The following is a 144,179-nucleotide window of genomic DNA, read 5'->3' on the forward strand; positions in this document are numbered from 1 at the left end:
TGTGGTTGTCTATAAAATATCTTCAGATGAAGCCAGTCAACAATTCATCATGAAGGGAGTGTGAGGATCGTGTGTCTTTTCCATGAGTTGAGGAATTCTTGACAGTTAATGGATTTTAACAGAGTGAGAGTTGGGTTTTACAGGGAGGCTTTGAGACACAGTTTCTTTTTGTAAAAGCCCTGGATACCCTGGAACTCACTGTGTAGATCAGGCTGGCCTTGAACTCACAGAAATCTACCTGCCTCTGCCTCACAGACTCTGGGATTAAAGGTGTGCACCAGAACCACCTGCCAAGAGTTGTTTTTTTTTAAAGAATATGAACACTGGAAGGTACATCATGCTACAGTGGATGACCACATACCCATTTCTAAGAATATATATGCAACAGAAACTGGACGTGATATCTTTAAAAAATTAGAAGACATGAGGTTGAATGTGTATGTTTATAATGTGGAGATAGATTTGAAAAAAAGTTGAAAGAAAGGAATGTGTATGATCACAATAGATTGAACAAATTTCTAAAAAGTTATTGAAATAATTTTTATAAAATATGAATGTGGGAAAGAGACTTTTATCAAGGAGATAAAAGAGGGAAGGGACAGCATAATCAAAATGCGACCTATACATGTATGAAGTTGTCAAAAACAAGTGTAATGAGTTATTAAATTTTTAAATACCTTACCCTCTCTGATGAGGAGATGAAGGGGTGGGTTGGGGGGAAGTTCAGGGGAAGAGGAGGAAGGGAGGGAGTATAAACTGGCATTGGTATATAAAATGAGGAAAGATTGTTTTAAATAGACAGATAGATAGATAAGGGATAGGAGATAATGGGCCAGTCAGTATTTGAATGAATACAGTTTTCTGTGTGATAATTTCAGGGCTTAAGCTAGCCAGGCAGCAGGATGCAGCCGGCTCCTCTACAACAGAGTGGGGCTGAAACGTGGTCTACTAACTCCATGTAAAACCCAAGAGGGCTTAAAAAGAAATTCTAGACCAGAAAAAAAATACAGAGTTTAGTACAGACTCATGCTCTTTGCTGGCAACTTGGAATAGCTGCTTTAAAAGAGATTTTCCTGATTCAGCTATAACGGGAAAAAAAAGTTGTGGTAGTTGTCAAATGCAGGCTTTCTGCCAGCACAATCTCTGGCTTCTGCAGGAGACAGCATTTGCATGGGGTTTGTGAGTAAAGTGCTATGGCTTGCTTGATGGCAATGTGGACTGCTGTGTGTCTGGAACTGTGTGAGGCTCAGGGGCACCAAATGGCTCTGAGGTAGGAGCAGCTCCACCATGCTGAACTGTGCTGATCTCAGGCAGGAACTATTGTAATTTTCATAATAACAGCACAATTAAGGCTTAGACTGGGCAGGAAACAGGTGGTACCATATTACCCCTACATGGCCCAACTTAGGTTTTTTAGAAGTGCTTAGCATTTTAAGAAGTGGTCATGCATAGTAAAGAATTACAGACTCACAATAAGATAGATTCAGACATAAAAGACCTCTAAATGTGTTAGTGTTCAATAAATGTACATAGGCTTGGAAGAGAAAAGATAAGGAGTATAGCGACTCATAAAATAAAGTTAATGCTTTAAAAAGGGGTAAAGTCTTTAAAGAGACAGAGTACAGATAATCATAGATAAAAAATAAAAAATAAGCCACCTAATAATGGAAAATTCACAGAAAGTCTGGATTCTGTGTATTATTGTGTTTTCTTTAATTTTGTTGACTGTAAAGGAGCTAAATGCAGAGAAACATTTCATTATATGGGCTGCCAAGCTAAACCAGCATGTATATTATAAAGATATCTTGACTTCAAAATTTGGGTCTAAGGATATGATGCTTTCGAAAAGATGTTCTCGTTTGGTTTTCACAGAAGATGTATGATAGAACATGTCCTCCTGAAAGGTTGCTGTGAACACCCTCAAAAACTTACTTTGCTCAACTGCTGACTGAGATGACCCTAGCACATAGGATATACCATAAAAGACCCGATTAACAGCACCCCCATACAGTACGAAGCAGTTTGGAGAGAAAAAACTGCACCCATATTCCGAAATATTGTTTTTAAATGTTCTTTTACATTTAAAGGGGGTATGATATAGATATGAATAATTTGAATTGGTATAAATTTTGCTTTATTGATATAAATTTAAGTTCAATCTTGTTATATGTATATTTCTGCTCTTGATTAAAGTATTGTGATTGTGTAGTTATCAAGCAAGAATTACAGAAGAATGCATAAAAAAATTAAAAGAGTCTGGTGATGTAGCTCACTTAGTAGTTGCTAAGCATGAGAAAAGCTCTGTGTTTAAGCACAAGTACTGCATTAACTTGGGCAGTGGTACATGCCTATAAGCTCATTATGAGCTTACAGCAGGCAGATGAGAAAGAGAAGACATAAATAGGGAGATAAATATATAGCATATTATGATTTTTATATCTTTTTATGTCCAAAATTCTGTACTTCTAATGCTAGCTATTTTTTTCATTGTCACATTCTACAGTTTGTTGAAAGCCCTGTTGATTTCATGTTTTCCACAAAAAGAATATTATCTTATTACTTGATTTTTTGGTGAATTCATTCAGACTCATCTCTACTTTGGTGCCTGTGCAGAAAACATTTTATATAGGCTAGTTATAATATTGTTAATAGACATTGGGTTTTGTGATGCAAAACCAGCATTTTTACCTGAAATATCACATTTCAACAGCTAAATTGTTTTTTCAAATTTTTATAAATTTTTATTTGTTTATTTTGTTTTGTATTTTTGAGACAAAGTCTTTATATGTAGCACTGTCTGTCCTGGAACTCACTTTGTAGCCAGGCTGGCTAAACTCACAGAGTTTCACCTGCCTCTGCCTCCCTATTGCTGGAATCAAAGGCCTGTGCCATCACTGCCAACTATTTTTCAATCATTATTAAAATTGTTATAATAAGCTGAAAATAAATAATGTAGATATCCAGGAAAGAATGTTTTGTTCATGTGGTAGAATTTCATTTATTTTATCATATTCACTCCCTAAATCCACCCAATACTACCAAACCCTGCTGTCATTTTTTATACCCCAATAAATTTAAATCAGCAATAGTATTTTTACATGTATGTGAGTCCACTCAAACACAGCATGGTCAAACTAAAAGTGAGTTCCTTTCCTGAAGAAAACTGATTCTGTTTTGCCCAAGAGCCTTCAACAGACACACATATTTTTTAATTAATAATTCTTGACTACAATCTAATAGAACCAGAAATTATCGTTACACATGATTTTTTTTAAATCTATGAACTTTAAAGCTAAAATACAACCAATCACTCTAAGAGGAAAGCAATAAGAATTCAAGAGAACCAGATTAAACACTAAGCAATTAATAAATGAAAATAATACAAACATGATAAAAGAAAAATACAAAACTAGTGTTCTTATATTTAAAAGAGCAGTTGAAGCTCACCTATCAAAAAATTTTCAAATAGAAGAAAATGACACAATAACTAAAAATATTTAACTGAAAATGTTTAGCTGTAAACAAACAATATATCAACTGAGAAACAAAAATAGCATGAATAAATGTATATAACTACATTTAAAATACAGTTAAATTTAAGGCAATATATCATATACATATTCTTTCACCTTCTCCAACCTTGCCAGATCCTCCCCTGTTCCCAAAACAACTTCATGTTTTCTCTCAAACAAATAAACTAAAAATAAGGGAAACAACAACAACAAAAAGAATAAAAAAGTTAATTAGTAAGATTAAAAATAGCAAAACAAAACAAAAGCATACAAAAAAAAATCATGAAGTCAATTATGTCTTGGCTATGACCCTACCTTGTAGAAAATAAATTTTCCCTTTCCCAGAAATTATCAGTTATAAATACATTATTGGTTAGGAGTAGACGTTGTGTCCTCCTCCCCTTCTCAGTGTTGGGATTTGGTCTGGTTTGTACCTGTGCAGGTCTTGTGCATGCTGTCATACTGTTAGTTCATATGTGTATCAGTTCTGTTGCGTCTGGGTGATGCTGTTTTCTTAGAGTCATCCATCGCCTCAAGCTCTTATAATCTTTCTACTTCCTCTTACCCATTGATACCTGAGCCTTGAGGGGAAAGCTTTGGTAAAGACATTCCATTTAGCAGTTAGATACACAAAGTATCTTATTCTTTGCACACTATTGTCTCTGTTAATTACCATCTACTGGAAGAAGAAGCTTCTCTGGTTCTTATATCCAATTGACAGTCCTAACCCATACATAAGAGCAAAATAAGTGGAATCAGTTGGTTTTACCCACTCATGTTTGTGAAATAATATTTATAAAAGAAGTAATAATTTTACAAGGAAAGTTGGGGATACAAGGGAATATTTGGAGGTAGGAGAAAGAAGTATGGAAATTATGTTAATATAGAGCTCATATATAGAATTCTCAAAACAATTTAAGGAACTGAAAGTAAATATATGCTGTAGTAGTACATATTAATTCGCTGTATCTTAATATTACAGAATAATTACTTCATTATTTTTCTATGTATGAATATTTAAATCCTGTAAATGTGGTCACATACATTGTTTGAAAGAATCAAAGATCATAAATTGATTATAGTTATTTTATTATCACTGTAAGTACATGTTTATGTATGTTTATTTTAATTTTTGTTGTGCTCAAATTTGTCTCAAATTACTTTTGGGGCCATTTTTCTATTATTTTTTTTCTAGTTTTTTTTTATTGAGAAAAGGGGAAAAAAAGTTTCCCCCTCCTCCCCGCCTCACATTTCCCTCCCCCTCCTCCCACCCTTCTCCCCCTACCCCCACTCATTTCCCCTCTCTCTCCAGTCCAAAGAGCAGTCAGGGTTCCCTGCCCTGTGGAAAGTCCAAGGCCCTCCCACCTCCGTCCATGTCTAGGAAGGTGAACATCCAAACTGGCTAGGCTCCCACAAAGCCAGAACATGAAGTAGGATCAAAACCCCATGCCATTGTCCTTGGCTTCTCATCAGCCGTCATTGTTTGCCATGTTCAGAGAGTCCGGTTTTATCCCATGCTTTTTCAGTCACAGTCCAGCTGGCCTTGGTGAGTTCCCAATAGATCAGCCCCACTGTCTCTGTGGGTGGGTGCACCACACGTGGTCCTGACTTCCTTGCTCAACTTCTCCCTCCTTCCGCTCCTCATTGGGACCTTGGGAGCTCAGTCCAGTGCTCCAGTGTGGGTCTCTGTCTCTATCTCCATCCATCACCAGATGAAAGTTCTTGTTATTTAGCTTCTTTAGGTTCACCAATTGTAGACTCCGTGACCATTATTTATGGCTAGAGACCAATTATGAGTGAGGACATCCCATGTTCATCTTTTTGGGTCTGGGTTACCTCACTCAGGATAGTGTTTTCTATTTCCATCCATTTGCATGCAAAATTCAAGAAATCATTGTTTTTTACCGCAACATAGTACTCTAATGTGTATATATTCCACACTTTTTTCATCCACTCTTCCATTGAAGGACATCTAGGTTGTTTCCAGGTTCTGGCTATTACAAATAATGCTGATATGAACATAGCTGAAAAATGCTTTTGTAATATGATAGGGCATCTCTTCGGTATATTCCCAAGAGTGGTATTGCTGGGTCCTGGGGCAGGTTGATCCCGAATTTCCTGAGAAACCGAAACACTGATTTCCAAAGTGGTTGGACAAGTTTGCATTCCCACCAGCAATGGATGAGTGTGCCCCTTCCTTCACAACCTCTCCAGCAAAGGCTATCATTGGTGTTTTTGATTTTAGCCATTCTGACAGGTGTAAGATGATATCTCAAAGTTGTTTTGATTTGCATTTCCCTGATTGCTAAGAAGGTTGAGCATGACCTTAAGTGTCTTTTGGCCATTTGAACTTCTTCTGTTGAGAATTCTCTGTTCAGTTCAGTGCCCCATTTTTTAATTGGGTTAATAGCATTTTAAAGTCTAGTTTCTTGAGTTCTCTATATATTTTGGAGACCAGACCTTTGTCTGTTGTGGGGTTGGTAAAGATCTTCTCCCAGTCAGTAGTTTCCCTTTTTGTCTTGATGACAGTGTCCTTTGCTTTACAGAAGCTTCTCAGTTCCAGGAGGTCACATTTATTCAATGTTGCCCTTAATGTCTGTGCTGTTGGGGTTACACATAGGAAGAGATCTCCTGTGCCCATCTGTTGTAGGGTACTTCCCAATTTCTCTTCTATCAGGTTCAATGTGTTCAGATTGATATTGAGGTCTTTAATAGATTTGGACTTGAGTTTTGTGCATGGTGATAGATATGGGTCTATTTTCATTCTTCTACAGGTTGACATCCAGTTCTGCCAGCACCATTTGTTAAAGATGCTTTCTTTCGTTCATTGTATACTTTTAGCTCCTTTATCGAAAATGAGGTGTTCATAGGTTTGTGGGTTAAAATCCGGGTCTTCTATACGATTCCATTGGTCGACTTCTCAGTTTTTATGCCAGTACCACACTGTTTTCATTACTGTATCTCTGTAAGAGAGTTTGAAGTCAGGGATGGTAATGCCTCCAGAAGATCCTTTATTGTATAGGATTGTTTTGGCTATCCTGGGTTTTTTGTTTTTCCATATAAAGTTGATTATTGTCCTCTCAACATCTGTGAAGAATTTTGATGGGACCTTGATGGGGATTGCATTGAATCTATAAATTGCCTTTGGTAGAATTGCCATTTTTACTATGTTGATCCTCCCAATCCAAGAGCAGGGGAGGTCCTTAAATTTTCTGGTATCCTCTTCAAATTCTTTCTTCAATGCCTTAAGGTTCTTGTCAAATAGATCTTTTACTTCCTTGGTTAGAGTTACCCCAAGATATTTTATGCTCTTTGTGGCTATCGTGAAAGGTGAAGCTTCTCTGCTTTCCCTCTCTGCTTCCATATCCTTTGTGTATAAGAGGGCAACTGATTTTTTTGGAGTTGATCTTGTATCCTGCTACATTATTAAAGCTGTTTATCAGCTGTAAAAGTTCTTTGTTGGAGTTTTGGGGGTCGCTTATGTAGGCTATCATATCATCTGCAAATAACGAAATTTTAACTTCTTCCTTTCCAATTCGAATCCCCTTGATCCCATTATGTTGTCTTATTGATATTGCTAGAACTTCAAGAACTATATTGAAGAGGTATGGCGAGAGTGGACAGCCTTGTCGTGTTCCTGAGTTTAGTGGGATGGCTTTGAGTTTCTCTCCGTTTAATTTGATGTTAGCTGTCGGTTTGCTGTATATTGTTTTTATTATATTTAGGTATGACCCTTGTATCCCTAATCTCTCCAAGACATTTATCATAAAGGGATGTTGAATTTTGTCAAATGCTTTTTCAGCTTCTAATGATATGATCATATGTTTTTTTTTCTTTCAGTTTATTTATATGCTGGATTACATTGATAGATTTTCGTATGTTGAACCAGCCCTGCATCTCTGGGATGAAGCCTACTTGATCATAATGGATAATTTTCCTAGTGTGTTCTTAGATACGGTTTGCCAGTATTTTGCTGAGGATTTTTGCGTTAATATTCATGAGTGAGATTGGCCTGTAATTCTCTTTCTTGGTTGAGTCTTTGTGCGGTTTTGGTATCAGAGTGACTGTAGCTTCATAAAAGGAATTTGGCAATGACTCTTCTGTTTCTATATTGTGAAATACATTAAGGAGTATAGGTATTAGGTCTTCTTGGAAGTTCTGGTAGAATTCCACATTGAAACCATCAAGTCTTGAGCTTTTTTTGGTAGGGAGGTTTTTGATAACAGCTTCTAATTCTTTGCGACTAACAGGTCTATTTAGGTCGCTCACCTGGTCCTGGTTTAACTTTGGTATATGGTATTTATCTTAAAAAGTGTCCATTTCTTTTACATTTTCCAGTTTTGTGGCATACAGGCTTTTGTAGTAAGATCTAACGATTCTCTGAATTTCCTCTGTGTCTGTGGTTATGTCCCCCTTTTCATTTCTGATCCTATTAATTTGCATATTCTCTCTCTGCCGTTAGATTAGTTTGGATAGGGGTTTATCAATCTTGTTGATTTTCTCCAGGAACCAGCTTTTTGTTTCATTGATTCTTTGGATTGTATTCTGTGTTTCTATTTTGTTGATTTTAGCCCTCAATATGATTATTTCCAGTCTTCTACTCCTCCTAGGTGAGTCTGCTTCTTTTTTTTTCTAGAGCTTTCAGGTGGGCTGTTAAGTCTCCAATGTGTGCTTTTTCTGTTTTCTTTAAGTGGGCACTTAGTGCTATGAATTTTCCTCTTAGGACTGTTTTCATAGTATCCCATAAGTTTGCATATGTTGTTTCTTTATTTTCATTGAATTCGAGGAAGACTTTAATTTCTTTCTTTATTTCTTCCTTGATCCAGGTGTGGTTCAGTAGTTGACTGTTCAGTTTCCATGAGTTTGTAGGCTTTCTGGGGGTAGCATTTTTGTTGAATTCTAACTTTAATCCATGGTGATCTGATAAGACACAGGAGGTTACGAATATTTTTTTGTAACTGTGGATGTTTGCTTTGTTACCCAGTATGTGGTCAATTTTCGAGAACGTTCCATGAGCTGCAGAGAATAACGTATATTCTTTCCTATTTGGGTGGAATGTTCTATAGATGTCTGTTAAGTCCATTTGATAAATTACCTCCATTAATTCAATTATTTCTCTGTTAGGTTTCTGTCTGATTGACCTGTCCATTGGTGAGAGAGGAGTGTTGAAGTCTCCTACTACTAGTGTGTGCAGTTTGATGGCAGCCTTGAGTTTTAGTAATGTTTCCTTTATGTACGTGGTTGCTTTTATATTAGGGACATAGATATTCAGGATTGAGACTTCATCCTGATGAATTGTTCCTGTTATGAGTATAAAATGTCCCTCTCCATCACTTCTGATTGATTTGAGTTTGAAGTCAACTTTGTTAGAAATTAGTATGGCCACACCTGCTTGTTTTTTATGTCCATTTGTTTGATAAACCTTTTCCTAGCCCTTTACTCTAAGTAGGTGCCTGTCTTTGTGGTTAAGGTGTGTTTCTTGTAAACAGAAGTATGTTGGATCCTGTTTTTGCATCCAATCTCTTAGCCTGTGCCTTTTTACAGGTGAGTTGAGCCCATTGACATTAAGTGATATTAATGACCAGTGGTTGTTAATTCCGGTCACTTTTTTAGTAGTAGAGTTTGTGTGTTTCCTTTCTTTGAGTTGTGCTGGTGAAGGGTCTCTAGATGTTTGAGTTATTGTGGTTATTGTTGGACTCCTTGGTTTGTGATTTTCCTTTTATTACTTTCTATAAGGCTGGATTTGTGGCTACGTATTGTTTAAATTTGTTTTTATCCTGGAAAGTTTTGTTTTCTCCATTTATAGTGAATGAAAGCTTGGCTGGGTATAGTAGTCTGGACTTGCATCCATGGTCTCTTAGTTTCTGCAGTACATCTATCCAGGACCTTCTGGCTTTCATTGTTTCCATAGTGAAATCAGGTGTAAGTCTGATAGGTTTACCTTTATAAATAACTTGGCCTTTTTCCTTTGCAGCTTTTAAAATTCTTTTTTTATTCTGTATGTTTTGTGTTTTGATTATTATATGGCAAGGAGATGTTTTTTTCTTTTTTTGGTCCAGTCTATTCGGTGTTTTGTATGCTTCTTCAACCTTCAAACGAATATCCTTCTTTAGGTTGGGAAAGTTTTCTTCTATAATTTTATTAAATATATTTTCTGGACCGTTGAGCTGCACTTCTTCTCCTTCTTCTATCCCAATTATTCTTAGGTTTGGTCTTTTTATTGTGTCCCAGATTTCCTGAATGTTTTGTGATGAGAATTTGTTGGCTTTGCTGTTTTCTTTGATCAGTGTGTTTATTTTCTCTATGGTATCTTCAGTGTCTGAAATTCTTTCTTCTATCTCTTGTAATCTGTTGGTAGTACGTGCCTCTGTATTTCCTGTTCGTTTACTCAGATTTTCCATCTCCATCCTTCCCTCGGTTTGTGTTTTCTTCATTACCTCCATTTCATTCTTCATGTCTTGAACCACTTCCCTTACCTGTTTGATTGCTTTTTCTTGTTTCTCTTGGTTTTCTTGGGTATCTTTGAGTGCTTTATTCATTTCCTCTACCTTTTTGTTTGTGATCTCTAATTGTTTATGGCAGTTTTTCACCTCCTGTTTAAGGTCTTCTATTATTTTCATATAATTCACTTTTGAGTCAATTTCTTCTAATTCTTCTATATTAGGGTGTACAATTCTTCTTATTTCGGGATCTCTGGATTCTGGTGATGTCATGTTGCCTTTCAGGTTGTTGGAGCAATTCTTGCCTTGGCGCCTTCCCATCTCTTCCTTCAAATGGAGCCAGGAGAGGCCTGGTGTCTTGGTCCAGTCTTTGCTGTGACTGACTCTCTGTTTGTAACTCTTCAGTGTAGAAGCAGGAACCGTCCAGTCCAGATGGAATTTCTCAGCACCGAAACATAGACGCCTAGTAGTCCAATGACCAGCGGACAAAAGGGAGAACTTGGGGGGGCAGGGCGGGGACAAGTAGAACACAGGACACCCTGCTGCAAAAGCTGAAGGTGTGCTCCCTTTGGGGGGGGTGGCTTGAGGCCTGCCCGGTAGACAGACACACCTCTCTGGGTGGGTAGCCTTAGTGTAGGAGCAGAAAACTGTTCCTGAGCAAAGGACCTAGCAGATAAGGCAGGCTCTTGGGGGGAGGGGCGTCGGGTGTAAGAAATACAGCCCTGCAGAAGGAGCTGGGCAGGGGGGGTTGTGGTCTCTTCCGGGTCAATCCGCCCCTGGATCGCACACACTCACCCGTCCAGCTGGAACTCCTCAGTAACTATACAGGGCTGCCTGGTAGCCCAATGATTCTGGGACAAAAGAAAGAAACCGGGCAGGAGAAACTAGATCCAGGAGTGCACAGGCACCCCTGGAGCACAAGCTGAAGGTGCCCGGGCTCCCTTTCGGGGGTCCTTGAGGCCTGCCCGGTAGGCAGGCACTCACCGCTCTGGGTGGGTCGCCTTAGTGTAGGAGCAGAAAACTGTTCCTGATCAGAGGACCTAGCAGAAAACGCAGGCTTGTGTGTGTTTGTGTGTGTGTGTGTGTGGGGGGGTCGTGTGTAAGAAAGACAGCCCTGCATTTGGGGCCATTTTTCAAAAATAAATTCTCTAATTGCTTTAGTGAATCTCCTCAAAAGCTCCCAGTATTTTATATGTTAAATCCAATTTAGTTCGGTCTGTTGCAAGCTACATATGCAGTTAAAGTTATGATTATTACACCTTGATTTCATGTTCCCACATTCAATTCTTCAATATACTCCTTTGAATGCAATAAGGCATACTACACACACATGCACATCAAAGAAAAAAAAAAACCTTTGCACTTTGAATCTAGGCTGAAATCCCTACAGACTGATAACTATAATTATATAAACTGTAATTTCTAGGACTAGAGGATATTGAAATTAAAGAGTAACAGCATATAGTGGGTCTCACTTATATACACATCATCAGAAAGTCACAAGGAACATGTAATCCACGATCATCTGCACCACAGTTGTAGTAAGAAATATATTTTATTGGATTGAACTATTGAGACCTGAGGAACGCTAAATACAAATAATCTTGCTATGTCCAAACAAAGGACATGATTTATTATTATCCATTATTTTTCTTTAAATTCTTTATGCTTATCTCACAGAATATTTACTGCTATTTATGATGTCTTCATGTCCAGTCCTTAATCAACAGTGAGAAGAACATATAGGAAATGCTATGTTTGTATGACTGGTACTGGATTGAATTAGTATTGGAGCTCCTACTGTTTGAGAAGACTCTTCATGCATTTTCCCTAGCATGTGGCTCCTATATATTCTATTTCTACTCACAAGTTTATGCAGTTGAAGGAAGATTTTTATCAAACACCCTGACTATTATACGTAAAAACAATTTCTCAAATTTTAAATATAAATAATGCATGCTCTATTACCGGGACAATTTAAAGAAAAAAAAACTTCACATGGTACTGTCAGTAGTAAAACATTGTATACTAAAGTCATTCTACCTGTTCATCCTTCATACGTCTTTAGAAAACTCAGATTACAATTATATTTTTAAGATATCAGACACACTTTATGGAAAGATACGATTTCCAAAAAAATAGTTGCAGTTTACCAGATCTATATCATGGGTATTTTCTCATTTTATGCAATTTTAAATAAATTAAAAAGAGCCAGAGCAAATTCAAATAAAAACTGGAAAACACACAAAGTGCAAAAGAACATTTTGGTCTGTGTCAAACATTTAATAATCAAAACAAAATGATACAGATTTTAAAAATTGATGCTTTCAGCTAAAAGAAAAAAGCTGTATTCAAGGGAGCACATACAATAGTATTCTATTATACAAACGTCAAGTGGAGTGAAAACTAATTGGTAGTGGGAAAAAAATCACACCAACGGCTGCTTGGTATAAATTGAGGAAAATAACTGCCAAGAAGAATAACAGAACTATATTTTCTATAGTGGCTACAAGGATTAATGTATTTTTCAAACTTTACAAAACTTTCAACTGACAGCTATATGTAAAGTCAGTTATCAGTAAACATTCTAGCACTTCAGAGCTTAGGACAATAGGACTGTATATTTTAATATAGCTATAGTTACATAGTAAGAGCCTATCACATTAAAATGTGTAAACTGAAAATGGGAAAATTTCTTTAATATAAGCCAGACCTTAAACATGTTAATTCAAAAATAGGAAAATTATATTCAAATACAATTCAGAAATAAAAGTATAAGTAGTCAGACTTAAAATATACACATATCATGCACCTATTATCAGAAGTCAAATTAAAATGAAAATGCAAATATATAAACATCAAGTTGTCATTCTACCGATGAGAATGAAATTTAATAATGATGTAGTGGTTTAAATGAGAAATTCTCTTTATGAGCTCATTTGAACATTTGGTCCCAAATTTGGGGACATGGTGCAGCCTTGCTAGAGGAAATGTGTCATTAAGGGAGGGACTTGAGATTTTATAGCCTTGCTCTTCTTTCAGATATGATCTTTTAGCATGCTGCTTTGCTTCTCCAACTATTATAGACTCTTCTTCTGGAAAAATAATGTAGTATGAGGGCCTGCTAGTTGGTTTTTCTGTCCTGCCCAGTTCCCACAGCTGGTAACCCCCAAAGAAATTACACAGAGGTTTACGTAACTTATAAACTGATTGGCCCATTAGCTCAGGCTTTGTATTAGCTCTTATAACTTATATTAACCCATTATTCTTATCTATATTAGACACATGACTTGGTACCTTTTTCAGCGGGGTATTAGAAGCCATTGACATCAACACAGGGCCGTGAACTCAGCCATAGGTCCAGGCAGCAACCCAGGTCCACATATGACCATGGCCCTGGGTGACAATCAAGCCACCCATCTCAGCTCACTCTTCAGTGTTTTCAGCTCTTCATATAAGTCTCTGTCCATAGGATCTGAACCATTCTGTCTATTTGTCTCTTTCCCATACACAATATACATTTGCTCACAAAACAGTGCCCCATCTGCCTGTTTTTTGTGGTGTTGTGTGGGCCTGTGATTTCTCCTCAAAGCCCAGAGTGTCCCTGCTTGTGGGTCTCTTGGGCTCATTTAATATGTCATGGTGCTGGGCAGAACATGCCACATTTTTATTTTCTTAAATATTTTTTAAATTTTTGGTTGACATGAAATAATTTTCACAGACTTTGCAGACACTAAATTTTACTATTGGTAATTGTGATACTGTTGTAAATGTATGATATTATTTTCTGAAGTTACAGTAACAAAATACACCAGTTGAATGATTTAGATCCCAGATTATCATTATTCCAGATAACTGCAAGCTTGAAATACAAAATGCACATGTTGTTAACTTTCATCCATTTTGAGGCCTATGAAATGCACATTTGTTTAGTATTATGCTCTTGCTTTCTAAAGTGAAATCCTTTCTTTTTATCTATAGATATTGATATTCCTTTGTTGTTGTCTCTGCATCCCTATTGTCTCATTTTAAAGAAACCAGTGACATTGATGGGGGCCTATTTTACTCATTTTAAACTAACTTGTTTAATTATATCTTCACTAACCTTAATTCCTCATCATATGTGAATTTAGGCATTGATACAAATTGTCCTATAGCATGTTTCCATATGAGTATGCTGTGAGATAATACTGTTGTACACTGTAAAGATTTGTCAATTATATTGGTCTAATGAAACACTGATTGGCCAGTAGCCAGGAAGTATAGGTGGGGTGACCAGACTAGGAGAATTCTGGGAAGAAGAAAGGCAAAGACAGTCACCAGCCAGATGCAAAGGAAGCAAAATGTGAGTGACTTACTTAGAAAAGGTATCATGCCACGTGGCTAAGCATAGATAAGAATTATGAATGAATTCAAGTCATAAGAGCTAGTTATTAATAAGCCTGGGAAATAGGCCAAATAGTTTATACTTAATATAAGCTTCTGTGTGTTTATTTGGGACTGAATGTCTACAGGACAAAACTTCTATTTATATGAATATGCAAAATCTCAGTTCTTCTCAACTAAGTACAATTTTATGCACTAGCCCAATACTGGGACATTTATAATTATGTTGAGACATTGGTTGGAGAAAGGCTTAAGCACCCTTTCTTTCCCTACTCAGTTCCAGGAAAAGCATCAGAGAATTCTTACTGTTTGTTGAGAATCCCCTCCATGTCTGGTTCCTAAATTGCTTAGCAGCCCCATAAATAGTGCTTGTAAGTGCTGCCATCAGCTAGCTATTAATAAACCAGAATTATGATAAATCTCCTACAATATGCAAAATAGGATCTTACAGAAAATAATTGTCTTGCCTTGACTGTCAATAATTAGAAGATGAAATCATATTCTTGAAAGGTGGAATTTTGAAAGGAGCATCTTCAGTACATTTTCTTGCCAAATTGCTTTGTAATGTATAGTGATTTTATCTTTACAAATGCCCTTAAAGGTTTTGTTGTTCTTCTTGGCTTTGTTAATGTATAGAATTGTTATTCCTTTAATATTGCTATATAAAATGTTTGGTTGAGATCTCAGTTTTTAGATTTATAATAAAATAGTTATATCTTTCTGTTTCCCTTTTGTCTCTTCAGTCTCTTTTTGATTGTTATTGCTACATACATATGTATATACAAGTGTACAAATACAATCTGCTGACTCTGTTTTTGTATGTATATATATATATATATGTATATATGTATATATATATATATATATATATATATATATATATATATATTACAGCACTGACCACTTGTTCTGGATAAATAGTAAAAAGGATCATTCTTGAGAGAGGCAAATTCTTTTCAAGCAGTCATTATTTGCCTATAGTTCTTTGTCTATGGGAGCAATCTTGTAAAATTTTCCTTCTTCAACATTAGCAAGTCTAATGATAATGCCTTTTCTAATTTTTTATGATGTAATTCCTGGAAAAGACTTTTCCAACAGGCTTCCTAGTATTATGTCTGTTAAAATCTTTCTGCTCTCTCTTCTACAATGATCTCTGAGACAGCAATGCAGGAGCTATAACGTAGATGTTCCTACTGGGACTGACTCCGCATGATTGTTTGATTGCTGCATTGTGTCCAGCTGTGGTTTTTTGTGGTCATCTCCATTTGCTCTAAAAAGAAGCTTTTTTTGATGAGGGTTGATAACTACACCAACCACTGTGTTCAAGGATAGGATTTTAAATGAACCTTGAGAGCCTGTTTCGAAGTCTTAGCAGGTGATCACAGCTACTCCTAGAGCATCATAACACTGGTCCTCCTCTATTCAGGGAAGGTTCTTCATTTTGAATGAGTATGATGCTGCGGAAGGACAGTCATAGAATATGTGAGGAAGGAAGGGTACACCTGGAATATCCAGTCTGATCAGTTGGACTAACCCTGGCAATCAATGGGATGACACATCCTGTAGATACATCTCCCTCAGGGGCCCCAATGCAATCGTCCAAACAATCCATTTTATTTTCTATGCTTTGGGTTGTTCTTCACAAACCGGCAGAAAGCCCTATTGCTAAAAACAAAACCTATGATGTGGGATTCCCCTCTGTATGCTGTGAATATGTTTTATTACCATTGATTAATAAAGAATCTGTTTTATGCCTATGGAAGGACAGCATAAAGTCAGGTGAGAAATCTGAACAGAGATATAGAGAGAAAGTTGGTACAGACAAGGAGATGTCAAGTAGCTGCCAAAGGAGAAAGATGCCAGCTGCCAACTGGTAGGTCACAGCCTTGTGGTGATTGACAGATTAATAGAAATGGGTTATTTTAAGATGTACGAGTTAACTAGAAATATTCCTAAGCTATTGGCCAAACATTATTGGAATTAATATCATTTCTCTGTTATTATTTGGGTCTGGGTGCCTGGGAATGAATGAGCAGTCTCAGCCTACACATGTACATAGCTCACAGAGCATGGAGAACTTAAACTGATGCCTACCTACCTAGAGCCTTCATCTCTACTGACTAGAATCATCATAGTGGAAGTTACTCTGCATTCCCTGAAAGGGAAAGGTTAAACACTACCAGCTATCCTTCTATCTACAGTGATGACCTATCTGCAAGATATTCTATTGCAATAGTGGCACAAAGCTTGTGGGAGTAACTGACCAATATCTGCATTTAAGGCCCTCTCAATCAGATGTAACACATACCAAACACTGCTCATATAGCTAAGAACCTGAAGTCAGATAAGCCGGGACCTATCATAAAAGCAAATAGTACTGCTCTGCTAAAGGAATTTAACAATAAAATGACTCCTAATAACACTCTACTTACAGATCCGTGTTGTACACAGCTACCATCAGAGAAGCTTCCTTCTATAGCACATAAATACAGAGACCGCATCCAGACACAAATACGGAATACAGACATATATACTATGTCTTTCAGTTTTGTGTGTTTATGGGATTCTTGAGTATGCAAACTTGGGTTTTTGTGCTTTTTCTTTGCCTATCTTTATTCTGCCTGTTTGTTTAGTCTTATTTTGGTTTTGATTTAATTTATCTTACTTAATTTTATTTTAATATTATTGCTAAATTATTCATTTTCTAGAAAGAGACATAAATAGTGTGAATTCAGATGGGGAGAGGTGGAGAAAATCTCAGGGGAGTTGGGGGAAAGAGACACTATAATCAGAATATATTGTACGAAAAAATTCTATTTTAAAAACAGAAAAATAGAAGAAAAAAATTAAATGTATTAAGGATTTGTTCTGGTCTACCAAAATGGCTATAGTAGATTCTATTGTAAGACTCATGACCTAACAAGTCTTGGGAAGTTGGCTAGGTCCCTAGTAGAAGGTATGATTTTTCTACTATTGAAAGGATATCCAGGACAGGCATCAAAACTACACAGAGAAACTCTGTCTCAAAAAAAAAAAAAAAGAAAGAAAAAGAAAGGACATCAAGTTTATTTACACAGCTGTTGGCTGCCACCAACATGTGCATTTATTTCATCTTTACATATATCTTATCATGTTGGCCAGTGTTGTGGCTCATATGTGTTGCATCTGGGTAGGTCTATTAATTGCTTTCCTCCTTTGGCAGTAGTCACATTTTCTGGAACCATGGAAGGAAGCTTTCTGGTTAGATCCAGCAGAAGTCATCCGAGTTTCTGGTACTGAGTGTAGTGTCTTCAAACTTTGATTAGCAATGAAGTACTACATGATATCTATGTTATTATGGGAGTCAATTGGACTACCCTGACCAACATTCAAATGAAAGTATCTGGTGCCTGTCACTGGGATTTGTTTAGTCTATAGTTCTTTTGGGGAGCATTGTTTACCCGAGTGGCTTAAATTCCTTTAAGACATATGTGTATATATGTATGTGTATGTTTGTGTGCATGCATGCATGTTTATATATATATGCATTTCTATGTGTACACCTTATGTGTATTGTGTATAAATTTACATAAATATGGAATTATATGACTCCTGGAAGCTTTGTCAAATAATCTTGATGTTATTCATCTCTTCATCCTCCTTTACTTTCTACTTTGACTCCCTCTGTCAAATTAGTGGAAGCCCATCACCATTTAACCAGGATTTTCTTGGTTAGGAATAAAGAAGTACATATTTCCACATCTTTGTCAAACATTATGGAATCTTTACAAATAACAATTTTGTATTATTTTTCCTGTTTTACTTTAGTGTCAGTTTTATGTTAATTAGTAGAAATTATATATATATATATATATGGTATTATTTTCTCAAGTATATAGAATTTCAAATGATTTCTTGATGTTGTCATATCAATTTCCATTTTTTTGTGTGGTATCCTTTTTTGGCAAACAGTTTTTAAAGTTTACTCTACTCAAAGGAGACAATCAGTATACACTCGGCTAAGTAACTATTACCTCACACACTTCACATACTTTATAATACATTCCATTTTATTTCCTTCAGTACTTTGAATTATTGTATTCAAACTTAGATTTTTAAAATTAGATTGGATTATAGTTGAAATCACTAATATGCTGTCAAAAGCAGAGGTTTTCTTCCTCCATTCAAAATCTTAATCTTATTTTTCAGCTCCTACTGCTTTGACTAGATTTAATCTTATTGATAATATTCAGTAATACTATATAAAGCTACTGCTGATTTTAAACAATGCTCTTTAGAATATCATCTTCATATAATGTGATTTGATGACATATATCATGTCACATTACTATGTTAAAATGTTAATACATAGTCCACTTTTCTAAAATTTTTGATAGATGTATATTGCATATCATCAAATGCTTTTTATTTAAATTAATTTTTGAGACCTTCATATATGAGTATTACATCTCTCCCTCTCCTCCCTCACCTCTCCAGCTCTGACTGTATACCCCTTCTTCTAAATTAATCTTTGGCATTGCTACATGCATACACATATGTATAACCTACTGAATCCATTCGGATTTGACTATGTACATGGGTCCAAATAATTTATGTGAGAGTTTGTCCCTAAGTGAAACAACTTCTTCTTCCACTTCTTCTTCTTCTTCTTCTTCTTCTTCTTCTTCTTCTTCTTCTTCTTCTTCTTCTTCTTCTTCTTCTTCTTCTTCTTCTTCTTCTTCTTCTTCTTCTTCTTTCTTCTTCTTCTTCTTCTTCTTCTTCTTCTTCTTCTTCTTCTTCTTCTTCTTCTTCTTCTTCTCCTTCTCCTTCTCCTTCTCCTTCTCCTTCTCCTTCCTCTTCCTCTTCTCCTCCTCCTCCTCCTCCTCCTCCTCCTCTTCCTTCTCCTCCTCCTCCTCCTCCTCCTCCTCCTCCTCCTCCTCATTCTTCCTCTTCCTCCTTCTTCCTTCTTTCTCCTCCTCCTTCTTTCGGCAGCAGTCATTGACCACTTTTAAATCATCCTCTGTGGTACAACCGTATGGTTCTTTTTGGTTTTATTTCTATCCATGTTGGCATGCCAAGTGTTATTATTATACCAATCTTGTTGAGGCAAACATGTTGTTGAGATTTCATTGGTGAATATTATGTCCTGTCTTAAGGAAAATATTGGAGGTGTCCTGGACCTCTGTCCTTACAATCATTTCCCCCTTTTTCATAATTATCTGTAAATTTTAGTGATTTTTGTGTATTTGTTTGTTTTTCTCCTCAAGTGTCCACTGATATAAATATATGCCTTGTCCTTCAGCTCATGGTGTTGTTTATTATATTATTAGATTTTGGAATGTAAGCTGGTACTTCATCTTGGAAGAAATGATAATACATCATGATGTTTATGTTCAATAACATTTTATCCACCCAGCAGTAAGCCACATTTTTAAGCATACATTTGTGAGTAGGCGGCAATGCTCCCCTCTATCTCTGGTTTCAAGCCACAAACTTGGCACAGGTATCCAATTTTGAGTGGAACATTTTTAGTTCCCATCACTCACAGAAATGTAACACCCAGCTGCCATTAGAACACACATATGTTCTGTCAATCAAGCCCTTGGATTTAGTCCCATTTAACACTTGATAATTTTGTGGTTCATAGAATAAATTGTATGTTGCTGAATGAAAGAATGAGTTTTACTTTTCCATTTTCATTATTTATTTAATCATTTTTCTTTACTTAGAGTATAATTATATTCCAGCCCCAATTTAATTACAACTTTTTTATAATTCTCCATGCCATGTAATAGTTGTGAATGTTAGAAATAAATTAATTACCTACTAATGGGAAATGTGTTATAAATTAGGACATTGATATGATGAGTATAGTGGTAAAATGCCTTTAATACAGTGGGAAAAGCTTAATGATATAATTTTCCTTGAAAAAGACAACCGCCCATCAGCCAATATATAGAAAGAGATATTGGCTAAGATGGTACAGTTTGTACTTCTTTCTTGGGTTAAATATTCCTTTATAAAACCATGACCTTAGTTACCAACCATCTTTATTTTGCATTTGCAACTGTAAAGTAATAATAATATTAAAAATTAAAGTGATGTTTTAACTGAATAAAATTTTACATAAATATGTTGTGTTAGCTGGCAAACTGCATATGATTACTACATTTTAGTAAGCATCACTGTTATTTAAGTTTTGCAAAACAATATGAGTATTGTCATTTACATGAAAAAAGGAGGTGGAAATGTGAACAGCTTGAGTTATGGATGATTTTAGCGTTTCTTTTTATCGAAAGAATGTATGAAAGATTATATAAGGCACCTGTTCTATATTCTTGGTACTAAATTATTGATCAGTCTCCATCACTAGTTCCCAAAAGAAAATTTTACTATAATTTACAACAACCACTGAGTCACACATTTTGTAAGAGGCAGATTGTTTTAAAATGCTTATCTTCCTTATTCATTTAATTATCAAACCAACTTTAATTATTATGGAAACCAATAAAATATTAGCATTAAATAAGTCATTGCTATGAAAATAATTTGAATGGTTTGAAAAGAAGATGTAACTCTAAATAGGTGCTCTCACACAAGGAACAAACAAAAATGACAATATTCTGCACATTTAAATTCGAAGTATCTGTATCTATTTGCTTCATCTTCACAACAGCAAAAGCATAACAGTGTAAGGGAAGCATGGATCAATAAAAGTAAGAGTGTAACTCTTAAAAATCCATAAGGCTCTATAAAGAAAGACAATAGCTCAGAAAAATACCAAAAATGTCAAAATATTACATAATCAGAGTAAATCTTTCTGGTAATGTTTGAGTAAATACTTGAAGAAGGTGGCAGAGTCAATAAAAAGAGCATCCTCATCCTCTTCAGAGGAAACATCCTGTGCAATGAATGTGTGTGAGAACTAGCCCAACCTGTTTTGGAGAAATAGTTCATGGGTTGAAAACTTTGATAAATGACAAAATAACTGCAAATTCACTGAATGTAATGCTTAAAGCTAGTGAAGTATATTATTTGTACCATATTATATATCATTGGAAATCAACAATAGTTCTACATTTGAAAGCATGAATTAGCAAGTGGAAATAGCATGACTAAAAAGTTAATGCAATAAAAATTTCACATTTGTATTACAGTTGTTTAGAAATACATGGTAATTTGAAATATCTGTAAAACAAATTAAACAATTATGGGCAAAATGTACCTTAACAGTAGTCATTATTGCTGAAGGAGGGAATTGAGAATCAGTTTCACAAAAAGGCATTGTTCTATGTAAAACATTTTACATATATTTACATATACTTGAAGTGAAAATAGTGATACTTTATCTATTGTTAAACTTGGGTGATGAAAACTTGGGAACTTTATGTTTATTACCAATTCTAAAATGTTCAAATAAATTTTGTATTTTTTTAAAATCTTTTTTATTGAGAAAATGAGAAAGAAAAAACAAGTTTCCACCTCCTCCCAGCCTCCCATTTCCCTCACCCTCCTCCCACCCTTCTCCCCCTCCTCCCATCCTTCTCCCCCTCCCCCCCACTCCTTTTCCCCTCCCTCTCCAGTCCAAAGAGCAGACAGGGTTCCCTGCCCTGTGGTAAGTCCTAGGTCCTCCCTTTTAAAATTAATTAATCCAATAAATTTTTATTAGAAATAAAGTCTCCTTTCTCCCTCTGTATCATTACTACTACCAGTTGTATGTCATTTTGTTTCCTTCATAATTATTATCCTAAATCAAATGTATATTTTAGAATGAATAGGTAATATGTATCTTTTCATGACTGGATATCAATATGTAGAAGAATGCAAATAGATCTATATCTATCCCCATCCACTAAACACAAGTTCATATGGATCAAAGATCTCAATATAAACCTAGTTACACTGTACCTCACAAAAAAGAAAGTGGGAAGTGACCTTGAATGCATAGACAAAGGAGACTACTTCCTAAATATAACTCAAGGAGCACAGGCACTCAAAGCCACAATAAATCGAATGGGACTTTCTGAATCTGAGAAGCTTTTCTAGCACAAAGAACACAGTCAATAAGACAAAACAACAGTCTACTGAATGGGAAAAGATCTTTATTAACCCTACATCATACAGAGCATTGATTTCCAAAATATATAAAGAACTCAAGAAACTAGACATCAAAATACAAAATAATCCAACTTGAAAATGGAATATAGTTCTAAACAAAATTCTCAGCAAAAGAATCTCAAATGGCCAAAAACACTTAAGAAATTGCTCAACATCCTTACTCATCAGGGAAATGAAAATCAAAACAATTCTGAGATACCACCTTCCACCAGAAAAAAAATGGCTAAAATCAAAAACACCAATGATAGCTTATACTGGAGAGGATGTGCACTAAGGGAGACACTCCTCCGTTGCTGGGAGAAGTCCTATCTTATACATCCACTTTGGAAATCAGTATGACAGTTTCTCACAAGAACCATCAATACCTCTCTTAGGCATATACCCAAAGGATGCTAAGTCATACTACAAGAATATTTGCTCAACTATGATCACAACAGCATTATTTGTTATAGCCAGACCCTGGAAATAAACTAGATGCTCCTCAACTGAAGACTACATAAGTAAAATTGACACATTTATACAATGGAGTACTACTCATAGGTAAAAAAATATGACATCTTGAAATTTGAATGGAAATGAATGGAACTAGAAAAAAATCCTAAGTGAGATAACCCAGACCCAGAAAGACAAATACAGTATGTACTTACTCATAAGTGTCTATTAAACATGAAACAAAGATAACCAGTTTATAGTTCATGACCCAAAAGAAGCTAGGTAACAAGGAGAACCCTAAGATAAACATACGTGGATCTGCCAGGGAAAGAGAAATAGCAAGATCTCCTGAGCAAATTCAGACTATGGGGTTGTGGGAAAGGAGAGGATGGAGGGGAGGAGGAAGGGAGAAAGGGAGGGGGAGGAGAATATGAGAGAACAAGATGGTCAAGGTTGGGAAATAATAGAGGAGAGCAAGGAAAGAATTACTTTGATTGAGGGAGCCATTATCAGGCTTGTAAGAAATCTAGTATTAGGGAAATTCCCACGAATCCATAAGGATGACCACAGCTGTGATCCTAAGCAATAGTGAAGAAGATTTCTAAACTGCCCTTTCCCTGTAATCAGATTGATGACTACCTGTTTGTAATCATAGAACTTTCATCCAACAAATAATGGAAGCAGATGTAGAGATCCAAAGTGAAGCACTGGACTGAGCTCTCAAAGTACAGTCAGAGAGAGGGTGTTGGAGGGGGTGGGCGACTTGTTTAGCATCAAATGTTATAAGGAGAGGGCCTGCTTGTTTTGTCCCAGCCACCCAGCTAGCTTACACCAAAATAACCACACAGAAACTGTATTAATTTAAACACTGCCTGGCCCATTTACTATAATTTCTTATTGGCTAACTCTTACATCTTGATTTAGCCCATTTCTATTAATCTATGTATCACCACATGCTGTGGCTTACTGGCAAGATTCTAACCACTGTCCATCTGAAGTGGAGGATCCATGGCTTCTCCCACTCTGCCCTTCTTCCTCCTAGCATTCAGTTCTCCTTTTTTGGCCTACCTATGTTTTGCCCTGTCAACTAGGCCAAGGCAGTTTCTTTATTCATGAACCAATGAAAGCAACACGCAAACAGAAGGAACTCCTACACCAAGAGGAAATAGGGATAATTATAGCAAAGGGGTCAAGACCATGATGGAGATATTTAGTGGCATTTCATTTGTATTTTAATGAAAAAATAATTGCCTGAGGATCAAAAAGTAAAACAGCCATGTTGGCCAGCCATATTAAACTGGCAACAATAATGCACACCTTTATACAAGTTTGGCCTAGAAACTGGGTGGTGCATGTCTGTAATTCCAGTGCATGCCTTTAATCCAAGCCATAGAGAGAAATAAAAAATGGGAGGAGACATCTCACAGTCTCAGACTCATTCTGAGATACCTGGAGGCTAATAGGATTGCTATTTTAGACTGAGTTAGAGGTAAGAGCCAGTGGCTGGCAGCTTTGCTTTTCTGGTCTTCAGGTTTGGTGTGGGAGAAATGTCTGTATTCTGTCAAACATGTTTTAAATAAATGCTGATTGGCCAGGCCAGAAGTATAGGTGGATCAACTAGACAGGAAGTAGAGGTGGGGCGATGAAAACAGGAGAATTCTAGGACGGAGGCTTGCACAAATCACCAAAGAAGCAGAATATGACCTGCACCACCAAAAAAGGTACCGAGCCATGTGGCTAACAAAGATAAGAATAATGGATTAACATAAATTACAAGAGCTAATAAGAAGCCTGAGCTAATGGGCCAATTAGTTTATAATCTTTTTTGATATTTTTTTATTGAAAAAATTTCTGCCTCCTCCCAGCCTCCCATTTCCCTCTCCCTCCCCCCAGTTTATAATCTTATGGAGACCTCTGTGTGATTTTCTTTGTGACTTGCTGGCTATGGGACCTGGTGGGAAGACAGAAACCCCCATAAAATCAAGCCCTCATGTTACACAGGTTGAACCCTAATTTCCGTCTCTGAGATTTTATCATTTCTGTTTCAACTATTCCATGAAATGAAATCCAAAAAGTGACCAGAAATTCCATCCTGAGAGATAAGAAGAATGTCTGTCAATTTAGAATTAACATGGCTGATATAAAGCTACATAGTTTCCTTAATTTGATATCTATATGACAAATAAAATAACATATTTTAATCTGTGTATACAAAGTAAAATTTATAAATACTACATAAATATAAATTTTCCATGCTGATGACTGTTTATGTCTCAGTGAATTTTTGACATTCAAATAATACAGAGAATATTAAGATTCATGATTCATGTTTTAAGATCATGTCAAATACATAGTTTTTAAAAAATTTAATGTAGATTCTTTGGTGTGTGATTTTTTTCCCCTCAGTACGTAGTGAATATGTTTTACAACTGTTGGCTAATAAAAGAATATTCATAAGCCTATAGCAGGGCAGAATACTGTTAGTCTGAAAGAGATAAAGCAAGAGAATAGGGAGAATCCGGGGGAAGCCAAATAGCCAATGCAGGAGACAAAGCTGGATGCTGGACAATACACAGATTAGTAGAAATGGGTTAATTTAAGATGTAAGAGCTAGCTAGAAATATTCTTCAGCTATTCGTCAAACAGTATTGCACTTTACATAGTTTCTGTGTGTTTATTTCAGGTCTGGGTAGCAGGGAAATAAACAAGCAGTCTTTGAATACAGAATCATTTTAAAGGAGTCTGTATAAAAAGCATATTATTTTAGGACAGAGATTTACTAAAACAGTAGAAAGTATTCAATACAGATTAATAATGTATTTTCAACATAATCATGAAACTACTTGGTATCTTCACAAACACAAAGTGTTTTCCCTTTATGCTAAAATACTTTGGACCTGTAATAATATCAAGATTAATATGTAGTCAAATAAGGCAATTGATATGTGTTTTTTAAAATATATATTTACTATAGCCACTTCCTTTTTGAACTTAGTTCTCTTCTTTTTACAATGTTTTTGGAGTTGTATTATTTATAATCACTATTTCGTGCTCTTATTTTGAATTGAGCAAGCCACACTGAATCTTATAAGAAGAGAAAGTGGGAAGTACACTTGAAAGCATTGGCACAGGAGACCACTTCCTAAATATAACCCCAGCAGTACAGACACTGGGAGAAACAATTAATAAATGGGACTTCCTGAAACTAAAATGCTCCTGTAAAGTAAGGGACATGGTCAACAAAACAAAACAACACCCTACAGACTAGGAAAAGATCTTCACTAACCCCACATGAGATAGAGGTCTGATATCCAAAATATATAAAGAACTAAAGGAAATTGGTCATCAAATAATCCAATAAAAAAAGGAGTACAAACCTAAACTGAGAACTGTCAATAGAGGAGTCTAAAATGGTTGAAAGACACTTAAGGAAATGTTCACCATCCTTAGTCATCAGAGAAATGCAAATCAAAACAACTCTGAGATTCCATCTTATACCTGTAAGAATGGTGGCTCACACCTTTAATCCCAGCACACGGGAGACAGAGGCAGGTAGATCTCTGTGAGTTTGAGGCCAGTCTGGTCTACAAGAGCTAGTTTCAGGATAGGCCCCAAAGCTACAGAGAAACCCTGTCTAGAAAAATAAAAACAAACAAACAAAAAAGAATGGCCATGATCAAAAACAGATGAAAACTTATGTTGGAGAGTTTGTAGGGTAAAGGGAACACTTCTGCATTGCTGGTGGGAATACAAGATGGTACAACCCCTTTGGTTGTCTGTGGGATGATTTCTCAGAAAATTAGGAAGCAACATTCCTCAAGACCCAGTAATACCACTATTGGGTATATATCCAAAAGATGCTCAATCGTGACACAAGGGCATGTGCTCAACTTTTTTCATAGCAACATTGTTTGTCATAGCTAGAACCTGGAAACAACCTTAATGTCCCTCGACCAAAGAATGGATAAGAAAAATGTGGTACATTTACATAATGGAGTACTACACAGCAGAAAAAAATAACAATATCTTGTATTTTGCAGGCAAATGGATGGACCTATAAAACATTATTTTGAGTGAGGTTACCCAGACCCAGAAAGACAATTATCACATGTACTCACTCATAAGTGGTTTTTAAACATAAAGCAAAGAAAACCAGCCAACAAATCACAATTCCGGAGAAGCTATACAACAATAAGGACCGTAAGAGAGAACATGGGAAGTAGAAAAAGACAAGATCTACTGAGTAAATTGTGAGCATGGGAACCTGAGGAGAGGGTTGGAGGGATAGGGAGAGGTTGGGAGCAGAGCAGAGCAAAATATAAAGATCAATAAAAATCAATAAAAGAAAACTCAAAAATAAAAGAAGGGCGAATAATCAAAAACACTGATGACAACTTAAGTTGGAGAGGAGGTGGTAAATGAAACATTCTTGCATTGCTAGTGGGAATAAAAACTGGTACCAATCCTTTGGATATCAGTAAAGAGATTTCTCAGAAAATTAGGAAACAACCTACCTCAAGGCTCAGCAATACCACTTTTGGGTATATACCCAACATATGCTCAATCATTCCACAAGGACATGTGCTCAACTATGTTCATAACAGCATTATTGGTCATAGCCAGAATCTGGAAATAACATAAATGCCTCTTGATTGAAAAATAAATAAGAAAAATGTGGCATATTTACACAATAGAGCACTACACAGCAGAAAAATAATGACATCTTGAAATTTGTGGGCAAACGGATGATCTAGAAAACATCATATTGAATGAAGTAACCCATACCCAGAAGGAAAAATATCATACGTTCTCACTCATAAGTGGCTTTTAGGCATAAAGCAAAGAAAAGCCCGTCTACAATTTGCAATCCCAGAGAACCTAGACAACAAAGAGAACCCTATGAGAGGCAAACATAGATCTAATATACATAGAATGTAAAAAAAAACATACAAGATCTCCTCCTAAGTAAACTGGGAGCATGGGGACCATGGCAGAGAGTTGAATGGAAAGGGAGACGAAGGGAGGGGAGTGGAGAAGAACATAGAGCTCAATAAAAACTAGTTTAAAAAGATGATCTAATTACTTGGGATGCCACATATTTAATCCCAGTACTAGAGAGGTGGAGTCAGGAGTTACGGTATTGCTGGGCAGGGAAAGAAATATATGGCAGGAAGGAGGAGACAAGTGCTCATTGCAGTCTGCGGTTTGGTGGAGACAGTTGCAGTCAGATGATAAAGTCTGAGATGAAGTTTGAAGTTGTCTGAGGAGGCAGTCTAGGACAGTATCACCCCTTTAGTCTAAACTTTGGTAGAGAGAGCTAAAGGTCTCTCTATTGACTGGCCACACTGCTTCTCTGATCCTTTAGCTTTCACCCATATTATCTGACTCTTGGTTTTATTTAATAAGATCAATTAAAATTTGTGCTATAACTATGTGAGATCATTCAACTCATTATTATGAGTTGATAATAAATGTAAGAAGAAGGAATTAAATATTATCAATACAGGCACCAAAAACCATAAAAAATGAACAATATAGTATGAAATTATCAGAATTTATTCCAATAATCAGGAAAATATTAACATAATGACAAGATGATGTTTACAATGAAATAATAGAATTTTAATAGAGTCTAGCTTATATTTTTTAACGCTTAGTTTCTCATTTTTAGTAAGTACCATTAGGAGCTAGTGGAAATTATAAGAGATGAGATCTAGTGACTGGCTTAGCTTATGGGAGTCATGGTCTTAAATATACTATAAGTCAATGTTCTCTTCCTCTTTCTCTTTTATCAGATCCTACCTACTAACTAAGTGGTATTTTTCTCTGCCACATATTTTCTGCCACAGTGCACCACCTTGCCACAGGTCCAAAAGTAAGAAAGACTACCAAATATATGTTTTTAAAAAAGCCAGCACTCGGGAGGCAGAGGCAGGCGGATCTCTATGAGTTTGAGACCAGCCTGGTCTACAGAGCTAATTCCAGGACAGGCTCCAAAGCCACAGCAAAACCCTGTCTCGAAAAACAAAACAAACAAAACAAAAAAAGCCACTGAAAGAGTGAGTCCAAACACATCACTTTCTAGGTAAGTTGATTACAGCAGATTTTATAAGATATTTTGCAACAAAGTAGAAAGCTAACTAACATAACATGAAAATCTTTACTGTTTGCCAGTGTGTCATAAATATGTCCTGTAATAAAAATAAACTAGGAAATTTTGTCTACAGTACAGTCAAAATAGGCTTATACAGTCATAAATCATTTCTTTTATCAACTAAAGAGTACACATTCTTTTATCAGAACACCTAATATTCTCTAAAACAGGTCAAACACTGACTATAAAACAATTCTTTAATTTTTTAGATTGTTTATTTTATGTGTATGCATGTCTTCCCTCAATGTGCTTATTTGTACCATGTGCATGTCTGGTTTCCAAGGAGATCAGAATATGATTTTGAATGTCCTCAAACTAGAGTATGGATGGTTATAAGATACCCAGCTGGTACTGGCAACAAAAACAGGGCCCTCTGCAAGAGGAAAAAGAGCTCTTAACCACTAGGTCATCTTTTATGCCTCAAAACCCTCTGTATTATAATGTTTAACTTAATGTGGTCAAATACAAAGCATTAAGGAATCATTTCAATATTTAGACTTTAAATTAACAACAAACCATTATTATAAATAGAGTAATTAACAACATTTGAACAGTAAAATATATCATTATTCCCATAAGTCCTAATTAACAAACACTGTTTAATATGTTCCTAAAATCAAAGTAACATATAAGAACAGAATGTCTATCATGTGAGTTCTGAGAGCTGAACCCAAGTCCTCTGAGAAAGCAAAAAGTGTTCTTAACCACTGAGCTATCTCACCAGACCCTACAAAACAATTAACACATTCTAAACTATCAAAATCATGGAAGTATCTTTTCTGATCAGAATTAAGCAAAATTAGAAATCAATTTCTGCTCTAAGGAGGACTTCATTGGAAATTCCGGCTTCCATTATGATTGAATGAATTTTGTACCTACGAACAAATTTATAAGATTTTTTTCTTCCATATCCAACAGCTCTTTGTTTGCTTAATGATAGCCATTCTAGTTTAGGTAAAAGAAAATCTTAGTAGTTTTCATTTACATAATGGACAAAGATTTTGAAAATAGTTTGTAAATTGACCATTGGTCATTTTTAAGTTAACATGCAGAGTAAAGGTTTCAGTATTACATTTTAATTTTCATAATTTGAAATTTTCTTTCATCCATATATGATGCTATCAAATTCCGTGCTAGTCCTTCCCCTTGAAGTTGTCTTCCCTATTTCATCCTACCACTTTTCCTCTCAACTTACATGCTGTTTAAAAAAAAATACAAGTCCACTTTGTTGTGGAAGATTAAAGACGTGTTACATTTGGTGGTGCCATGGAACATTTGCTTTAATGATGCAAAACTGTGCTGCATTCTTTTACGTTGCATTTGTTTAACTTTGTGAAGCTGTGCTACACTGCCTGTATAAAACACCATTATTGGTCTAATAAAGAGCTGAACTGCCAATAGCTAAGCAGGAGAAATGAAAGGCGGGGCTGGCAGGCAGAGAGTATAAATATAAGAAGAAATCTGTGGAGAAGGATAAGAGGAACAAGGGAAGAAGGAGTGTTGCTGGTCCCCAACATATTTCTTGGGGGATGGGGTAAAAAGGTGCTATGTCAGTAAACACAGACACCAGCTGTCAGGTAGAAGGCTTACAGCCAACTCGTTTATTTAACAAGGAAAAACTTATATATACTCCCAGAATGCAGGTGTTCCGATTCGTTAACAGTTGATATCTCATGCTCGTCTTTCATTGGCTAGGCACGGACAGGACCTTTGACAGCTCCAGGCAGGTCCAGGTTGTCTCCTTTTGACCTGGTAGGCCTTAACTTCCTATAGAGGAGGAAATCAGGGGCCAGTCACTCAGCTACACAACAGACATAGAATAAGAAGTAAAGAAAAAAAAGGCTTCCCTCTCTGAGGAGTGGAATGGGAATGGGGGGAAGGTGGACAGAGTGGGAGGAAAGGAATTAGTGGGAACTGGGATTGGTATGGGAATTTTCTCTTTATAGAACAGAGAAAGATAAAATTCCAGAGGCAAAATATAGATGGGATAATTAGATAAGAAACAAGCTAAGCTAAGACTGAGCATTCATAAGTAATAATAAGACTGTATTTATTTGGGAGCTGGGTTTCAGGCCCCCCAAAATAGTAAAACAAACTACCACAACATTTAGTGTTGAAAGTATGTATATGGATATAGGACCATATACTGGGGCATTAGTAGTTTCTTAGAGGCAACATCCCTAACTAAAATTTGCTTTCTCCTACAGAAGTATCAATTGCTTATAATTCCTCAGTTAGAAGTGGGGACTACATGAACTGGATTGTTTGGTTGATGTTCTTCAGGCATTGTGCATGCAATCACAGCTTCTGTGAATTCATATGTGCAGCAGTCATGTGATGTGTGTAAAAGTTTTCTTTTAGTCATCCATTACTTCTGTCTCTTTCAATATGACAACCCCTATGCATCGAATGATGATATCTGATTGGTGTGGGGAGGGGGCGTGTGTATAGGTGTTGTGTGTTTGATAAACACATCTAATTTAGAGCTGAGTACTCTACAGTCTCATATTCTTGTCAAGATTCAGTGATCTATTATAGATGCTCATAGATGCAATAATCTATGAGTACATTAGGTTATTAGAAGTCAGTTTAATATTATTTTAAAATTTGGTTTCAAAGTAAAGTATACAAGAAGATAATTAGATAATGGAAAGAATAATAAAAACAAAGCAAAAGATATTACCTTGTGTATATGTGGTATGTGTACATGTACCAACCGTCTGTGTTTGGTTATAAGTGTCTTAGAATGTGTACAAGGATAAGCATGTCCACATGGAGACAGAGATAAACTTTAGCTTCCTTTACAAATTTCCATTATTTATTTTGAAACAGAGAGACTTGAGGGACCAGAACTCAGCTGACCTATCTAAGTGCTTTCAGACTTAGCCCAGAAGTAAACATTCCCATAGAACGGAGTAAACTGGAGAAATTACATGATTTGACAAACCCAGGGTCAAAGCTCCCAGGACCACTCAACAAGAAACAATACATGGTGTAGAGGCAGCTCTGTAGGCCAAACAATCAGCAAGCAATGGACTTGGAGCTGTAAGTCTATTCAGTTATCTACAGGTGATAGGGCTTCTATCCTACATGCAGAGTTTTCCATAGCCTAAGCCACATGCTGTTTATCAACTGCCTTCTAAAGAACCTGTCCCTCTCCAGTACTTATTCTGGTGACTCTCACCAACAATATTAATGTGACAAAATTGACCACTAGTTGCCTATTTTGTGGTTGTTACTTGTGTTCAGGTTAAGATCTCCTCTCAAGATGGTGTCCAAGTATGGTAGTCTGTGACAAAACAAGTAACAGAATAGATTCCTTCTCCAGTGCTAGCCCACCATGCAGTAGACATCCCTCACATAGCAAATTCTCACACTAGTTTTGAAGCTATTGAAGCTATGGATTTATTCTACAACTACACGTGTCAGTTTGTGGTCAAGAGGCTTAACTTGTGGTTTAAACATTGAGTTTCTCTCCTTTCCCCAGCCAGTTTGAGAAATTTGGACTGCTTCCACTTTTTGATGTACTACTTTTAACTTTCTCTCTGCTCTCTTTTGGTGTCTGTCACAGGCTTCTTGATTCCTGATCTTCTCCCATCTCTTTCTAACCACAGAATATCGCTTTCTTATTATCCAAATATTTTTCAATAATGGTCACATGGAAGAAGCTTTTAATCTTCTATCTTCTCCATATTCCTTGAAGTATTATTTATAATAATGAGTGTACTGTAGAACCAACCAAGGTGCCCAACAACAGAACAATGGAGAGAAGAAATATGGTATATAATCATTGAAGTATTATTTTAACTTAAAAATAATAAAATCATATAAATTTCCCCACATAGTTGAAACTAGAGGACATTATATTACATGAAATATTCCAGACAGAGAACTGTAACTGCTGTACTTTCCTATTCTATGGAGTAGTTTAAAATGTGTCTAATTTGAAGAAACAAAGAAAAGTGGCAGTTACTAGAAAGAAACAAATGTTGTGTGAGTTAGGATAAGGTTAGTTAGTGTTAATAAAGTACAGCAACCTAGAATGAACATAGTATGATCCTCAGTATGATGTAATAATTATATTCATAATGATTTATTATATTAAAAGACTGACAAGAATGTGAAATTTCTCAATAAAAAGGACTGTTAAACATTTAATGTGAAAATTTCAATTACTCTGATTTTATCTTTCCATCCTTGATACATATATTGGATTATCAATCTTTTTACCAAAAATATTCACATGTATTCCATGTCAGTTGACAAAATAAGCAACAACTAATATAGTTTTAAAATTTATAATTAGAAAACAGGATTTTAAATCCAAATAAATATAAAACAGTTTATTAGTCATTAGCATGTTAAATTTTTTCTTTCATTCTATGAAGTTGGTTATTTGACAATATTATGTCTATATAATTGATTCTAGATATTTTATTTCTCTGCCCTTTGTTATTTGCTTTCAACCTCTACCAACATCCATTCTCTTTACATGTCTCTTTCAAATATTCATTACTTTTGTTTTTGCTAATTAGGGTCATCTGTGTAACAGTTGAATTGGAACTGTTCATTGAAGCCTGGTGAGGTCATTGGCAGATATATAATTAAAGCCACTGACTCCCTGACTTTCTCCATTTTTGAAATAACAAATTTCAAAATCTCTTCAAGGGTTAACAGGAAATAAACGACCAGGAAGGTTAAATTGAGTTGGGATTGTGATGGCAGGGCAGAGAAGAGAATGATGGGAAAATAAGTAATAATAAAGTCATTTTTAAATAGCCATAGGAAAACACAATATAATAAAACCTTCCTGAAATATATAGATATAGATATATAGAGTTTTAATAACTATCTTGCAAAACAGGGGACAGGGAGAATTGATGCTAATAGACATTACAAGCTAACAATTAAAATCCCAAGTGCCAGTAATAGGGTGCCTCCTGTGGAATTGTTGGAAAGAGGTGGTCCATATAACTCTAAACATTACAGGTTATTTCCAATGCTAATAGTTTCCCTTCAGAACTAGATAGTAAGACTTGATTACTCAAGACACCACGTCTCTGAATCCTAGAGCACAAGAAAATCAAACTGATGATCACCCGAAAGCTTCATCTCTACTGATTGGATTTTATACTACTGAAAGGAACTGGGAGTGTGCTTGTCTTATTTAGACTTACTACTGCTATGATAAAACACCTTGATTGAATGCACGCAGGGAAGAAAAGTCTTATTTGGCTTTGACTTTCATATCATAGTCCATCATTGAAGGAAGACAGAGCAAGAACTGAAACAATGCAGGAAAGTGGAGACAGGAACTGATACAGAGGCCATGGAAGGGTACTGCTTACTATGTCTTCTTTAGTCTGCTTTCTTATAAAAGCCAGGACCCACAATGGGCTGGGCTCACCCCCATTGTTTAAGAAAATGCTCTACAGCTAGATCTTAAAGAGGCATTCTCTCATTGAGGTTCCTTTCAAATGACTCTAGTTTATGTTAATTTTGTAAATTGCTAGAAGGAAAATTTTATATTTTTTATACATAAGGTTCTTCACATAATAAATATTCAATACATATTGGTAAGTGAAATTCTCCAAAGTACACTTAGTAATCAATATTTATCACTTAATTTTGTAGTAAACTTTACTCATATTACTATTTTTGCTTTCTATCAATTAGTTTAACTTAAATTTTACTGAAATTAATATTGAATATTATGCATAATGAGTCCTATTCTGTAAAACGTATTATTAAATACTCATTTAGCTATAAAAATTGAAAGAATTAAAGAGGAGACAAGAAAGAGAGCTTATTTGTTTTTAAAGTAACAAGAGCCAAGAATCCAAATTCATCAAGGAAATTTTTCTAAAATACATCTTTAAAGCATCAATTATATTTAATTTTAAGTTTCACTGTATAATATTTTCAGATTTACAAAATTTGCTAATTCAAAGATCCTTATATGCCCTTCAACAAATCTCTCAATTTAACATCTTATATAACGGCAGTACATTTATCAAAATTAATACAGAAATTTTGAAACATTTTTTATTTACAGAACTCATTCAAATATTGCCAATTATAACCTGTCATATGCTTAAGGATCCCCAATGCATTTGATTTTTATGCCTCCTTAGTTTCCTTCAATAGGAGGTAAATCTTCACTATCTCTTTGTGTTTCATGACAATGGTAGATTGTTTCTGCTACCATACTAAATGACCACAGACTATGTAATTAACAAAAAAATCATTTTCTCACAGTTCTGTAGTCTAGAAGACTGATATACCAGTATCAGAAACTTGGAATATTTCTTAAATTTTACTCTTATCCTAAAAATGGTCATTTTATTTTTTTCTAGTTGTAGAATTTTGTTTCTACCTTCTTTCCTCCATGCCCTGCTCTTGACTAATATCATTACTTTTATAAAAACAAACATCAGCAATATGGTTTTAGAGGCTATTCATGTGACCGTATTTTAGTCTTGTAAGTCTTTAAAGGTTATTGGCCCTGACTTGAAGCTCTCTTACAGAGAGATGTAATTACAAGAGTAATGAAAACAGCTTGGTATTGGCATTAAAACAGAGATTTGACCAATGGAATCGAAGACCCAGATATTAATCCACACACCTTTGAACACCTGATTTTTCACAAAGAAGCAAAATAGAAACAATGGAAAAAAGAAAGCATCTTCAACAAATGGTGCTGGCATAACTGGATGTCAACCTGAAGAAGAATGAAAATAGATTCATATCTGTTACCATGCACAAATTTCAAGTCCAAATAAATTAAAGACCTCAATATAAATCTGACCACACTGAACCTGATAGAGGAGAGAGTGGGAAGTAACCTTCAATGCATGGGCACAGGAGACCACTTCCTAAATATAACCCCAGTAGCACAGACAATAAGAGCATTAATAAATAAATGGGACCTTCTGAAACTGAAATGCTTCTGTTGAGCAAAGGACACAGTCAATAAGACAAAAGGGCAGCCTATTGAATGAGAAAAATATCTTCACCAAGCCCACATCAGACAAAGGACTGATCTCCAAAATATATAAAGAACTCAAGAAACTAGACATTAAAATTCTAAATAAGCCAATTAAAAAGTAGTGTACTGAACTAAATAGAGAATTCTCATCAGAAGAATTTCAAATGGCCAAACGATACTTAAGGACATGTTCTTCATCATTAGCTATCAGGGAAATGCAAATCAAAACTACTTTGAGATATCATCTTATACCTGTCAGAATGGCTAAGAGCAAAAACACTAATGATAGCTTATGCTGAAGAGGTTGTGAAGCAAGGGGAACACTCATCCATTGCTGATGGGAATGCAAACTTGTGCAGACATTTTGGAAATCAGTGTGGGGGGTTCTCTGAAAACTGGGAATCAACCTACCTCAAAATCCAGCAATTCCACTTTTGGGAATATATCCAAAAGATGCTCAGTCATACTATAAGAGCATTTGTTCAACTATGTTCATAGCAGCATTATTTAATAGCTAGTACCTGGAAACAACCTAGATGCCCCTCAACTGAAGAATGGATAAAGAAAGTGTGGCATGCTTACACATTAGAGTACTACTCAGCAGTAAAAATAATGACATCTTGAATTTTGCATGCAAATGGACAGATTTAGAAAACATCATCCTGTAAAATTGTTTTCTTTTCCTCATTGGAAAGTAACTCTTCATCCGACTTTTCTATACCAAGTTTAGATTCTCTTGAATTGTTACCTATGGTAATTAGTAAATAACAAATAATCCTTTTCCAGGTTCATAATTATTTTCTGTTGTTGTTTTAATTGTTTTTATTGAGCTATACATTTTCTGCTCCCTTACCTTAAGGTCCATAATCTCTTTTTCTTACATCAACTGAAATACTAATGAAAAAAAAATCTTTGTCATCATTTCCAGGTATTTTAGTATATAACTTTGTATGTATGAACTTCTGGCAATTTATTTTATTGTACAGAGTATTATTATTTTTATTTTTTCCTCTTTTTATTTTATTTATTTATTTTCTTTTCAATACATCATGACCACAGTTTCCTCTCATTTCACTCCTTCCAATCCCACCAACACAAATCTCCCCTTTCCCCTAAATCCATTCCTCCTCTGTTATTGTTCAGAAAAAAAGCAGATCTACTAGGAATATCCATTGAACATGGCATAACAAGTAATAATAAATAACAAGTAATAATAAGTAATAAATCCTCATATCAAAGCTGGGTGAGGGAAAGGAAAGGGGTTCCAAAAGCAGGCAAATAGTCAGACACACCCCCACCTTCACTGTTACAAGTCCCAAAAAACACAAGGCTAACAACCATAGCATATATGCAGAGGACCTAGCTCAGACACATACAGGCTCAGTGATTGCCACTTTGATGTCTGTGACCCCACCCACTATGAGCTCAAATTTTCTGATGCTTATGGACCATGTTTCCTGATGTCTTATACCCCTCTGTCACCTACAATTAATCTTTCCTCTCTTCTGTGGGAATCCCCAAGCTCCCAGGGGAAGAAATTTAGGGAGATCTCCAATTTGGGTTCTCTGTTCACCTAATATTTAGCTGTGGGTCTCTGCATATGCACCCATCTGCTGCTGAAAATAGCCTATTTGATGACTGTTGGGATAGGCACTGATCTATGACTACGTAAGAATAGCATTAGGAATTAATTTATCGATTATTTTTCAATCATTGGTCTCTGGGCTATCCAGCTTTCAGTTCCTGGCTATCCAGGAACTCCCTCTCATGGCATGAGCCTCAAATTAGACCAGTCATTGATTGGCTGATCCTAAAAATTCTGTGTTTCCATTGCCCAAAAACAGTTTTCAGGCAGGACAGATGTTGTTCAAAGGTTTTATGGCTTGGTTGGTGTTCCAGAGGAAGGCCAGCTCAGACTCTGAATCCTCCATTACTAGGAGTCTTCCTTGGAGTTGATCTTGTATCCTGCCACATTACTAAAGGTGTTTATCAGCTGTAGGAGTTCTTTGGTAGAGTTTTTGGGGTCGCTTATTTATACTATCATATCATCTGCAAATAAAGAGAGCTTAACTTCTTCTTTTCCAATACGAATCCCCTTGATCCCCTTATGTTGTCTTATTGCTATTGCTAGAACTTCAAGCACTATATTGAAGAGGTATGGAGAGAGTGGACATCCTTGTCGTGTTCCTGATTTTAGTGGGATGGCTTTGAGTTTTTCTCTGTTTCTTTAATGTTAGCTGTCGGCTTGCTGTATATAGCTTTTATTATATTTAGGTATGACCAACAAACAGCCTAATACAACACAACTTCATTCTATAATAGCTAATAGCTAAATGACTTCAAAAGATTGGGCATTTTAAATAAGAATTATGCCACTCTTCAATTTTCTGAATATTTAATTAATTGAAATTTAAATAATTCAAGATATAATCATTTTAAGCTAAATTCATTGAACAAACTCATTTTCTAAAACTTTCTAAACATGTAAGTCTTTAATCAATAAGCACTGTTAAAAATTATTTTTCCCATAAAAGAGTTTTCTGTCTTGTTTAAAATAAAATTATTGTTATTTGTACAACACACAGATTAAGAATTTTAAAGGAGGAATAATAAAATTCCAGTGTCTTATTACTTACTTTGTCACCTGCAGGATTTCCTGCATTTTTTTCTTTATGAGAACTAATCCCCAATTCCCTTCTCAGCTCTTTTCTAAGACATGTTGCGTCCTGCCTTACTATAACAAAAGAAAATCATGGGAAGAAGATGAAAAATCAGTAAGGAAAATGTTTACAGAAAGAAAAAAATCCTTCTCTTTATTTGCAGCTTTCTGATTATAATCTTAGATTTGTGGTCATATTATCATCTATTAATTTCTTGATGAATCAAATATGTCACTCATAAATACTTCCAGAAGTGCCTTCATAGTTGTCAGGAAAGTATTTGCCAGCTAGTCAAATAAAGACAGATTACTTGGATAGGAAAGACAATCTGGCTTTCAGTAACAGCATCTGGCCACTTACTAATATCTTTATCTCCCTGAAAATCTCAAGAAGATTAAAGTTTTCCTGAAGCGGAGTCTCAGGTGTTCATTTTGTAGCCTTGCCCAAATTCCAGCCCTCACTCTTCCACTGCACAGCAATATAAAAAGTGTTTTATGTACTTAATTAAGCTCATTGGACTGTCTCACAAATAGATGCTATTTCAGATGACTTTTATGGTCATAAAAAATAACAAAATAACAAAATGGTCATAAAAAATAACAAAAAACTTGTAGTTTTGTATTATATTCAATCAATATCTGTTTCATAATTTTGCCATAACACTCCACTATGTGGCCTCCAAGAAGACTCTAAACAGTTTTTTTGATGCTTTAATTCATGTGTATTTCTTGCAGAGACTGTCTCAGGAACCCCATTATGATTCTCTTTCATCCAGCTGTACAATATACTATAAAGTTATCGATCTTATCTTAAGGTATTTGAAAGCAATATCTAACTTTTAAAAGTATGTTGGGCTCTTAATGTATTCTCAATTTAATTTTTTGTCTTTAGAATATTGCTGAGGGTTATTTCCTTAACATTGTGTTTATAAGAAGAGGTATGCACTAAGATTTTGTTAATACTTAAATTTATCAGACTTTAAACTTTCCATTTTACCTGTGTCTTTATATGTCCTTCAGTCATTATCTCCCTCATTATAGACAATTATCTTCATAAAAGACACTACCATAATGACTGACTTGGTCGTTCCTATCTTTCCATATGTTGTTAGTAGTCAACAGTACACAGACAAAAAGAATAAAAAAATACTATAATCTTTTTTTGTTTTCCAACCATTCAAATATTCTATAACATCATACTATTTAAATTAGAGCAAATTCCAGTTTAAATGTGGGCTTTCCATTTATATTTTTTAGAATCATTAAAATTATACTTTATCTCTTCCTCAAAATGATGGGGATGTTATAGTCATTGATAATATGCTGGTGGACTAACTAAATATTTAAAAATAATACACAAAAATAGATTTGGACAAATAGAGACTTCTGTTTAATGGTCTTTTTTCTGTCAATGGGTAAAATGTACTTGCTAGTTAGTAACAACAGGACACAGATACCTGAAACAATGGTGTTGAACATAGGAAAGCCATGCTCAAAAGAAATAAAATCTGTCGAGAAGATGTATGAGACTTTGAAATTATATTTTAAGGAGCAATTTAATTATTTATTTCTAATTTCCCAAATGAAGGGACTAGGCATCAGTACCCCATGAGGAAAGCTAGTTTCTCTTGTGGAAAATCTAACACGGCTTCTTTATTCTAGATCATCCTCACAGTTAGATATTTCTATGTTAAATTTCTGTTAGATACAGTTTATATCACAAGTTTTAGAACAGTTCATAATTTTCTTTTTTAAGTGTGTGTGTGTGTGTGTGTGTGTGTGTGTGTGTGTAAGAGAGAGGGGGTATTATATGCTTTACACGATACATGTCAATGTCAGACAACAGTTTGCTTTTGACTAGTTTTTCTCTCTACCATGTGGGTTCCAGTACTTAACTAGTGATATTTCATTTGTATTTTAATAAATAATGCTTGCCTTAAGATAAGAGAGTAAACAGCTACACTGATAAGGCATCAGACCAGGCAGTGGCGGCACACACTGATGTGGGATTCCCCTCTCTATGCTGTGAATATGTTATATCACCACTGCTAAATAAGGAATCTACTTCAACCTATGTTATGGCAAAATATAGCCAGGCTGGAGGAGATATAAAGAAAGAGTAGGGGAAGTCAAAGAGATACCATGTAGCTGCCAAAGGAGAAACACGCCCAGATCTTTTACCAGTAGGCCTTACGCTCATGGTGATACACAGATTAATAGAAATGGGCTAATCCAAGATGTAAAATCTAGCTAGAAATACTTGTGCATATTGGCCAAGCACTGTTGTAATTAATATAGTTTCTGTGTGTTTATTCGGGTCTGGGAGGTTGGAAAATAAATGAGCAGTCTCTACCTACAAAACACCTTCAATCCCAGTAGAATTTAAATGCCAAACATCATTAATTGGCATGAATTTTAATTTCTTTCTCCTTTGCATTTTGTTTCTCATATTTCTACCTAAATTCAACATTGATGGTAGGTAGTATCTTAACTAAAAGAATTATAGAGGATGAAGAATAAGTCTTTGGAATGTCTTCTGCATGTGACATGCTGATGCACAAATGAATCCAAAGCAGCTATTTTTACCTGTAGAACACCTACTCTAGATCAACTCCAACATGGTTATGGGAGGGGCATCCAAAGCCACACCACCTGTGAAGAAGATTATGAGGGATGACGATTGTTGGAGAATCACTTTTATTTAAGGGTGTAAGCACAGATAGGTTATCCATGACCTAGTGGATGGCCTCACCCCTGTGTGCATACTGACAGTATGAACTGGACTCAGTGTGTTATTAGTTAAAAATAAGGACATAAGGAGAGAATGAAGTAAGGCAAATGTGTTCAGAGATCCTTGGGAGAGCTGGATGGAGGTTTTCATGGGTGGATAAGATGGAACGGAGCACGAGCAAGGAACTCAGGACCGCGAGGGGTGCACCCACACACTGAGACAATGGGGATGTTCTATCGGGAACTCACCAAGGCCAGCTGGCCTGGGTCTGAAAAAGCCTGGGATAAAACCGGACTTGCTGATCATAGCGGACAATGAGGGATGATGAGAACTCAAGAACAATTGCAGTGGGTTTTTGATCCTACTGCACGTACTGGCTTTGGGGGAGCCTAGGCAGTTTGGATGCTCACCTTACTAGACCTGGATGGAGGTGGGTGGTCCTTGGACTTCCCACAGGTCAGGGAACCCTGATTGCTCTTCGAGCAGATGAGGGAGGGGGACTTGATCGGGGGAGGGGGAGGGAAATGGGAGGCGGTTGCGGGGAGGAGGCAGAAATCCTTAATAAATAAATAAATTAAAAAAAATTAAAAAAAGATGGAAATACAATGGATGCATATTCAAAGAATAAACAAAAGTTTTAAATAAACTGTAGAATAATAAATAAGTTTCTGAATCAACAATAAAATTTAAGTTTGGGAACAGTTTTACTATCTTCATTAAAAATTTTGAGATAAAGAAAAACACTTCAAAGAAATTTGTGTCAAAGGAAAAGAACGTGCACATACATTTGAAATACATTGTTGCTTTCCTTTTATTAGAAAAAACAAAGAACTCTTCCTGAACTGAAAAAAAAAAACCTGGTACCAAGACACATTCCTATCTTCTAAAGTATCACTATTTAGATGATTTTCAGCATTTATAAGTGGAAGATTTGAAGGAAAATCAGGAATCTTATCTCTCATAGTAAAATAAAGGTATTCAGCTTCTATAGATACTGTTTCTTTGGAGTACTTGGCAATGAAATGCAGAACTTTGTATGGATTTTGTCTACTTGAAAATATAGATCAAAGGCCATTGTTCATTTTTATTATTTCATTCTAGCTTTTGTTTTTTTACTTTTTTCCCATGTTTGGCAAAAATCCAGTTACCTTAAAAGATAGTCCTGAGGCACCCACTTACAAATAACTTCTCATTATGTTTTACAGAGGTTTCACTTACAGTTCAACACATTTCCTTTGAATAGTAAATGACTTAAATAGTTTCTCTCAAAATAGATGCATATATATATATATATATATATATATATATATATATATATATCCAGTTCCAGGGGCTCCAATACAGTGCTGTCTTCTGGCCTCCCGGGGAACCTGCAAACATGTGTAAATATACTCACAAAAATACAACTACACAGAAATAAAAGATAAAAACTGAATTAAATTAAAAAGTCTACTTTAGTATTTAGGTCACACTCTTATGTTGCTTATCCCAAAGATTTCACATCTAATGCTTTTGTGTATTGATTTTTTACTGTGCAAAAAAAATCTTTTGAACTTTCAAGCTTGATGAGTAAGGAAAACACAAGAAGGCACTTCCTTGTGCTGAACCTTAGATTCTTAAAGAAAAGAGACTCCCTCTTCTTCCTAAATGGAAAACATTACCCGATTTTTAAAAATCCAATTATTATTTTTGACATTTCAATTGATTTATTTGAAGAGGCACTTAAAAGGAAAGGGGTATGAATTTTGCATTCATCATTGGATTTTGCAACACGTTCCTTATTAGACCCGAGTAAAACATATTGTGACATAATTGATAATGTTGGAATCCATTTTGGGGAAGCTTAGAAGTACATACAGTGGTGTAAAACTGAACTGTTATTTCAGACTGTTAATTTTACCATACACAAATGCTTATGCAGGCCTCTAAAATCTAAAAAAAAATACTCAAAAGGTTTAAGTGTATCAAAGAGCACTGTTTCACAGCTACTGCCAGTGTTCACACTGTTAAACGCAGGAGGTCTCAAAGGAAACACAGACTACTTAGAATATTCATCAAATCATAATGGTTGATAATTATATTGCTACATTTCCCAATTGTTTCCTAAAGAAAATGCAAAGCAACACTTACATGTTGGCATCACATCACCACCAACTGCCTAAGAGTGTTTACTAGGAATATTTACTAGGGTGGAAATAATCAACTTTTAGAAGGAAAACAAACAGGGATAAACAAATGTATCCAATATTTGATAAAGTCATGCAGAAGCCAAGCAAATCCTCTTCTGGGTTTCCTCTCTCCTGTCCCACTGGCAAGAAGGACTGAATTTTAACAGCCTCAAAACTGACAGATCCTGGCAACTGACACTCTTGCTTTTCTGAGCCAACCACTTGTCAATTTATATTTTATCTTTCAGAATTTTTGAATATTGTGTCACTAAATTTCTTCTGTTCTTTATCACTCCTCTCTGAAGGAAATATTTTATCTGTCCATTTACTGACACTAACTTGATGTTCCACTATACTAAAAAAGGCGGCTTCTTCCCAGCAGCTGATTACATTTCTCACATACACATACACACACACAAACACACACACACACACACACATACTTATTATATATACTTATTTTCTATATATACATATATTTAATTACATGTTTCTTCTCCACTATATTTCATATTATTTTGCTGTTTTGTTTGACAACATCATGTATCTTTACATTGTATAATGTATTTTATATTCACACCTCACTCCCTGCCTGATCTACCCAGATCTTCACTATCACAAGACTCTGCCAACTAAAGTTCACTTTTCATAATCTGCTGAGTCCACTTAGTGCTGCCTGCACGTACATGGGTATAGGGTAATCAACTGGATCACAGACAAAATAACAGATCATGCCACTCTGATGGAAACTAGCACTTCCTGTCTTGGCAACCACCAACTGCCAATTGTTCTTCAACTACAGGTGTGGCTTCATTGGCCTTTCCCCAACACTTGTCAGAATTTTGACTTGTTTGCAGTTTCATGCAGATAATCATATCTCTCCGCAATCCCTCCCCCACACCTCCACTTTTCCATTTCTATTCAGAAAAGGGCAGGCTTCCCAAAGATATCAACAAAGCATGGCATTTCAAGTTGTAATAAGACCTTGCCTTATATTAAGCCTGGGACAAGGCAACTCAATATGATGTCTATGGTCTAAAATGCCAGCAAATTGTTGAGACTCCCACTGTTAGGAGTCCCACGAGAAGACAAAGCAACAACTATCACATACATACAGAGGGCCTATGTCAGTTCCCCGCAGGCTCCTCTGTTGTCAGTTCAGTGTCTGAAAACACCAGTGAGCTCAGGTTAGTTGATTCTGTGGATTTTCTTGGGATGTCCTTGATACCCCTGACTCTTAACACCCCTTCTTCCCTCTTTTTACTGAGATTCCCTGAGCGCAGACTAATGTTTGATTGTGGATCTCTGCATCTTTTTCTACTAATGGCTGGATGAAACCTCTCTAATGACAATTAGGATAGGTACAAGTATCAATCTATGGGTATAGCAGAAAACCATTAGGCAACATTACATTTATAATTGTTTTTCATCAGTCCTGTTTCATTCTATCCTAGAACTCTGGGTCATCTAGCTTCTGGGTCCTGGCATTTCAGGCAGTGTCAGAAGTTTGTTTACTCTAGTAACATGGGACTCATGATGGACTGGTCATTGGTTGACTACCGCCACAATCTCTATACTACCTTTACTCCAGTGCATCACATAGACTATAGATCAAGGGTTATATGGCTGGGTTGATATCCCACTCCTCTCAGTGGTTGTCTTGCCTGGTCACAGAGGTTGCCCAGTTCAGGCTACATATCCCTTGTTGCTATGAGTCTTAACTAGGGTCATCCTTGTATAATACTGGGAGTTTCCCTTGCACAAGGTTTTGACTTGAGCTTGAAATGACCCTCTTTCCAAATGTCTTTTTCAGTACTCTCCCCCAGCCCATCCCCACCTAATCCTTCAGATTTACTTCACCACCTACCCCAGTATACCCACGAAATTTCTTCTATTTCTGATTCCCAGAGAGATCGGATTATTGACCTTGAGCCCTCCATGTTACATACTTTCTCTGGGTATATGGATCATAGCATGATTATCCTTTACTTAACAGGAAAATAACACTTACACATGGCTACATATTATGTTTTCTTTCTAGATATGTATTACCTTACTTAGGATGATTTTTTTCTAGTTTTATCCATTTGCCTTTGAATTTTATGATGTTGTTTTTAAGAGATGAGTACTACTCCATCGTGTAAATGTACCACATTTTCTTTATCTATTCTTCAGTTAATAGACATCTAGGTTATTTTCAGGTTCTGACTATTATAAATAATGCTGCTATGAACACAGTTGTTCAAGTGTCCTTGGGGTATGATTGAGCATCCTTTCATAATATGCCCATGAGTGGTATAGCTGGGTCAATTCCCAATTTTTTGAGAAACTGTCATATTGATGTCTATAGTGGTGTTTTTCTCTTATGCCACATCCTCATTAGCTTGAGCTATGACTTGTATTTTTTTTAATCTTAGCCATTTTAACATGTGTAAGATGGAATTTCAGTGTTGTTTTGATTTGCATTTCCCTGATGGCTAAGGGTTTTGAATATTTCTTTAAGTGACTTTGGCCATTTGAGATTTCTTTACTGAAAATTCTCTGTTTAGATCTGGTAATGATGAAAATAATGAATGCTTCTCATGTAGTGAATGTTTGTAACCCCAGTAAAAGCTCATTTGATGATACAAAAACTTGTGGTATTGAAAGGTAATTAAATTGTGAAAAAGACCTCTTATAAATTTTATTAAAGTCTTTAAGCTTGGTGTCTACTAACAGAAAAAAGGATGAAGAAAATGTAGTACATGTACTCAGCGAAATTGTATACAGTCATAAAGAAGATGAATTCACTACATTTTCAGGAAACTGAACAGAAATGTAACTTATCATATTAAGTAATTGAGATTCAATTAAACAGACTGCATGCTGTTCTCATATATGAAGCCTACATTCCAATGTTGTGTGTTTGTGTGTGTGTCTGCATACATGCATGTGTGTGTTTAGTTAATGAAATTTGAAATGAATCAATGGACGAGGAAAAAGATATTTTTTGGGGGGGGGCAAGAGACCAAGACCATAAAAGAATACATGTTACATAAAAGTGGAAGGATGGATGGAATGGGGTGGTAAAATAGACTTGAGGACAGTTATCAAAAGAAACAGTATGTCTGAAAATTCAGTAAGACTTATTACATTGCATGCTAGCTAACATATTTTAAGTATATATAAAAAGAAAATAGTGACAGCTTCTCACTTTGTCTTGTCAATGAAGTAATAAGACAAAAATAAGATGATAGTTGCTTGCAAAATACAGAACCTGAAGTCAGATCTCTCAGCCTTAAAAGCTATGAGTAAAAACATATTTATGTTGTTTTAAGTCCCAAAACTAATGATTTTGTTTTGACACCCTGAGGTGATACAGATGGTAATTGTTAGATGCCAAACCCTAATCAACTATCTTCAAAATATCTCAGCAATCAACATTACTCTTCATTTTTATGCCCATGACATGTGGTTGCTATGTATAATATCACTTTTGAAAGAAGAGATAGTCAAGGAAGACTTTCATTCATACTTATTTAAACACAGGATTAATGAAATTGCAGCAGGTCAAGGTATTTTCTATGAAAGTCTGACAATTTCAGTTTATCTCAAGAAGCCGAATAAAAGTGAAAGGAAAAAATAGACTTCATAAAGTTGTTCTCTGACTGCCTCACCCACACAATAGAATGAATGGCCACAGATATATGATGTGTACAGGTTGTCAGAGGCTGTTTGTTCTTTTCCCAGGCACCGATACCCACACTAATTACACAGAAACTGTAGTAATTAAACCACTGCTTGGCCTACTAGCTCTAGCTCCTTATTTTACAGTTCTTACATCTTAAATTAACCTATTCATATTAATCTTTGCATCACCACAAGGCTCATGGTTTACTGGTAATGTTCTAGTGGGCTTAGGTATCTGTCTCTTGCAGTAGCTCCATAACATTTCTCCTTGACACTACATACTTTCTCCTACATTCAGTTTAGTTTTCCTGAAAAGCTCTGTTTTGCCCTGTTGTAGGCCAAAATGGCTTTATTAATTAACCAATGAAAGCAACACATATACAGAAGCAAATCCCATAAGACCTCCCTCTTTCTGTCTAAATAAAATTAAAGGTTTTCACTTTAATATAGTAAAATGCTATATAACAAAACTGGTATCAATCAAGGATTACAATTACAATATTTATATCTACTTTATATTTTATCATAACTAAGGAAAATTATAATTGTAATTATTTGTCTTCAACTCCATCAAAGATAACAAAAGGATATAGTATTACCTAAGTAAACAGGAATTACATTGTAAGCAACTTCCAAAACTCCAGAAATGATAGAGACATCTCTATGCCTGGACAGTCACCCAAAGTTCTCCTCTAACATTGTCCTAGGCATCCAACTTCAGCCTACAGTCCCATAGCATCTGACAGACTTTTCCACGAAGCAAGAAATTTCAAAGACAGTTCCACCTATATTGGCAATTTGTCAGTCATATTCTTCTGTATCCCACAAAATTTCTGGCAGACTCTTTCATGAAGAAGGAACCCTGAAGGACTGTCTCACCTTTTGGCAAGTTTATCAGTAATTTTTCTGTGGGTTCTGCATGTTCAGTTCATAGAGAATACCATCAAGCAGTCCAGGCAAGATCAGTTTCTTCCCAAATGGCTAACAAACTTCATAAGGAGCCTCTTTAATGCCCATCTTCCTCTTGAAGTAATTGGTGCTTCCAGGAGCAGATGTGTCTCATTGTCTTAAAAAGTTGTAAGTCTTTAAAACATTTAAATGCCATATTCTGGTAGCCTTTGAAAGGTTTGAAGAATACTTATCCTTACGAAATATATCTCTGTACATCTAGAAAACTAAATTAACGTGACTACAAGTTTGATTATTATAAATTATTGTCTATTAATCTGTAGTTCTTAATTATACATTACAATTTTAAATGAGCTGCAAACACAATACCTTAATCAAGAGCATATATATATATATATATATATATGTGTGTGTGTGTGTGTGTGTGTGTGTGTGTGTGTGTGTGTGTGTGTTATTGGAGGCTGCTTATTTTTCCTGGGCACTCATCCCAAAAATAACCACACAGAAACTATTAATTCAATCACTACTTGGCCCATTAGCCCACGTGGCCAACTAAAATCCACTTAAAACCTAAGAGGGCTTGCAAATATATTGTAGACACAAAAAAAACCCCAAAGTTTAGCCACTTTTTTTTCCTGAATGGGCTTTGCTTCCTGGTGACATGCTGTGGCTCCTTTAAGAGAGGTTTTCCTGATTCAGTGGTAGCAGAAAAAAGCTGCACTGTTTCTTAAGGGACTCTACAGCTTTCATAAAGTCAATTTTTTCCACTTCTTCTGTGTTATGGTGTTGGAGACCTTCTGTTGTAAGATCGTTGGGTTCTCTTCATATTTGGTTTCTAGCCATAAACCAAGGACATTGAGCTTATAATTAGTGATCCTAGAGAAGCTAAATAAGAAGGAGAACCCAAAGAAAAACATATAGGCATCCTCCTGAATATTAACCTTCAGCAAGCGATGAAAGGAGACAGAGACAGAGACCCAAATTGGAGCACAGGACTGAAATCTCAAGGTCCAAATCAGGAGCAGAAAGAGAGAGAGCACGAGCATGGAACTCAGGACCGCGAGGGGTGCACCCACACACTGAGACAATGGGGATGTTCTATCGGGAATTCACCAAGGCCAGCTGGCCTGGGTCTGAAAAAGCCTGGGATAAAACCGGACTTGCTGAACATAGCGGACAATGAGGAATACTGAGATCTCAAGAACAATGGCAATGGGCTTTTGATCCTACTGCACGTACTGGCTTTGAGGGAGCCTAGGCAGTTTGGATGCTCAACTTACTAGACCTGGATGGAGGTGGGGGTTCCTTGGACTTCCCACAGGACAGGGAACCCTGATTGCTTTTCGGGCTGGGGGGGAGACTTAATTGGGGGAGGGGGAGGGAAATGGGAGGCGGTGGCGGGGAAGAGACAGAAATCTTTAATAAATAAATAAATTTAAAAAAAAACAATGTGAAAATAGAAAACGTAAGAATGGAAATAAAACGTTGACTTAGAAAAAAAAAAAGCTGCACTGTTTTGAAACTGCCAGCTTTCTGGGCCATGCTGTCAGTGCAACCTCTGGTTCTTTTCAGGAGGCTTAACTTTTAAATGGGGTTTGTGAACTGAACGCTACAACTTGTGCAATGGCAACATAGACTGGCTGTATGCCTGAAAATGGGGTTGTGAGCATGGCTCTCAAAGACAGCAAACAGCTCTGCCATGTTGAACTGGATAGGACAAGCAGAAACTTCCATATTTCCCCTAGCAATGGCACCACTTAAATACATAAGAGGTGCATAGCATTTGAATAAGTTGTCCTGGTCAGTAAAGAATTACAGATATGCAATAAAGACAAATCCAGATGAAAAAGACCTCTAAATACGTTACAGTGCTAGATAAATATATGTAGGCTTGGGAGAGAGAAGAAAAGAGAATATAGACAGTTATAAAAAGAAGTAAATGTTTTTTTTAAAAGGTAAAGTCTTTGAAGAGAAAGAGTAGAGACAGTCATAGAATAAGCCATGTAAAAATGCAAATTCAAAGAGAGTCTGAATTATGTATATTATTGAGTTTTCTTTGAATTTTTTGACTGCAGAGAGACATTTTATTCTGGGGATTGCTAAACTAACATATATATTTTAAAGGTGTCTTGAATTCAAAAAGTGGGTCTAAGAACCTCTTTGGAAAAGAGGTTCTGCTGCTGTTTCCACAGAAGATGAGAATCTGTGGAATTCTTTCAGGCTAATGTGATTTAATCCACCCAGACCTCCTGAAAGGAGCTTACCTAAAAAAATGCTGACTCACAAGATCCCATGCTTAAACTTGTTCTTTTTTGTCTAGAATTTCTTTCTAAACTCTCTCAGGTTTTAAGTGAATTTAGTTGGTCATGTTGGTGCCATTCTGTTGTCAGAGGCTATTTATTCATTTCCCAGTTGCCCAAACAAAAAATAATTACACAAAAACTGTATTAATTAAGTCACTGCTGGCTCTTAGCTTTAGCTTCTTATTGGCTTGATCTTACATCTTAAATTAACCCATTCCTATTCATCTGTGCATCACCATGAGACTTTTGGTTTACTGGTAAAGTTCCACTGGGGTCAGCCGTCTGTCTCCTGCTGCAGCTACATGGTGTCTCCCTGTCTCTGTCTACTTTCTCTGAGCATTTAGTTTAGTTTTCCTGCCTTACTCTATTCTGCCCTGTCATATACCAAAGCAATTTTATTCATTAACCAATAAAGCAACACATATACAGAAGAGAATAACACATCACAAACATGGATAATGAAAATGAAGCATTTATAAAATATTTTTAAAAACCGGAATATTAGAATTATTTCTGTCAAAGGAAGTATCATGGCCAAAGCAAACAAAAATCTTAACAGGAAATTGTAAATTGGATAGTATGCCACTAGTCAAAAGGAGGAATTCTCATCTTCTGTGGAATTCTTTCTGTAAGGCTGGATTTGTGGCTACATAATGTTTAAATTTGTTTTTTATCCTGGAAATTTTTTTTCTCCATTTATAGTGAATGAAAGCTTGGCTGGGTATAGTAGTTTGGGCTTGCATCCATGGTCTCTTAGTTTCTGGAAAACTTCTATTCAGGACCTACTGGCTTTCATGGTTTCCATAGAGAAGTCAGGTGTAAGTCTGATAGGTTTACCCTTATAATTAACTTGGCCTTTTTCCTTTGCAGCTCTTAATATTCTTTCTTTATTCTGTATGCTTTGTGTTTTGATTATTATATGGCGAGGGGATTTTTTTTTTGATACAGCCTATTCGGTGTTCTGTATGCTTCTTGAACCTTCATAAGTATATCTTTCTTTAGGTTGGGAAAGTTTTCTTCTATAATTTTATTAAATATATTTTCTGGACCTTTGAGCTGCACTTCTCCTTCTTCTATTCCTATTATTCTTAGGTTTAGTCTTTTTATTGTTTCCCAGATTTCCTGAATGTTTTGTGATGAGAGTTTGTTGGATTTGCTGTTTTCTTTGATCAGTGTGTTTATTTTTTCTATGGTATCTTCACAATCTGAGACTCTTTCTTCCATCTCTTGTATTTGGTTGGTTATGCTTGTTTCTGTAGCCTCTATTCTTTACCTAGATTTTCCATGTCCAGCCAGCCCTCTGTTTGTGTTTTCTTCCTTGCCTCCATTTCAGTTTTCAAGTCTTTAACTGTTTCCATTATCTGCTTGATTGTTTTTCCTTTCTTTCCTAGGGTATCATTCACTGATTTACTCAATTCTTCAAACTTTCTGTTATACTTCTCATCCATTTCTATAAGGGCATTTTTTACATGTTGTTTAAGGGCCTCTATCACTTTCATAAAGTCAATTTTTTTCTACTTCTTCTTGATTAAGGTGTTCATGTCCTCCTGTTGTGAGGTCCCTGGGTTCTTGTGGTTTCATGTTGTTTTTCAGATTGTTGGGTGAATTCTTGTATTGACTCCTGCCCATCTCTTCCTCCGAATGGTCCTCTATGGATCTTCTCTTACAGGATCAGGTCTCTTTGCCCACTGATGTATCTTCCCAGTGATTTCACTCCTCAGTGATGTCTCTCCTGGTGCCTAGATCGGATCTCCATGCTGCTTGGGTAGCTCGTAAACAAAGGGCCTACCTTGCTTGCTGCAGGCAGGCTATTGAGACAAAGGAACTACCGCCCTCCCAGTTGCCCTCCCAATTAGGATTTGGTCCCAGCACCTGAACAGACTGAGCTGGGAGATGTTATGTGGCCAAAGAGGTGAGGGAGGCAGAAGGGGGAGCCACAGTCAAAAATTTTAAAGAAAACATAATGTACATGATCCAGACTCTCTGTGAATTTTCCATTTGTACGTGGCTTATTTTTACTCTATCACTTTACTTTATTTTGTCTCTTTAAAGACTTTTTTTAAGACATTAACTTTATTCTCTAATGTCTTTTTCTTCTCTCTCCCAAGCCTACATACACTCATCCAACATTGTGTCCCATCTAGAGGTCTTTTATGTCTGAATCTGTCCTATTGTGAATCTGTAATTTTGCTATATGTAATTTTACTATGTTAAAATGAAATCCTTCTTTTTGATTAAACAGAGAAAGGGGAAATGATGGAAGAGGGCCATTTGTCTATGTGTTACTTTCATTGGTTAATAAAGAAACTACCTTGGTTTTTGATAGGACAGCAGCTTAGGTAGGTGGAGTAGACAGAACAGAATGCTGGAAAAAAAGAAGGCAGTGAGGTCAGCCGCCATGGAGCCAGCCACCACGTCAGACATGCTGAATATTTCCCAGTAAACCACCACCTTGTGGTGCTACACACATTTATAGAAATGGGTTAATCAAGATGTGAGAGTTAGCCAAAAAGAGGCTAGAGCTAATGGGCCAGGCAGTGTTTAAAAGAATACAGTTTCCGTGTAATTATTTTGGGTCATAAGCTAGCCAGGGTGCCAGAGCCAGGCAGCAGGAACACAACCTGCCTCTCCTCCCTACAAAGTTGATCTTCTCATATTGATTTTTACATCAATCAAAAGATACATGACAGTGATGGTAAAATTGAACTGAGAGAGTAGAAGGAAGCAAAATGTGGATCTTATTAAAACCTGCCATGTAAGTAGCATTGTCAGAGTTATTAAACCAATGATTGCTTTTATGACACAAAAAGAAAACTTGGCAAAGGTAATAGTCAAAATCTGTCTAAATTGCCATTAAACATGAAGTCCTGAGAACCCAAGAAGATAATTTGAATACAGAATAAGTATACAGTTTTATATGAAATTAATTATCAGTAACTTGGGGTTAAAGAAAACCTCTAAAAGCTATGATTTTAATTTGTTGTATCTAGACATATACTCATTTATGGCCCTTAGTCATATTCTTAGTATGCTTCTTTTGCTGCAATAAAATACCATAATTAAAAGCAACATTGGAAGGAAAAGTTTATTTTGTTTACTTATTCTGACCACATCTTATAATAGACAGTTGTAGAAACTCAAGGCCAAAACATGAAGGCAAGAACTACAGCAGTGAAGAAAATGCTGCTTACTACACAGCCTGTCTGTTGCTTGCTCAGCCTGCTTTTTATACAACCCATGGCCACAATCCCAGTATTGCCTACAGTTGGATGGGTCCTCCCAAAATAATTATTAATCAAACTGTTTCATAGCAAGGTTGATTCATGACAACCTATGGAGGCATTTTCATTGAAGTTTCCTGAATGAATGAAGTTTTTCTGAATGAAAGTAGATTGTGTCAAGTTGATAAAAATCTAACCCACGAAGCCATTAAGATAAACATGATTGTTGAGGTCATTTTCTTTCTCCCTCATACGTGCTTCCTAAATAGACTTACCTAAGAAAGAGTTGAACAAAATAATTCAATAATAGTTTCAGCTCCAACATATGGATTGCTCAAAATTATTATTAACATCCATATTTTAAAAACTTAACATATGGTGTGTAGGAAATTCTACGTACCTGATTTTGATTTACTATAAAGGGAGATAAACTTCTGATGTCTGAAGTCTCTGGGTTATATTCATGCTCTAATCAATTCTGTTTCCAGAAATTCTGCATGAAAATTTCATTGTAAAGAGACATTAAAGATTCTCTGTGCACATGGTTAGGAGAAGAAAAATGTAAAAATTAACCACCTTGCAATATACTCAAAGTTTCTCTGTAACCAACCCCAACCAAAATTCAGTAGTGTCTTAAGTCGACTAGGGAAAAGACATTTCTCCCACCTCAGTATCATCTATTCCTTCCTTCTCACTTAAATTGAGAAAACTCAAAGAACTATTTGGCAACATCATAGTGTATGGAAATTGGTTTCCGAAAGACTGAGAATTAGTTAAAATATCAGAGAAAACATCCTATGACCCACCATTTATTATAACATAACATTGACTTATCACTAAAACTAGATAGTGCCAAGTATTTCTGTGAAGAAGTAATTAAGGACAACCTCTCTCAAGAAGAAAAAATAAACAAGAACCCTAAAGGAATTTGAAATCTATGATACCTCTAACTATAGCAAACATTTATAAAACTCCAACTCAGTCAGATTAGGATGATTTGTAACTTCTATTCAAATTATCTGATGTAGTTTTGACTTTAAACAAAAACAAGTTATATCAAAGCATAGTAGTAAACCACACTCTAAAGATATAAAGCAATCATAATATACCAATTCAGACAACCATGCTAGAATGATCATATATATAGCTTAAAATAACCCCCATTAATGTTCCACATCCTATAACACAAAGAAGCAGACAATGAAGAAAAAGAAACATATTTCATCAGCGGAAAGACTAAAGAAAAGAAATATGTTAACAAACAAATAGAGAAAATGTGTTCAAGTAAAGAAACACTGTTACAGAGACACAGGCTGAATTTGATGGATCTGTAAGTGGTCCCGAGTCCTCTGAGAGCTGAATAACTTACTTTGCTGAGATGTCAATAGTAGATTCCAAATATAAAATGCAAAGAGAACAAATAATTTAAGAAGAACAAAATATCAAAACTGATGGAAGTAATAAAACTGTAGCATATATTATAAATTAAAAATAGCAATATGGAAAAGAAATATGGTTTACTAGGAACAAAACCCCAGAGGTTCAGAAGTCTCATAGATGATAAAACAATGTAAATTATAACAAATTTACATCTTGTCATGATATATTCAAATGAATTATAATAAAAAGCAAAACAAAATCTTTACTATTACATTAATTAAATGAAAAAAATGTGCAGACATATTAAATTCAACAATACCACAAGGCAAATTAATATATATTAATGTAAACAGACATAGGGATATTTCAATTGCCAAGGTAAAGCATAGTCTTTCAGATGGTGAAACTATTCTGTGTGATACTATTATGTTATAGAATTGACAGCATGCATTTGTTAAGATCAAATAAATGTCAAAATAAAAATTATAACAAACGTTAATTAGAATTTTTATGTATTCATTTATTTGTTGTTTTCATTTTGAAAGAGGTTCTTGTGATTTAACCCAAGTTATCTCCAAGTACACAGTCTTCATTACTCAGATTCCAAGTACCTAATTCTAGGATTTACAGACATATGACACCATGCCCAACCAAGACATTACCCTGGATGATTATGACAGATTATATGAAAATTTTGATACAGTGTATTGAAACAAAGTGTAACAGGAAACATTTAATATGTACTTTTTTAAGGTTAGGGGACATGGGCATAGAGAGGACACAGGAAAGACAACCAACAGAAGAATATGTGAAGCACAATTAATAAAAGCTCAAGATATTGGGATTCAACCTGAAGATCTGAAAAGCAAAACAGCCAGCTAGTGGCTCTTACCTCAACCTAAGTCTGAAATAGTGATCCTGCCTCCAGGAATCTCAAAATGAGACTGAGAACTGTTTCCTCGCATCTTATAATCTTCTCTGTGGTTGGAATTAAAGGCATGCACCACTAGGATTAAAAGAATGCACTGTCCAGGTTTTGTGGCGAATTTCTCTGGCCATTTGCTTTAAAGGTATGTGTTAACACTGCCTGGTGAAAGGCTGACTATTGGGGTTGTTTTACTCTCTGAAATTCAGACAAGCTTTATTTATTAAAATACAAGTGAAATGATATTACAAATGTGTGATGTGGGAAGTCCTATATATGTGTTTCTTTTATTAATTAATAAATAAAGAAGCTTCTTTAGTCTGTGATAGGGCAAAATAGAGCAAGGCAGAAAACAAAACTGAATGCTGGCAGAAAGTAGGCAAAGTCAAAGAGAAGCCATGTAGCTTTCTGCAGGAGACAGACACCTCCACTGGAGCCCACTGGAACCTTGCTGGTAAGCCACAGCCATGTGGCAATACACAAAATAATAGAAATGGGTTAATTTAATATGTAAGAGCTAGCTAGAAACAGTTAAGCTATTATTGCCCAAGCAGTATTGTAATTAACATAGTTTCTTAGTGATTATTTTGGGCAGCTGGGAAAAAGAACAAACAGCCTCAGACAACAGGTTGGCACACCAGCATGTGCTAGCTAAATACACACAAAACCTGAGAGGGCTTGAAAAAGAATTCTACACACACACACATACACACACACACACACACACACATGCACACACACACACACACACACACACACACACACACACACAAAAGCAAAGCTTAGCTGCAATTTTTGATGGGCTCTGTATGCTGGCTGTGGCTCCTTTAAGCAAGGTCTTCCTGATTCAGAAGTAGTAAAAAACAGCAACAACAGCAGCAATAGCAAGAACAACAGAAGTGCATGGTTTCAAAATGGTAGCTATCTGATGTGTGCTACCAGCACAAGCGCTGGCTCTTTCAGGAAGCCAAACACTTAAATCGGTTCTATGAACAGCATGTTGCAAATTGCTTAATGATGACACAGACCTGCTTTGACCCTGGTTCTGGAGCAGAATGAATGGCTCTCAGAGGCAGCAAACATGCCTCTACCATGTTAGACTGGGCAGAGCATGCAGGCAAGACCACAGAGTAGGTCCTAGCCAGTCTCACTTAGTATTTCTTTTAAAACAAAGCACTCATGATCAGAAAGTAAATAAAATATGCAATAAAGACACATTCAGACATATATAGACCTCTAAATGTATCACAGTGTTGGATAATTGTATGTAGCCTTGGGAGAAGGAAGAAAAAGAATATAGACAATTTCAAAAGTAAGTAAATGGTTTTAAAAATGAAACAAAGTCTTTAAAGAGACAGAGTACAGACAGTTACAGATTAATAGAGTAAAAACAAATAAGCCAAGTAAAGAAGGAATATACACAGAGAATCTGGGTTATGCATATTATTGTGTTTTCTTTGAATTTTTGACTGTGAAAGAGCTAAGTACAGAGAGATATTTTATTGTATGGGTTGCTAAGCTAAGCCAACACATATATTATGAAAGTATCTTCACTTCAAAATTTGGATCTAAGGATTTGTTGCTCTGGAAAGGAGGTCCTTCATTTGTTTCCACAGAAGATGAGAACCTGTGGATATCTTCCTGACTAATGAGGTTTTATGGATCAAGACCCCCCAAAAAATACTTTGCTCAACAAAAAGCAGGAAGCAGTTTGGAGACAACTATGCCCAAATTCCCAAATCTTGTTTATAAATGTTTGTTTACATTTAAAGACGGATATATTATAGAGATTTGTATTGGTATGGATCATAGTTTATTGATACAAATTTAAGATCAATTTTATTATATATATATATGTGTGTGTGTGTGTGTGTGTCTGTGTGTGTGTGTGTGCATATATATGCTCTTGACTAAGGTATTGTGTTTGTGCAGTTCATTTAAAAATGTAATGCCTAATTAATACATATAGGTTAATAGAGAGTCATCTATAATAGTCAAACTTGCAGTCATGTTAGTTGGGTTTTCTAGATATATTGAGATATATTTTTCAGTTAGATAGATAACCTTCAAAGCTTTCAAAGACTTACAAACTGTGGCATTTAACATGTTTTAAGAACTTAGGACTTTTCATGACAATGAGACATGACTGCTTCTGGCAGCATCAATCTACTTCAAGAGGATGATGTGTATTAAAGAGGCTACTTTGGGAGTTTTTTAGCCATTTAGGCAAGAAACTGCTCTTGCCTGAACAGCTTGATGATCTGGACATGCAGGACACACAGAAAAAATGACTGGTGAACTTGCTTAAAGGTGAGATGCTCCTTCATGGTTCCTGCTTCATGAGTCTGCCAGACATTCTGCATGATGCAGAAGGAAGTGATTGACAAACCGGCGATAGAGGCAAAAAAAGCCTTTCAAATTTCCTGCTTCACAGAAAAGAGTGCTGGATAATATGGGCTTGTAGGCTGAAGATGGATGCTCCAATGGTACAAAAGAAGTTTGGATGACTGTTCAGGAAGTGAGATGTTTCTGTTAATTCTACAGTTTTGGAAGTTGCTTACAATTTACTTCCTGTTAATTTAGGCCATATTACATCTTTCTGGGGTCTTTGATGGAGTTGAATAAGAATTATAGTTTTCCTTAATTATGATAAAATATAAAGTAGATATAAATATTACAACTGTAGTTCTTGTTTGATACCTGTTTTGTTATATGTAATTTTACTATGTTAAAGTTAAAACCTCACCTTTTATTTCAACAGAAAAGAGGAAATGGTGTTGGAACTCCTGCCTAAGTATTTCTTTTGTCGGTTAATGAATAAAGAAAGTGTTTTGACCTGTGATAGGGCAGAATACAACTAGGCAGGAAAACTAAACTGAATGCTGGGAGATCGTAGGCAGAGTCAAAGAGAAGCCAAGAAGCAGCCTGCGGAAGACTGACACCTCTGCCAGGGCCCAATAGAACCTTACCGTTAAGTCACAGCCACGTCACAATACATAAAATAATAGAAATGAGTTAATTTAAGATGTATGAGCTAGCTAGAAATACATTTAAGGTATTGGCCAAGCAGCAAGCAGTGTTGTAATTGCTATAGTTTCTGAGTGATTATTTTGGGCAGCTGGGAAAATGAATGAACAGCATCAGAAAACAAATGTGAAATGAAAATTTTAGGGAAAAGAAAAATATCATAAATCAGAAAAACATTTATCAACTTCCCCACACTTCTCATGTATTGCCTCTAACTGTACGAATCATCTCTTCCATTTTTTACTCGTCTACATTTTAATTTTTGAAATTATAATTTATTTATTACATTTATCCCTTCCCTTTCCTCCATCCAATATCCCTTATATAGCTATTTGTTCCTTTTCAATTTCATAACTTCACACACACACACACACACACACACACACACACACATATTAAAACCATTTGGTGTTCTCATGTCTGAAGAAAACTATTTCTCCAACTCTCAGCATTCCCCAGTTGCCTGTTGTTCTGTTTATAATTCTAAGTTTTTTTTGACTTTTCTCTGCCCACTTCAACATGTGCAACTACTGGTGTCATCTTTATCCATCTACTGTTTTAGCAGTAATTTTGGTGGTACTTTATGGGTGTAGCTTCTGACAATATCAGGAGACACAGTTTCACAGAAAACCATCTAACCCTCTGGATTTTAAATTTCTTCTTTATTTTTCCACAATATTTCCCCCAGGTGTAAGTGTGTATTGTTGATGTATCCAATGGAACTAAGCTCAACATCGCTTCATATTGATTGGTTGTGGTTTTCTGTAGTGATCTACATCTTTTGCAAAAGGGAGTTTCCTTGATGAGAAGTAAAGACTATACTTAATTGTGACTATAAAGGCAAAAGTTAAGAATGCTCTGAAGGGTTATGCTGGTTTTGTAAATTGATGGTTGGAGGTTCTTTTCCAATGATCATGACTCCATTAGTACTGAGTGGTTAGCTAGGTTTCCAGTATCAGTCACAGTTTCTTTCTTAATGAACTGGCCAAGTCCAACTAGATAGTTATTGTTTACTGCCAAGTTGTGTGTGCCACTACTAGAACCTCAGGGTTATCACACCATTTTGATAACTGAAGTGGTTCCAAGATGTCTCCAATGGAAAAAAAAGGAGAAATTAGTCTTTGGGGATGTGAGTTATTTACTCATTATGATATTTTCTAGTTCTATACATTTACTTGCTAAGTTAATGATTTTATTTTTATTTTTTCAGCTGAATACAACAGAATACCAAACAAGTTATACTAGGAAAACTGTATATCCATATGCATAACAATGAAATCAAATCCACATTTATCACCTTGTACATTGGGTTAAATACTTAAACTTGAAATCTGAAACACTGAAACAGCTAGAAGGAAATATAGGCATCCTGTATATGATATAGGTATAGGAAAGGACTTTTTTGAATAGGACTCATTTTGCTTAAGAATTATGTCCAACATTTGGAAAGCTGATGTTCTGCGAATTTAAAAGTTTCTGTACAATTAAAAAAACACTCAACTAGGTGAAGAGGAAGTCCAAAGAATGGGAGACAATCTTTGTGAGCTATACACTTAATGGAGGATTAATATTCAGAATATACATAAAAAGTCAAATAAACAAATGACCCATTTGAAAAAAAAATGGATGTTGTACTTGAACATAGATTTTTCAAAGGGAAAAATAATAATAATTTGGGAAATTTTAACCATCCTTTCTATGACTTTGATGATTATCCAATAAATATGACTTTAGAAGATTCTTTTTATACAATTACTATCATATAGATAGTGCAATAGGTAAATATAAAAGAGTCGAAACAATTTATGGTCACTATTTGAACTATAAGAAAGAGACAGAAGAAACCAAATCTTATTCTACCTTTCTTTTCAAGAAAACTCATCTGATGGATATTCAATAAGGCTTTTCATAAAGCCCTTGAATAGAGACAACTCTTTTACAGACAATGACAACAAACTTGGTAAATTAGTCCTGCCATAACTCTTCCTCTTCCTCATCTCACTTCTCTTATGTCTCACTTGTGCTATCTGGAATTGCATTGCTTAACAGAATTGCACACATGCATTTACCTACGACTCTTATTTGTAGGGAACAAGCTTAAGAGCATTGATATTGGTTCTACAGTTTTCTCTAGGATGTAAGTTTTAAGATAGATTCTTATCCAAAGACACAACCATGTTAAAGTCTTCTAATATTATATGGAGATTACATCACACCTATCAGGTAGTCTCCCACAAATTTTTAACACTTCCACTTGTGCTTATCGACTACAATACATTCTTGTAAGATTTCATTGAAAATTGAAATACAACCAGCATATGAATGGTACAAGAGAGATGGTAAGTTTTAAAAGTTTGTAATGTCCTGACATGTATCAAAAGATTTGGAAGTATTCTGAAACATGATGACTATGTTAATATGGCCAACTCTCAATTCAACAAATTTCATGCAATTCATATGCTACTACCTGCAGACAATATGGAATGAAACTTCATGTCCTGTAGTTATAAAGCAAACTTAAAAATACTCAGCCTGGTACAGCAAGATGGTTATGTGAGTAAGAGCATCTGCCACCCAGACTAAAAATCTGAGATCTGTCTTGAGGATCACGTGGTCAATGAAGCAAACCAACTCTAGCAAGTTGACTTCTTAACTCCACATTTGTGTATTGGCACATAAATGTCCCCACCACCATCAAATCATGTAAAATAAAAAAGTGAAAAAATTCTAATATTGGGCTAATATACTATTAGTACTCTCAGAGAAATTGTAACTAGAAAATTAATTGTTCTGTGGTAAATTAACAACTGAGTATGCAAAGAGTAGTGGCTCATAATCTATCCAGCTTTACTTCTGCCTTCCAATTTTGTCATAATAATTAACTCATTTGATAAAGTATCTAACAGAGGATGTTTTATGACCTTGAAACTTTCATTCCTTTTTATATTTAATTGTTTTCAGTCCAGTAACCATATTCAAGTGTAAGGATATCTAGTATTCCATTCATAGGGAAAAATGTTTTACAGATACTACCAAACCCTGATATCATGTACTAACAGGAAAGAAAGGACTCATGGCAAAGAGTGCCTTCATGATGGACCAAAGTGGGCAGGATATGAAGTTGTATGTATTGAACTGTATTGATTTATCGCAATTTCAAGCATGCAATCATAAGTTGAGATTGACTGTTCAGTCAAAGCACTAGAAATCAGAACCATTTTCTGAGTTAGGAGTTCCATGAAACTTGGACTTGATATGCAGAAAATAATTGAAGTTGTATAAGGTATGGATATTACATCTTAGTGATTTATACATCTTAAAATTAATTTATCATGTGATATCTCATAACACTTTATGGAAAAACGGAAAGCTAAATTTTCTTATTTAAAGTTAATGTGGAAAATACTGATTCAAGAGAAATTTAGTATCTTTGAACACAGTGATGGTTTTATATAAGGCCACAGTTAGCATTTTAATGTGCAGTCATAGATCTGAGGTCCAAAATGTCCATAGAGATGATGGAATCCTTGGAAAACACAAGGGAAGTAACCTTATTAGTGAGACACATAAAATGGAAGCCTTTGGCACCCGTTAGGGTGAGTGGAATCACAGTCTTCTTTGACAATGATTTATATACAAATTGTGCTGTTCTCAGGAGTAAATAGATGAGAAGTTGAACAGGCTGTTTTAATTTGTAAAGGAGATGAGGAAGAAGAAAGAATGAAGAGAAGGAAGATGTGTGAAAAAAGTACACAAATAAGAAAGAGATAGAGATGCAAAGACACATATGAAGAGACACCAAAACAGACATACACACCAGAGGGAAAAGAGAGAGAGCATTGATAATAACCATTCCAATTAAAATATTGCCATCTTTTACTCAAATGAAAGATCCCAGAAATGTTATACTTCTAGAAAGCATTGATTTAAATAAAATTTATTCATGCACCACTCTACCAAATGTATATAACACACCTTTTCCTCCTGAAAGGTGACTACTCAGAATTTTCAAAACCATAGACTTAGCCATAGACTTTCAAGAAACTGTGTTAGAAAAAGTGATGGTGTCTATTTTGTGTTTATGCATGTCCTCAAGCATATAATTGGAACATAAACACACATACACACACACACACACACACACACACACACACACACACACACATATATATATATATATATATATATTATATAATAAACAATATTTCTTTGGTAGAATAAATTTATGGTAGGAAAGACTAGGTGAAAATTGCTGAAATTCCTTTTATAACACTCCTGCCAAGGCTGTAAATCAGAATTTCTTCATCCTAGAATTGTTTTCAGAATTTGATGTTACTGTCAAGTGTCTGTGTGATTCAGAGATGATATTCACTGTCTTAGTCCCATTCAATTCACTTGCATGGTTGGGAAATAACAGATGGGTCTTGAAAACTGACAATGGATTACCATAAACTTAAGCAAGTCATAGCTCTAACTGAAACTGATATACCAGATATAGAAACTTTGCTGCAGCATATCCACCCAGCTTCTGGCACTTGTTTTCTACTTATCATCTTATAGAATGTCTTTGTCTTGATCCTCATCAGTAGGGATTATCAAAAGAGTTCAACTTTATATGTCAAGGAGAGCATTATACAATAATTCTCTTGCCTCAAGGCTATGCTAACTTTCCAGGTTTCTGTCACATATTGTACATGGGAACTTCAATTTCCTTGACATTCTGTAGAAACATCTCACTTGTCCATTATATTGATATAGCAGTAGTGAATGTGAAGTTGAAAATAGTCTGTATGTCCTAGTACAGTAACTACCTGTCGTAGGATGGGAGAGATAACTCATAAAAGGTTAGGGTTTAGCCATAAAACTGAGTCCTTTACAAATTAAGTAGTTAAGCGGCATCAGAAAACATACTCTACATAAGATATGAAAATACACTTCCACTAATGAGAAAATGTTAGAGGTTTTTATCAATAGCTTCATCATCTGAAGAAACTTCATACCGTGCCTAGTCATATTGTTACTGGCAATCATACAGTGACTCTTCAAAGTAAATGCATGTGCTAGGGTGTTGGCACACATCTTTAATCCCTGTATTTGGGAGGCAGAGGCATGTGGATCTCTGTGAGCTTGAGGACAGCATGGTCAACAGTGCTATTTCAAATACAGACAGGGGCACTAAGCCAAACACTCTCTTGGGAAAAAAAGAATACTACATGAATCTCAAAACAAAAAAAAAATGTTTCACAATAAATTCTGCATTAGCAGCTCTTTGCACCTGGTTTTGAGCAGGTTTTCAGAAATCAGGATGAATTACAGGGAATATTTCATATTTCTGGATACACATTTGATACCAAGAGGAGCTGTCACTTTTAAGTTAATCACTGAAAAATATAAAATAGAGCAGAGAGATGTTTAATTCGAGTACAATAAGGAAATAAAATAATTAATTCATACTTAGGAAGAAAGTACTTGTCTTTATCAGTGAAAACTGACTTCATACAATATAGAATGGAAAATATACTAATGAAAATAATTATTCTATCCTAAGGACTATAAGTCTTGTATTAGAAATGGCTTGTCTAGATCATAAGAGGAAGGTAACTACAACTATCTAATTTTTAACCCCATTGCAGACCTAAGAAGGGAGATAATATTACTTGGATAGGCATGAAGGGCAATAAAGCAGCTTTTAAAATGTGTAGTAGATGACAGACACTACTGGCTACCTGGGCAATCAACCAAAGTTGCATGTGCAATGTTGAAGCAACTAATTTTGGCTCAGGCCTAGAATAACTACTCACAGACCTTTTTTAGAGGCAGGAATATTTTTGAAACTATTTTACCCTGTCTTGGCAAGGTTTGGCAGTCTTTTTTTTTTTTGTATTTTTGCTAGTCCAATCCATTGTATCTTGTTGGTGGTGGAAGCATGGCCAGTTTTGCCAAGAAGAAAACAAGCTCCCAAGTAAAGTGTCGTTAGTGCTCACTGTTTTTTGGGAATAGATTAGTGCTACAAGGAGCAATAATGTCTCGTGTCAACAGAACCCTAAGTTATTTAAATGCCATGTTTTACAATTTTTAAAATTGATTTCAGGTCTCAGTTTGATTATTTCTTGTCATCTACTCCCACTAGGTGAGTTGGTTCTTTTTGTTCTAGAGTTTTCAGTTATGTTGTCAAGTCACTAGTGTGAGATTTCTTCAGGTTCTTTATGTAGGCAGTTAATGCTATGAACTTTCTTTCCTCTTAGCACTGCTTTCATTGTATCAAATCAATTTGGAAATGTAGTACTTTAATTTTCATTGAATTCTAGGAAATCTTTAATTTCTTTCTTTATTACTTCCTTGATCCAGTGATGATTCATCTGGAATAAAAGGAACATATATAATCATAAAAAGCACAACAGTCAACATCAAACTAAATGGAGAGAAACTCAAAGCACACTAAAATCAGAAACAAGACAAAGCTGTCCATTCTGTCTATAGCTATTCAATATAGTACTTGAAGTTCTAGTTAGAGCAATAAGACACCAGAAGGAAATCAAGTGGTACAAATTGGAAGGGAAGAAGTCAAACTTTAACTATTTGCAGATGATATAATAGTATACAATAAGTGATTCCAAAATTCTACCAGGGAACTTCTATAGCTGATAAATACCTTCAGTAATGTGGCAGGATAAAAAAAATTAACTCAAAAAAATCAGTTCCCCTCTCATAAATGGGTTGAGAAAAGAATAAGAGAATCATCACCCATTACAATAACCACCATAAAATGAAATATCTTGGGATAATTCTAACCAACAAGTGAAAATTTGTATGACAAACTAAGTCTTTGAAAAAATAAATTGAAGAAGATGTCAGAAAATGGAAAAATCTCCCATGCTCATAGATCATCAGGGTCAGCATAGTGAAAAATGTCAATCATACCAAAAGCAATCTATAGTTTCAATACAATTTCCATTGAGAAAGAAGCAAAAATTGTACAACTGAAAAAAAAGAAAGCATTTTTCAAAACATAGTGCTGGAAGAGCTGGATGTTCACATATAAAAGGATACAAATAGATCTATATGTATGTCCATACAGGAAACTCAAATCCAAATGGAACAAAGACTTTAACATAAAGTTAGTTGCACTGAATCTGTTAGACGAAAAATAGGAATTAGCCTTGAACACATTGGAACAGGAGACTACTTCCTAAATAAACATCAGTAGCACAGACACTGAGATCAACAATCAATAAACGGGACCTCCTAAAACATACCTTAACAAGGACATTTGTTCAGTTCTGTTCATAGCAGCATTATTCACAATGACCAGAACCTGAAAACAACCTATATACACCTCAAAGAATGGATAAAGAAAATGTGGTACACTTACACAATGGAGTATTATTCAGGATTTAAAGAAAATGACATCTTAAAATTTGCAGGCAAGTGGATGGAACTGGAAAAAAAGAAAACGTTCTGAATGAGGTGCATCAGATCCATAAAGAAACACAGTATATACTTACTCATAAGTAGATAATTAGATGTAAAGCAAAGAATTACCAGGCTACAATCCACAACCCCGGAGAAAATAGGTAAAAAGGAGGACCCCAAGAGGGACACACATGGAGGGCCCCAAGAAAGAGAAATAGTTAAGAACTCCTGGGTAAACTTGGAGTGGAGGGTAGAAGGAACAGGATGGGCTATGAGAACATAAGGGATCTAGATGGCTGAGGTGGGGGAGGGAGGGATGCAGAGAGAAAGGAAAGCAATATCTTGATAAGGGAGCCATTGTGGGTTTAGACAGAAACCTGGTGCCAGTGAAATGCCCAGGAATCCACAAGGCTAACCCCAGCTAAGACTCATAGCAATAGTGGAGAGGGTATCTGAAAGGGCCTTCCCTCATAATCAGATTAATGAATACCCTAACTGTCATAATAGAGCCTACATCCAGGAAGTGATGGAAGCAGATGCAGTGACCCATAGCCCAACACTGGAATGAGCTCTTGGAGTTCAGTTGAAGAGAAGGGGGAGAGATCGTATGAGCAAAGGGGGGGGGGTGAAGATCATGATGGAGAAAACCACAGAGACTGCTGACCATAGCTAATAGTAGTTCATTGACTTTGGACTGACAGGTGAAGAACCTGCATGGGACAAAACCAAGCACTCTGAAGGTTGGTGAAAGTTATGTGACTTGGTATTTGGCGGCGGGGGGGGGGGGCTGGAAGGGGCTGGCAATGGGACCAGGAATTATCTAAGCTGCATGAACTGATGTTTCTGAGTTCATTCTCTATGGTAGGATACCTTGCTCAGCCTTGATGGGGGGGGGGGGTATGGCTCCTGCCTTAACTTGGTATTCCAGACTTTGTTGAGTCTCCAAAGAAGCCCTTACCCATCTGAGGGTGAAAGTGGAGAAGAAGTGGGGACGGGGAGGAGGGGATAAGGGAAAGGTGGAGGAACTGGGTTGGCACATAAAATGAAAATAAATTTAAATAAAAATTAACAATATTCCAAAGTGTTGATGTGGAATGATTTCTTACAGATATGTTATATAAGAAGAGCAAGGTAGAGATAATCAATCTAATAAATTCTCATACATATAAAAGGAAATAAATATATATTATTATTGATGTATTTATCATAAAAGTGTATAAAATTTTTTTTCTTGTCTAAGCAAAGGAATTGAATATTAAATGCCTAGTCATAGCTTGTATGTAAAGACTTGTTTAAAAACACCTTCCAGTAAGGATAAATTAAAGTTAAGCATAGTTACTGCTCATATATATCTATAAATTCATAAATTTACTGTAAAAGGATTAATACTAAACTTCAAACAATAATTACATCCAGATAGTACTTACTGGGTGTCAAATAGCAGAAAAATAAATAATGATATTTTGCTGTATTTTTTCCACCTTTCAGATTTAGTATAAGATGCATGATTTGCCATGAAAATGTGTTAAATGTGAAAGCTTGTGGGCAAAAACAAATGTGACATATTTCCTATGCTTTGGCTCCAGGTCCCAACTAAAGATTTTAATTAGTGTCTTTTATTTTATGCAACATATCAGCCAAAAAACAGTTGAAACTGTTTTCTTACTCCTGATTTTTACAAAAAGATGATAATTATGTATGTGACTAATATTGATATCCAACATATTAAATATTTCAACATCCAGTTTTAGATCACTTTGAAGTATATGTATAAGATGTTCATTCTTTTTGCAATATTTCATTATTACCTTAGGTCTTCATTTCACAAGATTGTGAAAATCTTCTGAAGCCCTTCTTTAAGATAATTGTTGGAAGTTTATGTTTACAGCAATCTTAAGGTATGACTCTATCTCTCTGTAGCATTTGGTCTTATACCATTTTTCACTAACCCTGATTGTTTCCAATGAGATTTTAAATAATTTTAAATTGTAAAGACTGTGAATTCATTCAAGTGCAGTTTCATAAGTGTTAAATATTACCCTTAGTGCTAGAAAATGATGATTTATTCTAATCTGCATCATTCAGTGAAGATAATGTGAGGAAGATCCCATTGTATAACTATGTCAATGAATGCCTCAAGAATGCTATGTATTTGTAAAAATAAGTTATGTGTAGCTAATAAGAACAGGCTGACTGGTATAAATACTGGGGAAAAATTTCTGTGTGTTACACAGGTTTAATTTAGTAGATAAGAATGTGCTAAAAATTTGATGATTTAATCTATCCCAGAGAAGATAAATGCTATGTTTATGATTTTCAATAAATTTTGAAGCTTTTTAAATAGAGCAAATATATTTTATCACCTCAAATAATAAAATGGACTAATATGTTTCAATAGAACATATTACTCAGTATAAAAGTTGCAAAGTTTGTATTTACAGGTTTAAATTGAGACATTTTCATTTCAAATATTCATCTTAAAATTTCCCTTTTTGGTGATCCTTTAATATTCTTTGTCCTTTCTTTATAGTATTTTTCAAATAAATCTTTTACTGTTATTATTATTATTATTAAAAATTTCTACCTCCTCCCATTTTCCTTCCCCTCCCCCATCCCCTCCCCCTACATTTCCAGTCCAAAGAGCAGTCAGGGTTCCCTGCCCTGGGGAAAGTCCAAGGTCCTCCCCCCTCCATCCAGGTCTAGGAAGGTGAGCATCCAAACAGACTAGGCTCCATCAAAACCCAGTGCCATTGTCCTTGGCTTCTCAGTCAGGACTCATTGTCAGCCACATTCAGAGGGTCTGGTTTGATCACATGCTCCATCATTACCAGTTCAGCTGGCATTGGTGAGTTCCCATTAGATCAGCCCCAATGTCTCAGTGGGTGGGTGCACACCTCACGGTCCTGACTTACTTGCTCATGTTCTCCTTCCTTCTACTCCTCATTTGGACCTTGGGAACTCAACAGTGCTCCAGTGTGGGTCTCTATCTCTATCTCCATCCATCGCCAGATGAAGGTTCTATGGTGATATGCAAGATATTCATCAGTGTGGCTATAGGATAAGGCCATTTCAGGCTCCCTCTTGTCAGCTGCTCAAGGAATTAGCTAGGGACATCTCCTTGGACACTTGGGAACCCTTCTAGAGTCAAGTCTCTTTCCAACCCTAAAATGGCTCCCTTAATTAAGATATATACTTCCCTGCTCCCATATCTACCCTTCCTCCATCCCAACCCTCCCATTCCCCCAAGCTCTCCATCCTCACCTTCTCACTTTTCTCTCTCCATCTCCCCCTACCCCCACCCCATGACAACCCCCAAGTTCCCAATTTTTGCCTGACCATCTTGTCTACTTCCAATATCTAGGAGGATAACTATATGTTTTTCTTTGGGTTCACCTTCTTATTTAGCTTCTCTAGGATCATTACTTATAGGCTTAAAGTCCTTAATTATGGCTAGAATCCACTTATAAGTGAGTACACATCATATTCATCTTTTTGGGTCTGAGTTACCTCACTCAGGATAGTGTTTTCTATTTTCATCCATTTGCATGCAAAATTCAAGATATCATTGGTTTTTCCTCTGAGTGATACTCTAATGCATATATATTCTACATTTTCTTTATCCATTCTTCAATTGAGGGGCATCTAGGTTGTTTCCAGGTTCTGGCTATTACAAATAATGCTGCTATGAACGTAGTTGAACAAATGCTTTTGTAGTATGATAGGGCAACTCTTGGGTATATTTCCAAAGTGGTATTGCTGGATCCTGGGGTAGGTTAATCCCAAATTTCCCGAGAAACCACCACACTGACTTCTAAAGTGGTTTCACAAGTTTGCATTCCAACCAGCAATGGATGAGTATTCCCCTTACACCACATCCTCTCCAGCAAAGGCTATCATTGGTGTTTTTGATTTTAACCATTCTGACAGGTGTAAGATTGTAGAGGCGTAAGTGAATGCAGACAGATTGTAAAAAATATATACAGCTTTAATGGGGAAATAGACTTACAGTACCACGGTTCCTACAGAGAAAAGGAAGCAGAAGGGGCAGCTGGGCGGACACCCAGCAGATTTATAGGTAAACATTAGCCCGAGGCGGACACACCCCCTAAGGCTAGGCTTAACCTTACATCTCCCCCTTTTGTCTAAATAAGACAGAACTAAACCAAATACAACTATATACAATAATAACAAATAATAAATATAACAAACAATATTGAGAACAAAAGTTTTCCTAGACATTCTATCTCAAGGAGTCTAAATAATGTATAGAGTAACTACAATTATATAATCTTCAACTCCATCAAAGATCTGAGAAGGGAATAAATATTACTTAACAAACGAGAGATATCCAAAATGTGCAACAATTGACAGAGACAACTGACTACCTAGGCAATCACCCAAAGTCTCATTTGCAATGTTGAGTCGACCAACTTTGGCTAAGGCCTAACATAACTGACATACCATTATTAAAGGCAAGGAACTTTCTTAGAATTATCCTACCCTGTCTTGGCAAGATAAGACAATCCTGTTTCATATCTTTGTTAGTAATTGAGGTATGGGCTTCTCTTAACCCCAAGGCCAGTTCTGCCAAGAAGACAAACTCCCAGTGGAGTGTCTTTGGTCCTCAACATTCTCACGGAAGTAGAGCAGTGTTGCTAGGAGTAATTGTGTCTCATTGGCACAGAATTCTAGGTTAGATTAAAGGCCATTTTCTACAGCTCTTCGAAGAGGCTGAAGATTATACTATCTATACTAAATATAATCTCTATGTATCTAAAAGACCTGATTAATTCTCAATACCTATCTAACTTGAAGACTAAGAGAATAAACAACTGTGCAATATATGAAGACTTTGATCTTCAACTGTAAACAATGTCATTACATATCAAATGTAAACAATGTTATTACATAAATAGTATCAGAGGTAGAAATGTACATTGTGATATGGTAGGTGTATCAATACAATAAAAGCATACTCTTATACAAAAATAGAGGTAGGAACACTCACATTCAATGTTCAATACATCAATATACAAAAAACAGTACCAATACAATTTTCTAAAAACAGTAAATCACAAATACCAATCATCCCATCAAACCAGTTAATCCCCCCCTTTATGAAAATACCCCTAATTCTATAAAATATCCCCCCATCCACTCAACCCTGGATCAACCACTAAAAGATGTCCCTAACCCTGAGGGCAAACTCTGTTGGGAGAGGGGACATCGTCCTCTAAAATTGCTTTTAGCTGACATGGGGGCGATGTTCTTCTTAGGGGCTCCTGTGAAAGTAAATGATGGTAAAATTCCCAAATAAACCTTTGACCTAAGAAAATTATAACTAGTCTCTGAGCGTTTTCAGAAGGTCCGGCTAAAGTGTTGTTAAAAATGTGCACCATTTGAAATTGTCTCGTGCAGTTGGTACCAAAAATCAGGTCTAATTTTTAGCGCTTAAAAAATTATTCATGACGTCATAAAAACCAGATTGAGTTGATGTTGTGGGGCCCCATCTTTATCCCAGAAACTTTAAAAATGACTGTAGGAAAATTTGTTTCTTGTTATGGGAAGTTTAAACATTAACAACAAAGACATATATTGACATATAAAGAAAGACACAGATATGAGGAAAGGCAACGAAAGTTTATCAAGTATATAATTTTTCTTATTCTGTCCCATTTTATGGCTCCTGACCTGAGACAGAAACTCTGAAATATCTCTTATCAACAGACTTAAGATTGAAGAGGGACTGAGCCATAGTCCAACTCCAAAACCAGCTCTACATATTTATAAAGAAATTTTTAATGAGACATATATAATATATAATATAATGAATTATTAGATCAGGTGTTATCCCAATAGCTGTTCGTAGACTGGAAATGTCTCTTAACAGTCTTTGAAAGACATTAAGAGTCCGTAGGTGATCTCTCCTAACTTGAGTCTTTTGTGTCTTAATTTTATGCAAACCTATTTTATAACCTAAATAATTAACAGAATCTCCCCTTTGAATCTTTTCAGGAGCAATTTTCAATCCCCATTTAGGTAAAAGTATCTTTATTTCTTCAAACAGTCTGTTTAAGGTATCCATGTTTGAATTGGATAACAAAATGTTGTGCATGTAATGATACATTATCGATTGGGGAAATTTTTTGCGGATCATTTGCAATGGTTGATTCACAAAATATTGGCACAAGGAGGGGCTATTTAACATACCCTGGGGGAGGACAGTCCAGTGGTACCTCCTCAAAGGTTGAGAATTGTTATAAGTAGGCACTGTGAAGGCATTTTTTTTATCTTCTTTTTGTAAAGGTATAGTGAAAAAACAATCCTTTAAATCAATAACTATGAGAGGCCATCCTTTTGGTAATAAAGAGGGAAAAGGAGATTTCAGATTGCAGAAAGCCCATAGGTTGAATAACCTTGTTGACAGCTCTGAGATCTGTCATCATTCTCCATTTTACCTGATTTTTTTAACCACAAATATAGGAGAATTCCAACGGCTGGTAGATTCTTTTATATGTCCAGCATCTAATTGCTCTGGTACCAACTGTTCTAAAGCCTGTAACTTTTCCTCAGCTAAAGGCCATTGCTTTGTCCATATTGGTTTCTCAGTCAACCATTTTAGAGGCAAGGCGGTTGGTATCTCTGAAGGGACATCAATTGCTTGTTCTTGTATAGCCCAAATGGCCGTTTTTTTCCGTTTGTAATATCTTTTAATATTATTCTCAGAAATATAGGCTCTAGAAGTAGCAGGAACATTAATTTGGCTATTCCATTGTTGTAATAGGTCACAAACCCATAAATTTATTGCAATATTGGCTACATATGCCTTAATTTTTCTATTTGTCCCTCTGGCCCTATACATTCAACCCATCTCGTGCTCTGCCTTACTCGAGATAGGGTTCCAATTCCCAGGAGCTGAACATTTATATTCTGAAGAGGCCAATACGGATGCCAAGATTCTGAGGTAATGATACTTACATCAGCACCTGTGTCCAACAGGCCAGTAATAAAAATGCCATTTATACACACTCTCAGCTCAGGTCTTTAATCATTTATAGAAGTTTGCCAAAACACACGTAACTCATCTTTCTGATCATTATTGCTTGTAACAGTGGACATGGGGCTTCCTAATTGTCCTGACGAGGCACGTTCTAAGCAGTAACTGTAAATGACTGAACCATGTTTGCCATGGGGGCCTGTGAGGCCCCCCTCTCACGTTTTCCGTCTGTATCAGGTTGCCTTGTCTATCTCTTGTAGACCTGCATTCATTTGTCCAATGTCTGCCTTTTCCACATCTTCTACATAAACCTGAAGGCTGAGTCCTTCTATTTCTGTTATTTTTAGAAGATGCATTATTATTATTTTTGAAAATCCATTGTCTACAATTCCTTTTTATATGACCCATTTTGTCACAATTAAAACATTTGGTATTCTGGTGTCTCCTTTTACCATTGGAAATTGCTTCTTCTACCCATGCTTCAGTGCCATAGTCAAATGTATCAACATTCAGTGTATGTAAGACCCATTCTTCCAAGGGTGCTGATCTGAGCTTTAAAGTCCCCAAAATCTTTTTGCATTCCACATTTGCATTTTCATAAGCCAAAGACTCAATCATTATACGTCTTGCTTCTGGGTCAGATATCCCTATTTGTACAGCCTTAGTTAGTCTTTGTAAAAAGTCACTAAAGGGTTCACTCTGACCCTGTTTAACTCTGACAAATGATTCCATTCTCTATCCTGGGTCTTGTACTCTGTCCCAAGCCCTTAAGGCTGCTGTAGTACACATGAAGAGTGTGTTTTCATCCAAATTAGCTTGTTCCTGAGGGTCGGAAAAGAGCCCTTCACCTAGAATTTTATCTAGGGAAATGTCAATTCCCTTTGCTCTTTCCTGCTGTTCTAAAAGTCTAGCCTCTTGCCTGAATAAGCATTCCCATTTCAATTGCGGTCCACTCTCATGTACCACAGAGCTCAGCTGGAGCCAGTCCGAGAGGGTTGCTCTGCTTGTCGTGGACCAAGATCTTAGCATCTCTTTAACAAAAGAGGCTTGCATCCCAAAAGTCATAACAGCCTGTTTAATTTCCTTGAGGTCATTCATACAGACAGGCTCCCATGTATCCTCCTTGATGACCCTAGTGTTTCTGGAACCAATCACCTTCTCTGTTGTTATTACTGGAAAGGCAGGTAGAGCTGTAGGGAGAGCTTTGTGGAAATTGTCCCGGAGGGATTTACCCACAGATGTAGTTAAAATTTGCCTTTCTACCCTTTGCTCTTCTTCATCAGAATTTAGAAATTCCTCAATATTTTCAATTCTATTCACCATTACCTTCTGCAATGTCTGAATCTCCTGTTTAGAATTATGTTCCAAAGACTTCATTGAGGATTCTAAAATATGAAGTTTGTCCATTAGAGATAACTTCTCATCTTTGGACATAATTTTTATGGCATAAACTGTGCCTTCTTATATTGACAATCTTTCCGCCAATCTGTCATAAGTTTTAGACAAAATTTTATTGTCACATTCAGCAGTTTTGATTCTCTCAGCTAATGTTTCATTTCCTACAGAAAGAGACTGAAGCTTACGATCCAAATCAGCTGTTCCTTCTTTCATAGTAATGAATTTCTCCTTAATGTCAGCCTGAACCTTTCCTAAATTTTGCTCAGTTGACCGAGTCATGTTATACAAAGATCTGTTCTCTTCCTGGAGAACTTCAAACTGATTCTTGAGAAGATAATTTTCATTCTCAATTGTTCTTAAGCGTTCAACCTCTGCCTTAGGAATCCTGGATTCCTCTCATAAAGACTTTATCATATTTCTATTATCAAACCATATAGTACCAAGGAAAACTATGAATCCCAGAAAGATCCATAGATGTGGGATGATAGACACCTCTTGTAAAATCTCCCACATTGTACACTCAAAAATGTTGTTAAAGTCTTGAATGGTAATGTTTTCAGATATTTTATTTATTAAAGAAAATTTTTTTTTACCTGCAATGACTGGTTCCTGCCAGTGGTGGTGAAAGAGTCCACTTGAGTCCACGTGGCCTAATCCTGAAACAATTGGAGCAGACACCAGGCTGATAAATAGCAATTGGGGGGGGGGGTAGGAAGCCCGGCAAAGCCAAGGCCGAACAAAGCCACCCACGGGGAGGGGACGCAGAGCAGCACTGTGTACTGTTCACACTGTTACAGAGGCGCTTGTACCACACTGTTGGGCAGGGCGGGGCGCACAAACTTGTGGTGCAGGGCAGATTCCAAACCTCTGGGGCTATGTCTCCCATCCCGTTTGCTGACTTTCTAGCAGGCACCAGGAAAAATCGAGTCGCTGTAGATGTTCAGTGACTCAGAATCTCAGCTGCTTCTGCCGCCGTAGTCGGGCAGAAGTGAACCGGCAAGGAGCAGTGCTGAGAGGGTACAATATGTGCAAAGAGAGAGGCCTCCAGAGTGGGGGGTGCCACTGGCTCCCAGCGGTTCTTCTGTTGAGAATTCTCTGTTCAGTTCAGTACCCCATTTCTTTAATTGCGTTAATTAGCATTTTGAAGTCTAGTTTCTTGAGTTCTTTATTTATTTTGGAGATCAGACCTTTGTCTGAGGCAGGGTTGGTGAAGATCTTCTCCCAGTCAATAGGTTGCCTTTTTGTCTTAATGACAGTGTTTTTTGCTTTATAGAAGTTTCTCAGTTTTAGGAGGTCCCATTTACCCAATGTTGCCCTTATTGTGTGTGTTACTGTGGTTATACGTAGGAAGTGGTCTCCTGTGCCCATGTGTTGTAGACTAGTTCCCAGTTTCTCTTCTATCAGATTCAGTGTGTTAAGATTAATATTGAGGTCTTGAATCCATTTAAATTTGAGTTTTGTGCATGGTAATAGATATGGATCCATTTTCATTTTTCTACAGGATGACTTTCAGTTATGCCAGCACCATTTGTTAAAGATGCTTTCTTTCTTCTATTGTATACTTTCAGCTCATTTGATGAAAATAAGGTTTTCATGGGTTTGTGGTATAATATCCAGGTCTTCTATTCGATTCCAGTGATTGGCTTCTCTCTTTTTATGCCAATACCAAGCTGTTTTCACTACTGTAGCTCTGTAATAGAGTTTGAAGTCAGGGATGGTAATGCCTCCAGAAGTTCCTTTATTGTATAAGATTGTTTTGGCTATCCTGGGTTTTTTGTCTTTCCATATAAAGTTGATTATTGTTCTCTCAAGGTCTGTGAAGAATTTTGTTGGGTTTTTAAATGGGTATTGTATTGAATTTATAGATTGCCTTTGGTAGAATTACCATTTTTACTATGTGGATTCTACGCATCCAAGAGCATGGGAGATCCATCCATTTTCTAGTGTCCTCTTCAATTTCTTTCTTCAATGCCTTAAACTTCTTTGCAAATAGATCTTTCATTACCTTGGTTAGAGTTACCCCCAGATACTTTATGCTATTTGTGGCTATTGTAAAAGGCAAAGTTTCTCTGATTTCCCTCTCTGCTTATTTATCCTTTGTGTATAGGAGGACTACTGATTTTTTTTTAGTTAACCTTGTAACCTGCCACATCACTGAAGTTATCAGCTGTAGGAGTTTTTTTTGCTATAGTTTTTGGGGTCACTAATGTACATTATCGTATCATCTGCGAATAACGAAAGTTTGACTTCTTTCTTTCTGATTCGAATCCCCTTGATCTCCTTTTGTTGTCTTATTGCTATTGCTAGAACTTCAAGAACTATGTTGATGAGAAATGGTGAAAGTGGACAGCCTTGTCTTGTTCCTGGTTTTAGTGGAATGCCTGGGAGTTTCTCTCCATTTAATTTGATATTAGCTGTTGGCTTGCTATATATTGCTTTTATTATATTTAAGTATGATAATTGTATCCCTAATCTCTCCAAAACCTTTATCATAAAGGTGTGTTGAATTTTGTCAAATGCTTTTTCTGTATCTAATGAAATGATCATATGTTTTTTTTTCTTTTAGTTTATTTATATGATGGATTACATTGATAAATTTTCGTATGTTGAACCAACCCTGCATCTCTGGAATGAAGACTAATTGGTTGTAATGGATAATTTTTTTAATGTGTTCGTGGATTCTGTTTGCCAGAATTTTATTGAAAAATTTTGCATCGATATTCATGAGTGAGATTGGTCTGTAATTCTCTTTCTGGGTTGGGTCTTTGTGTGGTTTTGGAATCAGGGTGACTGTAGCTTCATAAAAAGAGTTTGGCAATGACTCTTCTGTTTCAATTATGTGAAACACATTAAGGAGTATAGGTATCAACTCTTTTTGAAAGTTATGATAAAATTCTGCATTAAAACCATCAGGTCCTGGGCTTTTTTGGTAGGGAGGCTTTTTATGACCTCTTTCAATTTCCTCATGATTTATAGGTCTATTTAAATTGTTCACCTGATCTTGATTTAATTTTGGTAAATGGTACTTATCCAAAAAGAAGTCCATTTCTTTTACATTTTCCAACTTTGTGGCATATAAGCTTTTGACCTAATGATTCTTTGAATTTCCTCAGTGTCTGTTGTTATGTTCCCCTTTTCATTTCTGATCTTGTTAATTTGCACGTTCTCTCTGCCGTTTGATTAGTTTGGATAAAGGTGTGGCAATCTTGTTGATTTTCTCAAAGAACCAGCTCTTTGTATCATTGATTCTTTGCATTGTTTTCTGTTTTTCTATTTTGTTGATTTCAGCCCTCAGTTTGATTATTTCCAGTCTTCTACTCCTCCTGGGTGAGTCTGCTTCTTTTTTTCTAGAACTTGCAGTTGTGCTGTTAAGTCTAAATGTGTGCTTTCTATGTTTTCTTTATGTGTGCACTTAGTGCTATGAAGATTCTTCCTCTTAGCACTGCTTTCATAGTGCCCCATAGGTTTGGGTATGTTGTGACATTATTTTCATTGAATTCAAGAAAGACTTTAATTTCTTTTTTTTATTTCTTCCCTAACCCAGGGGTGGCTCAGTAGTTGACTGTTCAGCTTCCATGAATTTGTAGGCTTTCTGGGCGTAGAATTATTGTTAAATTATAATTTTACTCCATGGTGATCCAGTAAGACACAGGTGGTTACTAATATTTTTTTGAATCTGTGGACGGTTGCTTTGTTACCAAGTATGTGGTTAATTTTTGAGAAGGTTCCATGAGATGCTGAGAAGAAGGTATATTCTTTCCTATTTGGGTGGAATGTTCTATAGATGTCTTTTAAGTCCATTTGAATCATTACATCCATTAATTCTCTTATTTCTCTGTTAGGTTTCTGTCTGATTGACCTGTCCATTGGAGAAAGAGGAGTGTTGAAGTCTCCTACTATTAGTGTGTGGGGTTTGATGTCTGCTTTCAGATCTAGCAATGTTTCTTTTACATAAGTGGGTGCTTTTATACTAGGGGAATAGATATTCAGGATTGAGACTTCATCCTGATGGATTGTTCCTGTTATGAGTATAAAGTGTCCATCTCCATCCCTTCTGATTGATTTTAGTTTGAAGTCAATTTTGTTAGAAATTCGTATATCCACACCCACTTGTTTCTTAGGACCATTTGATTGAAAAATCTTTTCCCAACCTTTTACTCTGAGTAGATATCTGTCTTATTGATTGAGGTGTGTTTCTTGTATACAGCAGAATGTTGGATCCTGATTTCATATCCAATCTCTTAGCCTGTGCCTTTTTATAGATGAATTGAGTCCATTGATATTAAGGATATTAAGTGATATTAATTACCAGTGGTTGTTAAGTCCGGTTATTTTTTTTTGGTAGTAGAGTTTGTGTGTTTCCCTTTTTTAGTTGTGCTTGTGAAGGTTGGCTAGATGTCTGAGTTATTGTAGGCATTGCTGGATTCCTTGGTTTGTGATTTTCCTTTTATTACGTTCTGTAAGACTGGATTTGTGGCTACGTCTCGTTTAAATTTTTTTTTATCCTAGAATATTTTGTTTTCTCCATTGATGGTGAACGAAAGCATGGCAGGGTAAAGCAGTCTGAGCTTGTATCCCTGGTCTCTTAGTTTCTGCAGCAAATCTATCCAAGACATTCTAGCTTTCATGGTTTCCATAGAGAAGTCATGTGTAAGTCTAATTGGTTTACCTTTATTAGTTACTTGACCTTTCTCCTTTGCAACTCTTAATATTCTTTCTTTATACTGTATGTTTTGCATTTTGATTATTATATGGTAAGGGGATTTTTTTTTATCCAGTCTATTTGGTGTTCTGTATGCTTCTTCAACCTTCATAGGAATATCCTTCTTTAGGTTGGGAAAGTTTTCTACTATAATTTTGTTGAATATATTTTCTGGGCTGTTGAGCTGTAATTCTTCTTCTTCTATACCTATTATTCTTAGGTTTGGTCTTTTATTGTGTCCCTATTTCCTGGATGTTTTGTGATGAGAATTTGTTGGATTTGCTGTTTTCTTTGATCAGTGTGTTTATTTTCTCTATGGTATCTTCAGCATCAGAGATTCTTTCTTTTATCTCTTGTATTCTGTTGATTGTTTTTTCTTGGTTTCCTAGGGTATCTTTTATAGATTTACTCAATTCTTCATACTTTTTGTTATTCTTCTCATCCATTTCTTTAAGGGAGTTTTTCATATACTGTTTAAGGGACTCTACCACTTTCATAATGTCAATTTTTTCTACTTCTTCTGGATTAGGGTGTTCAAGTCTTCCTGTTGTATATATGTTGGGTTCTGGTGTTATCATGTTGTTTTTCAGGTTGTTGGAGGAATTCTCATATTGGCGCCTGCCCTACTCTTCCTTCAAAAGCTCTCCAATGGATCTTCTGGTACAGGATCAGGGCCCCTTGCTGGCCAGGGACTGGTCTGACAGGTTGTCTTCAGCACAGGGACAGGACTCTTGGAGTTTGAAGGACCCCGCAGGCAAAAGGGAGAACTTGGGGGGGCGAAGGTTGTGAGGAGCGAAGAATCCCTACAGCAGGAGCTGGAGGTGCCCTGTACTTCCCTCCAGCTTGGGGGGTGCACACTCACCCCTCTGGGTGGGTAGCCTCATGGCAGGAACAGGAACTGTTCCTGGGCAAAGGACCTTGCAGACACCAAGGCAGGCTTGGGGGTGGGGGCAGGGATGAGTGGAACAAAGAAGACCCTGCAGCAGAAGCAGGAGGGGCCCAGTGCTCCTTCTCCGTTTGTTCTGCCTTGCCTGGTATGGCACCCACCTACTCACCAGTCTGAAAGATTATCCTCAACACAGGGACAGGACTCTTGGAGTTCAAAGGACCCCGCAGGCAAAAGGGCGAACTTGGGGGTGGAGAGGATTGTGCAGAGCCAAGAGGCCCCTGCAGCAGGAGCTGGAGGTGCCTTGTACTCCCCTCCGGCTGGACGGGTGCCTCAAATACATCTTACAATAAGGAAAACCTCAATGCTTTTTCCACCTGTATATTCTTCGGAAACATTTTCCTTTTTCATCCCCTTCAAATACTCCTTATATCATTCTAAAAAGTACTTCCCACCAATTGGCACCTAACAAAAGTGGTTTAAAACACATGGTACAATCCTAAAGAAAATGAATATAATGAAATACAAAAGTTTTAGGTAAAATTTGGAGATTTATCTTAGAATTTTGTCTCCACATGAAAGTAATGATGACAAAAGAATTAATTTCTCTCACACAGCTCCCCTTATACAAAAATATAATACCTATTTTTAAAAAGCAAAGAGTATAGAAATTTATATTTTTATGTTGAAAGCCTGGATATGATAAATACAAATAAGAAAGCCATCTCTGAAAACTGATGGAACTGATTAAAAAAGGGCTTCTTGTGCCTGTTTTAATAATAGCCATATATTGATTGAAACTGAGCAATATATTTCTATATGTCATGAAAATAGTTGTTTAAATGCTTTTCTCTGGGTATGTTTCTGAACAATATTCATTCTATACACTCATTTCTACATGTCACATTCAGAATTCACTCAATTATTTTTCCTCATGACTGCCCAAATGAATTAGTAACTTCCTTACTTGAAAATGAACTAGTTCTGGAAAAGTGCACCATTAACTCTTGGAAAAATTACTTTTGAAAACTTAGTAAAAAAATCCAATTTATTCACTAACAGGTTTCAAATATGTTTAAGAAACACATCACACAACTCAATAACCTTCTGATAATGATAGATAAATAGGATTTCCTTTGTTTTCTAGTTTAATTTAATATCAGTTATTTCAAAATCTGTGTGGTCCATGGACACCTGAGTGCTTCAAACTTTAATGGATTTTAATTTTATTTTTTCTCCAGAGTTATTATGCAGCTGCACTTCTACCCACACTTCATTATCTCCCACAGCTCTTTAAAAATATTCAAACCAAATTCACTAACAAACAATCCCTATCCAAGCCTCCTTTCATTTATTTAAATACAAACTGTGGACATTAACCTCCAGCCCCTAATTTTTTTTGAAAGAAACAATTGAAAGAAAAAGATTCAATATTATAGTATGTTTATATTCACTGGAATAATATAAAATTGGGGGCAATGTGCTATTTTCACCAACAGGGTAAAACATTTAATTATTTATGAAATGGTCAATATGATTCTAAACTTTATCTGTAAGAACAAACACATGAGACAACTCAGGAAATTAGATGAAATTAAAGAAATTGAACAAGAATTTCCTTTTCAGATTAATACAATGAAAACTAAAATATCATGTGGGATTCCCCTCTGTATGCTAAGAATACCATTGGTGAATAAAAAACTGCCTTGGCCTGTTGATAGGGCAGAACTTAGTTAGGAATGGAAAACTAAACTGGATGATAATACACAGGTGGCTACTACAATTTCTTTGTATCTATGGATGTTTGCTTTGTTACCAATTATGTGATCAATTTTTGAGAAGGTTCCATGCGATGCTGAGAAGAAGGTATATTCTTTTCTGTTTGAGAGGAATGTTCTATAGAAGTCTGTTAAGTCCATTTGGTTCATTACATCTGTTAGTTCTCTTATTTCTCTGTTAAGTTTCTTTCTGGTTGACCTGTCCATTGGTGAGAGAGGAGTGTTGAAATCACCCACTATTAGAGTGTGGGGTTTGATGTATGCTTTGAGTTCTAGTAATGTTTTCTTTACATATGTGGATGCTTTTATATTAGGGGCATAGATATTCAGGATTGAGACTTCCTCCTGATAAATTGTTCCTGTTATGTGTATGAAGTGTCCATCTCCATCTCTTCTGATTGATTTTCATTTGAAATCCATTTTGTTAGATATCAGTATAGCCACACCCACTTGTTTGTTTGGTCCATTTGATTGGAAAACCTTTTCCCAACCCTTTATTCTGAGGTAATGTCTGTTTTTGAGTTTGAGGTCTGTTTCTTGTAAACAGCAGATGTTGGATTATGATTTTGTATCCATTCTCTTAAACTGTGCCTTTTTATAGGTGAATTGAGTCCATAAATATTAAGTGATATTAATGACCAGTGGTTGTTAACTTCCGTTACTTTTTTCTGGTTGTAGTGTTTGTGTGTTTCCCTTCTTTGAGTTGTGCTGGCGGAGGGTTGTCATATGCTAGTGTTATTATGGGGGTTGTTGGCTTCTTGGGTTTGTGATTTTCCTTCTAGTATTTTCTTTAAGGCTGGGTTTGTGGCTATGTATTATGTAAATCTGTTTTTATCCTGGAATATCTTGTTTTCTCCATTAATGGTGAATGCAAGCTTTGCTGGGTATCGTAGTCTGGACTTGCATGCATGGTCTATTAGTGTCTGCAGCATATCTATCTAAGACCTTCTGGCTTTCATGGTTTCCATTGAGAAGTCAGGTGTAATTCTGATAGTTTTCCCTTTTTATGTTACTTAAATTTTCCCCTTGCAGCTCTTGATATTCATTCTTTATTCTGTATGTTTTGTGTTTTGATTATTATATGGTGAGGGGATGCATTTTTTTTGATCCAGTCTATTTGGTGTTCTGTATGCTTCTTGTACCTTCATAAGAATACCTTCTTTAGGAGATCAAGAAAATTCGAATTGGAGAGGAAGAAGTCAAACTTTCGTTATTTTCAGATGATATTATAGTGTACATAAGTGACCACAAAAACATTACCAAAAAAAACTCCTACTGCTGATAAACACCTTTACTAATGTGGCAGCATACAAGATCAATTCCAAAAAATCAGTTGCCCTCTTATAGACAAAGAACAAAGAAGCAGAGAAGGAAATCAGAGAAACATCACCTTTCATGATAGCCACAAATAGCATAAAGTATCTTGGGGTAACTCTAACCAAGGAATTGAAAAATCTATTTGACAAGAACTTTAAGACTTTGAAGAAAGAAATTCAAGAGGATACCAGAAAATGGAAGGACCTCCCATGCTCTTAGATTGGGAGGATCAACATAGTAAAAATGGCAATTCTACTAAAAGCAATCTATAGATTCAATACAATCCCCATCAAAAATCCCAACAAAATTCTTCACAGACCTTGAGAGAACAATAATCAACTTTACATGAAAAAACAAAAAACCCGGGATAGCCAAAACAATCCTATACAATAAAAGTACTTCCTTAGGCATTACCATCTCTGACTTCAAACTCTATTACAGAGCTATGGTGATGAAAACAGCTTGTTCTTGGTACAAATACAGAGATGTTGAGCAATGGAATTGAATCAAAGACCCAGATATTAATCAACAAACCTATGTACAGCTGATTTTCGTCAAGGGAGCTAAAAGTATACAATGGAAGAAAGAAAGCGTCTTTAACAAATGGTGCTGGCATAACTGGATGCCAACCTGTAGAAGAATGGAAATAGATCCATATATATCACCATGCACAAAACTCAAGTCCAAATGGATTAAAGGCCTCAATATTAATCTGACCACTACGAACCTGATAGAAAAGCAAGTGGGAAGTAGTCTACAACACATCGGCACAGGATACCACTTCCTACATAGAACCCCTGTAGCACAGATAGTAAGAGCAACAATGAATAAATGGGACCTCCTAAAACTGATAAACTTCTGTAAAGCAAAGGACATTGTCATTAATACCAAAAGGAATACTACTGATTGGGAGAAAATCTTCACCAACCCTGCATTAGACAAAGGTCTGATATCCAAAATATATAAAGAACTCAAGAAACTAGACTTTAAACATCTTCAACAAATGGTGCTGGCACAACTGGATATCAACCTGTAGAAGAATGAAAATAGACCCATATCTATCACCGTGCACGAAACTCAAGTCCAAATGGATTAAAGACCTCAATATCACCCCGAAAACACTGAACCTGATAGAAGAGAAAGTGGGAAATACCCTACAACAGATGGGCACAGGTGATCGCTTCTTAGGTATAACCCCAGAAGCACAGGCATTAAGGGCAACATTGAATAAATGGGACCTACTTAAACTAAGACGCTTCTGTAAAGCAAAGGACGCTGTCACTAAGACAAAAAGGGAAACTACTGACTGGGAGAAGATCTTTACCAACCCCGCAACAAAGGTCTGATCTCCAAAATATATAGAGAACTCAAGAAACTAAACTTTAAAATGCTAATTAACCCAATTAAAAAATGGGGCACTGAACTAAACAGAGAATTCTCAACAGAAGAAGTTCAAATGGCCAAAAGACACTTAAGGTCGTGCTCAACTTCCTTAGCAATCAGGGAAATGCAAATCAAAACAACTTTGAGATATCATCTTACACCTGTCAGAATGGCTAAAGTCAAAAACACCAAGGATAGCCTTTGCTGGAGAGTCTGTGGAGGAAGGGGTACCCTCATCCTTTGCTGGTGGGAATGCAATCTTGTGCAACCACTGTGGAAGTCAGTGTTTCGGTTTCTCAGGAAATTCGGGATCAACCTACCCCAGGACCCAGCAATACAACTCTTGGGAATATACCCAAGAGATGCTCTATCATATGACAAAAGCATTTGTTCAACTATGTTCATAGCAGTATTATTTGTAATAGCCAGAACCTGGAAACAACCTAGATGCCCTTCAATAGAAGAATGGATGAAGAAAGTATGGAATATATACACACTAGAGTACTACGCTGCGGTAAAAAACAATGATTTCTCGAATTTTGCATGCAAATGGATGGAAATAGAAAACACTATCCTGAGTGAGGTATCCCAGACCCAAAAAGATGAACATGGAATGTACTCACCCATAATTGGTTTCTAGCCATAAATAGGGGTCACGGAGTCTACAATGGGTGAACATAAAGAAGCTAAGTAAGAAGGTGAACCCAAGGAAAAACATATAGTTATCCTCTTGGCTAAGGGAAATAGACAAAATTGCCGGGGAGAAAATTGGGATTTTGGGGGTGGGGTGGGATGGGGGTAAGGGGACATGGGGAGAGAAAAGGTAGAAGGGAAGGAGGGGGGACTTGGGGAAACAGGAGGATTGGGATAAAGGAAGGTTGGATAGGGGAGCTCGGAATCACAATTCTTAGTTAAGGGAGCCACTTTAGTGTGGGCAAGAGACTTGACCCTAGAGGGGCTCCCAGGTGCCCAAGCTGAGGTCCCCAGTTAGTTACTTGGGCAGCTGAGGATAGGGAACCTGAAATGACCCTATCCTAGAGCAATACTGACGAATATCTTGCATATCATCATAGAACCTTCATCTGGTGATGGATGGAGATAGAGACAGAGACCCACACTGGAGCAATGGACTGAGATCCCAAGGTCCCAATGAGGAGCAGAAGGAAGGAGAACATGAGCAAAGAAGTCGGGACCACGAGGGGTGCACCCACCCACTGAGACAGTGGAGCTGATCTACTGGGAGCTCACCAAGGCCAGCTGGACTGTTACCGAAATAGCATGGGATAAAACTGGACTCTCTGAACATGGCGAACAATGAGGGCTGATGAGAAGCCAAGGACAATGGCACGGGGTTTTGATCCTACTTAATGTGCTGGCTTGGTGGGAGCCTAGCCAGTTTGGATGTTCACCTTCCTTGATATGTGTGGAGGGGGGAGGACCTAGGACTTACCACTGGGCAGGGAACCCTGACTGCTCTTTGGACTGGAGAGGGAGGGGGAGCGGAGTTGGGGGAGGGGGAGGAGGGTGGGAGGAGGGGGAGAAGAGTGGGAGGAGGGGGAGGGAAATGGGAGGCTCGGAGGAGGTGGAAATTTTTTTTCATTCTCCTTTTATCAATAAAAAAATAACAACAAAAATAATAAGCCACATAAAAATGAAAAACTCACAGTGTCTAGATTATGTATTTTATTGAGTTTTCTTTGAATTTTTTGACTGTGAAGGATCTATGTACAGAGAAACATTTGATTGTATGGGCTGATAAGCTAAACCAGCATATATGTTCTAAAGGTGTTACATCTTCAAAATTTAGGTCTAAGGACATGTTGCTTTGTTTTTTTTCCACAGAGGATGCTAACCTTTGGACTTCTTACAGACTAATATGAGTTGATAGACCAAGACACCCTGAAAGGCTGCCATGAACATATCTCCCAAATTACTTCAAACAACTGCTGACTGAGATGAACCTAGCACACAAGAGACACCATGAAAAACTTGATTAATAGTGTCCCCAATCATCAGGAAGTAGGCTAGAGAACTACAACCAAATTTTTCAAACATTGTTTATAAATGTTTCTCTATATTTAAAGGGGATATGCTATAGAGGTTTGCATTTGTATGGATCTTTGGTTATTGATACAAATTTTGTTATACTGAGTATATGTATATTTCTGCTCTTGATTAAGGTATTGTGTTTGTGTAGTTCATTTAAAAATGTAATGTATAATTAAGAAATATAGGTTAATAGAGAATCATCTATAATAGTCAAGCTTGTAGTCATGTTAGTTAGATTTTCTAGATGTACAGAGATATATTTCAGTTAGATAGGTATTATTCAAACCTTTCAAAGACTACAGAATAAGGCATTTAAAATGTTTAAGAACTTAGGACTTTTCATGACAATGAGACACATCTGCTCCTGGCAGTACCAATTACTTCAAGAGGATGATGGACCTTGAAGAGGCTCCTTATGGAGTTTGTTAGCTATTTGGGCAAGAAATTGCTCATGACTGAACTGCTTGATGAACTGGACATGCAGGACCCACAGAGAAATGACTGCAGAACTTGCCTAAAGGTGAGATGATCCTACAGGGTTCCTGCTTCATGAAAGATTCTGCTAGACATTCTGCAAAACAATGAAAAATGTGATGGACAAACTGTCAATATAGGTGGAACTGTCTTTCAGACTTCCTGCTTCATGGAAAAGTCTGTTGGATACTATGGGCCTGTGGGCTGAGGATTAGATGCCCCAATTATACAGAAAAAACTTTAGGTGACTGTCCAGGCAGTGAGACATCTCTGTTAATTCTAGAATTTTGGAAGTTGCTTACAGTGCACTTCCTACTTACTTAGGTAATATTATATCTTCTGGAGTCTCTGATGGAGTTAAAGTTATTGAAAGTTATAGTTTTCCTTAGTTTTGATAAAAGATAAAGTAGGTATAAATATTGTGACTGTAATTCTTGTTTGATACATGTTTTGTTATATGTAATTTTACTATGTTAAAGTTAAAACCTTACTTTTCATTTAAACAGAAAAGAGGAAGCGATGTGGGATTCCCCTTTGTATGCTGTGAATACACCATTGCTGAATAAAAAAACTGTCGTGGCCTTTTTTGATAACATAGAACTTAGGTAGGCATGGAAAACAAAACTGAATGATGGGAGAAAGAAGGCAGAGTCAGAGAGAAGCCATGTAGCACCACTGGACACAGATGCTGTAACTTTACCCGGTAAGCCACTGCCATGTGGAAATACACAGATTAATGGAGATTGATTAAATTAATATGTACGAGTTTGCCAATAAGAAGCTAGAGCTAATGGCCCAAGCAGTGATTTGATTAGTACAGTTTCTATGTGATTATTTTTGTTCTAGGAGACCAGAACAAAGAAGTGGCATCATTCAAAAACAACCAAAGAAATATGAAATAATTACCAGAAATATAATAAAATTAATAAGCTAATAAAGAGATGTACATCAGAAAAATACGTATAAATATCAGGAAAATATATACAGAAAAAGTCCAAAATAATATGAAGAAAATGTCTGAAGTGACAAGCAATAGTCACATAATATATAAAACAGGATGTTTTTGTTTCATTTGCAAATATCACTATCAGGAAAGTTAAAATAAATAAAAGTGATATTATACAGTGCTTGCACAGGAAATATTCTCATATAGGGTTAATAAGTATATACATAGACACATTCCTAGGTACCATTTGAGTTGTCATTTCCCTTGATCTAATATCACATGCCTAAGAATTTGCTTGAAATTTACATCAAAATATATGTTCATATGTATTTTTGATAAATTTACAGTAGTGCAATGTCACAAATCATATTAAATATCCACTAAAAAGATTAGTAAAATAAAGTTTGTTTTATTTTGCAGAAGAATAAACAATAAAGTAAAATTAGTGATGTACATGGTAGAAATATCAGATTTTTATTCTTATTGTTTTCCTGTTTATTAAACAGAGTCTGTTCTCATACAATATAATCTGAATAATGTTTCCCCTCTCCCTACTTGTCCCATTCACATGCAGTCTTTTTCTGCCTCTCATTAGACAAGAACAGACTTCAAGTAGATAATAAAAAAACATAACAAAATAAAATATAATAAGATAAACAAAAACCATCATCTCAAGCCAAGCCAACAGAAAAATAAAAGATCTCCAAGAGAAGGCACAAAAGTCAGATACCCACTCATTTATACATTCTGGAGTTCCTCAAAACTACTAAGCTGAAAGTTTATACACACACACACACACACACACACACACACACACACACACATGCTGAGGACCTGAGGACCTACTAATTAGATTTTTTTTAATAAGATGAAGTATAACAGAGAAGACTTATCTTATAAAGACTGAATAAGATATCTCTAAATTGTCCTAGAAAAACCTCAGCAATATAAAGTTAAACCCAAAAGAACATGCAGCACAGCATATATAGAATTCTAATATTTGTACTGGATTGATATTGATCCTCTTAAGGGACCATAGCATTAAATAAAAGAAAAAAACTGAATTAAATGAAGGATATAGGTTTTCTGGCATAGTAGACAAGATTTGTACACAATGAACCTAATTGCAGTCTTGGTGTAAAGCTCAACAATCATGATATCAAGCCTCTTGGTTTGAAAAACCCACAGAGAACACAATTAAGTCCAATACAAGTATTCACTCAACAAAATTTTGAATGTGAAAAATTCTACATGAAAAATTTTGCTTTTCTTAATAGCAAATCATAGCAGCAAACAAAAATGAAAGGATAATAATAAAATATTAGCACTGAATCAAATATATATAATGAAGTCATAAGTGAAACATCTCAAATACATTAAATTAAGATAAGAGAATTGTATGTAAAATGATTATAAACCAAGATGGTGACATATAGAAATATATTAATGCTGGTAGATTTTAACTCAATTGTATTGATAATTGTATTAAATCTCGATTGTCTAAACACAGAAATTAAAATAATGTTTATCAGAAACTTTGAACAAGATCCTTCTCTTTCATATTCACAAAAGTGCATATTAAATCTAAAGAGACAAATAAATATTGGGGGAAATAAACTAATATTAGACTACTGCCCAAAGTAACAAAAGACTTACTGTAACACAAATTCTAATTGGTTTTAGTAAATAAAACTCGGAGTCAGATATTAGACAGTGAAAGCTGAAGGATCAGAGAAGCAGTGTGGCCAGCCACTAGAGAGACCTTTTATTCCTACCAATGCTCAGACAGAAGGGGCGGTCCTGTCCTCAGACTGTCTCCTCAGACTGTATGCTTAGACTGCAGGGGTGATCTACAATTGTCTCCACCAAACCTCAGATGGCAATGAGCTCCTATTTCCTCTTGCCTTATATTCCTCTCTCTGCTCAGCCATATCACTGGTTTCTCCACCTCCCCAGTGCTGGGATTAAAGATGTGGGATTCCAAGTATTGGAATCACCTTTGTGTCAACTCTGGTTCTCTTTTAGACAGATTTAATCTCGCACATCCTAGGGTGGCCTTGAACTAACAAAAAGTCCTGGGATTAAAGGTGTGCACCACCACTCCCTGGCCACTAGTGGTTTTGTTCTGTTCTCTGATCTTCAGGCAAGCTTCATTTGTTAAAACAAAAACAAAATATCACTTCAACTGACTACACTAATTTCAGAACAAATGCACAGTAAAATTCTATAGTAGGAATACTAGCAGAGATAAATAATAATGCAAGTCTCTAATTACTAAATTATAATTTGAGCAAGAAGGCATAGCATATTAACCATGTATCACAAAATAGAGCTCAAAAGTACATTTAAAAATCACTTAAAGATTGAAAGGTCAAATTTAAAAAAAAAATACAGTAATAAGTGGAAAGCTCTCTTAAGACCTGCAACAAGACATAAATACAAATAAATTTACTTTTCTATAGCGTGCAATATAATTCCATTCTCTATATGTACTTTATTTTATTATTTGTTGACCAGTTTCTAGGCTCACTCCATTCTCTAACAATTGGGGATAGAGCAAAAATAAACATAAATGTGCTGTATAGCTGTAGTAAAATCATTTGGGTAAATGTCCAGAAATGGTCTACATTAGTCATAATATAACTTTATGTTGAATTTGTTGAAAATCTTTTATACTGATTTCCATAGTCAGTGTACCCACTTTGATGCTCACCAGCAGCGAGATGATATTCATCTTTCCCCGTAACATTTATTTTGATAAAGAACAAAATTGGAAGACATGTTCTGATGACTTAGGTATTTGCTATAAAGTTGCTGTTTTCCAAATGGAACAGAAAATATCTCAACTGAATTTGCAAGACTGTCTCAAATGTGATCCATAATTGTAAGATCACTAGGTATTTAGTGAAGTTGTCAATGTGTTTTGTTAGAACAAGTAATGGTCTTTTAAACAAAATTACAATGATTAGCTCTCTCTATTTTAAATTCTGACTTCACTTCATATCATGCACAAAATTTACCTTAACATAAATCAAAGGAAGACAACATTATAAAGCTTCTTAAAGAACCCACAGGCAAAAAATTTAGAATAGTGACATAGTAAAACATCTGTACATATATGAATTTAAAAGATCTAACCCCAAACCAGAAAGTTTGGATAGCATCAAAAATTCAGTTATCCATCCATCTACTGATTTATTTCTAGGTTGACTCATATGCCCAACTATTATTAATAGAGCAGCAATAATCATAGATAAATAAGACTCTTAACAGTAGGATATAGAGTCCTTTTGATATATGGCTGGGGTGTTAAGGTAAAATGACTGTAATGTACAATTAAGAATGGATTAGTTATATGTTGATAATTGCAGAAGTAGAGCAATTAATAACAAAGAGGTGAATAATATGATATATATTCATATGAATAGAAAATTTCATTGTTGTTTTAAAATTTTAGTGCTGTAATTTCATACTATATGTAAAAGTTTCATACTATATGTAAAAATATACTTTTTTACACAAGTATGATTATATAATTAAAATTCATATGACAAAAATATTAAAAAATGATTGATATCATTGCTAAGTATAATTGTTCATTTTCTTCCAGAAAAAAAAATAAGTTATTGAACACATTTTAAAACTCTGTTTCTAGGACACTGGTCCTGGTTTCTTTATATCAAAGATTATTCCAATTCTAATAGTGTTTAGCATTCTTTCATCTTTACTGACTCTATCTTGTACTCACTTTTTCATCACTTTTTACTAATAGCTTGAAATTACAATCTACTATATCCTCATATCTCTACCTTTAAATTTATATTATGGCATTTGCTTCTAAAGATTGACATCTAACATCCTTCTCAATATAATTCAAACCAACCTTTCAAGACTTGCATACTATAGTATAGTAAAGTCTTGTGTGATAAAAGTAGATATGTGTGGCAAAATGTACATGGACTGAAATTTCAATCCTGGTATTAATCAGATATCTTCGATCAAATTATTGAACACCTATGAGTGTCATATTCAATTATACCCTTAAAAATAGAATTAATAATATTACCTTAGAGAACTGTAAGATATCTAAATCTTACATGGAAATATTAAATTTGGATCCCCTTTTCTCTAGTCCCTTATGTAAGAACTTTGAGGAATCAAAAATTTAATAGATGTCCTTATTTTTCTTCAAAATACCTATAAACATCAACAAAATTTACACAATCTAAGGATCTGAAGGTTTTCAATATAGTCTATGAAATATGATGTAAACACAGTGAGGTATGAGATTGGAAAACATAGAAAGCCTCTTGTGATACTATTATTCTATTTATGTTTAAATGCAAGCATTACATTCTTGAGGTCTATTATAAATAATACCATATCCAAAACCATTTTCTTATTGTTAAGTAAAATATATTGTCTTTTTCCTTTCAATTATGTTATGCTTATACCATGTATGTTTCTTTTGATTTGTGTCATGTTTTATTAATTTTCCCTCCAATTTGTGTATTATCTGTCTACTAACTTATGACACAATGTCTCCTTAGTTATAGCTGTATAAAGGTATCATGTATGTTTTAGTGCTATGAAGAGTGTAGGCAGAGATCAACTGATATAAGAACAGAAACAGGAAGCTATAAGAAGAGATAATGACTGGAAACATAAAAACTCTGTCTATGAAATATAGGTCATGAAGGGGTACTGTCCTATGTTTTGAAAACAGAACCAATACATGCCATAAAAGACAGACAAATATTAATGCATGTATCATGAAAATATGCAGTGTTTAAGAAAATATATTCAATATAAAATGAAGAATCTGCCCTAGTATAGATGTATCTGAAAAATATTGGCTAAGGATAAGAAAAGAGTATATATTAATACAAAATATCAAGTTCATAGTGAATTCTTTTAGCTATTTGGAAGATTATTACACTAAAATTGAGGATATAAATCTTAATATAAAGAGAATATAGGCTTCAAATACATATATTATATACACTATCGAGAATGATGACATTTGAACTACAGACCAAATATCCATAGTTTAGTTACCATGCAAAGTAGCAGAAAAAAATAAGATTTTTAAATTTTACTAAATTATATGTGTGTCTTCATAAATTGTCCAGAATCTCAGAAATTTGCAAGAACATTATAGATAATGCTATTAAATTTCTCAAAAATAATGAAGTTTTCTTTCAAATAGGATATAACTGTTTGCAATAAATTTACTATTTGTCAACTATTGAGTATTTATTAATGGAAACTGTCCCAAGAAATTTAAGAAAAATTAGAAAATTCTTTAATGTGATAATTTTTGACTGAAATGCATAAATATTCATTTTCATGATGATTGGTTAAAAATTATTCATGAGGCTATGACTATTCAAAGATGACCATTATTATCTTTGTTATTGAAAATATTTTGTCCATGAAATAAATATTAGAATTAAAATAATCACTCATAGAGAACTTCTTTGTATACCTATAAGACCTAAAAAAATTGAGAATTTGCTGGAATTAATGAAATGTTAGTGGATAAAATATCAATATAAATACCAGCTTTTCAATGCTAGCAAATATATTTTGAATAAAAAACATTTTAAATATCATTATATTATTAGAAATTGTAGAATAATTCTAAAGAAAGTCACATAAGTCCACAGAAAATTGCAGATTTTCACTGAGAAAAGCTTATAGCAATGCAAACCAATCTGAGGTCATGAGTGACAGAATAGTCTATGGTATGATGGCATTTCACAACAAATGTATTAAAAAGAAATCAGTCACAATTCCAACAGGTTTTTTTTTAAATGTCTGTTGATCTGAATTTAAAATTTACATCAAAATGCAAATAACAAAGGATAGCTGAGGAAGTCCTTAATAAAGAATAGGGCAGTTTATATTATGAAAGCCTTAACCATTTATAGACACACTGAAAGTATGATATTGACATAAAAAGGAGAAAATGCTGAGGATGGCATCCCATCATAGGGAATGGATCCCAAAAGCTAACTCATGCACCAGGGAAAGATCTTGGTCCCACTACCAGGGGCTCCTCTGATAGACCAAGCTGCATACCTGTCTCCCACATGCAGAAGGTCTAGTTTGGTCACATGGAGACTCAACAGCTGTAGGTCTAGATTTCATGAGTTCCCACGAGCTTGGTTCAGCTCTGGGAGGCATTACCCTATGGGAGGAGTGGAGGGAGGTGGCCTGGCAGGGAGTCCAGAATGGATGGGAGGAGAGGTGGGATGGATAAATGTGGTTCAAATTTAAAATGAAATTTAAAAAAAAAAAACAAAATTAAGAAAAGAAGTAGAAAGCAGAGAATATAGGAAGGGTCACAAATAATGATGTACTTATAGATACCAGCTACTACAGGGTACAGTTGAAATCACATAGCAGTGTGTGAAGTATGTAAATGATATGGGTCAGTACGATAATCAGTGTGAGAATAAATTATTTTCTTAACTTTGTCATAAACAAAACAGTTCATATAAAATTATAGACTTACTTTAGTATTGCCAATGGAATATATACAGGAAGATGTAAGAATATCTTCATAACCTTTCAATAGGCAGACATTTTCATGTAGGATTGTAGAATTATAAATTGTAAGAAGAAATTGACAACATGGACTATGAACTCTCTTAGAATAATTATCTAACCCAAGATACTGTTACAAACTTCAAATGATGTTGCACAAAAGGAGCATCAGAAGTCACAAAAGGGCTTATACAAGAGCTAAAGTATCCATACAAAGGAAAGGAAGGAAATAAAAGCATGGCAATAAGAGAGTACAAGATACAAAAGAAAGCAAGGAAGAAAAGAAAAAAGCCTTTTTCACAAGGCAAGCCAGGCAAATCTGACTTAAAAACAGACTGGATGCCTTTCCTAACCAACAGAGGACTGTTTCGTCTCTTTCTACGTTTCAAATGCTGTCTTAAATTATGTTCTGGTGACAAATCCAGGATCTGGGACACTCCCTGTCATAGCTCCTGACAGGGAGACAGCTGAATAAGGCAGTTGCTGATGGGGAAGCATTTCTGGACATGCTGAGGTGTTCACATATGAATAGGCCAAGCATTTGGAGGTCAGAGGATCATTAGCCCCACTGTTTTGGGGATGATAATCTAGATAACTGGAGGAAACTGAAAGCTCCCAAACAAAATTTAGCAATTACCTTCACTTCTATGACTTAGTCCCTCTCCATCTTGTGGTTTTTCCACCAATAGAAATATAAAATCTAGATATCAGGTCCAGGAAGCACTCCCAAGAACCTCTTCCTACATGGTGTTAAGATAGCCAGATCATTAAACATTGAAATTAATCCAGTGGAGACATATCTCAATGTTCCATCTGCCTCAACTGTACCCCAGCAGAGTTGAGAAAAACTCCTTGACTTGGGCATTAGCTAACCCAAGATGTAAAAACTAGGAAGTCTCTGGAATGAATGAGAACCTGTGAACTTAAAGACTACAAAGCTGATGATGATCAAAAGTACTTTCTGGTATGTAAAGAAGGGAGGATACTACAGTGACTGATCTATTGTTAAGTAACAGACACTGGATTGAGACTAGCTAGTTTAATGAGACGAGATGCAAGCCTCCAATATCAACTCACCATTCCTTCTATCTGTTAACCTCTTATATTAAAAACAAAAACTTGTAAAGAAGCTGCTCTAATATATTGCTTTCCTGGTTAGGGTTTTATTGTTTGTTTCCTTTGCTTCTGTGTTTTCTCATTTTATTCTATTCTTAATATTTGTGATGGAGAAAACTGATTCTCCCTCTCTTAGAAGTTATAAATTGCCTGTAGCTTTTCATCTAGTGAAGACTTGTTACATCCCCCAGTACAAACTGTAACATCAAATGGGTTGTCATGCAGATCTTGTTTAGACAATACATATTTGAGATTTCATAGGTGTAGCTTCTCTGTCACATCTAGAAAACATTATATCCTAGCAGGTATCATCGTCCTCTGCCTCTCACAATCTTTCCATCTGCTCTTCTGCATAATTTTCTAACACTGTCTAACCCCGAGATTATCGCTAAACACATACACAAATGAGCAACATTAAATAGACCCAGTAGGTTGTATGAATGGCATTTCTTCATCATCAATGTGCTTAAATTTATAATTATATTGGAAGCACACTTCCAGCCATGTCTGTAAGAGCTTTAACAGAAATAATTGACTGTTGAAGAATGAAAACCTTGAATATAGATGATATCATACCATACGCAGGCTGAATATAAAAGGAAAAAAAAGAAAGTGAGCAAAGTCATGCAGGTTTCTTTATCCTGATCCACCCAGATGTTAGAAAACCCTTGCTATCACAGCTGTGACTCATTACTTCTGTCTTCCCTTCCTTGCCATGATACTCAAACTATGGCCTCAAATAAATCCATCCTTCCTAAATTGATTCTCATCAGGTATATGGTCATGACAATAATCAGGATAGCTAAGAGGGAAAATTGGTATTGATGATTTTGTTTCTGTGATAAACATTTCCTTTGGATAACTTCCAAAGGAAATTGGAAATGGTTGGGAACATGAGTTTTGAATTGGCAGTTAAAGAAGCCCAAGAATGTTGCAAAAAGAGTGCAATGGATAATCCCAGTCTGAGTTTAGAAGAACAAAATGCTGATAGAAATGCAAAAACAGAAGCAAGGCTCATAAAATTTTTGAAGAAAGATACTCTATCAGTATTAGAATTTCTAGTCTACTGATTCACTGAGAATTATTTTTGTTATATCAAATTCAACTACTTTTTTGAAGACAGAGTTTCCCTGTAGGTTTGGGGCCTGTACTGGAACCAGCTCTTATACAGCAGGCCAACTTTGAACACACAGCGATCAGCCTGACTCTGCCTCCTGAGTGCTGGGATTAAAGGGGTGTGCCACCACTGCCCAGCCAATTCAGTTACTTTTACTCAGTCTTACACCACAACCAGAGAGCATATATTTTCTTGAACCTAAGCCCCTGAATAAAGTCAATTTAAGTTCTTTAGTTTTCTTTGTAGTGTAAAGAACTGCTTCTGATGTTGGATACTAATTATTAACATTGACATAATAAAATATAATAGTATTATATATCATTTCCTTCCAGAAATTTCTAAAGTAAAATAATTTTGTTGTTTCTATTAATACCTTTTCTAAGTCTGTATGTATTAGTCTGTTTCTGTGTCAAAGCCATTCTTTCTCCAATGAACTTTTCAACCCTACATTTATATAATTGCTATAGCATAACTGTTATATATCATTGTGATTTGATAGTGTCGAGGTTAATCTTAATTTTCAACTTGATTGAACTTGTAATCAACTAAGAGCATACGTTTGGGCAAGTCTGTAAGGATCTTTCTTGAAGGACTAATTGAAGGTAAAAGACCTACACCCAGAGTGGACAGCACTTGGGGGGAGACAAGATATAAACATGGTGGGAAAAGCAGTATAGCTTGCTTTTCTGCTTTGGATGTTTGTTGGAGAATGTTTCCCTGCAATTTAAGCCACCGTCCTTTGATATAAGAGCCCAGTGTCTTTAGCCTTCCAATGTGGTCTGAATAACAGAGACTCTTACAGAATTCTCCAGGTCTTTCTGGGGGATCAAAATTTATGGACTGAGCTGTTACCGCGCTATAAGCCTGGACAGCATGCAGATGGCCATTATTTGATATCCATTGTTGGCTAAACAGACAAAATCTTGAAAACCAATTTAACAAACCCCATTTTATAAAAACACATTGATTATGTTTGTTCTGTACATCTAGAGAATATTGACTAATATAGACTGGATATGGAAAATTGGGTCTGAGGCTTGAATTATATACCTAGATTATAAAGACTCATTTGGATCAATTCAGGCAAGGAATACACCACCCAATGCACTTGATTGAAAATTTACATAGCTATAGCTATACTTTGAAACTCTGTCTAGGATATGAAAAGTAGTTTGCATCAACTAATAGAAGGATAATAGGTATGAGGGGGCAATATGTTGGAACTACAGACCAGATATTCTCAGGTTAGTTACCATGGAAAGAAACTGAAATAATAGAACTTTTACATCTCGATTAAATAAGTGAGATGGATATGTGACTTAATAAATAGTCCAGAATTTCAGAAAGTTACAACAACCTTACAGAGGATCCTGATAAAAATATCAAAAAATACTTTTTTTTCTTTTATATGGGACGTAATTGTTTTCAGTAAATTGGATGTTTGTCAGCAATTGAGTGTCTGTTAATGGTAACTGTCTCAAGAAAATTAGAAGGGGGAAACTTCTTTAATGTGATCACTGTATACTGAAACATTTAACTATCAATCTTCATGAAGATTGACTAAAAGTTACTTATGATGTTATGACTAGTCAAAGATGGCCAAAATTATTGCCATTATTGTTAATAAAAATGTTTTATTCAATGAAATAAATATTAGAATTATAATAAAAGGATAGTTTACAGAGAACTTCTCTCTATATATACATATGTGTGCATATATATATATATATTATATATGATCTAAAAATACCTAGAAGATTAAAAAAATATTTGAAATGTTGATGTGTAAAAATACCAACATAAATATCAATACTAAGTTTTGGTCATAGGAATTAGAAGAGGTTGATGATGACAAATGCAAGATGAATCAAGATAGTGAAGTTTGAGGTATATTTCATAGCTGTACGATCTGAATTTAAGTGTAAAAACTAAACAATACACCTAGAAAATGATTAAAGTAGAGAAATACAATTTTAGGTATAGGTGACCTGATACTTGGTGGCAAAATACTGACTGCCATCTTTTTAAACACATATCTTCTAATTTTAATTGATTCTAGAAGAGTAAATGAATAAAGTAAAAGGAAAGGAAAGGGTTAAGAGAGAAAATAAAGCAAAACTAACTTTTTAAGACAGAATTCAGTAGACTTTTTTGTAATGGATCAAAAAGCAACTATTTGATCCTTACAAACAATACCATTACAATTACTTTACTCTCGTTTAAATGGCAAAGGATCCTTGAATGTTAACAAATGATTAAGAGTATGTTAAAAATAAGTGGGGGATTGTCTTTCATTGGTTAATCATGTTGTGGGCAGAGAGTAATGTATTCCAGTGAAGGGTTAATAAAGATAAGAAAACCAAGGCAAAAGCTAGGCCAGATATTCTCTTTAAGGAAGAAATTAGACATGTTACCACAGACATTTCTAATTCTAATTATTTCTTGCCACAATCTTAGGGATACTCTCCAATACCCTATTAGCACTTTCTAGTTGAAAACAGTTGTTCATTTATACAATTCTTAGAAAGATATGACCAAGTCCAGATCATATGTTCTAAGAAAATTGTTGAACCAATAAACAAAAATATCAGGATCTAATGATATTTAATCTCCTCTCTGCATGGACCTGTTTTGCCATTTTTTAATTAATGTAGCTCAGTGAAGGCCTTACTTAAAGATACTATATAACATTCTTCTATAAATTCTAGATGACTTTTTAAGTATGAAAATGTTCCCATAGAAAATTAAAGCTACTTCTTAGTTTCAAGCTTTGAGTAATGCAGGTCAGAAGGCATAGGTCAGTAATGGAGATGGGGAAGTGGAAATTCTCAGAGAGCCTAAACTGTTTTCTGAATAATTTATTTTTCTGAAATCATATGGTGACCTTTAGGCTGCAAAATATAGATCATACGACTGAAGTGTACCATCCCTCGGTGCAGCCTAAATGTAGGAAATTCCAACTTGTGAAACACAAAATGATAAAAAAGAAATATTAAAGCTTACCAGAAGAAAAGATAATGATGTCACTAAGGCTGGGAAATACTGAAAATGTGTATTTTTTTTTATTTTCCAAACATCCAGATTGTGAAACAAGTCAGCCCATGCTATTTTATTATCTCAATTACTTCCTACTCAGAGTCAGGACCTTTGAATAAGCTAGCCCTACAACAACAAAAAATCCATCCTCTGCTTTGAATGATGCTGGTGTTTATGAGATAAAGTGCACTGAAGGGTTCTAACCACAATGTTCAATTAAGCTGATATATTTTCAATTTTTACAAAGTACATTTATGACAGAACAATAACTCCAAAAAAGTCATACAGGAGCTCTATATTTATTTTCTTGAAATAATTTCCATATAAAATTTGCTCTGGTTACAAATTAAAAGACATTTTTTAGACATAACTCTATTTATTTGTAGTTCTTAAGGTGTGTACCATGAATTACAGCAATAGCAACCAAAGTTGTAGCTAATAGCATTATACCTGGACATGTGAATGTAACTTCTCAAAATATCTATAAAAAAAGCTAGACCAGAATGATTAATATCATTGAATCATACTATATTGGCCATCAAAGAAAGAACAGAGGGAGCATACTGCTTACTGAAATGCAATGACTTAAAGGGAAAAGTAAATGTAATTCTTGCAACTTGTTGTTGATCAAGAAAGTACTGAGGCATTTTCACAAATGTACAAATATTGGTAGTAAACCTCTCCTTACACTGTGATACACTTGATACATAAAATTTTAAAACACTAGTTCAGCCATCTTGCATGAAAGAGGCATTCTCATAATAAAATAAAGACTATATACAGTACGGATACCTAATAGATATTAATACTCTAATTTGCTACCGCTGTATAAGTCACTCCACATTTATGTTAGAAATGTGATACCATAAAAAAAAAGAAATGTGGCACCGTATAACTGGTTTTATTATTTTAGCTTAGTTTAGGGTCTAAATAAGGCTTAAATATAAGTGGTGACTAGGTGATTTTTGATCTTGAGGGTATAGCAGAAAATTGTCTCCTGACTTCATTCTTACACACCAAATTCAGTTCTTTGCAAATCCAGACTGGGATTCCTGCTGCCTTACTAGTCAGGTTTAGCTTATTAAAGCTTACCTTCATTCCTTACAAAGGCCGACCCCCAATGTAAGTGTCAAACTAGCAACAATTCCACATTTCAAACTTTTGGCAAACCCTTTTCAACAGAAGGCAAGGTTATTTTTTAAAAGATGATTTTTTTTAGAAGTCTTACAAGGACACCAAGCCACTCAATTGTAACATATTTGGAGAGAGCCTACATCACTCCTATGCAAGATCTCTGGTTGCAAATAAGTGTCTGTGAGCCCCTATGAGTTCAAATTAGTTGATTTTGTGGGTTTTCATGTGGTTTCCTTGCAGGGGAACAGGGGAGGTAGGAGAAGAGGAAGGAGGGGAAGATAATTAATTTTTTAAAAATGATATTCTTGAAAGATTTATATAAATGTGTTAGTCACATATATTTGTTGTACAAGTTCTAATTGGTCCTAATAGTAAAAGCCTGGAGCTAGATATCAGGGTAAATGTTGAAAGATCAGAGAGAAAAAGGAGCAAGCCACAGTCAGCTCTTACCTTGCTAACTCCTCAGCCAAAAAAAAAAAAAAAAAAAAAACACACATTGAAACCTGTCTCTTCCTGCCTTATATTCCTCTCTCCACCTAGCCATACCACTTCCTGTCTGTCTGTATAGCACTCCAGATCCCTATTATTAACTAGTGGACAACAACACCCTCTGGTCTTCAGGCAAGCTTTATTTGCTAAAATCCAAAAAAAAAAAAGATCAGAAAAGGCTGATTTGGTAATTACATATTTGCTAGAAGTTATGGCCATCATGGATATAACTGTACAAATTAATACTGACAATGATACAGCATATGTCTCTAGTAAAATGAAATATATTTTGCTTATTGTAATATAAAACATATATTATATAAAGTATAACCCACAATCCTAAAGGGAAAGCAGTTGTAGAAAGATCAAACTGAACTCTAAAGGATATGCTAAATAAACAGAAATGGGAAATAAAATCTTCAGGAATAGATTGCATAATTCTTTATTAACTTTGAGTTTTCTAATTGCTAACAAGAAAGGAACAACACTTTTGGAGAGACATTGGATAATAGAAAAAAAACCTATGAAATTAATCAGCTGATATACTTTAAAGATTTATCGACCACAGAATAGAAACCAGGACATGTGTTACATTGGGTAAGGAGTTTTGCTTTTCTTTTCATAGGAGAAGAAACGCTATGACTAATATCAGAATTGAGAAAGGTTCGATTTGAACAAGAGAGACCTCTTAATTAGAAGAGGTGATTATTCATTAGACAACATGGTCATTCAATCTAAACTAACTTATAAAACTAAGAAATGCTTCTCACTTGATCAGATAGAACTTGCCCAAAGGGAATCTACCCAAAATTAGGGTTGGCGAATGGTTTTGTTTTTGTCTTTTCAAGAGAATGAAGACACCCATCTAAGGAATTAGAAGACCACTGAACAAGTGAGACATCTGAAAACAAAGGATGAATCATCCAAAGAGAAAGAGTAAATTGGTCTATTGGTATATCACATCTTCAACAGGATAAAACTTCATAAACCTTCTAAAATGTTTTTTTCTGCTAATCTCTAAATACATATAATGCAAACGGTCCTTTGTAGTAATATGGGCGGCGGCGTCCCCAAACACCCCAGCCGCCTGCCCGGCTCGGCTAGCTTATGCCCCGAAATAATTACACAGACACTGTATTCTTTTAAACACTGCTCTGGCCCATTTCTAATCATCTGTGTAGCGCCCCTAGGTGCGCTTACCGGGAAGATTCTAGCCTAAGTCCATCCTGGGTCGGAGCTGGGGCATGGTGTGCGTCTTCCCTGGAGCAGGTAGCATGGCGTCTCTCTGAAGGCATCTGCTCCGGAGAGGAGAGCTGTCGAGTCTGACCTCACTTCCTCTTCCTCCCGGCATTCTGTTCTGTTTACTCCACCCACCTAAGGGTGGGCCTATCCAATGGGCCTAGCAGTTTCTTTATTGCTTAGCCAATGGAATCAACAGATTGATATATGACACTCCCACATCAGTCCTTGAATAGTCCTAGTCTAATTAAAAATTAAAGCTGGATTTGAAGTTGAAGAATGACTCTCTCTTTCTCTAAATGCTTGTTATAGTACAATCCAAAATCTGTCTCATGTCAGAAGAGTCATCTGATATGGCAGGAAAGATAAAAAAATTTAGGGACTATTGTATTGCCTCTAATCTCATAATCCTTTGGTTTAATTTAGATTTTTTAATTTTTTCTTAAGATTAAATATTATCTCAAAATTTATAATATATGTGTGTGTGTTTTAAATTTTTGTCATGATATTAATGGTTATATAGAATACTAATTAATTCTAGAATAAGGCTTCATCTAGCTTCCTTTATATGATTTCAGGTTTGGGTCTTTACCAGGTAACTAGGAATTAAGTTTTTGTACTCTGAATGTACATACCAAATATTGATTCTTTAATATCTTTGAGATATGCTGCTTATGGCATTTAAAATGTTTAAGTTTTCTGCAGTTACCTAAGACCATGCCTAACAGTTAACTTTGAAGTCTCCAAAAGGACGATGGGGACTCACAATTATGATTCCACCAAGACTGATAAAACCACAAGGCTGAAAAACACCACCTAAAAAATGACTTTTAACTACAAACTGCTCAAGAAAATTTTAAGATGATTCAGCCTCACAGACTACTCTAGCCAGGGCTTGAAACAAGCACTGTACTTTCCCTAACAGACAGCAAATGATAGAGCTACTTCTCCCAGGACTTGACAAATAACTCAAATTTTTCTTTTTACAGGATTCCCTAAAAATGTCACCCCCCCCCCCGACAGCAGGAAGTAAATTTAAGAACACAATGCCCACATTTCCAAGAGGTGGGGTAAATGATTTTTGCTCTTTCATTGGGTTTTGGATATTTGCCATTGTTTAGGTGTGTTGGTTACAAGTTATTGGTAATGGTCAGGAAAAACTGAACAAAGGAGATTATGAGAGGGTATAAAGGTAGATTATTGAGTCTATGTCGATAAGAAAATACTGGGATATAGAAATAGGATAGAAAGGTAAATTATTAAACCTACTTTTAAACCAAAAAAGCAACTACTAGGGTTTCTTTTTTTGGATGAATAGAGAAATTTATTTGGCTACCTTCTAACTAAACATCTCTCTCAAAGCATGCAATAACAATGGTGGGGGAAGCTATGGGTTTGAAGCAGAGTGTGGAGGGATATATGGGATGGTTTAAAGGGAGAAAGGAACAAATGCTATACTTCTATTATAATCTCAAAAACAAGAGAAGAGTAAGTGAAAATATCAGTGTCACAGGAAAAGTATAAAGAGTACAGAATTTTTTGAGATTAACAAAAACTGGAGTTCCATGTCTGAGCTAAATCTTCTGACTGTCTCCTTTTTTACAATTTGTAAAATCAGCATAGATTCAATAGAATACCTACTTAAGGTTTTGACTTCTGACCTTTAGAGGGATGATGAGATGCAGCATTGTGCTTAGAGATACTGAAGAGCTGCTAAGCCAGAGATACCAGGGTGAACCTTGGATGCTCTTCATGGTACTTAGAGTTGCTGAATAGCTGGTAATCCAGAGACACCTTGGTGAACCTCAGATGCTCTGAAGGGTACTTAAAGAGATGCTGAAGAGCTGGTAAGCCATAGTGAACATCAAATATTCTGCAAAGTACTTAGAGATGCTAACTAGCCTGTAAACCATGGTGAATATTGGAAACTGCAGGGTACTATAGATGCTGAATAGCTGGTAAGACACAGTGACAACTTCAAATGTTCTGCAGGGCACTTAGAGAACCACAAATGCTCTGTAGGCCACTGTGTTGATAAGTTCCTAAGCCCTAAAATTTAATTGGTCATGCGGATTGAAGTGCTGAAAGCATTCTCTTTGATAGAATCTTCATGTAGCTCATAAGGCTGGCCTCAAGCTATCAATCCACCTCCCAACATTCCTTGGAGCTTGGATTATAGGCATTAACCACTAAGACTAGCACTTATCTTAAATATCACCATAGAACCTTCGTCCAACAACAGATGGGAACAGAGGCAATTACCCACATCAGAACATTGGACTGAGCTCCCAAGATGCAGATGAAGAGTAGAAGGAGTGAGAGTATGAGGAAGGAATTAAAGATCATGAGGGGGTCATCCACTGAGACAGTTTGCTTGAGCTAATGGTAGCTCACTAACTCCAACTGGACTGGGAGTGAATGAGCATGGGAAAACCAAACCCCTTTGGACAGGGTTGACAGTTGGGGCAGACTGAGGAGCCACTGATAGTGACACTGGGATTTGTCTCTACTGCATGTACTGGCTTCTTGGGATCCTGTTCCCTATAGACATAAATCTTGTTCAACCTAGATGTAGTAGGGAGGGCCTGGGACTTTACACAGGGCAGGGTGCATGGCCTTCTCTTATTGGAGGGGTGGGGTTAGATGGTCTGTGGAGGGAGAGGGAGGGGACTGAGTGTAGAGGAGGGAGTGGGAATTTGGGAAAAAATTTAAATCAATAAAAAATTATATATATATATATATATATATATATATATGAATTTAGAGCAACTACTAGTTTTAAATATTTTACATTGATATGGATTTCTGCATATTGATACAAATTTACAGTTATTTTTGTTAGAATATACTAAACATATATTTCGAAGCTTGTTCAGGGTATTGTACCTATATAGCCTATTTAACAATATAATGCAAATTTTAATCCTTGAAGTATTATTACCAACATATTAGGATATAAAGAAATGCAAGTTAGTAGTTTGTCATTACAATCAAACTTTTAGTCATATTAGGTATGTTTTCAAGGTCAAACATCTATTTTAGGTAGACAGGATGTCATCAAATGCTTCAGAGATCTACAGAATATGGCATTTAAGATTTTTTTTAAGATTTATTTATTATGTATACAACATTCTGCCTCCATGTATGCCCACATGCCAGAAGAGGGTGCCAGATCTCATTACAGATGGTTGTGAGCCACCATGTGGTTGCTGGGAATTGAACTCATGAACTCTGGAAGAGCAGACACTGCTCTTAACCATTGAGCCATCTCTAAGATGTTTTAACAATACAGTTTCTTTTCTATGAAGATGAGACATGTCTGCTCCGGACAGCACCAATCTACTTTGTGGAAGATACTGGGCATCAAAGAAACTCCATATGGAGTTTAGTTTCTGCGTGGCTAATGTAAGCCACTGGACCATAAAGTGCCTTCAGGTCCTTGCCTCTACTGCTGACAGTATGCTGTCTAAATTGGACAAGCAGGACACAAAAGAAAGGACTGCTGAACTTTGCCAAGACAATGTAGGATAGCCCATTATAGAAAAGTCTGTAAGAAATGCTAGGTCTGTAGGACTAATATGGGTGTCCCAATATTTTAGTGGAACTTTGCATGACTGACTAAGAAATCAGCTGTTTCTGTCATTTCTCACGTTTTTTGGAAGTCATTTACTTGCAATTCTTGCTGACTCAGGTAATATTATTTCCTTTCCAGGTCTCTGCTGGAGCTGAAGACTTTATAGGTATAGTTATAGTTGTCCTTTTTATCAAATTCATAGAAGAAAGTCATTAAAGAGGTGTAAAGTGTATAAGGTTGAGAGACAGAGTTTTGGTAATGAAAGGTAGAAAATGAATTAGGTACAACTGTTTACACTTATCTAGATAGGACAGATATGGAGCATTTTCTTTTAATTGGTCAATTGTTAATGGACTAGACATTGTTGATATAATTATTGCCTATATATTATCTTTTCTAAAATAAGAATATATTATATTTCTAAGCTAATATAATAAATAATATATAGTCATAATTATTGTATATAGTTTTTCTTATAGCCTTTTTATTTTAGGCAAAAAGTGGTGATATCTTGTTTCTACTCTAACAAATAAAGGTTGACTGAAGATCAGAGGGTGGAGCTAGACACTAGTTTACCATAGAAGTCTGGAGGTCTATATAGACAGATAGGAAGTCATATGGCTGGGCAGAGAGAGGATATAAGGCAGGAGGAGAAAGGGTTCAGCCCTTTTTCAGCTAAGCAGTTATATGTTGACCGAGATTTCTGTTCCACCAGGTCCCACATCTGTTAAGTCACAAATAAACACACAGAGGTCTACATTAATTATAAAATGATTGGCATATTAAGTCAGGTTTATTGCTAATTCTTATAACTTAAATTAGCCCATAATTCTTGTCTGTGTCAGAGACATGGCTTGGTACCTTTTTCACCAAGGCAGTCACATCTTTCTTCTTCTGTTTCTGGATGATGATTGCAGACTGAATCTTTCTTCTTCCCAGAATTCTTTTCTCATGGCCCTGCCTATACATCTTGACTGGCTACTGCCAGTCAGCGTTTTATTAAAATACAAGTGACAGGGTACAGACCATTGTCCCACAGTATTTCTCTCCCCACTCAAAAAAAGAAAAGAACTCTGAATAAAATCTCCTTTGGTTAGCTTTTCTCCTGAAGATTATCCATAAAAACTTGTGACCAACATTCTAAACCAAGGCAAATATTCAATAATCAATTTTTTGGGGGAATGTGGGTATATAGTTTTCTAGACTAATTCCTGATGATTGGGGGTGCTGATAATCTTATGGGCTTATGGGGACCTAAAGAAAATTTAGAATTATGGTCAAGCCCTGACTGGAATATTCTGTGAGGCTTGATTATCTCAGATAACAGTCATGAGACTGTTCCAGATGTAGAACTCAGACATCTGGGCCACCCACTCTTATCAGAGATTTTTCAGGGGGTCTTTTGATAAAACCTATTTTTCTTAGCCCAGAATGAATCCACAGCCTTTCATTTTCCTGTAAAAACAAAAGTAAAACCTTTTCTCCAAAGTACGATATCTTTTGACGTATATTTTAAAGTCAAATCATTATATATATATATATATATATATATATATATATATATATGATTAATTCAGCAGCATGTATAATCAAATGTCTTTTAGCAGCTGTTGCTTCTTTAGCAATCAAACAATTCAAAAGCAACACAATAACATACAGTATCCAGACTGTGTATTTTACATCTTTATGTGGCTTTATTTTAAACTCTATTTCTTTTATTTTTAATTTTAATTTTTGGATTTTTTTTGAGACAGGGTTTCTCTGTGTATCTTTGACTGTCCTGGAACTCACTCTCTAGACCAGGCTGTCCTTGAAATCACAGAGATCTGCCTGCCACTGCCTCCCACATGCTGGTACTAAAGTTGTATGCCACCTTGAACACACAGAGATCTGTCTGATTCTGTCTCTCAAGTGTTGGGACTAAAGGTGTGTGCCACCACACCCAACTACTCTTTCTTTCTTTTTTTATTTTAAGAACTTTATCTTTTTTCTTTTCTCTCACAAGCCTACATCTATATTTAAACACACCATGAAACATTTAGAGTTTTTTTTCATCTGAATCTATCTTTATTGTATATCTCTCATTGTCTGACTCTGAGTCTTTAATTTGCTCAATGATATGGCTAGGATTAAAGCTGTGGCTTTGATGACTGGATCCAACCCAATCTTTAGTTTTCTGAGAGCCTAGCTTCATGCCAGAGGTACTGGCTGGAGCCATGATTGTTGCCACAACTTTATGGAGTTTCAAGGTCCCTGACACCACCCAGAAGCATGCTGTTGGCAATTCATAAACACCATTTAAATGTTTGGTGGTGGGGCCTCTTAAAAGTACTGCAAGGTTTTTGCATCTAAAGCTGAGTCAGGAAGCCTCTCTTAAATGGCATATGCTTAACTCTAGCAAAGAGAGCAAACCCGAGAAATTGCTGCTACCAAGAAGCCATGCTTAATGCTGTTATTTTGTGTCTAGAATTACTTCCCAAGCTCTCTCAGGTTTTCTGTGGATGCAGTTGTCCACACATTGGACACCATTTATTGACCAAGGTTTCTGTCTCACCTGGTCCTAAATCTGCTTAGTCCCAAATAAAGATAATGAGATTTACATTAAGTATAAAATGGTTGGCCTATTAGCTCAGGCTTCTTATTTACTAATTCTTAAATCTTATATTAGCCCATTATTCTTGTCTATGTTAGCCACATGGTTTGGTACCTTTTCAGCAAGGTATTCTCATCTTGCATCCTCTGCAGCTGGGTCATGACTGCAGACTGACTTTTACTTCTTCTAAGAATTCTCTTGTTCCCCTTTACCGACCTCTACTTCCTGCTAGCTACTGGCCAATCATCGTTTCTTTAAAATAAAAGTGACAGGGTACATATCATTGTATATATAGATATATAGTGTAACCAAATAATGGATTATCCCAGTTGAAGTGTGGAATATGTTTGGGGAAGGTTTGTATGGTGGCAAGTCATGAGCATCATTTTTCAATTATCTATCCTATATTTGAGGATTTTAAGTTACCCTCAAAACATATTTTGAGCACCTACTATATGTCAGGGTTTATTAATATTTGAGGAGTTCCTATTTCCAATTAGAAATTAGCAACAACTTTATATTTTAAACTACAACCATGAATTACAGTAGTTTAGAAAAATGCTTTATGAATAAATAGATCAAACTTGAATTCTACTTAGTTTAGGCTTTGTATGCATAATATAGGTTAATTTCAATAATTCCATGAGAAGCAAGCTCTTTACAAAAAAGGAAAGGAGAGAAGAGTAACACATTTTTGTTCCACAGAGCTGCTATGTAAAGTGAGTGAAATGATATGATTGGCATACGTATAACATTTGTAGCATTCATCAATCAATGAATGAGAATATATGTATATGTATACTATATATATGTGTGTGTGTGTGTGTTTATAATACTATTCACCCTTTAAAGCACATGAAGATGATATTTTTATAATTTTTTCCTTCTATGCTAGACCCAGTGATATAAAGTTTATATTCCCCCAGCTTTTCTTAATCAGGCAAGGAAAGAAATGTGATGTCTGTGTCTATAGCAACACCTTCAGCCAGTAGTTACTGTAATGTATGTCAAGCTTACCATTAACTAAGGCCAATAACACTGACCCTTTATCCATAGAGTATGGCAGCTCTGCAGCGCTTGAACAATCTCAGTTGAGAGTTTCTTCAGCTAAGTGGTCTCAGAAGGCTCATTCTTCCACTTAATATAATAGAAATTAATAAACATACACAACTATCCTCACTGCTCCTACCATCGTCTCAAGATCAAAGAAGCAGTCATGGGAATCTAACTGTAATACTGTCTGCTGCGTTAGCTAGCAAATTAGGAAAAGTTTTAATAAGTTTTGCCAATGGTTTCATTCTATTATTTGGCAAAATCTCTAAGTGTAAACAGATTCACCACAAATTAAATCCAATAAATTTTACTTTTTACAAAGTAGTACAGAAAAATGTATAAAAGTCAAGGCTGGGAAAAGAGTTTTGCACGTATATTGCAAACATTTCATTAGTCTAAGTAATAATCCATTGTTAATTTTTTTTCATGATTTTATTACATGTAAACCACAATCAGTGGATACATTTTAAATTTCTTTTTTTATGTTTAAAATTCTTAAAAACTAAGTTGTTCTTATATGGTTTTAGAGGAGTATAGTTGCTAGATAAATTGGGGTGGGTGACGCTTAATTTGTACCTAGAAATTTAATATTACAAAGTGTTGATCATCTCAAAGAGAGAAAATTGTTGGTAAAGAAAATGAATAACATTATTCTCACTTCTGGGGTACTTTTACTAGTAGCTGAGGCTATAATAGATCATACCCTGCTGATGTTTATCACTATCAAGGCTTATTGTTTTCTTGAATTTCTGATAAAATACATTTATAACAGTGTTATTTTATAAATATTTTCCTAAGTCCATCAAGAATGGTATGTTCTCCACAAAGATTGTTTGAAAGTTGGTGAAAATGTGTCAAGATACTACTACCATAAAATGGCACTAAGTACACCTACTTATGTATTCACTTTTGTGTGATCTTTGATACTTTGATATTATATTGACCAAGGCCCATATGTACCACAATACTCTCCAGCTACTAATAACCTATTATTCTTTCTCCAAATAGGAACATAGATAGTCAACCCCATATCTGGATCATCAAATTAAAGGCTTGAACAACAACTGCACTGGAAGTTATTTCTTGAGGTACTCCATAGAATCTGAAGTAGTTCAAAGTAGACACTACACAGTGAGTTAGCAATCTAATTAAGCACTTAAATTTTAAAACTGAGCCCTTGATGTTATCACGTACTAAGCAGATGGCTGATTACAAGATAGGAGTAAAAGGAGGTAGGAATGAAAATGTAAAAACTCAGTAGAAGATATGTGATAATTCAACCTGATAGAGGAAACTAGTAGATATCAGGTAATAACCAGAACTACAGTGTTGCAAGGAGGGAGCCACTTGTTGTTACTGGCCACTTAGCCCTGAAATAATCACACAGAAACTGTATTAATTAAATCATTGCTTGGTCTATTAGCTCTAGCGTCTTATTGGCTAACTCTTACATATAAATTTAACCCATTTCTATTAATCTGTATATCACCACGTGGCAGTGGCTTACCGGCAATGTTTCAGCACATCTATCTCTGGTAGATCCATGGTGTCTCCCTGGATCTGCCCTTCTTTCTCCCAGCATTTAGTCCAGTCCTCCTCACCTACCTAAGTTCTGCCCTATCAACAGGCCAAGGCAGTTTCTTTATTGATTAATAGTAATCACAGCACACAGAGGGGGTTCCCACATCACTACAGTGTAATGGTGAACTTTGAGAATCCTTTCTCTCCAAGTTGTGTCATTATGATTTAAAATAATATGAGAAACATCATAGATTTATAATATAAACATAAGTGAAAATGTCCATTGGCATTAACAAATGATAAATTCTAATGTCTAACACATATTCTAGAGAACAATTAAATCATTATTTCTGGGTTAAAGATATCCCATAGTACGCAGAAGAAATTCAATAGATATTAAAGAAACAATGTATCTACCATATTGATGTAAATAGGAAAGGGAATATGGCATCATTAGTTATATATTAAGGCTTCTTTTTTTCAGAGATAGGGTTTTACTATGTTGCTCTGGCTGTCCTGCAACTCCCAATGAAGACTGGGTTATCCTTGAAGTTACGGAGATTTTCCTGCCTTTATCTCCCAAGTACTGGGGTTAATACCATGTGGCTCTTTTATATATTTTTAGATTTAGAGTTCAGGCCAGAATACAAACCAGTTGATTTTACCATGCCATCTTCATACACAGCTGTTATAATACTTAGTTCTTATTTGTTCCCTACCCCACTTTAGTCCTTCTTTCCTTCCCTCCAACCAGTTTTCTTTTTTTCCCAGTTAGCCTCCTTTTCTACTTTTCTATTATATATTCCATTATTCCCTACTCCGTTTAGATATCTTTCCCCCCTTCAATGGTCCTTTATTTGAACTTTGTTATCTAAAATGCACACATGTAAATATGAATACATGAATAAATTATATTTAGGTTCTACATATGAGAAAGAACATGGATTTTTTTTTGAATCTGGTTTATTTTATGTAATGGTAATTTTCAGTTCCATTAATCATATGACAAATGTCCTCATATTCTGGTTCTTCACAACTGTACCAACTTTCTTTCCCTATATGCAAAACATTTTCTTTATGTAGCCATCTGCTGATAAATATGCAGGCCAGTTCCATTTCTTAACTATTTTGGCTAGGATTTCTACAAATAAGAATGTGCAAGTGTCTCTGCAATATGTTATCTTAGAGTCCTTTGGGAGCACATTCAAGAGATATGGTCATGTGGTAGTTTTTGAGAGTATGACCATAGTGATGCTTATAATGACTCTACGAGTTGAGAATAAATAAGGACTCCCTTTTCCAGACATTGTCACTACCATTTTTCCTTGTTTCCATTTTGATAAGAATGGGACAAAAATCTCAAGTAGGTAAATTTCCATCTCTTTTTGGAGTTATATATTGTCTATGAGGTGTGATTGAATTATCGAAATTTAAGGAAAGGCTGACCTATATCAGTTTCAAATGGAATTTAAATTAAAAGAATATGATTATTTACCCATTATCCTTTAAAATAATACTTGAAATTCACTAGATTCAGGGAATCCAGTATTCCAAAAATGTGAAAAATAAGCTTTTACATTTAATGGCGTTGAATACTTGGGATTGTTTCCACAATATTGCATTGTTATCCAGGTTTTTGGCAGGTTCCACATTCTCCATTTCTGAACAAGAGAAGAATGATAACCTAATCAAAATATAACTTTAGTTTTATTGGATAAGGATACTTTCATAGTATCCAGATCTTATTTGACCAAGTAAAAAACATGTAACAACTTGAGCCAAAAAATACCTGTAGATTAGAATCCAAAAGTTGTAATATTTTCATAAGTTTATTTGTTATAACAGTTTAGACTTTCATGTAAGATCTGCATTAGACAACTTCAAATAAAATAAAATATACAAATTAAGAATTCTACTGAAGCATTGTCATAGTGCAAAAGACATGCAAATAACTTTTGATTATATCCTACAACTATTGACTTTTTGGCAGTTGACATTAGTGAGCAGAAAAAAGAATCTCCCCCTTGAATAAGCAACAATATCTTTGCATAGTAACATCATTAGTATAATGCATTATCTTAAGGTTTGACCTCAATTTAATATATCAAATGTAGCTGTGAAAAGGTCTTGGAAAGAACTTGTATAAATTAGAGCATATTTCATTATTGCCTATGTTGTAATTTTAGAATCATTTTCCTATTATAAATGAAAAATGGTTGCTTGAAATGGAGTGTAACTTGCATTTGTATAGCTAACATTCACTTCAAAATGTATTGCATTGGTATTCATTAAAATGTCTTACACAGTATTCCACAACATGTTTGCCAAATGGAAGTATCTGTTGTTTGTGTATTGCTTCTTCAAGAAATATCCTCTTGATAGTGATGCCTTGTGTATATTGTAAGAGATTCAGAAATAAATAAAGTATGACTCCTTATCCAGAAATACCACCTTAGACTGTATATTGAATATTAAACTGTCTATAGTTTAATCATGCCCTTGAATACTCTCACTCTGTTAAACTTAAAACTAAAACAAGTCACTACACTGGCCTTCCATATAGTTAGCCTAGTTCACTAATTTAAAAAAAACTGTTAAGAACATAAAAACATATCAAATTCAAGAATCATTAAGTGATTGCTTATTTTTAATTTGACTGATATTAGAAATAAGCAAAGATAAGAAATGTAAAGCAGAAGAGGCAACTAGAGCATAAAAAAAGTATAGGAATTGGTGTCTGTAATTGGTAAGAGCAGAAATCCTGAGATAAACTCTAGAAGAAATACTGTTTCTAGGAGGCTGTTTTCTTTTTCTCTATTTTAACTCCCTATTGTGTTGAGTTAGGCAGCTTTTTCAGCAAGTGTTTATAGCCAGCAGGAGGGGCAGGACCCTGCAGGTGCCACTATCTTCTGCTTAAGCTAAGGGCAAAGGAACCTAGCCTTTTGGGTGGTACTTACATCAGTCTTTAAAAGATCTTTGCTACTTTGGTGGCTCCTTTGAAGACAGTAGTAATGCCGGAGGCAAAATGTCATCGGGTGGAAAAGTCTGAGTTTGAGCACATGTGAACCAAATAGATAAGTCATATAATTGAATAAACTCAGCTCACAATTGAATTAATGCAAAACACATGCTATATTTGTATTTCTGGTATTATATACATGGACTTGTTAAAATTTGCATTATTTGTTGCTAATTAGAACATCACTTTTATATGGCTGAGAAAAAACATTTAATTTGTCTGAACATATTTATTTCACATTCCCAGTAGATTAAAATTAGATATTTTCCAATTTTACTCGGCTGAAATTCAAATGCCTACATTTACACCATGAAAATGAATGAGTTAAAGACATTTTAAAGTCTACTGTGACTCTATAAGGTCCTTTGGTATCTATTAAATTCTGTTTGTCTTAGTTGGGTGGTGGTGGCACATGCCTTTAATCCCAGCACTCAGGAGGCAGAGGCAGGCAGATCTTTGTGGGTTCGAGGCTAGCCTGGTCTACAAGAGCTAGTTCCAGGACAGGCTCCAAAGCCACAGAGAAACCCTGTCTCGAAAAACAAAAACAAAAAAAAATCTGCTTGTCTTAGTAAGAGGGAGCTTTGAGGCACCTACCTTGAGTTGTAGTTATAATTCTGCTAAATAACAGATCAAAAGAAGAGCAGATCAGTTGTTGCCATTGGGTAGTTGCATTGGAAACCATTTCTAAAATCTTAAAATCTGTTTTCAGGTTGAAATAGCAAAATGAGATGTAGATTCATTTTATTTGAATCTACTGTTTAATATGCATTATATAAACAATTAAACTGGATTTTTAAAGCAAGAATTGTAGTTTATAAGATTGTAAGATCTTTAGCTACTAGGAAAGTTCAAATGAAACTGCTCATCAGATAATAGTCAATGCTATAATAGCTACAATAGTGAATAAGATGTTATTTTACAATGCTGAATGGAAATGCATCACGGAAAGGGAGTAAGTGTGGTTCAGTGGTCCTTTTGAAGGAAAAAAAAAACAAAAGAAAAAGTAATTAATATTAAACAGAAGAAAGGAATGAATCTATATCTCATTGTCTTTCTAAATAAAGGGTTTGTGAATTAGAGGAGGAATCCAGGAAGCAGAACATTTAAGGATTATAATAAAAACCTTAACAAATTAACAACTATTTACTGAGTGCTTCTTATGTACCAGGCCTCCTGTTCAGTTACATCATGAACATTTCTTTTCCCCAGTGTGAAGATAAGGGATGAAAGTTTTTAGGAGGTTTGATCACAGGCAGATTATTCAGGGAAGTGATAGCGACGTATTTCTGTAAATACTTTGCAAGTATCTAAGCTTTGAGGAGGAGGTCTAACAACAGCATCATATTGTTCCTTCTCCTGAGATGAAAAGAATGACCATATGGTATTTATACAACCCAAGAAGATGCCTAATTTCTGCCACCTCAGTAGGCACACTTTCAAGATCATTTGTTAAGCTGAGGAAATACTAATTTCTGTGTGAAAATACTAGCTGAATGTATTTTTAATATTCTAATTACATTTCTTCAAAGTTAACTCTGTAGTAAGAAAGTTGCTTTCATATTTTATATATTCCCATGAGTACTAGGAAAAGAGAAAAGGCCAGCAAAGGCCATATTCTCACGAACTGCACAGCAATTCCCACTGGCAATGAAGCACTAAAATTTGTCACAATGTTCTGTTACATAGGGGGCATACTATTTTGGAATGCTCTGGTTGTCAAGGAATTGGAACACTGAATTAAAATGGCAAGTGTGTCTTTTAAGAAGTCTAACAGGCAGACAGTTGCCCTAATATAAAAACATTAGATCTCAAACTCAAAATATTTAAAAAGCAAAAACCATGATTGCCTTCTAGCATCAAATTCCAGTGTCCTAAAAAATGCCTGCAATTGTTTGATTATCCTCATTTCCACCATCATAAATTAAATTTTTATTTAAAATAACATAAACATAACTATTTTATATAGCATAAAGATAACTTGACATTATAATATAAGCATAACTAATTCATACCCCATTTTAAGCTGCATAAAGTGATAATCCATTTAATCTTGTCAATATGCTATATGGTAACAACTAACAAACATTTTATCCAATAGACACTTAAAGTAACAATGGCTTTCATGGATTAAATTTCTTTTCTTTACTCCCAAAGGTAGTAAATTCATACTTAGAATTCTCAATCAAGATAGTCTAAATCTGGACTCTTCCTATTTAAATTACTATACTGCACCTTCCAAAAGTGAAATGTAGACAAAATTCTCATTATGTTCAGATTCGGGAAGCTTCAATATTCATGGTTAAATATTTTTAGTAGCTTCTATGACAGTAAGTTACCATGAACTTGAAAGTGCCCTTCGTAGATACACTGAAGGAAGGAAAGTATTGACAAAACATTATATGCATACAAAATTAATCTCTCAAAAGAACGACCACTGTACTCTAATTGCTTCATGCTCAAATGTTCTTTCCAGTTCCACTGTTGTCTTAGATAAGGAATCAAGAGAACAACAAATAAACAGGGAAGAGCTGCAAAAATAATCAAGCTACAAAAAACAGCTATAACCTTAATCTAAAATAACACACACACACACACACACACACACACACACACACACACACATATATATAATCTTTTAGGAAAGTGACTGCTTATTTTACATAAATCAAATAAATGAACCACATGATCTGTATTGATACATTTCATGATATAAAATCTAAATCAGAGCCGGGCGGTGGTGGTACACACCTTTAATCCCAGCACTTGGGAGGCAGAGGCAGGCAGATCTCTGTAAATTCAAGACCAGCCTGGTCTACAAGAGCTAGTTCCAGGACAGGCTCCAAAACCACAGAGAAACCCTGTCTCGAAAAACCAAAAAAAAAAAAAAAAAACTAAATCAGATATAATTCCCCAAGTCTATTTTCACTAATTTGAAATTATGACATTTATCCTTGAAATTTAATTCCTACTACAACCTAGGTGGTATGCATTTCTGAACAAATTATTTCCTTTAATCTGTGTTTTATATATGGAACAATATAACAAGTGCATATGTTTTATTTCAGAAAAGAAAACTGAGAGTAAGAAAATTATATTTTTCATACATATGGTAAGAGAAATGAGAGTAGGGGAGTAAATGTGGTCTCTGATTCTTTACATATTGATTGCCATGAATTCATCTTGTCAATTTACGTACATTGTCACATTTATGTCTGATATGTGTTCAGAGAAGGGACATGGATAATGTATCCCAGTGGATAGGGATAGTAGCTGCTGTCTGTTTACTTGCTGAAAGAGCTTTATGGTAAGGTGAAATTGTGAAATAAGCAAATTCTACTCTCTGAGACCTTCTTTCTTCTTTTCATTGGTCACACTGTGCAAACGAATACTGACAGGTCCTGAACCAGCAAGTAGCATTTCAGACTAGGCATAGGAATCAGCAATGTGGTATACATTGAAACCAGAGCTTTGTATTTGATGGGTTAGATTTTTGAGCCAAGTAGGCACATAGCTCAGAAAGACACTGACTGCTAATCAAATCATGTTTCCCAAAATATAACTACATAGCGTAAAGAAAACTAGAACACGTCTAGCCAATGATGCGGGATTTTGTCCTATCCCCAGAGACAAGAATTAGAGTTTCAATAAAATATTAATAGTTTTTCATATTTATGACCTAACACCAAAACATCATTCCTCTCATTCTTTTCAGGGAACAGCTATAGTAATTCACTCAAGATTGCAGAGCAAGGGATTCGAATAAGCCCCTGGAACTGTCATATTTCTGAAATGTCTTTTCTTTTTCTTTTTTTGTTTTTTTGTTTTTTTTGTTTGTTTTGTTTTGTTTTTGAGACAGGATTTCTCTGCAGCATTGGAACCTGTCCTGGAATTAGCTCTTGTACACCAGGCTGGCCTCAAATTCACAGAGATCTACTTGCCTCTGCCTCCCTAGTGCTGGGATTAAAGTTGTGTGCCACCACCACCAAGCTTACTTTTTTTTTTCTTTTTGCAGTGTACAACTTTTTCTTTATCCTTCGTTTTTGTAGCAATCTTAAGGAACCATTAAAAACCTTTGGTCAGTAACTTTAAAATAGATCTGTTTCTGGTCATTGAGAAACGTAGGTGGTAACATGATTTGGTTGAGATTGCTTGATTTTTCCGTGGCAATAAAAGGTTGAAATCTTTTTTTTTTTCTTTTCCAGGAAGGAACCCTGCGGAGTTTTGACTAAAGAGGGCTTCCTCATGTATAGCATGTGAAATTGCTGCTCAGGGATATTCAAGGCATTTTGAATGCCACAATATTTTGAGCAATAGCAAAAAAAAAAAGCAAACAAAAACAAAAAAACAAAGAAATAAAAAACACTATGACATTCCTATCGCCATTTCAGTTTTTTGGATTATTTTAAATTGTGGAGAGTATATATGTGTGTGCATGCACACCTACCAGCATGTGTGTACATCAGTGCAGGTGCTCATTGAGGCCAAGGGTAATGGCTTCCCCTGGAGCTGGCTTTATGGATTTATAGTTGGTTGTGAGCAACCTAATATGAATGTTTCAATTTGAGCTAAGCTTCTATCAAAAGCCAGCAATATTCTTAGCTAACAAACTATGTCTCCAGATCCCTTTTACTCTCTTTACATTATAATCTCAGGATGAACTCAAAAAACAGACTTTTGATTCCTCCAACCTTTTTCCCTTTGCCCTTACATGTGTGAGATACTTCTGCTCCACTTTGACTTCTCATACCCACTCTTTGCTCTGATTGGTGGATAAGCTCATCTAAACATTGTAACTAACAGCATAGTCTATAAAATGACAACATTATTGCCACCTAGGAGTTAGAAACTGCGGAATCTCTGTACCCACTTCAATCCTATGACAAGATTCCCAAGTGTACCTTCACATTAAGATTTGATAAGCAATTCTTTATAAAATAATATATAAACTCTGACTCAAAAATTGCCTTGTTGTGAATCTTTCCCTTTTCTCTCAAACCCTTGGCTAGAAATTCAGTTTTCAATAGTTCCATGCAGGATTTTGTGACTCCAATATGCATGCTGCAAAAATTCTCCTCTGTGTGTGTGTGGGGAGGCGTGTTTGAAAGAGAGGGAGAGAGAGAGAGAGAGAGAGAGAGAGAGAGAGAGAGAGAGAGAGAGAGAGAGAGAAACCATGCCTTTGTCTATGAGTGCATGTGTGTATGTTATTCTATATATTCATTTATTTCAATTTTTCCCTTTTTCAACTTCTGTTAATAAGTTTTCTTTTTAATTCTTAATGCTAGTTTCCTTGAAAGTGAACGTTTTCTTGTTTGTTTAACACTTGACATAACTGTCTTTAATTTCTATTCTTAATAGCTACTAATGCTTTAATCTTGCCTCTAAATTTTTACCATATAAATCAGTGGTGTCCTCTCGGGATGTATCCCATAAAAGGAAACGGAAGAATATTTTACATAAGAATAAACTTTAAACCAGTTATTAAAAGTTGAATATCTGTTTGCACATCAACATTGAAGATTTGCTATTAAATATTGTAACACGAGGTTGGGCACCATTCTGTAACACGAACGGGCCTGCTCATTGGGGTTTCTGTCCTGTTCGGTTCCCCACAGCCAGCAAGCCCCAAAGAAAATCACATAGAGATCTCTATAAGTTATAAAGCTTATTGGTCCATTAGGTCAGGCTACTTATTAGCTCTTGTAGCTTATATTAACCCATTATTGTGATCTATGTTAGCCATGTGGCTCAGTACCTTTTTCAATGGGGCAGATCACATCCTGCTGCTTAGGTGGTCTTGGCAGGAGTGGGAGGAATCAGCTTCCTCTTTCCCAGAATTATCCTGTTCTCATTGTATCATTTCTACTTCCTGTCTAGTTTCCCTGCCTATACTTCCTGCCTGGCCAAACAGCTTTTATTTAAAACATGCTTGACAGAATACAGACAATTCTCTCGCAAACTATGTTATTCAAAGGCACTGATGACTAAGGTTATATTTACAAATACATTTGTTAAAACTGAAATATATGCATATATACATATATGTGTATATATACACATAGTTTATTATATATATATTTAATTTTTATTACTATATCATTGTACTGTTAACTTTACTATTACTAAATAATCAGCAAACACTTGTTTGAAAATTTGCATACCCTCTTTTAAATAAAATAGTCACTCCAAACATTTTTTTTAATTTGAATTGGTATAACAATTAGTTCCACATGAATTAGGAATAAAGACAGGTTTGAGATCATAACACTTAGTTTTCTGTGAAGTTGCCATGTTCGTTATGCAAAATTCTGTATTTTTCAGTCACATTAAATAAGCAGGAGTACAAAAAGATCACATTTTCATGGAAATGAATGAAGTGATATTTTCACCTGAATAAAGCAGGAACAATTCATTGATAAATTTTATTATAACTACCGAATCATTTCTTAATGATCTGGAAATAACTTTCAAATCTATGTGCTTGTGATTTTGAAGCAGGGTGTGATGTGTGTTTATTTTTATTATTATATTGAAGAGAAAGTATTAGGTAATTCTTGTGATTGACAATATTATTCTGAAAACCCAATAATTCCATATATTTTATATGATTAGTACCATATAGTATCACATATGATCTAAATAGGTTCTTTCTCTTTTATTGTATTTTTGTTTCACTTAGGTGTTGGATCACAGTCTAACATACATCTTCATTATAAGAGAAATCACAGTTGAAAATATTACCCATTGATCATATTAGATATGGAACTTTTATACCAAAGGTAAAATGATAAAAAAACAGATTTTTTTTTTTAGTTCACTGCAAGAGGGACTTCAAAGAAACCTTTTTAATACTTTTTCTTCTCAAAGCCATGGAATCTATAGTGCTATCCAATTCTCCTCCTGAGTACCTTATAAGCCAGGTACATAGGACTCTGGGGTTGTACACAAATAAATTGCCAACTATTAGGATCACTATAACATCTGCCTACAGGATCTTTTTTGTAACCAATAATCCACTGTGAAATTGCCACCTTAATGCCCTGCACTACTGTGCTTGAACTAGAAGAACTTGTTCAGTCCCAAAGAATTTTAGTAAGTAGAATGTGAACAAAGGCTTCCTTAGACCCAGTGACTTTAGAAATGTATTGCTAAAACTTTGAATGCAAACAGCAGGTTCTAATTCATTGTAGAGAGCCTTCTGATTAGTTTTAGCTAATGACTGAAAAGTATTTTTGTTATAGTACCATTTGTTAAATATGCTTTCTTTTTTCCATTTGATATATTTTTTTGCTTCTTTGTCAAAAATCAGTTGTTCAAAGGTGTGTGGATTAATATCTGGGTCTTTGATTCAGTTCCATTGGTCCTTCTGTCTGTTCTTATGCCAATACCAGGCTGTTTTCAGTACTGTAGCTCTGTAGTAGAGTTCCAAGTCAGGGATTGTGATGCCTCCAGAAGTTCTTTTTTATTGTACAGGATTGTTTTGGCTATCCTGGGGATTTTGCTTTTCCATATGAAGTTGAGTACTATTCTTTTAAGGTCTGTGAAAAATTTTGTTTTGTCCTTCTATGGTGATTGAAAGTTTTGCTGGGTATAGTAGGCTGGGCTGGCATCCATGTTCGCTTAATGTCTGCATAACATTTGACCATGACTTTCTGGCTTTCATTGTCTCCAATGAAAAGTTAGGTGTAATTCTGATATGTCTGCCTTTATATCTTACTTGATCTTTTTCCTTTGCAGTTCTTAACATTCTTTCTTTACTCGGTATGTTTAGTGTTTTGATTATTATGTGGCAAGGGGAAATTTTTTTTAGGTTCCAGTCTATTTGGTGTTCTGTAAGATTCTTGTATCTTCAGAGGCATCTTTGTATCTTTCTTTACATTGGGAAAGTTTTCTTCTATGATTTTGTTAAATATATTTTCTGTGCTGTTTTTATTGCTTTATAAATAATACCATTCAAAATTTCCACTTACTCCCCTCCTCCCAATCCCCACTCACCCTCCCCCCAATCCTTCTGTGCTTTTGATTTAAACTTCGTCTTATTCTTCTATACCTATTATTCTTAGGTTTGGCCTTTTCATGGTTCCCCATATTTTTTGTATATTTTGGGCTAAGGTTTTGTTAGATTTAATGTTTTCTTTGACTGATGAGTCTATTTCTTCTTTGTATCTTCAGCACTTCCATTTTTTGTATTTTGCTGTTCATGTTTGTGAACATGTTCATGTTGTGGTTTTTGATGGTTTTCTCATGATTTCTGTTTCTAAAATTCCTTCAACTTCTGTTTTCTTTATTGTCTCTATTTCAGTTTTCAAGTCTTGAATAGTTTCTTTCATATGTTTGATTGCTTTTTCTTGGTTTTCTTTAAGGGATTTGCTGATGTCTTCCATTTTTTTGTTTGCCCTTTCCTCCATTTTTTTGAGGGATTTCTCATTTCCTCTTTAAGAGTTTCAAACATTTTCCTGAAGTTATTTTTTTAAGTCATTTTCTTTTGCTTCATCTGTATTTGCTTGTTCAAGTCTTGCTATTGTATGGTCTTTAGATTTTACTGGTGTCGTGTTGCTTTTTGTGGTGTTGCATGTGTTCTTACCTTTCCTATTCATCTTTTCTCTAATAGGTGTGGTTGGGGCTGTCTGTGATTCTGTTGCTTAATCTTCTAGGTGCCAGTGAATCCAAAGCTCAGATAGTTGTTCCTCATGGTACAGTCAGTGCCACAGTTGTAGTTAACCTGTTGGTCACTTCATGCTCCTGGACATCACTAAGTCCTCCTGTGCTTTGCTCCATTCCCTTGGAGTTTTCTTTCTGAGGCTTCCTTTGTAGTTACTGGCTTTGACCTGTTTCTGTAGATGCTGGTCTGGATCCCCTCCTGCAGAGGTCCCTGACTTTGAGTTGGTCCTGCAAAGGTCTCTGGCTCCAGTCTACTCCCTGTGAGTTCCCAGGCTCAGCTGTACCAAGACCTGCGGAGGATCTGGCTCAGGCTTACTCTCTCAGCCATCCCAGACTCATGCCCAGACCCACAGATGTCCTGGCTCAGGCCTACTGCCGCTGAGGTCCCATATTTATGCCTGGACCTGCAGAGATCTTTGGTTCCTGCCTACCCCCTCAGAGGCCCCGGATTCACACCCAGACCAGCAGAGGTCTTGGTTCAGGTCTAGTTCCTCGGAGGTCCTAGTCTCACACTCAGACCCACAGGGTTTCTGGCTTAAGTCTACTCCCTTGAAGGACCCAGATTCACATCTGGGCCTTCAGTGGTCTCTCGCTTGGCTCACTCACTCCATGGTTACTCCCCCGTACCTATTCTGGTGGAGTTCGCTGTCTAACATATGCTCTGAACCAGGTCGCTGGCCCCCAGCATAGATTTCAAACAATAGCAGATACCTAGCCTGATCTGGCTATCTTCTGTGACTAAGTTGGTACCTGGCCCAATTGTTAACGTAAAGGCTTCATCCAGCAACTGATGGAAACACATACAGACCTACAGCAAAAGATTAGATGGGGTACTAAGGGAATCCAGCAGAAGAGGAGGTGAAAGAATTGCAAGAGCCAGAGGAACTTGGACACTACAAGAAAACACACATTATCTACTATCCTGGTCTCATAGGGGCTAACAGGGATTGAACTGACTACCATCGAACCTGCTTGGGACTGACTTAACCACTCTGAATTTGTGTTGCAGTTGTATAGTTTGATCCTTTTGTGAGACTCGTAACAGTGAGAATAGGGGCTGTCTCTGATTCATTTAAGGACTTTTGGGACCCTACTCCTCATACTGGGTCACTTTGCCCAGCCTTACTACATGGGGAAGAGCTTAGTCTTAATGCAACTTGGTATGCCATATTTTGTTGATACCCATGGGGGACCTGTCCTTTACTAAACAGAAACTGAAGTGGAGTGGCAGGGAGTGTGTGTGTGGGGGGGGGGGGATTTGGGAGGAGAGGAGAGAAGGGAAACTGTGGCTGGGATGTAAAATAAATAAATAAGTTTATTTAACAAGACTATGGAGTCATATTTCCCAGATTGTAGGGATATTCAGTGACATCTTTTATTTGTTTGTTTGTTTTATGCATGTGCTCATGCAAGGGCAGAAGCATATATCATGAGGTACATGTCATACAGACAACTTGCATGAGTCTGCTCTTTTTTTCTGTCCTGAGAGTCCTGAGGATCAAACATATCAGGAGGCTTAACAGCAGGTACATTTACCCACTGAGTTATCAATTTCATGGGCCCTCAGTGACACTGTATGACTACATCAAAGTTAAAAACACAAACCAAAACTTTGTGTTTTCATTGAACATTAGATTTTTACCACATCTCCAATTCGTGTAATAAGAACATTAAAAAGAAGGAAAGAGATACTTATGCCTACTATCATATAGTTCTACAAGAACTTGTGTATTCTTTCAATTCTAACTATCTTTATATAATGTATATAATAATGCAAAATTGATTCTTAGAAGAGATTGAAAGGTGAATATACATGTTGGAAGGAATCTCCAGAGGGACTCTGTCTCACAATATAACACTACAATGTAGACATAGTTGGACTGGCACATAATGAACCCTGAGAAGAAAAAGGAATTGCTCAGCATAACATGCATGATTGATAAAAAAAATACCTTGAGACATAAATGTGTGATATATGAGAAGTGAATTCGTTCAACCTTGACTATAGGTCAGATAGTTCACACCTATTTTTGCTTCTTCCAAGATATATGAAAGGAGGTTTGATCCAAGGTATGGTTACTAACAGGATGTTTTGACCTAGGGTATGGTTACTTGATGCTTTGGCTATTGAGAAAGTTATTACTTTATTTGTTGTTTGTTTCTTGTTGGAGAAGCCTCTTGTAGTCCCCCTCCTCTTTGGACTGGGGTATAGAAAACCTATGGGAAATAACCATGAGGCAACTCTTAGTATTTACTAGATGCTCTCCATCCTCTATCAATTTTCTCTTGTCTTTCTCTTTCCTAATCTTCACCTTTCCTTCCATGAATGGATGAATAAGCCAGTGGGGACAAAGCCAGTGTTGCTGTCCTGATGTGGGATAAATCAATACATATATAATAAAAGGAGAGGAGAGTGGGGAGAAAAGGGAAAGAGAGTTGGCTTACTGAAATAAATACTGAGCATTGTTTCTGTGAGTATTTCTATTCAATTTTTCAAATTCAAAGAAATCAGATGCCTGAGCAAAAATGAACTCTCACAGCAACACCAAGGTCTTTTTAAAAGAAGAATTTTATACTTTATATCAAGAATCCCTTTTGTCTAAAAAGTATGTATTCTTGCTTTAAGGAGGCATACATCTTTAATCCCACCACTCCAAAGGCAGAGACAGGCAGTGTTCGAAGGAGGCCACTTGTTCATTCCAGCTTCCCAGAACCAAAATAACTACACAGAAACTGTATTAATTAAGACACTGCTTGGCACATTAGCTCTAGCTTCTTACTGGCTAACTCTTACATCTTAATTTAGCCTATTTCTATTAATCTTTGTATCACCGTGTAGCTGTGACTTATCAGCAAAGTTCTCCAGATTTTGGTGGTATATTTACTGGGGAAAGGACAACTTTTCAGTGACTATACCATAAAAGAAAATGACAAACCTTCCGTCAATAAAATTTAACACTCAATAGTACCTCTGGGAGGGGTGGGTCTTAATAGTCCTCCTTCTCCAACCATGATGAAATATTAATAGATCCAATCTGACCTGGATTTGTTTCCTGGAACCAATGCAAAGATGGAAGGAGAAAACCTGACTCCACAATGTTGTTTTCTGAAATTCACAGGTATGCACTGCCATGTAAAAGCATACTTGAATGCAAGTGCATGCATACACACACACACACACACACGACATATATACATCTTTATTATTGTCATTGATTTTTTGCATGAATATGTGTAACATTCTGCAGTGGGGATTCAATAACATATAAATGAGCTTAATTCTACCTTGGATTAATCACCTTTGCTATTCCCTGATACTAAAGATAACCTTTGGAAAGATGAACATTTCATAGAAATCTACCTTATTGAGTGTTTTTTCCAAACTGTTTTCATTAGTCTCAATACAATAAATGACTTTTTCCTATCTTCCAAATGATTCAACCACTCTGTATAACACATACTCTCTCCTTTCTCTGTAAAATGGGAATACAAATAGTAACTCAATCACAGTCTCATGGTAGTAAAATGGGTTAATGTCAACAAAACACTTTATAGTTTAAAAGGTTCATTTCAGGACTAATGAGCATTATCAAAGCTTGGCACTGTGGATTAATGGTGTGATGATTCAATAGACATTTGATATTGTATCCCAATGAACCACTTTAAATCCAATGAATTTTAAACCTCAAATTTTCATTTTTTCTCAGTTTAAAGTGATTTGTTTATATTCATATGCTTTTAAGTATTTTTCCTAACTAGAAGTTTGAAACAAATATGAAAACTGCAAAATATGATCTTATATTTATGCTACCACTCTACCATTAGAAATATCTATATAAAGCATTAAATAAAGTTTCAAAAAGAATTAGTATTAAGAACATTAAATAGTATCTGTTGATGTGGGAAGGTCATATGTCAATCTGTTGATTTCATTGAAAAGCTTGGGATAGGGCCGGACTCTCTGAACATGGTGAACAATGAGGGCTGATGAGAAGCCAAGGACAATGGCAAGGGGTTTTGATCCTACTTAATGTGCTGGCTTTGTGGGAGCCTAGCCAGTTTGGATGTTCACCTTCCTAGATATGGACGGAGGGGGGAGGACCTAGGAGTTACCACAGGGCAGGGAACCCTGACTGCTCTTTGGACTGGAGTGGGAGGAGGAGAGGAGTGGGGGGAGGGGGAGAAGGGTGGGAGGACGGGGGGAAGGGTGGGAGGAGGCGGAAACTTGTTTTGTTTTTCCTTTTCTCAATAAAGAAAAAAAAAGAAACTGCCTTGGCCCATTTGATAGGCTAGCCCTTAGGTGGGTGGAGTAGACAGAACAGAATGCTGGAGGAAGTGAGGCAATCACCATGCCTCTCCTCTCTGGGTCAGATGCGATGAAGCTCCAGCCCAAGATGGATGTACACTAGAATCTTCCTGGTAAGACACCACTTCGTGGTGCTACACAGATTATTAGAAATGGGTTAGTCAAGATGTGAGAGTTAGCCAAGATGATGCTGAAACTAATGGGCCAGGCAGTGTTTATTTATTTATTTTTTTTTTGAATTCAGATGGTTTTAAAGGGAAATACAAGTGATTTAGGGGTGGGTTCACATTACAATTTTATAGTTGAAATTACTCTTCAGGGAAAATAAAATTGCTCATTTGTGCCCCATCTCTCCAAAATGTCATAAATATGTATAGGTGAGCATGGCCCATCACAGAGTAACAGGGAGTCAACAGGAGGCCACATAAGAAGCAAAATCAACAGCCTGTTTCTACATTTGTATTTGTCCCTGAGATGAAACTCCTTGTCAATCATTCATCCTCAAGACACTGACTCTTAAAAAATCATTTCTACTGATTGCTTTATTTCATCATCTAATTTTTAACTTACAACAGAGTCAGAAACCACCATCTCCTAACACGATGTTTACCTAGTAAGATGGGGGTATTGCTAATCCCCTGGGCTGCCACTGGCTTAGGCCACTTGGTAGACTAGACGTCCCTGCTGGGTCTTCAATGCAAACATTAGACAAGGTGAATCAAAATAATATGTTTCTCTATGATGACCTTGGTGAGGAGAGAAGGTCCTATAATTGAGTTTGATTTTAGGGGATGATGTGACTTTTGTGGGTTTATCTAATACAGAAACGAGTTAGTGGTGACATCTCTTCTACACAGACACATGGCTTTCTCACTCCTTCAGTTACAGAAGCCCAACAAGCTTCCGAGAAACTTTCTAACATTGGAGGGTGGTTAGCAACAGTTCTTTTGCCTATTATTTTGCATCAATCGAATAATAGATGTAGAGACAATTTAAGTTGACAGTAAAGAACAATGGATCATTGTTCCTTGCCACCCCTACACAATGCCCTTGGTTATGGAGGCACTGCACAGGTATCATAAAATTTACCATGCCCAGGTGCAAATGCACAAAATGGCGATTTAACTCTCTGGAGGCTGAAGCTAGAAGGTCATAGGTTCGATTCCAGTTGGGCTATAGGGTGAATTCAGAGACAACTAGTCAACTTACCAAGAACTATCTAAAATTTGTTTTAAAGGAGTATCATGCTTGCCTAGAATGCATGATACCCAACATATAAAAACAAAATAAATAAATTCATTATAGCTAACAATCCTATATTGATTAATATCAATTAGCATTTATATTTTAAAATATTATTTTGTATGTGCTTGTGTACATATGCAGAGGCCAGATCTATCTTCCTCTACAATTTGCCACCTTCCAGAGCTGCGCGGCGGCCAGACGCGGCGGAGCGACACCGCATTCAGGAAGAGGCTTTGGGAGACCAGCACAGCAGCAGACACAACCGGCAGGGTCAGGCGTGCAATAATCCAGGCAGTGTTTAAATGAGTACAATGTGGGTGTTGTTATTTTGGGGCATAAGTTAGCCAGGCGGCCGGGATCTGGGCAGCAGGAATGCAGCGGACAGTTCCTTCTACAATCTGTATTATGAATTTGTATATTTACTAATTCTATTCCTTTTACTGTTTGACATTTTATTATAAAATTAAATATTAATTCTATTTTTATGAAATGGTGTCAACACATGCCAATAATATTTTAAGATTTAGCAATACCTTGAAAAGATAAGAGTAAAGGAAATTTTTCCATTTTAATGGGAAATAATACTTTAATACATTTAGCATACATTAAATATGTTTAGAGAATATGATAAAAGTTAATCAATATTGACATCTAAGTATTAATATTAAAACTAAAAGAAACTAAACATTATAACGAGTAAACTTAATTTATTCATCTCATACTAGATTAGTTGTGTTGTAAATTTGTCTTCTTTAATCTTGTCTCATTATTTCGCCTCGGATGATATTTTGCCATATTCAATTTCCCTAGCTTTAGAATTAAAAATAGCACAAAATAACATTCAAAGGAGGAGAACAGATTTAGTAGGAGAGAAAATGCCCTATGCTAATACTGAAATTCACTTACAAAAAGCAGAGGAGAGAGAGTTGCAGTTATGCTTGACATGGCATCTTAAAAAATCCAAAACAGAACAAAAATTTAAATTAAATGGATTTGTCACTGGAGTAAAAGTATTTTAACATATATCAGTGTCTGGTCTTTACCCATACCCTCTAGTAGGAGAGCATGTATATCCTAAATCCCAGCAGATACTGTTAGTGGGCAATAGATTCCTTTTGTGGGGGCAGTAAATATGTTGCTCTAAGATGAAACAAGGCTAAATAAAAATAGCTTTATCCAAATAGTTCTAATTCAAGTGAAGCTACAAGGAAATAAACAAGATTATGTTAACCAACAAGGCAAATAAACTTGAAAAAAAAATCTTAAAATATCACCAAATGTTCATTATGAACATCTCTTAACCTACCATAAAACACTAAAGAAACAATACCTTCATCAGGATTAATAATGAAGCTAGTAGAACTCCACATAGTCTTCATACCCCAACACTGTAACACCACAGAGAATATCTTGTCACAATACTACTACTAGTGCTGCTCCTACTATTACTACTGCTATTTCTAACAATGATAACAACAATACATAAAAATTTCATCACCAAGAAGAGGTAAGCATATTGATATTAGAATTTAGAAATTGCTTACTTAAGAAGGAAACCACTCAAATATTCCTTTATAGGAATCCAAGAAAATATTTATAATTCCTTCTACTAAAATGAAGACATTAGACTTGAACATCTCATATTACCACATTCATTTGAATAAGTTTATATCTCTTAGATTATTCAATAAATATTATTGAAAGAGACATCATTATTGCTACAAAGTAATTAAAAAGCCTTATCACTTAGTACACATAGAATCTATTTAACTATTAGACATTCTCATTCTAACAGCATTATAAATTAACTCCACTATCATGAGGCTTTAATATGAAAGTCTTTAATTAGAGCTATGAAAGTGTGTGTATATGTAGATGTGAGGTAGGTTGATAGAGAGATAGAGATGATAGAGATAGGTATAAATAGATATGTCCTTAATATACCTTACTGCAAAAAATTGAAAGGAAGAAAAACACTAAAGATGTAATATTTGATCAAATCCAGATTTCAAGAAATTCTTCAAAATTTTAAATAACATTAGGTGAGAATTTCCGTAAATCTTATGTTCTGAGTTTAGACTTGCCTAGGATGTTCAAACTCCAGCTACAAAATTCATTTCTCATGGGCATTTCATTTAGGTTCATACCCAAGAGGAAATGTGTTCCCACTCATTTCCCCAATCAGATATAATCAGTAGTAACAAAAAATTAGAAGCTGTACCAAAAGTTCCAGAATATGTATTGGCCTGTGTTAAAACACTGTTCACTGTTACGCTAATTTTTCAGCTATTTCCTTTCTAACTCTGGTTCAAAGACCAACTAAAGCAATTGAGCACTCAAAAGGGGGGCCTACAGAATGTTACTATCTCTGGAGCAGTGGCTTATTTGTACAGTGGGAATGCATAATCTTAGGTTTTATCTCCAGAGATTCTAACTCAGCCAGAGAAAATATGCAAATGTAAGAGAGTAAGATCAGGTGGGTCTATATATGTTTTCTTTTGGGTACACCTTATTACTTAGTTTCTCTAGGATCCTGAACTATAGGCTCATTCCCTTTGTTTATGACTAGTATCCACTTATGTGTACAAACCATATTCATTTTTTTGGGACTGGGTTACCTCACTCAGGATAATGTTTTGTAATTCCGTCCATTTGCATAGACCCACCTGGAAATTAGAATCAGACAAAAATTTGGAAGCAGGAGGGCAGGGTGTAGAAGAAAGGGGAGAAGGGAGGTTGAGGAGAACTTGAGGAAATGGGATAGTCGAGATGGAGGAAGGACAGATATGAGAGCAAGGAAAGAGATATCTTGATTGAGGGAGCCATTATGGAGTTAGCAGTAAACCTGGCTATAGAAAAATGTCCATGAACTCACAGGGATGACCCCAGCTGAGACCCTAAGCGTTAGAGGAGAGGGTATCTGAACTAGCCTTACCCTGTAGTCAGACTGATGATTATCACCATAGAACTTTCGTCCAACAACAGATGGGAACAGAGGCAATGACCCACATCGGAGCACTGGACTGAGCTCCCAAGATGCAGTTGAAGAGTGGAAGGAGTGAGAGTATGAACAACGAATTCAAGACCATGAGGGTATCATCCATTGCGACAGTTTACTTGAGCTAATGGTAGCTCACCAACTCCAACTGGACTGGGAGTGAACAAGCATAAGAACAATCAAGCCCCTTTGGAAGGGGTTGAAAGCTGGGGCAGACTGAGGGGCCACTGATAGTGACACTGGGCTGTGTCTCTACTTGCATATACCGGCTTCATGGGATCCTATTCTCTTTGGATGTTGTAGTGGCGTAAATAAATGCAGACAGATTGTAAAAATATATACAGCTTTAATGGGGGGAATAGACTTACAGTACCATGGTTTGTTCAACCTAGGTGTAGTAGGGAGAGCCCTGGACTTTCTACAGGACAGGGTACATGACACTCCATTAGTGTTGGAGGGGTGGGGGGAAGGTCTGTGGTGGGAGAGGGCCCTCCCAGTACCCTACTGGGAGGAAGGGAAGGAGTGGGAATTTGGATTCGTATTTTTTAAGTAATAATAAAAAAAAAAAGAGAGTAAAATCAGTAGTGAAAATGTTACCCCAAACCACTTGAGAGATCTCTATTAGAACATAATATAAACATGTTACCTTTTTTTACATTTAAAACAAATACTCTATAAATGATGGTGGTTGTTTATATTTAAGCAGTTTTTCTATTCTTTTCCACACATAAATGTATCTCCATATCTTTATGCTTTTCTAAGAAGTGGGAGGGCTGGAGAGATGGCTCAGCGGTTTAGAGCACTGACTGCTCTTCCAGAGGTCCTGAGTTCAATTCCCAGTAACCACATGGTGGCTCACAACCACCTATAATGAGATCTGGTGCCCTCTTCTGGCCTACAGGCAGGATACTAAATAAATAAATAAATCTTTTTAAAAAAAGAAGTGGGATTATACTATTTTGCTGTTGCATAAATAGCTCTACTCATCTACTAAACTTTAGTGAACGTTTTCTCAAGTCAATGTAGAAGATACTTCATTTTAATTTATCAGAAGCAGAATTCCTTATGAGGATATTTGTGCAAGGAAGGGTTGGCACGTGCCTTCAATCCCAGCACTTGGGAGGTAGATTTAGGCTAATCTCTGGGAGTTCAAGACAAGCCTGGTCTACAGGTTGAGTTCCAGGACAGTCAATGCTACACAGAGAAACCCTTCCTCGAAACCTCCACAACCACCACCCCAAAAGGATTTTGAACATATAAATTAATCAGCTGCCTAGGTTTTGGTTAACAATTAACTTTTGTCTAAAATATTATTTTATAAATTATTCAGACTATTATGCCTTCTTCTAAGATAACAGAATTCTAAAGTTGTGATGAACTCTTCATTATATTTTGTTTTGGATTTGTACATTAACATATTGTTGAAATCACCCAAACCAGGATCAGTTTCCTAAGATCAGCAAGTAATCTTGAATCATATCTCTTACTGCAAATAAATAGATGTAATCTTCTTTTCAACTAATGGCAATTCTCATGCTTCATTTTGTCAGGCCAACAGATTGAGCCTAACTCAAAAATGTTCTGAGACTTCAGGGAGTCTGCACCTGTACTTTGTTTAGAACAGCAGGGCACTGATTCACACTGTCATCACCGGAATGCCCTGGGTGAGAAGCACAGTGGTCAGGTTTTAATGGCACCACTTAATGAATTCTCTGCACGAAGACTAATGGTGAAGAATCTCAAGGTCAACAGTGTTTACTTTGAGAAGGACCCAGCAATAGATTTGAGCAACCCTTCAAGTGTATGCTACATCTGTCTCTGCTCTGACTGCAGTTAGCAAAGATTTTTCTTCTTTTTCCCTTTTCTTTAGTATTATATATGAAGCAAAGCAATTCCAGTTCTACAAAAGGGATAGCCTTGATGTTAACTGATCAAACCTGAGTTCAAAACAAAGCTTGTAAGAAAATAGACAAAATCACATCCTAACAATTTTCCCGTAGATTTGCAGTGAGAATTTGGCCCAATAAATTTTATTCCAAATAGAGAAAAATAAAAGCAAAAATCTCAAGGACCCGTAGTGAGATTTTGAAATTATGGAGTGGATTATAAAAGTGACTTGAAAATAACAAAATTTTCAGTACAGCAATTACGCATAATGTAACTAGATCAATTTCATACAAAAATAAAATAAAATAAAATGACCCAAAATGTATAAGAAAGAAGTAAGTCTGAATTAAGACTAAACTGTGTGTAGGGACAAAAGACCAGATGGCCTGCAAATTCCAGACAGTTAACGTTCCAGTTTATTTTAAGCCAATTAAATATCTCAGAATAAATTTTGTACATTTTTAAAAGTTATTCTTATGTATATAGTCCATATTCCTATAAGTGGAAATAAGAATCTATTCCTCTCTCTCTCTCTCTCTCTCTCTCTCTCTCTCTCTCTCTCTCTCTCTCTCTCTCTCTCTCTGTCCTTCTCTCTCCCTGTCTCTGTCCCTCCCCTCACCTGTGTGTGTGTGTGTGTGTGTGTGTGTGTGCTTTAGGGAGGATTAAGAATATTCTCTAGTTGTTAAAGATAAACCAGTAGACATTGTGACATTGTATCATTACAAACTATCAGAGAGGAAAACAACTTAGAGATTCATCCCTTTATTTGAATGAGATAGTTATTAAAGTTAAATTTAAAAATTGAATGTTACCCAACTAGTTGGTGGAGCAGATGGCCTAGTTTTTCTACATAAAAAGTTATGAGAATTACTGCAAGACCTATGCTCCAAAGTATTTCCTGCACAGCTTTGTGAAGAATTTGATGTTCCAAAGGTCAGAATCTTTCTTCCGCAATATTAGTATTTTGTTGTCTCAAATGCTACTATGGGAGAATTATCTAGACTTTTATCTAAGGTCAGTCCCTCCTGTAGCACTAACTAGATCTATTCTCCTCTCACATACTCTGAATATTTGCTCCAGCAATTAATCATTTAAATTTTATGTTGTCAACTTTTCTGTCTTATGGATAATTTCTATCGTTGTGCTTTATTTATTCCCCTTTTTATGCTTTGGTTAATCTTTTTTGGAATATACATTGTTTATTTTTAAATCGTTTATTGATACTATATTCCATTCCAGTTATAGTCCCAATCAGTATTTATCTGTCTGCTTACCAAACGTCTTCATTTTGGTGTGTCTACTATGCAATTCAGCTTCCAAATTCAATGCTATCATTCAATGTCATTCTTTTTTGAGATATAATTACCATTCTACCACTCATAAAGGCAACCTTTTCTTTCCTGTTGCTGAGCTACAAACTTGAATCATTGCTTGCTCTTGTACTTCATATATAACTAGCCATATAGGAAAATTAGATTTATTTTTAAAATAATGTCTGGATTCTGACTTCTCATCACTACTTTTTAATTCATTTTATATTTGAAAATATTTTTTCATACGTTATCTTTTGATAGTTTATTGTCTTCCCTGTTACTGCTAATACTGTCTTTCTTCATCAAAATTTTTATATTAACCTCTAAACTCCTATGCCTTTTTCCTTTGTGAAAACTTCAGCCTTTACGTTTTATGAAATATCATTGTTATGAAAAATTACAAATATGCCTAATTGTGCAACAATGATATACAACAGAAATGAGTTTTGCACTTTTACCAATGTGGAAACTATAGTTAACAGATAATGGTTCTGTGTCCTAAAGGCCTCTAGTAAAATAAGTTGTGTTTCCAGGAAAATATAACAAAGTAACAATTTGGCAGCCATTAACCAATTAGTAGAACTAATTTTATCACTAATAATAATTAAGATACTAAAAAAATAAACCAAGTCAATTTTGTTGAGTCCAATTGCAGAGTATAGTTCTAACGCAATTGCCTTCAGCACTCGGAGAAAAGTGAGAGTCTGGGAGTGGTATACAAATACTTCATGTTTCAAAATATAATTTATATCACTCAACAAATTTCATGTATATTTATAACACTAGGTTTGTTAAATAATTTAGTGATATAGTCCAATTCTATTTTTTACTTTGCATATTTCCATAATTATATTTTTTACATTTTGAATTTAAAGAAATTTTTATGCAATATATTTTGATCATGGTTTCTCCTCCTCTAACTCCCCAAGATCTTTTCTACCTCCTCATCTGCAGAACACTATGGTGTTTCTCACTCTCTCTCTTTTGCAAGTAGACAAACCAGAATTTATTTAAACAAAAAAGAAACACATACCCACACACTTAAAACACAAAATTGGAACCCATATGCAAGCAAAAGACCAATAAGGAAAAATTCCCCAACCAAAGCTATATAAGACAAAGTCTACAAAAATACCATAAATTCATTTTTTGTTGTCCATCTACTTAGGGTATTCAGGCTACCCTGGAGGTTGGTTAACATACCCCCTGAGACGCCAATGGAGAAAACTAAGTTTTTGTTTGCTGTAAGTAGAGAGTGCTCATTCATTTCTGGCTGCCCAGATTCAAAAATTCACACAGAAACTATATTCATTAGAACACTGTTCAGCCAAATATTCATGCATTTTTCTAACTAGCTCTTACATTTTAAATTAACCCATTTCTATTCATCTGTGTATCACCACAAGGCTGTGGCTTACTGGGTATGGTTCTGTTTTGGTGTCTTTCTCCTTCAGCAGCTACATGGCATCTCTTTTACTCTACTTTCTCTCTCTCTCTCTCTCTCTCTCTCTCTCTCTCTCTCTCTCTCTCTAAATATATATATTCAGATTTCCTGGCTTTGCTCTGCTAAGCCACTGGCCCAAACTGCTTTATTCATCAACCAATAGAAAGCAACACATATACAGAAGGACATCTCACATCACTTTAAAAGTGGGTGTCAATTGCAGATAGCATCTTTGTTAGGGATGAAAGCCCATGTCCTCTTCTCCATCTCAGTACTGGGACCCTGCCCAGCTTGAATCTATGCAGACCCAGTGAATGCTGCCACTGTCTCTTTGTGTCCAGTTATATTTGAATTCCATGTGATTTTTAATCTTTAGGAACTGTTATATGTATTTATGTATATATACATATGAATTTACATTTATAAGTATTTTAATTCTTTCTAGATCCTTGTACAACTTTGTCTTTAATTGTTAAATTTCAAAAATGTTCAGATATATACAATTTTATATTTAATACAGACCTTTGCAATCTCTATCTAATTTGTAACCTAGTATTTGAAACTAAATATGGTCAGAAGAAAGCCCCAATATAGAAATTTGCCTTCTAGAATTTGAAATATTTCCATTATGCCAAGTGAAATAAAACAAGTGGCTAGATGACATGGGAAGTCAAAATTGACACACAAGAGCAAGAGAAAAAAGCAGTATTTTCATCATGACAATGATAACTTATAAAGTGTTAATTTGAGCCCAAAAATTGATAAATGCTTTTCATGAAATAATTCATTGAGGTCACATTTGTGTGTATGACTTAAATGGCCATGTTCATCTCAGTGATCAGGGGATAGATATATAGAGAAGTTTAATAGTTTGCTTAAGTGAAACTCAAGAAATTATGGGATCAACAGCTTAAGTTTCAACAGCTCCAAGTAACTAAAGTAGCATAAAGTCAGTATTTTTTCTTACAGTTCTGATTAGTTTTTTTTTCTAGAAAATATTGTCAAGCAAAACTATAGTACCTTGTGTGTGGATATTGTTTATCATGCGGAGATCTATATTCTAGAAAGATCACGAGGATATCTATACTCTAGAAAGATCAATGTGGACTTAGTATTTTTCATATTAATACTTTATTATTCCTAAAGATGACTTATAGGAAATAAAACATTGATTCAACTGATATAAAATAATTCAACCTCATGGACCTTATTTTATAGTCAAAGTCAACTCACGAGCGTTCTTCTGTTTCAACAGTTAAATTGGATCTTCTAGTTTTCTAGTCATAAACAGGAAACTTCATGTTAATTTTGACATATTTTCTGTTGAAGTGTACCATTGCAATGACCTATGTCACTAATGCCTCGTTATTCTTGAACTATTTTCTGAAATGTATTTGGTATTTACTTTCCTATCTTTAAGACCTTGACCTCATTAATTTCCTTGCCTGCTGTCTTTCATTTCCTCTTCTTGTTTCTTTAAAATAGGCATACCTTCAAAGTAGGCGTTTGCCTAGAAAATATTTCTTGGTAAAATATAAATATATGAATAAACAAACATTCTGGCATGTGCACCTGCTTCTATTAATATTTTGTCCTGATAAAAGTGTTTTATTGAATTATGATGAAAGTAAGGGTTAGGGATGACAAGATATTTTGAAAATAAATGTGGTCTGTTTTATTAGACTCTGAGAGACAAAAGTAATTTCAAAAGTGATCCAAATTAAATAATTGCTCATACAACATCAAAATCCTTCTTTCACATGTCAGTCAAAAAAATCATTAAATTAAGTTGAATTATGTATAGGCATCAAGAATCTTATATGAAATTAAATGTACAATGTTTTCTGTTAATTTTCAAAATGTTTTATTTATACTCGGCTAGTATTTTTTCACTTCCAAGTTTTCATGTCTTTGTCTATGCTTCCGTGTCCTAAAATACAGAATTATAATTGTGATATGCTTTCTGAGAAATAGATATATTTTCTTGTAAAAATTTCTCAAAGATGAAGTTCTTCTATTCCTTTATGTTCATCAGATATCATCCCATTTTCAGCAGCACATTGCTCATCTTCTTTCACACTTAAGATGCTTCTAAAATATGCCATATAAAAATGCTGAATTTGAAATATTATCTTTATATATGCAAAACTTAAAGATTTATTTCATTAAAATTGTTTTAGATTTTTTTAAAAATTTTGTATGTATGTGTATTTGCCTGAATGTATGTCTGTGCACCATGGAGGTCAGAAGAGGATGGTGAATCCTCGAGAACTGGAATTATGTATGGTCTTGAGATACCATGTGAGTACTGGGAACAAAAAGTGGGTACTCTCTAAAAACAGCAAATGCTCCTAACCACTTAATAATTTTTCCAGGCACCAAAGTCTTTTAATTTTAATGTTAAACCTAATTCTGTCAAATACAAAGCACTGAAGAATCATTTAACTTAATAAAAGGCTTCAGATTAACAATAATCAATTAATTATATTAATAGAGTGGTTCTCAACATTATCACAACCAAGTACCTCATTATTTCTATCAAGTCATAATAGTAAATATTGTTCAATATATTTTTAAAATCAAAGTACATATAAAATAAAATATCCTCCATAAAATTATGTAGGATTTCTCTATATCTGTGAATACCATTGGTTTATAAAGAAACAGGCTTGGGCCTGGGCAGGGAATAGAGGTAGGTGAGAAAAACTAAACTGAATGCTGGGAGAAAGAAGGATGAGTCAGGAGAAAAGCCATGGAGCCACCAGAGACAGAAACTTTGCTGATAGGCCACAACCTCATGGTGATGCACAGATTAATGGATATGGGTTAAATTAAAATGCAAGAGTTAGCAAATAAGAAGCTAGCGCTAATGGGCCAAGCAGTGATTTAAATAATATGGTTTTTGTGCGATTATGTAAAGTGTAAGCTGCCAGGTGGCTGGGAAATAAACAAGCAGACTTATTACAACAATAAAATAATAAGCTATAATTTCGGCATGTTATTTCCTAAATGGGTCCATATTATTTGTAGTAACCATTGTCTTTTATGTAATAAGTTAATTCTAAAATCTGGGAGTTGAAATCAATACTATACATCAGATCTGTTTACCTTCCTTTTCACTACCACAAGAGCATTGTTTTTTGAGACAGAATCACTCTATAGCCCAGGAGTATACCATGTACCCTAGGCTGATTTCAGTTTTGTGACAATCCTTCTTTCTAAGCTGCCAAGTGATGGGAAGAACAAAGTTTATCCAAAATCACATAGTTTATATCTCTCTATGGTGTAGAACCTAAAATATATCACCCTCGTGCTCTAATAAGGCATACAATATAGATATACCTTATATATGTTGAAGAGGACAGGTAAAAATCCATGAAGCCTGAGACCTACAAAAAGAACTACAGGCAAATGAGCAAAACTGAGAGCAAAAGAGGTAGTCTTCACTAGGAAAGAGCACATAAATTACTTATCCAGCGTCAAATGATCATCCCTGAAAAGCAACATGTAACCCTCATTTTATATTTAGCAATTTTTATGTTTATAAAATACAAATTTTCATTTATATAGCAATTAAAAGAGGACATGAATTTGAAAGAACAAGGGGGTATATGGAAGGGTTTGGAGGGAGAAATGGAAATGGAAAAATGTAATAATTATATTCTAATCTCAAAAATAAAAGTAATTTTAAAAATCATTGTCAAAACAACAACAACAACAAATGCAAAACCAAAACAGTAACCCTCTTCTCTAAACACTCCAGTTCAGCAGCTTGATGTGCCCTTGCAGAATGTTTGTCCTGTACTTTTGTTTCACCTTTGAATAAAACTCCTTATTCTTTTCAAAACCAACCAACAAACAACAAATGAATACAAAATCTGTATTTTTAAAAAAGTCAAGCTCAATCTAAGACAAATTGAACATAACTCTGTTGCTGACAATGCTTGAAAACTTGAAAGTTTAAGATTTCATGCTAAAAGGCAAGATTATTTTAAATAGTAACCAATGTAGAAGTGATATAGAAAATTATGGCTAATTACTAAGTTAGCTTCTTCTTGGTTTGTCACATTCAGTACTTAGACACAAAACAAGACTGCAAAAAGAACAACCTACAGTACTTGATCAAAAAAAATAGGTGAAAGTCCTTCTTCAGGCTTTTTCCATGAATCATAATGACTCCAGAGAGGGTCCTATAAGACTCCAATAAGGCAAGTATGCTTACTTATTTGCTTATCTATTTTCTATATTTGGATAATAAATTTTATTAACACATAATATCTGGGTATTAAGATTTTTAGAATCAATTATACATACTTGTTATAGGTTCTACTAGGCTGAAAATATGGTAATTGTTTGGTAATTTAAAATATCTTATTGTTCGGTATATGATTACTTTTAAAAAGTCCCATTTGGTTTTAGATTACTGTTGAGTTACTTTTCCTAGGGAGACATGAACAAATGTTTGTTCATCTCACATAGGGCACTGGTAGACCAAACAAATGAATCCATCTGAGTGTATCACGGTGAACCAATGAGTATAATGGGCTTCATTAATGAAACATTTGTGAGACGTTACTTGAGAAAGAGTGGATGATGCAAATGCAGCTACCATAACATGAAAAGTTCACATTAACTGTCATGAGGATTCATGAACATGACATCCCCAGTTTACTGCACAACCTGTAGTCTCCAGCAGTCTCCTGTTTAGAGATCAAATAATCTGAGGCATGTACCTTGAGAAACTTAGAACCCTTTGAATCCCCCTAAACTTTTGATTTTTCTGAGCTCCTTGAACATTGTAAGCATTAACGTTGTAGATTCCCAAGTCTTATGACCTGGCTTCTGCCCCTCAGGATGGAGTGTTTTAATCATCAAGAAATGACTAAAGAATAATGACTGTAGTATGCTATATACATATTGATGTTAAAAAGACAAAAGCAAGTCAAAACTAAGTGGCATGCATGATGTTATTCACTATCTATAAGAATGTTTTTCATTTTATTTGTTAGATCACCATTTACTATTTGTTAAATGATCACAATTTGACCTGGTTAAAGAAATCTTTCCACCATAATTCTCTGTAAATGCAAGATAATATAGTGTTAGGCACCATTATTATATAAGCTGTTTTCAAAAACCAACTGTCTCTCTCTATCTGCTTCACAAGCATATAATGCGTATGGTCCTAAATGTATATGCTACTAAAATGGAGGCAAAAGATTCAGTAACTTAAGCCACACTGTCAATGAAGTTATTACAAAGAGTGATATAGTTATACTCAAAACCTTAAGAACCAGCACAAGCCAGAGTTCTATAAATTGTAGAAACTTCATAATCAAATATTTGTAGCTCTCTCTGCAGTGTTTGAAAAATTAAATTATTAAAAGCAGATACTGTAACAAATATGTTATCAATCTCAATCAAAGTTACATTTCACTATCACTGTCAAATTCTTACTTTTGCTTTCAGTCTTTCAAGATTGAAGAGAAAGGTAACAAACTCTGGTAACAAATCAAAGCTTTTCTCTATATTTTACTTTGTGAGTAATTTCTAATTGATTCAGACTGATGGGACTGTCGTTTGATGTATTGCAGAGGCAGGAGATACTTTGGACCAAGTAAATTTACAAGCTCCTATTCTTGAGAGAAAAATAGCTGCTATATTTCATGTTGTCATTTTTTATTTGTAACAACATAGTTGTGTACCTATGTGGATTCTTAAAATGTATACCAAACGATATGTACACCTGTAACTCTCTCATCCATTTGTCAATATTATGATAGTAAGGTCCACTTTCTATTTGCTCAAAATAAAGATTTAAGCAAAATACAAGAATTAACTCAAAAGTTGCAATTTTCTAAATAAAAAAGTTGCCTAGCAACCTCCCTGAACCACCTGCAGTTCATAGTTCATATCTTTTTAACATCACTAAAATTAGAACAATGCAAAGGCTTCATCTTTGTGTATTTTAGTTGGATCATTTTGTTGAGGTTTGTTTTGTTCTGTGCTTAAAGAGTCTGAGTGTTGTTTTTCCAAAACATTATTCTGGGCAAGTTTCCAGTATTTGAAAAATGTGTGTGTGTGTGTGTGTGTGTGTGTGTGTGTGTGTGTGTGTGTGTGTGTGTTTGTATGTGTGTAGACTATGCTTGTATCTCTTGTCTGCTCAAAGGTCAGAAGCACTTCACCTCAATTCGGTGACAAATTGCCTTATTTTACAGCAGATGTAACACTGGAATTCAAAAACAGCTATATCTGACTTACCTTTGGATTTTAACTAAAGATCCTCATCCAATGTGTGTGTGCCTTGGCTGACAGAACTTGTTTCTTCTTTTTAGTATGGGAAAAGGATGAAACAACAAACATATTTTTTTCATCTTTTCTTGTATCTTCCTTTTGGAGGATGGAATATCCTCGGAGGTCTGAGTCTGAAGGGCTCTTTTCAAATTTTACAGCATAATGAAGACCCCTTGGGATGCTTTGTGCCCCTTCAACTAGGCATTATGCCACCTGGCTAACAAGCTACCCATCATCTCTGCTATCCCCTGATATGTAAGGAACAAGAGGTGTCACTAGGGCTAAACAAAGGATGAGAATGTCCTCAGCATTTCTAAATCTGAAACAAATTTAGCATGGTAGGATTTCAAGATTCTCACATGATGCAGACTTTGCAATTCCAAACTCTTCTTTTTAAAAATGATTTCCTCCACTGATTTTTTTGCCAGTTGTGTTTGGTTCTAATTTCAGTCTCTGGACTATCCAGACTCCATTTCATAGCCATCTAGGCAGTAATATGTTACAGGGAGAAGGGCCGCTTGTTTCTCTCAGCTGCCCGGCTAGCTTACACCCAAAATAACCACACAGAAAGTGTATTAATTAAAACACTGCTTGGCCATTAGCTCTAACTTCTTATTGGCTAACTTTTACATATTAGTTTAACCCACCTCCATTAATCTGTGTATTGCCACGTGGCAGTGGCTTACTGGAGATTCTAACTGGTGTCCATCTCAGGCAGAGAATCCATTGCTTGTCTGACACTGCCCTAGTTCTTCCCAGCATTCAGTTCTGTTTTCTTCGCCTACCTAAGTTCCCCCCATCAACTAGGCCAAGGCAGTTTCTTTATTCATTAATGAATGAAAGCAACACACAAACAGAAGGAACTCCTACACAAGTAATATAAGACATGTGTTTCCTCTCAAGGTGTGGGCTTCAAGTTAAAGCAGATATTGGTTCACTACTCCCGCAAGATCTTTTCCACCATTGCCCCAACACAGCTTACAGGCAGCAAAGATTGTAGGTTAAGGGGTTTTGTGCCTGGGTTGGTGTCCACCTTTCTCTTTCCATAACCTACAGGGTACCTTCCCCTGCCAAAGTGACTAGAAATGATTCCTAATGATATTCTGCTAAATTCATAGATTGGTGCCATATCCAGTCATCATCAAAGAGGCTTCTTCAAGCAACAGATTGTAGCAGGTACAGATCTTCACAGCCAGATATTATGTGGTGAGAGAGTCTAAACTGAAGCTCTCTATTGGGTTCTTCCC

The sequence above is a fragment of the Microtus pennsylvanicus genome, chromosome X (genome assembly GCF_037038515.1).
Source record: "Microtus pennsylvanicus isolate mMicPen1 chromosome X, mMicPen1.hap1, whole genome shotgun sequence".
NCBI classification, from domain to species: Eukaryota; Metazoa; Chordata; class Mammalia; order Rodentia; family Cricetidae; genus Microtus; species Microtus pennsylvanicus.